Source organism: Heptranchias perlo, chromosome 12, assembly GCF_035084215.1.
Source record: "Heptranchias perlo isolate sHepPer1 chromosome 12, sHepPer1.hap1, whole genome shotgun sequence".
Lineage (NCBI taxonomy): Eukaryota > Metazoa > Chordata > Chondrichthyes > Hexanchiformes > Hexanchidae > Heptranchias > Heptranchias perlo.
The window spans coordinates 58959814-59103992 of NC_090336.1; the positions used below are offsets into that span (position 1 = coordinate 58959814).

The following is a 144179-nucleotide window of genomic DNA, read 5'->3' on the forward strand; positions in this document are numbered from 1 at the left end:
TGGACAGAATTTATTCCCTTCTTCAGCAAAATCCCATCAATAGCAAATGAGACAAATGACCAGTTAATTGCAATACAAAGGTACGGTAGTGTAGTGTAGTGCAGTGTAATGCAGTGCAATGCAGTGCTGTGCAGTGCAGTGTGATGCAGTGTAATGCTGTGCTGTGCAGTGTAGTGAAGTGCAGTGTAATGCTGTGCCGTGCAGTGCAGTGTAATGCAGTGTAATGCAGTGCAGTGTGGTGCAGTGTAATGCAGTGTAATGCTGTGCCGTGCAGTGCAGTGTAATGCAGTGCAGTGCAGTGTGGTGTTGTGCTGTGCAGTGCAGTGTAATGCTGTGCAGTGCAGTGTGGTGTAGTGCTGTGCAGTGCAGTGTAATGCTGTGCAGTGCAGTGCAGTGTAATGCTGTGCTGTGCAGTGCAGTGTAATGCTGTGCTGTGCAGTGCAGTGCAGTGTGGTGCTGTGCTGTGCAGTGCAGTGCAGTGTGGCGTAGTGCTGTGCTGTGCAGTGCAGTGCAGTGTGGTGTAGTGCTGTGCTGTGCAGTGCGGTGTAGTGCTGTGCTGTGCAGTGCAGTGTAGTGCTGTGCTGTGCAGTGCGGTGTAGTGCTGTGCAGTGCAGTATAATGCTGTGCAGTGCAGTGCTGTGCAATGTAGTGTAATGCTGTGCTGTGCAGTGTAATGCTGTGCAGTGTAGTGCTGTGCAGTGCAGTGTAATGCTGTGCAGTGTAGTGCTGTGCTGTGCAGTGCAGTGTAATGCTGTGCAGTGTAGTGCTGTGCTGTGCAGTGCAGTGTAATGCTGTGCAATGCAGTGCTGTGCAGTGTAGAGCAGTGTGGTGCTGTGCAGTGTAATACTTTGCAGTGTAGTGCAGTGTAGGGTAGTGCAGTGTAGTGTAGAGCCGTGTAGTGTAGAGTGCAGTGCACTGTAGTGTAGTGAAGTGCTGTGCTTATGTTACTGTACTAGTAAGCCAGAAGCCTGGACTAATAATCCAGAGAATGTGATTTCAAATTCCACTATATTAAAAAATCTGGAAATAAAAAAGCTGGTTATCAGTATAAGTGATCGTGAAGCTGTCGGATTGTCATAAAAACCTAACTGGTTCACTAATGTGCTTTGGGGAAAGGAAACCTGTCGTCCTTACCCAATCTGGCCTATACGTGACTCCAGGCCCACACCAACATGGTTGACTCTTAACTGCCTTCTGAAGTGGCCTAGCAAAGCCACTCAACTGCTACCACACAGACTGCAGCGGTTCAAGAAGGAGGCCCACCACCTTCTCAGGGTATCTAAGGATGGGCAATAAACGACGGCCTTGCCAGCAATGCCCAAATCCCAAGAATTAATATTTTAAAAATTGTTTTTTGGCTGAATATTGATCAGGACACTCGGAGAACTCTGCTCTTTCCTGAACGGGATCTTTCAAATCTACCTGAACCATCTGAACAGGCAGACAGGGCCTAGGTTTAAAACGTCAACTTAAAGGCAGCACCTCTTAACAATGCACTGAAGCTACCTACTGAATCAAGCTGACACCAACTGAGCCAGACACTCAGGTATCAGCTGCCCTGAAGATTATCGGCTGTTTGAGGAAAATAAAAGAAGGAAAAAGTTAGTTATGGCACAAAAGCACAGGAAATAACCTATTAGTAGGCAGTGGATACAACAACAGCTTTGGGTCCTTGACATAAAGGATTTTAAAAGTTCTTGTGTTATGATTGAGATAAAACTTCCTTTGGAAGTAAATGTGGGGGATGCAGATCAAGGTTGTACAAATTTACTGTATTATTAGAAATATTTCAACAGGATACCCTATAAATGTATGTTTATACGTTATCCTGGGTCCTGCTCAGGGTGACTGTCAGACAGATAACAGATATATAAAGGCAATAGAACACTATACACAAACATTAAGTCACACTACTTACATTGTTCCAACATTCAAAATCATAGAGGTGTCGTTGCATAATCAACAAATGGCAATTCTTTAGAACAGAGTTGGGACAGAAGCATTCCAGATATTAATTAGAAATCTGGGCCTAGAATTTCCGCTAGTTTTATCAGCGCAATCGACCAAACCAGTGCAAAAAATCGCGGAAACTCGAGTGTAAGTTACGTCCAGCGTGAATCGAGTTTCCGTGATCTTTGACCCTGGTTCAAAAATTATTGCACCCGAAGCCGACCCTGTCCACAAAACCGGCCGCATCCCCAGATCGAAATAACGAGTTTGGCGAGTTTCCGCTGTTTGCGGCCGTTTGATGGAGGTCTTCATATTGAGCTCGTTTTCTTAGGCACACAGGCACTAGTTTTAAAATCTTAAAAAATATTTTGTTTACCAAGAAATTGACTAGTGTACACCAATGAAACTAGTAAATGGTTCAGTATAGCTTTTAAAATCCTTTTCAGTGATTTAAAATCAGGTTATTCACAGGTGGAGGACTGGACACTATAAAAAAAATGCTTATTTTTTGTGATAAACCCATTTTCAGTTGTATTAATAAAACCTGCACCAGGTTACCACTCTTAAATACATCAAGGAATATTTTCTAATGCAAAGAAAAAAAATAAACAATTATGTTCAATTACGCTGCCCGATTGCACTGGTTCAGGGAAGATTTTACATTTGTGATTATGCAAATGCATTTTAGCGGAAACTTGAACTGTAACCTAACCCATGCAATTTACATACATAGAATTACATAGCATGTACAGCACAAAAACAGGCCACTTGGCCGAACAAGTCCATGCCAGTGTTTATGCTCCACACGAGCCTCCTCCCTACTTCATTTAACCCTATCAGCATATCCTTTTATTCCTTTACCCTCATGTGTTTATTTAGCTTCCCCTTAAATGCATCAATGCTAATCGCCTCAACTACTCCTTGCCATCTTACGAGGCCTCTCTACTCCCATTGTGTCAATCATGGACAAGGTCCTTTCTGATCACTTCCTTGTATCCCTCTCCACCAAATCTCCCTTCCCCCTCCCAATCCTACTTCCTTCCATGTCCGCCCCGGAACAAAGTTTCCCCCAAGTCACTTACAACTGCACTTTCAAATTCCAAACTGTCCAGCCTTTGGCCCTCCATTCACCACGACATTTCTGCAGCTACCGACCTGCACAATCACACCCTCACCTTTACCTTTGATGCCATTGTCGCCATTAAAACCATTACTCTCTCTCTCACCTTGATCATTCTCTCTGGTATGGCCCTCATCTCCGCTCCCTTAAATTCAAGGGATGCAGACTTGAACGTTTATGGCAGACGACTGGTTTAGCCATTCATCGCCAGATCTGGCTGGATCACATAAAGCACTATCAGGTCCTGCTCTCTTCTGCCAAAATTGCTTGCTATTCCAGGATTATCCTGGAATGCAAAGATAACCCCTGGCTTCTCTTCATTACAAACCATCTCCTTAAACTCCTTTCCCCTGCCTCCTCCACCTTCACCTCCAACAACAAGTCAGAGGAGCTTACGGACTTCTTTGTCACTAAGATTGAGACCAGCCGTTCAGCTGCTTCTGCTGCTTCCCTCCATTCCCCTAGCCCACCGAGCCAAACTTCCCCCATGGATCCCCCCTCCTCTAGCCCTGAACTTGCATCTTTTTCTAGTTTCTCTCCTATTTCTCCTCATGCCCTCTCTGAGCTCATCTTGACCATGAGTTCCACCTCCTGCTCCCTCGATCCTATTCCCACCAAACTGCTGACCACCCAACTTCCCTTCTTGGTCCCCATGTTAGCTGATATTGTTAATGATTCCCTCTCCTCAGGTACTGTCCCCGACCCCTTCAAATCTGCCATCATCACCCCCCTCCTCAAAGAAAAATCCTTGATCTCTCTGTCCTTGCAAACTACCATTCCATCTCCAACCTGTCTTTCCTATCCAAAGTCCTTGAATGTGTTGTCGCCTCCCAAATCCGTGCCTATCTTTCCCGTAACTCCATGTTTGAATCCCTCCAATCAGGTTTCCGCCTCTGCCACAGAATTGAAACGGCCCTTATCAAAGTCACAAATGACATCCTATGTGACTGCGATGATGATAAACTATCCCTCCTCATCCTTCTCGACCTGTCTGCAGTCTTTGACGTGGTTGACCACGCCATCCTCCTCCAACGTCTCTCCTCATCCAGCTGGGTGGGACTGCGCTTGCCTGGTTCCATTCTTATCTATCCAGTTGTAGCCAGGGAATCACCTGCAATGACTTCTCTTCCCGCTCCCGCACCGTTACCTCTGGAGTCCCCCAAGGATCTATCTTTGGCCCCGTCATATTTCTCATCTACCTGCTACCCCTAGTGAACATCATCCGAGAACACAATGTTAGGTTCCACATGTATGTTGACGACATCCAGCGCTATCTCACCATTACCTCTCTCGACCCCTCCACTGTATCTCATTTGTCACACTGCTTGTCTGACATCCAGTAGTGGATGAACAAAAATTTCCTCCAACCAATATTGGGAAGATCAAAACCATTGTCTTTGGTCCCTGCCGCAAATTCCGTTCCCTATCCACCGACTCCATCCCTCTCCCTGGCCACTGTCTGAGGCTGAACCAGATCGTTTGCAACCTTGGCGTCCTATTTGATTCTGAGCTTCCAACCACAAATCCATTCCATCACCAAGACCATCTACTTCCACCTCCATAGCATCGCCTGTCTCCGCCCTGCCTCAGCTCATCTGCTTCTGAAACCCTCATCCATGCCTTTGTTACCTCTGACAATTCCAATGCTCTCCTGGCTGACTTCCCATTTTCCATCCTCCATAAACTTGAGCTCATCCAAAACTCAGCAGCCCGTATCCTAACTCACACCAAGTCCTGTTTACCCATCACCCCTGTGCTCGCTGACCTACATTGGCTCCTAGTCTGGGAAAGCCTCGATTTTAAAATTCTCATCCTTGTTTTCAAATCCCTCCGTGACCTCGCCCCTCCCTATCTCTGTAACCTCCTCCAGCCCTACAACCCTCCGAGATCTCTGCACTCCTCCAATTCTGGCCTCTTGCACATCCCTGATTTTAATCGGTCTACCATTGGTGGCCATGCCTTCGGCTGCCTAGGCCCTAAGCTGTGGAATTCCCTCCCTAAACCTCTCCGTATCTTTACCTCTCTCTCCTCCTTTAAGATGCTCCTTAAAACCTACCTCTTTGACCAAGCTTTTGGTCACCTGTCCTAATCTCTCCTTATGTGGCTCGGTGTCAAATTTTGTTTGCTAAATAGCTCCTGTGAAGCGACTTGGGACTTTTGATTATGTTAAAGGCACTATATAAATGCAAATTGTTGTTGTTGTTATGGTACCAAGTTCCACATTCTAACCACTCTCTGGGTAAAGAATTTCTCCTGAATTCCCTATTGGATTTATTAATGACTATCTTATATTTATGGCCCCTAGTTCTGGTCTCCCCCGTAAGTGGAAACATCTTCTCTACGTTTACCCTTATCAAACCCTTTAATAATCTTAAAGAGCTGTATTATAATCTTAAAGACCTGTATTATTTGCACCCACAGCAGACACTCTACCCCTAGTTGTATGAAACATTTAGAATCATAGAATCTTACAGCACAGAAGGAGGCCGTTCGGCCCATCACGCCTGTGCCGGCTTTTTGAAAGAGCTATCCAAGTAGTCCCGCTCCCCCTGCTCTTTCCCCATAGCCCTGCATTGTGGACATCCTGAGGAATTCAACGGTGCACATAAATTATGCTTTGCCATAACATGTGTTGACTTTAGATATAGGAAGAATGAACCGGCATTTACATAATCCCTTATCACATTGCTCAGAAATATTCCAAAATGCTTCGCGTATGGAGAATTATTTACAGTTGTTCACATAGAGAAACACGGCAGCCATTTTGCATACAGCAAAGTCTCAGAAACATCAATGAGATAAATGACCAGTTGTCACAATAGGGAGGATTTCCTCTATACAATATTTGAATAGAAATCATAAATCCATTCTCCATAAATAGGTTTATGATTTTATTACATATAGCTCACAAAGGTAATTTTTTCCCCAGGACATTTAGAATGACATGTAAAATTGTGCTGTGCACATACACAAAGATATATTTCAATATATGTGTGTGTGTGTTTGTGTGTGTGTGGTCCACCAATCTCCCAGGGGACGTAGACTACTTAGCCTGGTTTTAGTCTGAATCTGCAGATATAGTTAGTTTGATCGAACTGGCATTGTTATTTGGTTAAAGTTGACAGAGTTCACCTGTATGGGGCAGAGTTGATGTCTCACCTTATGGATCCTTGGTCAAAATACAAAACCCACATCAAGGTTACAACCTCCCCCCACAAATGCAGCTGTTCCAGATGCTCCTCCCCGTGTCTGAACTTCAAGCTGCTGCTTACCTCTTTATTGCACTGCACTCTACAGATCCCAAGAAATACTCCACACACTTGAGAATCATCAGATGATGGATTGTGGCACTATGACGGGAAGAATTGATGCTCTTTTGCTTCTTGGGGACTTAAAAGACTTTTCAGGCATTTCAACCTCCCTTATAGGGTGACTCGGGTTCATTGGGATATGAAATCTTAAGGAACTGCCGGGATCACCTTCATCAAAGTGTCAACATCAAGAAGAGATTCAGACTATTATTGTAAAATATTTGCTCTGATTCACAACATAGTAGTGGATATTTCTAACAATAATAATGAAGAGGAGCCTTTTTTTTTGCAGTGAGTTGTCATGATCTGGATTGAACTGCCTGAAAGGGTGGTGAAAGCAGATTCAAAAGTAACTTTCAAAAGGGAATTGGATAAATACTTGAAGGGAAAAATTTGCAGGACTATGGGAAAGAGCGGGGGGGGGGGGGAGGTGGGGTGGGGGGAATGGGATTAATTGGATAGCTCTTTCAAAGAGCCTGCACAGGCACAGTGGGCCGAATGGCTTCCATCTGTGCTGTATCATTCTATGATTCTATTCTATGATTATACATGCTCCACTGGAACATAGGAAGGAACATAGGAACAGGAGTAGGCCATTCAGCCCCTCGAGCCTGTTTCGACATTCAATTAGATCATGGCTGATCTGAACCATTGAATTGCTTTGGAGATGTTACTAAAATATAAAAATCAGAACTCAGAATTGATAACAAAGTGGCAATGTCATGTGTAAAAGATAGAATTGGGATTCAAATAGCACTTTATCATATCTCTCAGAAACATTCCCAATGGACTTGACAGTTACTGTTTTTGCAAACAGCGGAGTCCCACAAACACCAATGATATGAATGACCAGTTACTTGGTTTTAGTGGAGTTAGCAATGTTTGGCAGGACTCCAAGAATACTCCCCACCCATCTTCAAAAACTGGCAACCAATATTTAATGTCCACTTGAACAGGCAGACAAGGCCTCATCCCAAGGACAGCACTTCTGACAATGCAGCTCTCCCTCAGTACTGCACTGGAGTGTCAACCTAGATTATGTACCATAGGCTTTGAAGTAGGACTTGAATCTAAAACTTAATTCATAGGCAGGAGTGCTACCAATTGAGCCAAGTGTAGTGGATTTATGGTAAATGTGTCTTATTTTCTGCACAATGGAAGATCACGTGACCATTGTTCCCATTCTACCTAATGAAAGAAATACAGGAAATTTAGGGTTACTACACATTAGTACAATGGAAATACAGTGACCTTTTGGGTTGAGGCCAGTTGAAGTACTGCATGTGTTTATTTTATTATGCACATCTTTCACAAAAGACACACGGTTGTTAATAATAATATGATAGTAAAACTAATCTCAGGATGTACTGGCCAACACCCTTATTTTAAGTCTACCATGGTATTTTTGTAATTGCCAATTTGGCTCATTTATGTAGTATCAGTGAATGTACTGGAAACGTTTGTTACACTAAGTCATGTAAGACGGGCAAGCGTTGGTGGTTCACTGTTATCAATGTAGCTTTTTACCGTTCCATGACTAAATTGTACAAAGGTCCTTTTACAACTATTCCGCACTAAGTACAATCTGTCCTACTAAATAATTTGTGTGATCTACAAAGCAGTTACAGAAATGGTGAGAATATACCATAGTCTTTGTAGGTAAATGCAGTAGATGTTTTAATTTTAAAAATGTTTAGTTTGGAATGTAACATTGGCCTGGAACAACTAATCCACACGCTACATAGGGTTTTACTTACAGAGCACATGTCAACTTGACTCCACTATTGCCTCTGAGCCAAAAAGTTGTGGGTTCACGTTCCACTTTAAGACTTACTCATAATCTGGGCTGACACTTCAATTAGAGTGATCTTTTGGTTTAGATATTCAACTAAGGCCCCATCTGGAGGATGTTGAAGATCCCATGACACTTCTTGAAGAAGAGCAGGGAGTTCTCCCAATGTGCTGGCCAATATTCTTCCATCAACCAAAAAAAACAGATTAACCTGTCATTCGTTTCATTGCAGTTTGTGGGATCTTGCTTTGTGGAAATTGGCTGCCATGATTGCCTACATTACGACAATGACTGCATTTCGAAAAAAGCAATTCATGTGAAGTGCTTTGAGATATTTCTCAGAGATGTAACGTGCTCTATGTAAATGCAAGTCTTTTCTAAATTGTTTGCCAACTACAAAGTTTTTTTGTTACAGTTTATTGGACCTTGGAGTAGGGATATAACTGTGAAAGCATACTTAGTTTCCATTAAACACGTCACTCTAATACTTCAACAATATTGCATATTGAGGATAAATTACACCGTTTTTTGTAATTCAGATTTTTATCATTTTACAGGATGTACTTTCAAACATAATGCATAGTACCCATTATTTAATAACCACTGACCTATAATTGTTGAATATTTTCAGTGCACTAAACCATTTCTCTTTCGGCCCATCATGTCCGTGCCGGCTCTTTAAAAGAGCTATCCAATTAGTCCCACTCCCCCAGCTCTTTTCCCATATCCCTGCAAATGTTTCCTTTCAAGTATATATCCAATTCATTTTGAAAGTTACTATTGAATCTGCTTCCACCGTCCTTTCAGGCAGTGCATTCTAGATTATAATTCGCTGCGTAAAAAAAAATTCTCCTCATCTCCCCTTTGGCTCTTTTGACAATAATCTTAAATCCTCTGGTTTAGCGGCCCTCCTTCCAGTAGAAACAGTTTCTCCTTATTTACTCCTTATCTCCTTATTTCAAAACCCTTCATAATTTTGAACACATCTATTAAATTTCTCCTTAACCTTCTCTGCTCTAAGGAGAACAGTCCTAGCTTCTCTAGTCTCTCCACACAATTGAAAAATCCCTCATCCCTGGCACCATTCTAGTAAATCAAAAGCAAAACACTGTGAATGCTGAAAATCTGAAATAAAAACAGAAAATGCTGGAAACGCTCAGTAGGTCAGGCAGCATCTGTGGAGAAAGAAACAGAGTTAAAGTTTCAGGTCGAAGACCTTTCATCAGAACTGTCAGAACCATTCTAGTAAATCTCCTCTGCACCCTCTCCAAGGCCTGTACATCCTTCCTAAAGTGTGGTGCCCAGAATTGGACACAATATTCCACCTGAGGCCTTAGCAGTGATTTATAGAAGTTTAGCATAACTTCTTCCCATGTTGCCTGTACAGGATTATTGTGTGTATGCTCTTTCTCCTGGTTTCTTACCAGTCTGGTCACCAACTAAATTGTGGAATTCCATCTTTCTTTGCCATTCTCTTCTATTATGGCGTGGCAATTCATTTTTCTGTGTGATTTTACTTTGAGCTTTGTCTCAGTCCTGCTGACAATAAGTGTTTTTAACACTCAGTCTATTTGTCAAAAATAATAAAAAAGCACCTTCTGAGTCATCCTTGCTGCAGTGAATTATACATAGTCTTTGTGCTTCCTTATTGTGCAAGAATGGAAAAACTTTTATTTACCTAAAGTTTTAATTTGGCAACTGAATGGAGCTACTGCCCAATGACTGTTATTTATTTTTAATTAACTGCCTATACGAATAGTTGAATCATATTTCAGAATGATTGTGATAAAGAAACAAGTTCTTCAGGTGACTTTTTAAAAATTCGTTCATGGGATGTGGGCGTCGCTGGCGAGGCCGGCATTTATTGCCCATCCCTAATTGCCCTTGAGAAGGTGGTGGTGAGCCACCTTCTTGAACCGCTGCAGTCCGTGTGGTGAAGGTTCTCCCACAGTGCTGTTAGGAAGGGAGTTCCAGGATTTTGACCCAGCGATGATGAAGGAACGGTGATATATTTCCAAGTCGTGATGGTGTGTGACTTGGAGGGGAACGTGCAGGTGGTGTTGTTCCCATGTGCCTGCTGCTCTTGTCCTTCTAGGTGGTAGAGGTTGCGGGTTTGGGAGGTGCTGTTGAAGAAGCCTTGGCGAGTTGCTGCAGTGAATCCTGTGGATGGTACACACTGCAGCCACTGTGCGCCGGTGGTGATGGGAGTGAATGTTTAGGGTGGTGGATGGGGTGCCAATCAAGTGGGCTGCTTTGTCCTGGATGGTGTTGAGCTTCTTGAATGTTGTTGGAGCTGCACTCATCCAGGCAAGTGGAGAGTACTCCATCACACTCCTGACTTGTGCCTTGTAGATGGAGGAAAGGCTTTGGGGAGTCAGGAGGTGAGTCACTCGCCGCAGAATACCCAGCCTCTGACCTGCTGTTGTAGCCACAGTATTTATATGGCTGGTCCAGTTAAGTTTCTGGTCAATGGTGACCCCCAGGATGTTGATGGTGGGGGATTCGGCGATGGTAATGCCATTGAATATCAAGGGGAGGTGGTTAGACACTCCCCTGATTTCCACAAAATCCATACTCATTCCTTATTAGAAGAAAGAAAGAACTTGCATTTCTATAGTGCTTTTCATGGCCTCAAGATGTCCCAAAGCACTTTATAGCAAATTAAGTACTTTTGAAGTGTAGTCACTGTTGTAATGTAGGAAACAGCAGTCAATTTGCACACAGCAAGGTCCCACAAAACAGCAATGAGTTAATGACCATTTTAATGATGTTGGTTGAGGGATAAATATTGTCCCGAACTCCCCTGCTCTTCTACAAATAATGCCGTGGAATCTTTTACGTCCACCTGAGAGGGCAGATGGGGCCTCTGTTTGATGTCTCATCCGAAGGACGGCACTTCCGACACTGCAGTATTCCCTCGGAACTGCACTGGAGTGCCAGCCTAGATTTTTTGTGCTCAAGTGTTTTAATAGCCATAGGGTCTTAAACATCCACTGCACAGGCAGATGGGGCCTTGGTTTAACATGTCATCCCAAAGACGGCACCTCCTACATTACAGCACTCCCTTAGTACTGCACTGCAATGCCAGCCTGGGTAATGGTCTTAAATCCTGGAGTGGGGTTTGAACCCATAACCTTCCAGCTCAGGGCGCAGAGTGCTGCAATGAGCCCTGTGTGTCAGTTTAATAGCCCTGACTGCGAATACATATACAGCATTATATTTTAGATGACATTTTTTCAACTCCCAGTGCTCAGCATTGCCAGAACTGTTATGATACAGCAGACTGGACCCGAAGGTGATGATTAGTGGTGTCTGTTATATCATGTGGTTAACAACTGCATTTTATGTAAGTCTATTGAACTTTAGTGTTGAGGGACAGATATCATACAATTAATGTTAGATTTAGACCTAATTAATATAATTTAAAGTATTTATTTTACTTGAAGGGATTGCTATGTTCAAACCACTGGGACAGCACACGTTTTTGAGGTAAAAAAACCCAAACAGGCCCTGTCCATACTTGCTCCATACTGAGAACCCTTGCCCTAAGCATGCTGGGAACGGTAGACTTTTAAATAGAAAGTAAAGTAAATCAACAGACAGAGAAAGCCCAGTACTGAAAAAACTTATTCCATTTAAATCCTTGATATATTGAAACCGTTTGTCAGTTATAAATCATTGAATAAACTTTAATGGAACAAAGCATTTTAATTAAAAATTATGAATCCTCATTCCAGTGATCTCACCAAGCAAGGCATATAGGTCCTGTTCTCACACCATTTACGAATGAATATGGTTAAAATTTTGTATTATGTGGATAGACTTGAACCTTGTCATCTGACTTTAAAAAAAAAACAAAGGCCATTGTTCCACTGGTTGGGAAAAACTATTAGATTTTATGTAAATATTGTCTGGTGATTATTACAAGTCACTCACAGGATATTGTACAATCAAACTGCTTTTGGCTTCCTGGGCCATTGGTTCAAAAAGAGATATAAATTCTTAGGCAATTTATAAAGTCTTTAGTTCAGACTGTGACCTTATAGAAGTCTCACTTCCGACGCATTTAAGGATGTTCTTAATTTTTACACATGAATTTACTGCAGGATCACAGCTGGGCACAGAGGAGACGTTAACTAAATCTTTTCTAGATTCGGAATGACGCATGGCCTTTCACATTCTTGACCGACTGTCAGACCTGACTGTCTCCTCCTACTATCGTGTGCATCTTCCTGATTTTGGTGTGGCTGCAGAATAATTGCCTTCTCCATAAAAGGTGCTGAGTTACAGGGAACAGCTGTGTCTTTTCTCACTGCGGGGGCGGAGGGAGGAGGGAGGAGAGAGGAGAGAGACCGGGTAATCCATTTTGGGGAATGGAGCACTGGACTGGGAGTGGGGGGGGGGGGGGTGGTGGTCAAGAGCTCAACTAATAAAATCCCATTATGAGCTGCAGCAACTGGACTGGATATGGCTGTAAGTTGGAGATTAGCTTTAAGACAATTTTATTTATTGGGATGGAATGAGCAGGGGTGGGGTCTACCCTGTACGACTTACACCTTTGGGCACTTGTCTTTCTTGCAAGGCTATTTGACTCAATGTCACTGCATACGCTGCAGCCTGTTTCACTCCATTATGGGCGGCAAAGTTTTAAGCCGTGAGCTGCCTTTACAAATAAAATGGATTGTTACCATCTGCTGAAGAAGATGCCAGATAGCCAGGATTGCATTTAAATTCTATCACTATCTGTTTGTGAAATCCTTGCCTCAATTCAAGGAGTGGAAGAAACTCACTCCTGTTGCCAGACAAGGCTACATCAATCATTGACAACCCCCCCCCCCCCCCACTTAGGCCCATCAAACTTCTGCTACACCTGGAGAGAATTTAGTAAATTGATTTGTGATGTCCAGCACAGGCAGGTGCAGAGACTTAACAAGTTTTTTGCATAGATGCAGCATAATGGATACCAGGAGTAAGTTACAAGGCTGTAATTCATTTGAGATCCTGATGATATCATAAACTGTGAGCGCATCATTCAAGTGGTTCATGAATGCCAGTGGAGCCTTTTTGATTGAATTATAACCTCAAAGTGGAACTAAACACAATTGGTAGGTCGTTCATTTCATTACTCACTCCTGTCTATTTAATTACTGCGAAATGGGATGCAGCTGTTCCTTCTTACTCTTGTACACGTGTTCCGCGCTCACCTATTTAGGCCCGTGTGAGATGCCATGGCCTCGTTTGCTTGCTAGGGATTATGGGTAAATTTGGACGGCTTGAACTGGTATTTTCAATACGAGACCCACCCCTATGACATCAGCTTACTTCAAGGAGTATTATTCAACTGCAAGTAGGCTACACACAGGAGCTGTAAGTTTGGGAGTGTACTCACTATTCTTAAATGAAAGACGAAAGAAGTAAGTTGTTTTTATATAGCACCGTTTACATTCTCCTAATGTCCCAAAGTACTTTGCAACTGTGTGAAATGTAGTCACTGTTGTTTAGAAGGGCAAATGCAGCAGCCAATTTGTGCACAGCAAGGTCCCCACAAGCAGAAAGTGAGATAAATGACCAGTTAATCTTTTGGATTAAGGGACAAGTGTAGGACCAGGATACTGCTCTTCAAATAGTGCCACGGGTTCTTTTGTGTCTACCTAAACAGGCAGATGGGGTGTCTGCTTAACATATCATCTGAAAGATAGTACCTCAGTACATCATTCCCTCGGTGCTGCAATGAAGTGTCAGTTTAGATTATGGGCTTTAGTTCCGGAGTAGGGCTTGAACCCACATTCTTCTGACTCAGAGCCGAGAGTGCTGGAAACTGAACCAGACCGAAACTCTGAGCACAGAACGTCCGATTACTGTTTGGAAAAGTGGTTGAAAAGCTTGACATTAAATAACTGGAAAAAGACTTTACTGAGTGGGTTTTGTTTTCCTTCACCAAGCTTCACGTTTTGTGAGACACTAACAATGAACATTAAACTCAGTTAATGAGTGCTATGTAGAAAGTGGTACAATGATATGTGGAATAAGGTACAGCGGCTGCATCTGATATTACTAAAGCAGAGCGCTGTGTAATTCAAATGGGCAATAGAACCAAACTGTTTTATTGTAGTTTACTGATTTATTATGTTAAAATATCACATCTGTTATTAGTAGATTCTCCTGAAGGGGAGAGATGTACATTTTTGGCCCATCTGCAATTTTTAAAATAAAGGTAAAATACCTTGTTAATAAGATGTGAAGCATGAGTTTTAAACAGAATCCAGCACTAAATGATAAACATAGAATTAATTTCTCACTACAGTATGACTGCAACTTTAAAGCGAGTGTGACTGAATATTAACTGAACTTTTGACGTGCATTTAAGAAAAATAAATTTGAAGGTATGCATAATATCTAATGCAGCTCATTCCTATATAATTTTATTTTTAGTGCGATTTCACTTTTATAATAAGGACTCATCACACTTTTTCCCATCCTATCCCAGGACCTTCCTTACCTCTCTGCCTTCAATTTCTCTTAACTCTGGAGGCCTTTAATCCCCAAGTTTTGAGTCACCTCCTACTATTCCAACTGCTAATGTTGTACCGTTGTTTAAAAAGGGAGAAAGGGATAGACCGAGTAATTACAGGCCAGTCAGCCTAATCTTAGTGGTGGGCAAATTATTGGAAAAAATTCTGAGGGACAATATTAATCGTCATTTAGAAAGGTACAGATTAATCAAGGACAGTCAGCATGGATTTGCTATGGGAAGGTTGTGTCTGACTAACCTGATTGACCCTCCTTGTTACCTCCTCAAAAAAAAAATCAATAAGGGTAGCACATTTGATGTAGTCCACATGGATTTTAGCAAGGCTTTTGACTCGGCAGACTGGTTAGAAAAGTAAAAGCCCATGGGATCCAAGGGTAAGTGGCAAGTTGGATCCAGAATTGGCTCAGTGGCAGGAAACAAAGGGCAATAGTCGATGGGTGTTTTTGTGACTGGAAGGCTGTTTCCAGTGGGGTTCCACAGGGCTAAGTACTTGGTCCATTGCTTTTTGTGATATATATTAATGATTTAGACTTAAATGTAGGGGACATGATTAAGAAGTTTGCAGATGATACAAAAGTTGGCCGTGTGGTTGATAGTGAGGAAGAAAGCCGTAGACTTCAGGAAGAAATCAATGGACTGGTCAGGTGGGCAGAAAAGTGGCAAATGGAATTCAATCCAGAGAAGTGTGAGGTAATGCATTTGGGAAGGGCAAACAAGGCTAGGGAATACAGAATAAATGGTGGGATACTGAGAAGTGTAGAGGAACAGAGGGACCTTGGAGTGCATATCCACAAATCCCTGAAGGTAGCAGGACAGGTAAATAAGGTGGTTAAGAAGGCAAAAGGGATACTTTCCTTTATTAGCCGAAGCATAGAATATAAGAGCCAGGGAGGTTATGCTAGAACTGTATAAAACACTATAGGCCACAGCTAGAGAATGCATACAGTTCTGGTCACCACATTACAGGAAAGATGTGATTGCACTAGAGAAGGTCCAGAGGAGATTTACGAAGATGTTGCCAGGACTGGAAAATTTTAACTATGAGGAAAGATTGGATAGGCCGGGGTTGTTTTCTTTGAAACTGGGGAGGCTGAGGGGAGATTTAATTGAGGTGTACAAAATTATGAGGGGCCTAGATAGAATGGATAGGAAGGACCTATTTCCCTTAGCAGAGAGGTCAAAAATCAGGGGGCATAGATTTTAAACTAATTGGTAGAAGGATTAGACGGGAGTTGAGGAGAAATGTTTTCACCCAGAGGGTGGTGAGGGTCTGGAACTCTCTGCCTCTACCACTGAAAGATTGGTAGAGGCAGAAACCTTCATCACATTTAAAAAGTACTTGGATATGCATTTGAAGTGCCGCAACTTACAAGGCTACAGACCAAGAACTGGAAAGTAGGATTAGGCTGGATGGCTCTTTTTCGGCTGGCACAGACAATGGGCTGAATGGCCTCCTTCTATGACGTAAATTTCTATGATTCCTTACTACTGTTTGAATAATCTGATGCTCTCTCCTACTGTTTTCCATCTTGGTGGCATCCTGCATTGAGGGTCTTGACAGGCTCTCAATAATAAAATATATAGGGGAATAGTTACTGGTGAAAGTATATCAGTAACAGGTGTCAGCCTGGGCTCAGTGGTAACACCCTCGCTTCTGGGTTCAAGCTCCACTCCATGGTCTTGAACACATTCAGTACCGCACTGTGGGAGTGCTGCACTGTCGGAGATGCCATCTTTCAGATGAGACGTTAAACTGAGGCCCCATCTGCCCCCTCAGGTGGACGTAAAAGCTCCCATGACACTATTCGAAGAGCAGAGGAGTTCTCCCGGTGTGCTGGGCAATATTTATCCCTTAAGCAACACCTTAAAAAACAGATTAGCTGGTCATTTATTTCATTGCTGAGTTTGGGAGCTAGCTGTGTGCAATTTGGCTGGCGCATTTCCTACATTACAACAATGACTACACTTCCTTTTAAAAAGTTCTTCATTGGCTATAAAACACTTTGGGACGCCAGTAAAACCTTCTACACAGTGTAGCACGGCAATTAATACAAATAGAATGATAATGTTTGGCTAAAAGCATTGATTATTACTCCAAGGAAGTGGTGGCTTATTGTAATAGTCTTCAGAAGCACATCTGTGCCTTAAAGTAGTACAGGGACAAGTAACCAGGGTCATTCATAATCCTGAAGCTCTGTGTTATGAAGGCAGGTTGAGGGCGCTTAAATTATCTTCATGTAATAAAAACACAGGGCATGATACAAATATTTAAAATAGTGAAGGAGCTTGATGAAATTGAAATGAGTTAGATGTTCTAGCAAGTCTGGACAAACCCAACAAAGAGACATGGTCTCCAAATTTAGAGAGGAAAACAAGAGCTCCAGAGAAATGTCTCTTTAGGAGATGTTTGAACATTGGGTCAACTGCCATCTAGTGCAGTAAAACCAAAAGCTGGATTCATTAAAAAATATCTTTGGGCCATAATTTGCAAGGCAAGGCATCTAACAGCATCTGCCATTAGTTAGACATGCCCTTGCACGTTTTAGGTTTTTAAATTTTTTGGGTGGCAAGTTGCTGAAAGTGTGAGTTGATAATGGCATAGTGAGGGAAACAGGGCATCTGGGACCTGAATGAACAGGGCAAGCAACTGGGTATCTCCTTAATCAGATTTAAGTATTGTAAAATTAATAGTGCAAGGACTGAGAAGGAAGTGTAAATTAGAGTGAGTGAGTTCAACGTCAAATCAGGTACAGGAAAAGAAATAAAGAGGGAAAGAAAGACTGGATTGAGAGCTAGAAAGGAAAAGTTTTTTTAATTTAAATTTAAAATTTGGCATTTTTACATCTCAAACAACAATTAAAACCTGAAGGAATGAGACTCTGCACTTGTAATCATTTTCAGTGCCAGAGAGGTTGATTGGCAGTAATTAACACTTATCATGTCATTAAAAGGGTACTTAGACTGGAATGGACAAGACTTAACTTTCTGTGGCGAGTTTAGTTCGTACCTACCGCGCAAATACAGCAACTTCACGCCAGTCAATGCATTTCAACGGTGAGGCAGACAGCGAGATGCCATTTTCATGAAACTAACGGCGCAAATTGGACAGCAACTTTGATATTTGAGTGTAACTGCACATCTGCACCTCGCCTGAAGTTCCTGTACCATTTGTGCATAAATAACGATGAGCACTATTAGCCTCACTTACTTTGACAGCAAAATCTGAGTCAATAACCAGCGACAACAAGGAAGTTGGTGATAGTTTTATAAAGTTGTGGATTCGATTGATGCTATGACACCACTCTAACTACAGTAATTTCTGATATCATCTGAATCTCTGGATTGTGTAACAGTTTTAATTATCTATTGTTGTACATATTGGTCCCTGTGCAAATTAAACTAATTTGAAAGCTAGTTCTGCAGATTTCAATTTAATTTAATGAGCAGCCTAGAAATCAGGGTCGTGTTCAGTGCAGCAGTACACGCCCATGGTCTTTACCGGTCAATGCCTACAAATAAATAAAGCTTGAGTTCAATGTCAAAGGTGTCAGCCATGGTTCAGTGGTAGCACTCTCCTCTCTAAGTCAGAAGGTTGTGGGTTAAAGCCCCACTCTAGAGACTTGAGCCCATAATCTCGGCTGACACTCCCAGTGCAGTATTGAGGGAGTGCTGAACTGTTGGAGGTGCTGTCTTTCGGATGGGACATTAAACCGATGCCCTGTCTGCACGCTCAGGTGGATGTAAATGATTCAATGGCACTATTTGAAGAAGAGTTCTCTCTGGTGTCCTGGCCAATACTCATCCCTCAGCCAACATCACTAAAATAGATCATCTGGTCATTATCACATTGCTGTCTGTGGGACCTTGCTGTGCGCAAACTGACTGCCACGTTTCCTACGTTACAACAGCGATGAGACTTCAAAAAGTACTTCATTGGCTATAAAATGTTTTGGGATGTCCTGAGATCATGAAAGGCGCTAGATGTATGCAAATCTTTCTTGCTTGCTTTCTTTAATGACTGCTACTGAGTCCAGCAAACAATTAAGGGGACACACAGCTGTGCACTCTGTATTTTCTCACTTATGATACTTGCATGAGGACGACTGTGTAGAAATGAAGAACTTTTTAAATTGAGGGGGACTGGGTGGTGTGGTGGTTTATAGAATATTATCCTTTTACCTCTGGCAATTGGGTTTGAATCTTGTTCAGACTGAGGCGATATGCTACTCTCTGATGGCCCTGTCCCTCTTAGTTGATTTATTGCACTTACCGCAGTGAAACTCAATCTTACTTGCATTATCTTGTGCCTGAATATCTCCATAAACAGCATTCTCTGGAAGGAATCCACCTGCAAAGAGGTTTTCAAACAGACTGGTCCTGAGACAACGCCAACGTGACGTAGCAGCTTTTGGTGGAAATGTGAAAATGGTGGCTTAAGAATCAAATGCAAATCAAATTGTTCAAACATGTCCTGAGTTAACACTGAGTACCAAAATGCTTATCTCCGCAGAGAAACTGGAATTGAATTTGATTTTGAAGTAAATTGTGGATCTAATTTTTAACTTTTGCCAGCCTCTGGCCCCTTTATTAAGCCCCAGAATTCTACACCTTCAACTTTATTGCTAAAATTATATTGCCTCCCTCTCTTATCAAATATTCCACTGTGTTATGCCAGGAACAGAATAGATAATACAAGGAGCATGACCCAGCTACAGCAGATGAAATGATTAGTAAGGTGGTTAAGTGAGAGCATGAGGAAACTAAGTTCATGAATTCAAACCATCTTTGAAATATATTTTTGAAATGAATATCCATTAATTGTTTGGATTTTTAATGTTTATTGTTAATATCATCCACAGCCATCTAAATATTTTCCCATTTCTCTTTAAGGAAACTATAGGGTACAAAGCAATATCAACTTGGGTTACAGGTGCATAAATACAGCTACATTTTTTAAATGATTTGTTCAGTGCAAAAGTGCAACTATGTGCCAGTGGATAGTGCCAAAGTGAACTTTTATAATGTGATGAAGTTTAGTATGTTCGAAAGCAGCCTCCTGGACAGCTTTTTATGGTTTTAATGTTAGTACAAATGAAACAAGGCAGTACGCTGTTAACCAACATTAAACATGTCACCAAGAGTGAAGGTTATCAAAGCTCTGTCCTATATAAGCACCCACAGGCAGTGTTCGGCTTTTCCTTGACTTGAGAGCAGTATAAGTTATGTTCTTATGGGTTATGGGGAGCGGGCAGGAAATTGGACATGAAGCTGAGTTCGGATCGGTCAATGCCCTGTGGGTGGCGGAGAGGGCCCAGGGGCTATGTTGTCGGGTCCTGCTCCGACTTCTTGTGTTCTTTAGATTTGTGGTTGGGATCAGATCAGCCATGATCTTATTGAATGGCGGAGCAGGCTCGAGGGGCCGATTGGCCTACTCCTGCTCCAATTTCTTATGTTCTTATGTTCTTAAGTCAGTGTTGAAAGATTACACCACTTCAGTGCAATACTGAGGGAGTGCTGCACTGTCGGAGGTGCTGTCTTTCGAATGAGATGTAAAACCAAGGTCAAGTCTACCCCCTCAGGTGGTTGTAAAAGATTTATCATCCCTGAACTAAACACCACTAAAAATACATTATCTGATTATTAACACATTGTTGTTTGTGTGACCTTGCTGTGCGCAAATTGGCTGCTGCGTTTCCTACATTACAACAGTGACTACACTTCAAAAGTACTTCATTGGCTGTAAAGCGCTTTGGGATATCCTGAGGTCATGAAAGGTGCTATATAAATGCAAGTCTTTATTTCTTTCAAAGCAAGTACTGGCCTTATAATGCTGCAGTGTAATGGCAGCATTAGAATCAGTCAACAGGACTCTTTTGAAACTTGTGCTCACACCACCTTTGTGAAGCTGAAGTGATATGAGCTACCTGCTCCAGGTGATCTCACACCCAACCTCAAATGCCCAGGTGGGCACTTGGTGGGCTGCAGTTTTACAGTGAGACCAGTAAGGTCCAAGAGTTGGCACCAGCCAGACAATATCCAATCTACACTGCCTGGCAACAACTTGGGTGCTGTACCTGGAAAACTGCTTTGGTTTGACACCACATGAAATGCGGATTCAGTGCGACGTCAAACCCTGGTTTACAAAGCTGCTTTTTAACCTTATGTAAGGATGCAAGTAGACCACAAATTTACCATCGGTGTCAAGCAGGTTTTCCTTCACTTGCGTAGTATGAATCAAATGTTAAAGCTCAAATTGACTCCGGGGTGGCGGGGGGAACGGGCTCTTAGGAGAGTCTCACTTCAATGTCAGGTCAGACCCTCACTCCGGATTGAGGTTGCATTTAACGGTATAACTGTAGTGCTGGTGCAAAACCTACCCGCTTTGCTCTGACAACGCAGCTGTAGTGTCCTTTAGATCGGGGTTTTCCACCCATTGCATTACAGGCCGTGATTTTCCACCCATTAAAAGTGAATGAATGGGCCTAAAATGAAGGGCTGGCGAATGCAGAGGTGGGAAACCCCAGCACCAATATTTAAATAGTGACCGCCCCCCACACTCTTGAGAACATTTGTGTTTCAACTACTGGGTGAGGAACTCCCCAAATTCCCAGGGCTTTCTCCTGGGCAGGATAATTGGAGTTCAAACCAGGTAGAAGTCAAACAAAGTACGGTCTGGCTGGAATCCATACTCCAGTTACCTGTCCGAGGCCAGTAGTTGCGGTATAATTGCAGCGTAAACTCAACTTGGGCAACTTCAGACCCAAATTTCATTACAAGCACCCCCCCCCCCCCACCCCGCCCCCACAAAGCCCAAACTGCTTCACGTCAACACAGTCTGTGCAGAATAAAAGATGCAATATCTGTCGTTGAAATGGTACTACTTTGCGCCAGTGTTTTATTCAAGCAGTGAAACGTCCAACTTTGCACCAACACGTTGAAACAGCGTGACTTTGCACCAGTGAAAGTCGCGAAACGATGCAACTTCGCGCCAGCGTTTTTAATCGACTGCAACTTTGCGCCAGTGTTTTACCAACAAAAATGAAACTGAGCAACTTTACGCCAGTGGTGTCTGTCAGAGCAAAGCACAAATATTGATCACGAACCATACAGGTCGATGTCCGTTGCGCAGAATACCGGACCCAGACACACTCCTCACTGTGATCTCGGTTTATAATTCCACCATCCCGTATGCGGTGTTACATCACAACATTCAAAATATCCAGAAAGCCGTTTGCTGTACTAAATAAAAACACCCGAACGAGAGGATTGCTTTCCAATCCTTTCGCAGAAAAGGTCCTTTTCAACTTTCAGCATCGGTGTGTAAAAGACGAATCTTAACTTTTGCCTTTGACATGTTGCATTTCTATCAGCCCGGTTGATGTTATTGCTGATCGACTTTGGGAGCTGCACAAGTGACCAGGCTGGTAAACAGGGATGGGAAACAAATTGTCTCAAAACATACCGCCCCCGCCCTCAAAAAAAGGTATTAACAAATCAAATACAAGTAGCATCTGTGAAAACAATGCAGCACGACCCGCAGCGAGGACTATAAATGTGGAGAGAGAGCAGGCCAGGGATAATTGCCAAACCGAATCACTAACCGAAATGAACAAACTTGTCAATTTCAAAACTAAATAGCCGTCCCTTGTTGAACGGCAATAAACGATCAGCTGATGCTCCCAGCAAAAACATGTCAATCTGCACAGAATAGGTTCAACTCTTCGAGATATTAATAAACTCAACGAGTTGACTTTTTTTGGCGCTTGCTAAGAAGCAAAATAAAAATGTTTATACTTCATTCTAGTAAAGTTTGGGATTTTTAAAAAAACAGTCGTTAAAAACCTGATTATTTCCAGAAAGTTCGTAAGCGGAGTAGGGGGAGGCGAAGTGCAGTAAATTGGATGCCATCCCAGTTAAAAGGAAAACAAGGCACGGTGTCCTTCTGTCTCACCGACTTAGGTGTGTACAGCTTTAGGGCGTATAGTTGCAGTGATAATGGGCTACACAGGGTGTGGAGCTAGGTACATAACGGTGATAGATGAAAGGTCCCCCGCCCCCAATCCCTTACACTGAGGTTGGAGCTGAGTGAATTTGAACGAAAGACGTTGTTAAACGATGAAAGTGAATGCTAAACTTCGATCATTGATTGTGCCATTTGATTAAAGATCCCGAAACCAATTAGCAACATTTTAAATAAAACTTTCAGACTTGACAGTTTTCTCGCACCATTCCTTCCTCTATCATTAAAGAAATGAGGGTGAGGGGAGAATTCAAACTGCAAACGCCCATCCTAATGACTTGGCGTGCGGTTCGGACTCATAAGCGAAGTTTGCTAATCCTGACAGCAACTAATGCGGAACCAGCAGAAAACAGGTCCCTATTCCAGCACAGAAACACGACGAACGCTATCTTCTCAGCCATTAGTTTTCGTACTTCTAATGCACGCTGTGCTATAACTTTATTTCAGTCCCAAACGCACAGTATAACTTGGGACAGTGTTCCACTTTATTAACGAGCTCGCTCTCTATACCAACACGATTTATTTTCCCCAAGGTCATTTTGAAGTGTCAATACTTTTAAAGGTGCAAACTTGGCAAGTCACCTTTTCCTGTTCCCTCAATATCCAAAGAATAATTTCAGATTCAAATCAATTTCATCACCGCTCAATTTTTTTTACTTTACATGTAAGTCCCGTTCTTAATCTTCGGTTTGAATAATCACTTTTAAACAAAACAAATGACCTCAAATGATTTAGAAATTATTTTGAAATTTCCAAATTTGACTTTCCAATTTGTTTTTTAAATATCCTCCCTTTTGAGAGATTGGGCTTTTAACTTTCTCTTCGCGTTTGTTTTTTTTTAAAAAGAAATAATATTTGTTTAAATCAACTGATTAACTTATATAAAACGGTTTTGAAATTTGCAACTTTTTGTTGCATCGTTCCCACATTTTCCTGGGGGGAAACTGTAAGATTTTTTTTAAAAATCCTGACATGTACACATTCGGTTAAGTTAATGTTTTGTAAAATATATCAACTCAAACACCTGACAAGCCCCGTCCTCTCATTCAATGCTTTTCTCGTTTGTTTTAGTCCCTCTCTAAAAGTGACCCAACATCGATTCCAGTCACACCTCGAAGGAAATTATCGAAGAATCGTACTGTGTAACTGGCTGTAAAAAATCAATAATATTTTAAAACACACACATATATTTTCCTTCCATATTGGTAATGCCTAAAATGTAATTGGATTTAAAGTTAAGATTAAGTACCAGAACACAGCAGCTAATGCTCAGAAATAAATCAATTTTCCTTCCTCGAAATCATGTAGCGAAAAATATAATGGTCGTCAATACAAAATGACATTATATTTAGAGCGTACTTGTGATCTATATAGAAGCACACGTAATCTATGAATACTCAATAAATGATGCGGTCTCAGGTGATTGTTGTCTTTCAGTATTTTTTCATGCTTACTGATTAATGGACCTCTCCAACTTTCCCAATACCTTGCACATGAGTATTTCGAACTTTTGATATGGCTATAACATTTTTAGGACATAAAGAAGAAGAAATAACGCGCCATGTTAGGCGCCAGCTCCTACATTTACTGGCACAAGTCCTTTCTAAATTTGCTAGCACGGCGTTTATTTGCTCAAAAATATACCATTATTCCAGTTAAGCGTAGTCATTAGAAAATCATTAGGACGTAATCAGAAAGTTAAACGTCACACAGTCACAATCCCAAACCCTTTGCATTTTCCAAACTCCTTTTCATCCCCGATGCCAGTTTATTATTTACGAGGCTACAAGAGAAATAAATGTCTATATTTTTCACAAGCCATTCTGAAGTAAATAATTAATAGAATCATTTCGTACACTGTAACCACGCTATTTCACTCTTCTAATGATTTAGGAATGTTTGCGAATGCAACTGCGGCAAGAAATTTTGAATAATTATAATTTACAGCTCAATATATTTCAGCTTGTATACAATATACAGGAGCAGACTGCAAACTCATTCTTTAATTTACTGTTACAAGATCTGCATAGGAACTATTCCTATGCAATAAAATCATCACGGCCACTGTTTATTGGTTATATACCATTAGTAAATTGACACCAATCTTTTTTTAAATGAAAGTCTGCCAGTACAAATGCGTTGCACAACTGTAAACAATTGTTTGCCTTAACTATTGCTACAAGGCTGCTCTCCTGATGTTCGTCTAGCTTTCACCTGCTTGTATGAAAACAAATCTCGGTTGTTCTGAACTGGTTTTTAAAGAAAGCAAATTAACGAGATCGCTGTTTAACTGACCGTCGGATTCCTGGACCGTGTGAAAATTAAAAGGAAAACATGTCAGGCAAAAAGTAATTGTCTGCGAGGGGAAAGTTCATTAACGTTTAAATGGCCGTTTATGCGCTGCCCGCTTCTTTAATGGATTGCGGTCTGTCACTTTCGAACTGATGCTTCTCTCCTGTTCTCTTGTGTTTTTTTTTATAAAAAAGCTAATAGTATATATATATAATCTCTTCGTCGCAAATTTCCTGCACATCGGCCAACAACCGTTTGTGCGTTTTCAAACAGATTAAGTAATTATTTGATTGTTCAAATTTTCTGGGGTAAAATTGTAACGTGAATAACGAACGGTTTAGTGTAGCTGTTCTACACCGCCCCATCTACAAATCACACCCAATTGACAACAAGTTAAAATAAATTGCCCCATGTCTGAACATTAATTCCATTATAATGACAATACATTTTTTTAAATCCCCAGTTTTAATTTATGCAAAGATTTCGCCCCGATCATTTTGGTTCACTTGGGATGTTACTCAAATGATAAATTAAATGATTTATTGCCGAATTAAAATCTTTAAAATCGCAACGACGAAGAGATGCAATTATTAAAAATCAAGTAACGATTTAGATTCTGCTTTGGAAACCCATCCGCAGATTGCATGAGACTTAGATCTCCGATTAATACTGAAACATTTTTTCTTGCAGAAAATATAAACTGCCTGCGGTTTCTTGTTTTGTTTCAAATATTACAATAATTTCATTCCAGGGAGTCAATTTCGCTCCCTTTCCGAATATGTATATATTTTAAGTGTTTAAATGTAGTTTGCGGCTTATTCTATATTTTACTTTGACTTACTCATCTGATCCACAGACTCCATTAATGCAGGATAACCTCTTCAGAAAATATAGGGGAAGTTTGGTCAGATATACACTGGCGTTTTGACGTGAGTCGAATGACAGCTGCATTTGGTATTAGGGATGAATTAGCCCCCCTTCTCCCCACCCCTCCCCTCCCTCTCCCCCTCCGCTCTTCTCTCGCCCACTAATCGACAGCTAAAGCACACACATACAAAAAAAATAGCATGGAAGGGGAGTTTGCCCATGTAACAGGGGAGGACGGATCTCTTCTGAAAGTTAGAGACTCCACCTCCTCGCAGTATTTGAGGCTGGGAGTCACCAATCCAATCAGACACATGTGGCCAAAGTATTGCTGGTGCTACAACACCCACATCTCGCCATCCCATCATACACATCACTGACAGCCTCAAAAAACAATAACCCTTCAGATCTCTCCATTGCGAAGAGCCTGGAACTTTCACCAACCGAGGACACTAGTCTACTGAGATACCAGCCCTGGGAATATTTTATTGGAGGGTGGGAGGGGGGACGGAAGTCTGACTGATTTAGAAAGAGAGAAAAAAGAAATAAACGATTGATTCGTATTGGTTAAAGGACAGTGTGGATACCATGGGTTCCGACGTGCGAGATCTGAACGCTTTGCTGCCGGCAGTCTCCACTCTGACCCCGGGGAACAGCAGCTGTACCATGCCGGTGAGTAGCGCTCCCCAATGGGCTCCGGTGCTGGACTTTCACCCGGGCGCTTCTTACAGCGCGTCGATCGGTCACTCGTCCTTCATCAAGCAGGAGCCGAGCTGGAGCGCCACGGAGCCACACGACGACCACTGCCTCAGCGCTTTCACCGTCCACTTCTCCGGCCAGTTCACCGGCACGGCCGGGGCTTGCCGCTACGGAGCGTTCGGGACTCCTCCGCCTCCGACTCAGGCACCTCCGAGCCAGGCGAGAATGTTCACCAACGGCGGCTACCTCAACCACTGCGTGGACACGCAACCTCCAGCCAGAAACCATGGTAAGGAAAGACGAAAAAAAAAGGTTTCACCATTTCCTCCCTCCCCCACACTTTTAGGAAATTAAATCAGTGACAAAACACAGTGAAAGCAAAGGCATAAAAGTTATACTGGATGTTAACATTCTGCGTGTCAACGAGAACTGTTTAAGTTTAATCCCTTCAACAATGTTCTTCGGGACGATTTCACTTGTTAAAAGGGTTTCTCTTAACCTCAACTATGCTGAATGTGACAACAGCAAAAAAAAATAAACCAGACCATAGACAGGATTTATTCAAAAGGGAGTGATACCTTGTGTTAGAGTGTTGATGGTGTTTTAGCTCCAGAAATGCAATGGTTAATGATATATGGATCCGTGTTTCAGAGCGTCTCGAAAAAAAAGGTTTGGATCAGTGCTGCAAAGGGGTGGGGGAATCAAAAGCAAAGTGTTTTTAAGTGAAAGAGCAAAGCATTTATAGTGAAAAAACACGGAGGGTAGATAATTATATGTAAGACTATCTCTCCATTTCTAGACTTGCATTTCTATACAACGTCTCAAGATGCTTCATATACGCGTTACTTTCTGAAGTGATGTGACTGTTATTGAGCAGACGTTGTGTACAATTCTAAACACAGATCTGGGCTGTTTTTGTTATATTAATTTTCTCAGGCCGGATTCTGATTTATTGGCTGCACACTGTTTAATTCCAGCACGCGGATTAGGTGTTTTCCTACCCCGAATTTCACACGGCCAACCTTTATCAGTCACACTTTGAGTCGAAGCATTGATCCTTGTTCAATATTGTTTAAAGGGCGCTCCAATTGGCAAAGGGAAAATTAGATTGAAATCATGTCGTTTGTGGGGGTGGGTCTTTTTTTTGGGGGGTGGGGGTGGTAAATGCCACGAAGAACAATATGCCAGTGTGTTATTGTAAACTTCAATGAGATGTTCACATCGGTGCAAAGGCGTTTGATCTAAATCGCACTTAACGGAAGCGGGCAAAAAATTAATCACTAACCAAATTTGCAGACATTTTCTTCGTAGAAGTAGAGAAGTAAATTTTGACAGTGCTTTCTGCAGAATTAAGTATCAGAAGAATATTAGGACAGTTTAATGAATTACAGATGATTTCTCCTTTCTCGTTCGCCCGTTGCCAGTTATATCGAATTAAATAATCTCTCGTTTTTCACGCCTTGTACTTGCAGAGTCTCGTTTTCTAATGCAAAAGTGATAGGTGGGAGAAATAGTAATACCTGAAATAGTAATACCTGGATGATTGAGCAGAAAAGAAACCCGTTTTCCTTGTTTGAAAACATTGTGGACTATATTGAGACTGAAACAAACATCTGACGTGCTTGAGATCATTTATTTAATATCTGTAACCCTTAGACAACGTGAACGCTTCAATTGATGTGGTTCATTTTTTAAAACATTACGCGTAATCTAGTTTTTGTTAAAGCGCAACATGTGTAGACCGGTTTGCGTTAACAGGGTAGTGCGTGAAATGAACCCCAGTGATTGGGAGTGGCAGCCAACTGAATGGGAAATGGAACGAAATCCTAAAACTATTAAAAGCACAAGCGTTAGTTTTAACACGAGGATCCCACTCCCTGTTTGTACAGAATTGTTGGCAGTTGATACTAGTGACTGTTGCTGCGTTGTATTCATTGAGGAAAACTTTTCGGTACAAAAACAGAAGTGGATTGTTGAGAGGGCACACCGCGGGCATTAAGGAGAGCTTGTTATATTTAAACTGTATATCTCCTTTCTGTATCTTTGAGATAGTTACACTGCCGTCATTAATATAACATTTGTTTTCGTTTAGAGGAGTTCTGGCGAAAGGAGTCTTGATTTTTTTAATCTGATATCTTTTGCAATTTAATCTTTCACTTTTCTTTGCAAATCAACAGAAGATAGTTTTACTTTATAACACGGACAGTTGATTTACTCCGTGTGTGCCCTCCATTCACATCTTTCAAAGAAAAAAGACCAGAAATAGAAATATACCCCCTCCCCGAGAATATTTTTGTTAAATGGAACGCAAATTCCTCCTTGCGCACGCCGAAATAAATATCAGTTCAACAGGAATCAATCTTTTACAAACGAAGGAATGAAACGAAAAGGGCAACCAGACTGTCCGTTTGACCAGAACGCCTGGTGCCCACAGAGCAAGGTGTAATTCACCTGTCCAGAATCTGTGAGCGGAGGGTTATATCTGCATTAACTGGGTGTATTGACGATTGGGGGGGGGGGAGGTCTTTTTTAAGGCAAAGTAATTTTTATTTGGGATTATGACACCGTGACTTCCAATATGTATTTGAATGGTTGATATTTGTTTTTGGTGGGTGGAGGCTCGCGTGGAACATGAACGCCGGCATAGACCAGTTGGGCCGAATGGCCTGTTTCTGAGTTGTAGACTCCATGTAAGGTATAGGGGTAGGTTGCAGAGTATTGAACGGATGAGCGGACTTGGTATAAACCTTCTCAAGGCTGCAAGTTTAACAGTCTGACTGATTTTCTGGTCGTGGGAAAAGCGCTACCTTGGCTCAAAGATTACTTTCTGCCAAGTCTAGGGAGCGAAATGTTCAAACGGGACATCTCTCTGACTTAAGATCCAGCTGCACTCCTCAAGAAGAACGAGAGTCTCTAAAATCTGTACACAGATGTACTGAGGGGGTTTTCAATTATTTTTCAGCACATTCTAATCAATTCAATTTTTTGACATCCCGATAAGACCCTTAATTGAAAGAGACCTTGCCATCAAATAATTTGTTCAGAACCGAAAAGAAAAGGGGGGGCGTTATCACATTCCAAAACTGTGGGTTGAGCTAATAACCGGAAAAACCGCAGCCAAAAAAAAATCCTTTTGCTTTGAGCAAAACTTGAAGGTCATCGGCTGACTTGCTATCGCCTCGAAAAGAATAGCCTCAGTGTATTCTCTGCTGCATTTTCCAATACACTGGACTGCAAAAAAATGCTACAATTATTCCTCAAACTGTAGACTAGATAATGCAATCGTAAAAAAAAACACACAGCCATTAAACAAAGGTGTGTTGTCTGTTCAACTGTTTTCTTTTAAAGGTTCAGTGCACAGGAAGATTAATACAACATTCAAACACTGTTTTAAAACACAACCGATATATATATATATCTAATACGATTGCATTATAAAATCTTGCAATGACTATTGGAAAAGGAATCATAGGAACATAGGAATCTCTGAACAATATGTTTTGTCTTGCCCTGCAATTGAACGAAATGAAGGACAACTATTTAGGATTATTTACCAACACAATTCCTACCTCCTGATTTGGAGATCGGTTTTATTTACCTATAGTGTTGGCATAATTTTCTAACTCAAACTGGAAAATGAGGTTGAAATGATTTTAAAAAGACCCGCTATCGATCTCACTCTTTACCAAAGCCCATTAGAAATATCCCAGATTGTGGGTTGCCTTGAATTAAGATAACTCGATTTTTAATTTTTAAAAGTACCCAATTTCGACCAGAAGAACTTTCCAATTATTCTCCAAAAGGTGCCATAAATTAGAAATAAAACTCAGACTGTTATATTTAAGGATTTTCACAAACAATTAACGGGAATAATCCTACAATGAGAACCCAGACGACTCACAATGTGAATGTACTAAGTTTGCCCTGTGCTGGTACACAGTGTAAAGATGCGCTGATAGATTTTGGTGATAAAAGACACCGATATTCTCAGATGTTTTTCGGAAGGTCTTCAATAGTCTGAGTGAATTTAACAATTGCTTTATATTTTTCTCATTCCGTTATATTTTCGAACTTTTCGCTCAATAAAAAAACTCCGAAACTGTAACACTGAGCGTACAACACCGCGACGAATTATCGATCAGGTATTATGTACACTGCTGTGTTTCATCCGTATTGTATTGTCTTCCCTATGCACATAGATCGAGCGGACTCGAGCACACCTGTATTCCAAAGAAGCTAATCCCTCTGCCTTTTTGTTTACAACACTGTAAATCAGATATTTGTTAAATCGCATTTGTCAGAAATTTACATTATGATAATTGTGCATCTTTTGGGAAACAAAACATTATTTCGTGCCCATAATAAGAGTTGGCCGATGTGGGGAATCTGAATTTCTTTTTAAACATGTGGTAGATAAACTTACAAATGAAATTAACGCCCTGCCCGTGCTATATGGGAGCAGGTTACTGTGGAGAACATCAATGATCGGTAACTGGGACAATATGCAGCTTGATAGACGTTTGCAGGTAGCTCTAAAAGACGAAATGAAACCCGTTCACTTCGGGCTCGAAGCTGTTCTGGTAACGCACGGCAAGGACGTGACACCCCAATACTGAGAAATATCGAAACTACGGAACATATTCACGGATAACGGGAGTTCCTGTCAAGCTACTGCTCCGTTTGCACATAGTCAAAACTTTCGCGCAAGGGTTAGAAACATTTGGAATTTAGATCTGAAAATAAAAATAGTATCAACACTTGGGAACACGACTTGTATAAGACGCGTTTCATGGGCTCATGACTAATTCAACAAGCAAACCAGAATATTTTCGCTAAACACCGGTTCTGCCCAACAGATCCATCAAATGTCCATTTAACTCTGGCAAGGAGATTCGATTTTAACCACATCATAACCAATATAACTGCACCGTATAATTCACTGCCTGTGAAGCCTTTGGGTTGTTTCTGAGAAACACGATCAAGCGCCCAATACATGCGAGCTCTTCACGCGTGTTATTGAAATGTGCGCCCATGGACCATCTTGAGGGCGCGAATCGACGCAGGATACGGCGCAAGTTGCCCTCCAGCTGATCTTATTAACGAAAGAGATTCCTTTCTAAAAACAAATTATGACTTTTTAATTAGATCAGGAATCCGGTACGTTAAAAAGCAGTCGGGATAATTGAAAGTCGGCGGTTGATTTACGGCGGGGAGTCCTGGTGGGGTCAAATGCAGGCGCGGAACTTTTTCTGTCACTTCGGGTTTCTCACTTTAGCTTGTTTATTTTTTCTGACAGAGGCAATTTGCGTTATGTGGTGGGAGGCAATTTAATTTTATGTGAAAGGGGAACTTGTGTGGCGGAGGCCCTTCAGATTCACAAACCCCGGTGTTAATTAGTCAGGACCAGCAGAATCATACTATGGAAACAGGAGCAGAGAGTTATCATCTATCCGACAGATGGAGGCTGTCTTTCACGAGATGAATATTATTATAATAACAAACTATATGCACCCTAATCAGCACTATCAAAGCAGCACAAGTCAAGCCTTCCTGTTATAAATTACACATTTATTAATTTGAACACCATGTCCCTTTCGTGTTTTGTTTCAAATCACTGATAAAACGCTCGGTTTGCTGTATTTTGAGGATGTATAATTGATATTTTTAAGCGTGTAATAAACCCACGCCAACGAAACCACGCGGCAGCGTTCTGGGGAGGGGTTTGTGTTCAATATTGCAGCCGCGTTTTATCATTTCTCCTTGCATTCTACACTTGTGTACGCGCACAGGTAACATGCAGACTTTAGGAATTACAGTACCACGCACCATCAATTCAAATAGCTATAAGATGTAACCTTTTCCCAAACACTCTGGTGTTAATGTGCTGTGGTATATATATATTAAACAGGTGAACGCCACATCATAACGCAGAAACAGAGTGCCGACGGTATGCACAATGTGAAGATTTTACAGAACAGGTTCGAAATCGGGAGTTAAGTTTCATCTCTGAAAACACAATTTGCATTCTGCACGGAACTAACGGCGATTTTCACTCATTAGGAATATTCCCTAGTTAGCCATCCATGCAAAAGAGTTCGTTTTGCGCGGAATATTCGGAGTATCGCACTTTTTTGTTGTCATAAAATTGAACCTGCACAATCACTCTGAGACTTATAAATTACACTGAATGCGTTTGGCATATCTGCCCCACTTTGAGGATATTTTCGAATAAACTTTTTTAGAAGAGGAAAAACGCCACGTTAATCGAATCTGATTTTTATTCAGCTTATGCGACACAAAAAAAGTACCCCTAAAGTAGCATTCAAAATTTCTTATAAACTTCAGCTAGCACTAAATAAGCATACTTTTATAAGTTAATTGCATTAGCTATAGAAGGTATTGATTCAACACTCTCAGCTCTAATAACTTTCCGGGGTGTCAGAGCTGAGTCCTGAGTCTCTTTCTCGAATCTATCATTTGCAGATTTTTATGCATACTTTATTGGTTAGTTGAGAATATTTGAAGAATAGACCAACCTACTAATGGTCAATAAATTAACAATTCACTCGAAATAACGAAAAATGATCAAGTACGGTTACATGGCTACGATGCTATTTATATTGTAATTATACACCGGGGGGATTCAAATCCAGACTTGAAATAATTGTAAATCTACTGCAAAACCATGGAAAATTCTCATTTATAATAGTTTACTCAATTTTATTAGTAGCCATATGCCTCGTAGGTACAGGATTTCTTTTGTTGAATTGTCTTTTGTTTGATATAGGCCGACAACCAAAGATAGCGAGCTATCAATGTCTTGTAATAGCATATTTGCGGAAAAATTCAGAACCGGAGGGGACCCAGTACATCAATTGCTCAGAAAGTAGGTTCTACTTAATAGCGCTAAGAATTTCAGGGAACTGACCTTCCAGCGGGTGGAGTCTGTTTTTAAACGCAGAGACCAAACACCAACAACGCCGCATGACTCTGTGTTTACTATTTACAACTTTCCTACTGCACCATTCTTGTTTTGTGAAACTCAGTGGCGCATATTTTGTCCCAATTATTTAGGATACATCTTGGAGCTTAAATGTTCAACTTCGTATGAATTCAACTGTGTTTTCTGCCGTGATTTTTTGTTACCCGTTTAAAAAAAACCCAGCCAATTTCATACATGAAAGAAAAATAAAGACTTGAATTGAGATAGCGCTCCTACCACGTCTCTGGATTCGTAATGTTCATTTCAATAAACACACACATTCGGTAGAAGGATACGTTTAGGCACCCACAGAATCTCAGTATTACCGCTAATATGGAAGAGAGGAATCTAAAACAAAACACGAAGCGACAAATCGCATCTTTTTGCATTGCAGAGAATGAAACGCTTGGATTTATTGTAAGAACGTGTAGATTTGATTTTCCACCTATTGTTATCAAAATGCTTTGACCCAAAAATTTTATTGTTCTACAGAAAAAAAACAACAATGTCTCGAGGACAGATTTATTTGTCCTGCGGGGTCTCCAGCGAATCTTGCCGAAATTCTGGGACTAAAATAAGCAGCTGAAATGATTATCAGAGGCGAAGAATTACGCAGTATTCATTACTGCATAAGAAAGTGCAGAACAAAAAAGACTTAGTGATATTCCTCTCCAGGAAATATATCTACTACATGCTTACCTAAGGGATTTATTTCAACGAATTTTGAACACTATTCAATTAAAACCGAAGAATATTAAAGGAAAAAGAAAATCTCTCTGGTAGTAAAGACGGTTTGATCAATAACACTTAATAACAGATACTATCAAGTTAATCATTGCAGAAATTCTTTTAGATTTTGATAATTTAAGACAGTCCAAATTGCAATTTTTAATTAAAAAAACGAGAAAGATCAAGGGTCATTTTAAGGAGTCATTTTTTGTTTCATTCTTCAGAACCTCACCCCAGTCTTCTGGATGGATGGGGTAACAGGCACTGCAATCATGTCTTGTTATTTATGCTCAGTTATCTTCACTTCTGAGCTACTAAAGTCCTTTCAATACAATTTTGACACCTGACTCATTAGCACTAGAATCAGGCTTGTATTCCTGCATTCATTTTTGTTGAAAACATATCAAAGTTTTTTAAAATTAATCTTTTTTTTGGTTTTACTGCACTAGATGGCAGTTTACCCAATGCTCAAACATCTCCTAAAGAGACATTTCTCTGGAGCTCTTTAATAGCTCTTGTTTTTCTCTCCAAATTTGGAGATCGCGTCTCTTTGATGGGTTTGTCCAGAATTGCTAGAACATCTAATTTTGTTTCGTCAAGATCCTTCACTATTTAAATATTTGTATCATGCCCCGTGTTTTTTTTATATGAAGATAATAACTTAAGTTCCCTCATCCTGCCTTCATAACACAGCTTCAGGGTTATGAATGACCCTAGTTACTTTTCTCTGTGCTATTATAAAGCACAGATGTGTTTCCAAAGACCATTATAGTAAGCTAATATCACTCCCTTGGAGTAATAATCAATGCTTCTAGCCAAACACTGTATCATTCTATTTGTATTATTAATTGTTGTGCTACACTGTGGAGAAGGTTTTAGTGAAGGGGTCAGCTACCATTCCTAAATTATTTCCTTTTATGCTTTTTGCAAAGATTTGCTTCTTGTACAATGTAACTTTTATCATCACATCAATAGGGCAAAATTACATTCTGATCTAAAGCAATGTGTGCTCTTATCAGTTTTCTCTCTTCTCATCAAATACTTAGAGATAAAATTGGATTTTGTTGTGTGAAAGAAAGTGATTTATGATATTACCTAATGATCCATTGGGTTTTGACTAAGTAAAGAATAACAGAGTGCTCTGGGAGTGGAGCTGAAAGCTGTAACACAACTGAATGCTTCTGACAACATCAGTGAAGACTTGAGTTCACCCCAACTAACTATGGTTTATAAATTCATCAAAATCCAAAGATTGTATTACATCCTGTAGCATATTCCCAGACAGCCATTGTTTTATGTATTTACAGGTAGCATAGGTACAACTCTCCTGGAGTGCAGACATGTGAAAAGTCATTGTAGAACAGGAACACAAGGTTATGGGACGAATGGTTCTTTTGGCACAAGGATTATCTGAGCAGAACTATTCATGTACACAATGCACAAACTAACTGGTGCTCGGACTTTCTATAGACATACTATAAATCAGCACTAGATTAGTGTGTTTCAAATAGTATTCCTATTATGTGGACCTGTCACTTCTAGATAGTTTTTCACTTAAATTAATTTTATGCAGTTTTAATAGGTAACTCAGTATCTGGAATAGAGCCACTTTATTCACTGATTACACTTCTGATTTATAATATAATAGAATTTTCCATTTTGCAATTGCATTTTGCCACTGGGCTTCATATAGTTCTGCCTTACAGGTTAATATATTCCATGTTACTTCCATTAACTTTCCCCATATAGTTTTTTTAGCTTCTAATGCCGCCACCAAGTTTTATCATTTGAGTTCTTAGTAAACTTGACACCAAGTTTGCTGATTTGGTTCTTATTCCTACTTATTGTCACCAGATGGATTCTTGTGTTCTGTTTCCAAGGCCAAGTTTTTTTTAACATGATGAGAGATTGAAACAAGAACTGTGACACAGATAATCAAAGGGAATAGAGAATGTAATGTAGAAAAGGAAGAAAAATATGGATTGTGATGTGGGAAAATGACACAGGAAACAAAAACTAGCATCACCTGAAGATATAAACCTACTGCAGGGTTACGCTCATCGAATCATACAGCACAGAAGGAGACCACTTGGCCCATCATGCCCATGCCGGCTCTTTGAAAGAGCTATCCAATTAGTCCCACTTCCCTGCTCTTTCCCCATATTTGTCAATCATTAAAGTGCCAAGATTCTCTAGACTCTTTGTAATACCAATTTATGCAACATATAATTTGGTTTTGTGCATATTTGGTTTAACCAATGTAGATATCCAGTTTACACTATCATGAAGGTCATTTTTGGTGATAAGGAAAGAGGAATAATGGAGGACTGATCCCTGTGAAACTCCACTAATCATGTCCTTATGTGAAAGTGTTGAGTTCTATGCTCTGTAAATGTAAGGCAAAAGCTTTAAAGCTAGAAATTTTAAGCACAACTACATATGTATATTATATAATTACCATTTGTTTTCTATTTTCCATCCAATTTTCAGCTCTGCTTGTGTTTTCATGAGCAACCACCCTCTCTAAGGTTATAGTTTTTGTACAGCCACCAGTCTCAGACCAATATTTGTAGCATGCAATCCTCAGTTAGCAGACCAGAGTTATATTATCTGCCGAACCTTGCACTGAGCTCAGCCATAAGGGAATTCTGCACATGCATGTTAGACAGACATATGAAGTTCCTTTCCCCAGGTGGTAATTTATTTTAATGATAGGAGGGAGCAAGTGGAAGCATCTCATTTCTCGTAACATTGGCAAAAGTCAAAACTACATTTATAAATTTCCCAAGAGGTCCACTAGATTGGCTGGATACTTTTAAAATGTGGCTTAACATTAATTCCCTTTGTGAGAGACCTTACCAGGTGCTTTGTGAAAGTAATAATATTGAGCTATATAATATTCCCTACATTGTCTTTCTTTAATTATGCTTTTACAGTCACAAAACACAAAAAAGTTTGTAAGTCATGGATTACTCCTTATAGATTTATGCTCATGAATTAACCATTTATGGTATTAAGTCGAGACTGTATTATCCTTTGTACTCAGCTCTCTTTTGTCCTCTTCTCCTGAAAGTGGTGACTCATGCTCAAATAGTCTTGAAGTCTTCCAATACATTAACCAAATAGGATTTTTCATCTGTGTGCCCTGATCGAATCATAGTGAGTCTCAGCAGTTCAACAATGAGACAGCACAGCTTAGTTCATTCCAGTCCTACCTTAATATCTATACAAATGCACTTTTAGTGGTCACTGGATACAGATCAGGAGCAGTACCCTTACTGATTTTCATTGCCTGTTCTACTAAGGTACCTGCAATGCAATGCTAGTGTCCCAGGTGAGACCAACTAATTAAATGGACCAAGGATTAAATATGGAACCTTCCTGGCTGCATAGGAATGGTCATTTACCCAATGGACCACCAGGGAGCCCTATAATAAATGTAGATAGTGACCACTAAAAGTGCATTTGTATAGATATTGAGGTAGGACTGGAACGAGCTAAGCTGTGGTGTCTCATGGTTGAACAGCCTGCTGAGACTCACTATGATTCTATTAGGGCACACATGGATTAACTAGTCCTTCTTGGCGTCATGCCCCAGGGCTTGCTTCTGCCCTGTTCTTAATAACCTATATAGAAAGGGGATCTTTACCAAAATCATTGCACCCCCCCACCGCCCCCCCCCCCGCCACCCACCATGGTGCTTTCAATTCCTTCAATAGCCACAGATGCTCTTCCAAGTTTCGTACTTTTGATTTTTAGAAACATTTTTAATTTACATTTCTACTTTTGACAAACACATCCCCAGAATACCTGAATGGAAGAGGTGGAATATGATTTCTATTCATTGTAATTACAATTGAAAAACTATATTTAAAATGTTAGCCATGCAGAAATCTACCAGGAGATTGGTTTGTTCATCTAGCACAACAACTTGATCTTTGGTTTACTTAATTATAAATACATCAACAGCACCATTTTCTTTTCATTTTGACGTATCTTTGGGTCTCTAAATTTTCTTTAGCAACCCCAATATTTTCTTTCCTTACATTACAATGGTGTCTACACTTCAAAAGTACTATATTGGTTGTACAGCACTTTAAAACGTCCTGAGGTTGTGAAAGGTGCTATATAAATGCAAGTTTGTTCTTCTTTCTTTCTTTTGTTTTTATTCCAGCCTTCTTTCCTTTCCTGACTCCTTCAAATCTTAAAAATATTTTACTAGTCTCAAATCATCACCGTAAGTCATTTCTTATGGAGGCATCAGCTCTGCTATAAAACTTTTAGGTCTCTAAGCAACTTTGCCCCAAAGCCAAAAAGGAAATCTCGCCAATCGTTACTATGAGCTCCTCAAGTGTTTGTCTTCCTATCACATCTGTGACTGTCCACTCCTCCTACTTCCATCAACAAGCCTCTACAGGGCCAGGTTTAGCAGTTGAATTCCTCTTAGCAATTGCTTCTTATCATAAAAATAGCCTGTCATTCAGCTAAACCTACCATTTTCCTCATTCGAGACAATTATTTTCTTTACAACTCAGAAACTTTGGTGATGCTGGTAGCAAAATACTGATTTGAAATGAGTACTGTGGAGGAAAGGGAAATGTTGTGTCTTTTAGTTACAATGGATATGAAAACATTTTGATTATTTATCCCATATACTAACCTTTAACTACCAATTTGACTACTTGGATCTATATCTTGGATTTATTTTCTGGATACAGAAATGACTAAGTAACAGGAAACAGAGAGTAGTGGTGAACGGCTGTTTTTCGGCCTGGAGGGCGGTGTACAGTGGTGTTCCTCAGGGAACGGTACTAGGACCTCTGCTTTTCTTGATATATATTAATGACTTGGACTTGCGTGTACACGGCACAATTACCAAATTTGCAGATGACACAAAACTTGGAAGTGTAGTGAACAGTGAGGAGGATACTGATAGACTTCAGGAGGATATAGACAGGCTAGTGGCATGGGCGGACACTTGGCAGATGAAATTTAACACAGAAAAATGTGAAGTGATACATTTCGGTAGGAAGAATGAGGAGAGGCGATATAAACGAAAGGGCATAATTCTAAAGGGTACAGGAGCAGAGAAATCTGCGAGTATATATGCACAAATCTTGAAGGTGGTAGGGCAAGTTGAGAAAGCAGTTAAAAAAGCTTTCGGGATCCTGGGCTTTATAAATAGAGGCATAGAGTACAAAAGCAAGGAAGTCATGATGAGCCTTTATAAAACACTGGTTCGGCCACAAGTGGAGTATTATGTCCAGTTCTGGGCACTGCACTTTAGGAAGGATGTGAAGGCCTTGGAGAGGGTGCAGAAGAGATTTACTAGAAAGATTCCAGGAATGAGGGACTTTAGTTACGTGGATAGTCTGGAGAAGCTGGGGTTGTTCTCCTTGGAACAGAGAAAGTTAAGAGGAGATTTAATAGAGGTATCCAAAATCATGAAGGGTCTAGACAGAGTAGATAAAGAGAAACTGTTCCCATTGGTGGAAGAGTCAAGAACCAGAGGACATAGATTTAAGGTGATTGGCAAAAGAATCAAAGGTAACATGAGGAAAAACTTTTTTACGCAGGGCGTGGTTAGGATCTGGAATGCACTTCCTGAGGGGGTGGTGGAGGCAGATTCAATCATGGCCTTCAAAAGGGAACTGGATAAGTACTTGAAAGGAAAAAAATTGCAGGGCTATAGGGATAGGGCGGGGTAGTGGGACTAGCTGGATTGCTCTAGGATAGAGCCGGCACAGACTCGATGGGCCGAATGGCCTCTTTCCACGCTGTAACTTTTCTATGATTCTATGATTCTATAAAACTGTATACCATCACACAATTTTATTGTCACTTCCTTCATAATTACAGCTAAATTCATTTCTTATTTCTACTTCTGCAGTTATGAATTCTCATCAATGTATGTCTAACATTATGCGACCAGTTATGGCTAAATATTCCCATGCCCCCAAATTGAAACCTAATATGGCATCTCAACTGATCGCACGATGCACAAGTTGTAAGTAGTGGCTTCATACTGAATCTTCCAATTTTACTCCTCATGGAGATTTGACTTTTCATAGCCTTCTTTATTTGCTCAAACATTCTTGCATCTACCTGGTTACTTTCCCCTGGTAAAGTTTATCAGTCCATATAACAACTTTCTTAACCTTGTAACCATTCAAGTCAACCCCAAATCATTTCTGCCACAAATTTCCATGAAGGAGATGCCTTATTTTCCAATCCTGTTTAACAAATAAGATTATCTAAATAAGTCTATCCGGCTCCTATTGTGTTAGCTCTCTTCTTGCTTGGACATTTTGATCTAGTCCTCTAGTTTCAGCTAACTTTTGGTTGTCCCAATTATGGGCATTCATTCTTTGTCTACATATAGGACTCTTTCTTTATATTTAAGTTTAGTTGGAGCATTGATACTACAACTGAATAGAAATACTTTTATTTTTGTTATAAATCTTTATCCACTGTTTTCCTTTTCTTACACCTCATTCATATTCTGTTTTGTTTCAACTTCCTTCCTCCTTTTATCCTTGCCTTTGCCGTTCGAGGTTTCCTTCCAATGACTCACACGTCCCGTATTTAGAAATGTCCCACATTTGTCTTAACTGCTCTGGTCCTTGGCCCAGAATATGACCACGTTCACCATTGGTCTCCTCACCTTCCCGAGCTTCCTTTTTCTGAATCTCCATTGTTTTTATTTGGAGGGAGGACTAGTTCAGCCGTTTCCATTATGATGCAGTCGAGCTAGTTAACATGCAGCATGCAAAACAAGTCAAATATAACAGTATTGTTTTCTAACCACTGTGGAAACTTTTTTCTATAGGTTAAACATAGACAGTGAAGCGTGAAACTACTATGTAACAAAGTACATGTATTTATATAGCACCTCATCATGTCTATCAGAAACATCCCGAAACCTTCTCTGCAATGAATTGCTTTGAACTGCAGTCACTATTGGTTTGTAGGGAAGAATGTAATCTTCAAACTAATTTAACATGGTGATTGAATAGGGGTTTGAATTAAAAGCTGTGCCGATTTTAGTGCAGTACTGAGGTGCCTCTTTTAGATTAGACATTGGGGTACATTTTGACTTTGTGCCATTGTGTAAAATGGGTGATAGCGAGACGTCTGCCCATTTTACACTATTGCACAAAGTCAAGATCTACCCCATTGGGTGTATAATGGGTGGCCAACCCACTACCACCCATTTTGCACCCCCGCAGAAGTAGAATTTTAATTTACTTCTCCCCTGACTGGTCAGTTGGAGGTAAAGGACCCTGGGATGAGTGGGTTGACTTTTGAGGAGAGATTAAGTAGAATCTCTGGAGTTTAGAAGAATGAGAGGTGATCTCATTGAAACATAAGATTCTGAGAGGGCTTGATAGGGTAGATGCTCAGAGGTTGTTTCCCCTGACTGGAGCATTGCCTCAGGATAAAGAGTGGGCCATTTAAGACTGAGATGAGGAGGAATTTCTTCACTCAGAGAGTTGTGAATCTTTGGAATTCTCTACTTCGGAGGGCTGTGGATGTTGAGTCATTGAATATATTCAAGGCTGAGATAGATAGATTTTTGGACTCCAGGGGAATCGAGGGATATGGGGATCAGGCAGGAAAGTGCAGTTGAGGTTGAAGATCAGCCAGGATCTTATTGAATGGTGGAGCAGGCTCGAGGGGCCATATGAACTACTCCTGCTCCTATTTCTTATGCTCTTATGTTCTCTGGTTCTATTGGAAGAAGAGCATGGTGTTCTCTTGGTACCCTGGCCAACATTCCTCCATCGACCAAAACCATCAAATAACAGATTGTCTGGTCATTTGCCTCATTTGCTGTTTGAAAAATTGTCTGTTGCATTTACTTACACATCGACAGCCACTGCATTTCAAAAGCACTTGGTGGATGAAAAATGTCTGGAACTTCCTGAGGAAGTGGAAGGCACTCTATAAATGCTAGCTCTTTATTTATTAGCGGCACATTGAAGACAATCATTCTGGTTTTCATCAATTTCTCTAACTCTATGCCTTTTGCTGATGTGACTTTTGTGTCTGTTTCAGGTTACAGCGGTGTGACTTTCGATGGGACTCCTGGTTATGGCCACACTCCCAGCCATCACACTCCTCAGTTCTCAAACCACGTCTTCAAACATGAGGACCCCATCAACCAGCAGAGCAGTATAGGTAACACATTTGTACTCTAGAGATCAAAGCAAGGCTTACTGATCATTTCAAAAAGCACCAGTCCAAATGTTTCTCCATTATAACAATTCTAATCACTGAAATACTAATTACCATTTTGCAACAATAGCCAGTCACCCTTTTAAAACTTTTTCTTAGTGCAGTCTGGCCCGGAAAATAGCGTCACATTTTTAAAAATTTCCCGAAAACTATTTTTGCAAAGTTTGAAATGGTTGATCAATTTTATGCAGGCGTGTTTTTGTGACTAGCAATATAGTTACCAGCCAGAATTTAAAAAAAAGCTTTTAAGCTGTAAAAATCCCTGATCAAATGCACTTTACTAATGTAATTAAATAGACCATTTATACTTTATGACATTTAAGAGGCTTCTGTGTTGTGATATCGGAAGGGCAATAACACTGAACTGATACGGTTTGTTGGGACACAATTGGACATGTTTGCGTAATATTGCTGGACGTCCTCATTCAGTGTATTACAGACAGCAGTCCTTTACTTACGAAACTATAAGATGGCATTAAAGTCATGTATTCTAGTTTATGTGGAGAAGATTGTGGTTCTCAAACTACCCCATGAGATACTGGCAGGCAAAAGCTCAATGTGCTTCTCTGAAATTTCTTTCAACCTATTTTAGTGGAGGTGTTATTTCAATGGATTAACAAACCTGTCAATAGAGCTGAGAGAGGAGTTTCAGATGAATTCGTTAGCCATTCATTTCCTAGTATCCAATGATGTAATTTCAGGACATGTATTTAGATATTAATTACAGTGTTACACAATGAGTTATCTGGCTTTTTTAGACTTACCTGTAGCAAACTATTTTTAACAAATCTACAAATATATTAGCAACATCCAAGATTGCTCTTTTTGCCATTGTTAACTCTGATCTTGCGTTGATAAAAAATCGGGGCAAAACATTGTAAAATGTCTATTGAATGTAGATAGAAAACGGGAATGTTTATGAAAGTAATTAAATAGAGAGCCAGGCCATTTAGATCAAAGGTGCGGTTAGATTTATCTTCCGTTGGATTTTTTAAAAATTCTGTTGATTATGTGAACGCTTTCGGTTAAATGGTGAGTGCGGCTGAAGTTAAGGCTGCAAGGAGTTTTTGAGGTATCTCTGAAACTGGCTGCTAAATGTGCAAGAGTGACTTGTTGCTTTCCGAGCAGTCCCGCCAAGGTCAGACACTTGGCTTGTTGGAAGCTGAGTGAGAACCTGAAATCTTACAATTTCACGACGTATCATGTTCAATTCTATATAGTTACAATTTGTTGTAAAATTAATCACATGCAACAAATTGCAATCCTTTAATCATCATTGAATGACCATGTTCACAAAACTGCGGAAGCAAACGTGAATGTTGCATGGCGTGTTTGCTGGGACACTAAACAGTCTCACTCCTAAATTATATGACAATATAAGTTATAATTTTAAATGCAAGCAGCGTTACTACAACGTTGGCGGGGGCGTAAATCGAGCAGTCGCGAGATAGTCCGCACGTTTTACATTCCGTTGAGGAAAATCGGAATGGGGCGTATAACAGGCCGCCCATCAATTCCTGCCCGTTTTACTCCCCCCCCCCCCCACCCGCCGAATTCGAGAAGTTCAGCCTTTATCTTTTATTTTACACCTGTTACAACAGTCCCAAACCAGCACTAATATCACTGCAGCTGCAGTATGTTTACCAACTCACTTTTGAAAGTTTACGTTTGCTTCCAGCAAGGATAGACTGTAAAACAGCATCGCATGCTATAAATGTGCTGCTCTGAAACTGGCTGCTAAAACATGTACAACAGTGACTTGTTAAAGCTCTGTGGCACATTATGTACGAGACTCTAGATTACACTAATGTAACACATTATACATATAACTGGGTAATAACAGTATTTATGCAGATTTAACTAGATTACATAACATGTAACCTGTTATAACTGTAGGTTACATGTTATGGCACAGGAAACATTTATTGGTTGACATCTTCAACTTCTCCCTTTCAGACAAAGAGTTTAAGAAGCTAAAGAAACATTATTATATGTTATTTTAAAAATCAAATTCTGCTTTATTATTGCCACATATTTGTACAGGACTGTGATTACCTTCATTAAAATAATGGAAACTTTGTACTGATGCTGCTATTATAAGAAGCACGTTCAAATATTCTGACTGTTCTGAAAATGTGGACATGCTCCCACCACTTAGACTGTGCTCCTGTCTGACTGTTAAATAATTTAGTGGGAAATTCATCACAGTGTGGCCCTGAACATGTGGCAGTTTACCTAAAGTCAAAATTAATTTAAATATAGAAGAAAAGGAAGTTTTCAAGGTCTCTAGTAGGTGAAACTGTAACAGCTCAAAAGCAGATTTTTTTTAAAGGCTTGCATTGGATTAAAGTGCTCATATGGTGACTTTTACATAAAACTTACAGTGCAGAAACAGGCCATTTGGCCCAACTGGTCTATGCCAGTATTTATACTCCCACCCTACTTCCTCTCATCCTATCAGCATATCCTTCTAGATGTGACTTCAGATTTTAATTAAAGCTCATGATAGACAAATAAGCAGCTTGCATTCAAAACTTCTTTTACATAGTAATATAACCAAATACTATCTTAGAAACAAAACTGATGCACATCCCCAACTGACATTCATGTTCATCTCCACAGTTGTGTGAACATTATATTTAAAGCAATGATTCAGTTATTGCAAATTTGTTGGGCATGTGCTAATTTTCTAAATGATGTTATAACTATGGGAAGCAGAATTAGTGGACGAGCCACGCTTGGGCATATCCTAACAAATGGTTTCAGAAGGGCACGTAAACCAATCTGAAAGCAGGACAAGAAAAGGTGTTTAACAAGTTAACATTTAATAAGTTAAAATTTGACTTTCCATTGTTTGAATCTACTGTAAATATCCAATTAACATTAGAACTACTAATCGTTGACTACGTGGGGCTAACATAAATATCTACATTAGTTGATTTAAATAAATGCTGAATTCAAAAATTTATTGTTTAAAAAAAATCCTTTGTGTGTAGCTGGTCAGGCACCCAGCGATAGGCAAACCATTTGTGATGATGCACGAAATAAAATGATAAATGGGGTTGGGAAGCTTCAGATTTATAGCTGCCAGGGATCTGTGCACCAGTTAGTTCAGAGATTTTCATATTTTTGCAAATGTTTAAGTATTAGGACTTGAAAAAATACAAAAGGAGAGGAGCTGGACAGAATCTGAGTATGGGGGGTTTCTCAAACCGTTAGCCTCCAAATATGCCATTCTGGCTTGTTTTCAATGGTTTCTCAGATTCTCAAGAGGTGTAAGGCTGAATCAAATTCACAGCTGTCATTAGTCTTGGTGTGTTGCACTTGATAGTCAGTGACTGCTTCAGTTCTTAGTCTCTGTAAGAATATATACAAGTATATCTATGTTGACTGAATCTTAAAGCAGGTTAAATGTAATATATTGATCAGATGTAGTAAATTGTGTTTGTCATAAAAACTATGGTAAAGGCAATTTAAAACAAAAATGTTACGAATGTGCTAAATCCCACTTGTGCCCAGTGGAGTCAAGCCCAGTGTCATGTGATATCTGGATCAGATCTATGCTACTTTTAACACTGACTTTTTAAATCCTTCCACAGCAGCTCTTGCTTTACATTGCTTGACAAGTCTACGAGTAATCTTTCATCTGTCACTTATTCCACAGGCGAGCAGCAGTACCCAGTCCCTCCTCCAGTGTACGGCTGCCACAACTCCACAGACAGTTGTGCTGGGAGTCAGGCTCTGCTGTTAAGATCCCCATACAACAGGTAACATCTCCGCACTACACGATAATTAGCTGGCGTTGATAAGAAACATTGGCGGTTTATTTGGTATTGCCATGCGTTATTGGGGAGGGGAGGACGAGTTATTTATTCTTCCTGCAGGACTCCTCAATCAAGGACCTTACTATTTGATGTGGCACTCCGAGATATTGCAGAAAGTAGTTGGTTGTTTACCGTCGTTCTCTCAGTGGGAAAGTAAGTTGGCCAACTCTGTCGTTGAAAGTATCGGCACTTGTTAAATGTTGCCTCAGCCGCAGCTCGACTGATGACAGCTGGCGACTGATCCTCAGTCACAATCGTACCATTCACATGCAGCGAGTATAGAACGGGGGTCATTTGACGTGCCAACATATTATGCATTCGCTGATGGGCGAACTGCTACCACACGCCATTGTACATTGGCAAGGGTCGAAACCAAAGAGAAATGATAGGCTGTATAATTTGCACTTTAACTGGACTAAATAGGAAGATGCAAAACAGAAAACAGACAGCAGGGGTTAAGAGTAGTTACTCAGACTGGCAAAAGGTGGGAAGCTGTGTTCCACAAGGATCGGTGCTGGGACCACTGCTGTTTACCATTTACATAAACCATTTGAATTTGGGAATCGGAAGTACAATTTCAAAATTCGCGGATGACACCAAATTGGGGGGGTGTATAGTTAATACTAAGGAGGACTGCGACAAAATACAAGAAGTCATTAATAAACTTGCAGAATGGGTGTGTAATTGGCAAGTTAATTTTAATATAGTCAAGTGTGAGGTGGTCCATTTTGATAGGAAAATAAGGAGGCCATGTACTCCTTGGAAAATAAGAGTCTAAGTGGGGTAGAGGAGTGAAGGGATCTGGGGATACAGATTCACAAATCATCAAAAGATGCAATGAAGGTTAACAAAGCCATAAAAATGCAAACAAACCAAACTGGGGTTTATTTCTAGAGGAATAGAATTCAAAAGAAGGGAAGTCATGTTAAATGTACATAGAAATTTGATTAGATCATACTTAGAGTACTGTGCTCATTTCTGGTCTCCATATTACAAAAAGGATATAGAGGCACTGGAGAAGGTGCAAAAAAGATTTACAAGAATGATACCAGAATTGAGAAGTTAAAACTATCAGGAAAGACTGAATAGGCTGGGGCTCTTTTCTCTAGAAAAGAGAAGGCTGAGGGGTGATCTGATAGAGATCTTTAAAATTATGAAGAAGTTCGATAGGGTAGATGTAGAGAAGGTGTTTCCACTTGTGGGGGAGACCAAAACTTGGGACCATAAATATAAGATAGTCACTAATAAATCCAATAAGGAATTCAGGTGAAACCTCTTTACTCAGAGAGTGGTTAGAATGTGGAACTTGCTACCACAAGGATTGGCTGAGGCGAATAGCATAGATGCATTTAAGGGGAAGTTAAATAAGTACATGAGGGCGAAAGGAATATAAGGATATGCTGATAGGGTTAGATGAGGTAGGGTGGGAGGAGGCTCGTGTGGAGCATAAACACTGTCATAGACCTGTTGGGCCGAATGGCCTGTGTGGGTGCTGTGAATACTATATAATACCTGTTGCCTGCCCAGTGCCAGAGTTAAGGACATCTCCTCATGGCTGGAAAATAACTTGGAGCATGAGGGGGAGGATCCAGTTGTTGTGGTCCATGTAGGGACCAACGACATAGGTAGAACTAGGAATGAGGTTCTGCTGAGACAGTTTGAGGAGCTAAGGTCTAAATTAATAAGCAGAACCTCAAAGGTAATAATCTCTGGATTACTACCTGAGCCATGTGCAAACTGGCACAGGAACAAACAGATCAGAGAGTTAAATGCATGGCTCAAAGAGTGGTGTGGGAGGAAGAGGTTTGGATTCATGGGGCACTGGCACCAGTACTGGGGAAAGAGGGAGCTGTTCCGATGGGATGGGCTCCATTTAAACTTGGCTGGAACCAGTGTCCTGACAAATCAAATAACTAGGGTTGTAGATAGGGCTTTAAACTAAAAGGGGTGGGGTGGGGGGGTTAGGTGAGAGGAAATTTAGAAATTTAATGAGAAAAGTTAAGACAATAGAACAGCACAGTGACGTGGGTAAAGATAAACAGAGTATGGCAGGAAGAGAGTTTACGAATAATAGTGCAACAACAAGTAAGGTCAAAGCAGGAAAAAAATGGTAAAAAGTCAAAATTAAAGGCTCTTTATCTGAATGCAGGGTGCATTCGTAACAAGATAGATGAATTAATTGCACAAATAGAGATAAATGGGTTTGACCTAACAGCCATTACAGAGACACGGTTGCAAAATGACCAAGGTTGGGAACTAAATATTCCATGGTACATGACAGTTAGAAAAGACAGGCAGAATGGAAAAGGAGGGAGTTTAGCCCTAATAATAAAGGATGACATAAGGACAATAGTGAGAAAGGATCTTGGCTCGGAGGATCAGGAAGTAGATGTTTTATCAGTACATTAAGAACAAGAGGATAGCTAAGGAAAAGGTGGGACCTATCAGGGATGATGAGGGTAACTTGTGTGTAGAAGCAGAGGATGTGGGTAGGGTTTTAAATGAATATTTTGTCTCCTTATTCACAAAGGAAAGGGATGATCCGGATGTAGTAGTTAAAGAGGAGAGGTGTGAAATATTGGATAAGGTAAACATTACGAGAGAGGAAGTACTCGAGGGACTGGAATCCTTGAAAGTTGATAAGTCACCAGGGCCGGATGGATTGTTTCCTAAGCTATTGAAGGAAGCTAGGGAGAAAATAGTGGATGCTCTGAGGATCATTTTCCAATCCTCACTAGATACAGGGGAGGTACCGGAGGACTGGAAGACTGCAAACATAATACCATTGTTTAAAAAGGATACGAGGGAAAGGCCGAACAATTATAGGCAGTCAGTCTTACCTCGGTGGTGGGCAAACTATTAGAATCAATATTGAGAGATAGGGTACACTGTCACTTGGAAAGGCATGGTTTAATCAGGGATAGTCAGCATGGATTTGTTCAGGGAAGGTCATGTCTTACAAATCTGATTGAATTTTTTGAGGCAAGGAGGATTGATGAGGGTAGTGCAGTGGATGTTGTCTACATGGATTTTAGTAAGGCATTTGACAAGGTCCCACATGGCAGACTGGTCAGAAAGGTAAAAGCCCATGGGATACAGGGAAATGTGGCGAATTCGATCCAAAATTGGCTCAGTAACAGGAAACAAAGAGTAAAAGTCGATGGATGTCTTTGCGAATGGAAATCCAGTGTGCCACAGGGCTCAGTGTTGGGTCCCTTGCTGTTTGTGTTATATATTAATGATTTGGACTTGAATGTAGGGGGCATGATTGGCAAATTTGCAGACGACACAAAAATTGGCCATGTAGTTGATAGTGAAGAGGATAGCTGTAGACTCCAAGAAGATATCAATGGGTTGGTGGAGTGGGTGGAAAAATAGCAAATGGAGTTCAACCCGGAGAAGTGTGAGGTAATGCACTTAGGGAGGGCAAACAGTAAAAGGGAATACGCAGTAAACGGGAATATATTGAGAGGGGTCGAGGAAGTGAGAGACCTTGGAGTGCATGTGCACAGGTCCCTGAAGGTGGCAGTACAGGTAGATAAGGTTGTGAAGAAGGCATACAGAATGCTCTCCGTTATTAGCCGAGGTATAGAATACAAAAGCAGGGGTGTAATGATGGAATTGTATAAAATGCTGGTAAGGCCACAGCTGGAGTATTGTGCACAGTTCTGGTCACCACATTACAGGAAGGACGTAATTGCTCTGGAGAGAGTGCAGAGAAGATTTACAAGAATGTTGCCAGGCCTTGAAAATTGCAGCTACGAGGAGAGATTGGATAGGCTGGGGTTGTTTTCTTTGGAGCAGAGGAGGCTGAGGGGTGACTTGATTGAGGTGTACAAAATTATGACGAGCCCAGATAGAGTAGACAGGAAGTACCCGTTTCCCCTAGCAGAGAGATCAAGAACTAGAGACATAGATTTAAGCTGATTGGCGGAAGGATTAGAGAGGACACGAGGAAAACCTTTTTACCCAGAGGGTGGTGGGTGTATGGAATTCGCTGCCCGAATTGGTGGTAGAGGCAGGGACCCTCAACTCTTTTAAAAAGTACCTGGACCTGCACTAAAGTGCTGTAAGCTCAAGGACTATGGACTGGGTGCTGGAAGATGGGATTAGAATGGGCACCTGGTTGTTCTTCGAGCCGGCGCGGACACGATGGGCTGAACAGCCCCCTTCTGTGCTGTATCTTTTCTATGGTTCTATGGTTCTAATCAGTATGGGTGGAAATAAGAAATAACAAGGAGCAGAAAATACTGGTGGGAGTAGTTTATAGGCTCCCTAATAGTAGCAATAGCATTGGACAGAGTATTAAGCATGAAATAATAGGAGCTTGTAGTAACAAAGACAATGCAGTATTCATGGGCGACTTTAATCTGCATATAGACCGGGCAAACCAAATTGGCAAAGGTAGTTTGGAAGAAGAGTTCATGGAATGTATTTGAGACGGTTTCCAAGAGCAATACATCATGGAACCAACCAGGGAACAGGCTATTTTAGATCTTTTATTGTTTAATGAGATAGGGTTAATTAGTAATCTCACAGTAAAAGAACCTCTGGGGAAGAGTGATCATAATATGTCAGAATTTCACATTGAGTTTGAAAGTAACGTACTTAAGTTAGAAACTAGAGTCTTAAACTTAAATAAAGCCAATTACTTAAGTATGAGGGGCAAGTTGTCAAAGGTAGATTGGGAACTAAACTAAAGGGTTTGACAGTTGAAAAGCAATGGCAAACATTTAAAGAAATATTTCAATATTCTCAACAAATGTACATTCCATTGAGAGTGATCCACCTGTGGCTAACTAAAGAAGTTAAGGAGAGTAGTGGATTGAAAGAAGAGGCCTATAATGTTGCCAAGAAGAGTAATAAGCCTGGGGATTGGGAGAGTTTTAGAAACCAACAAAGGATGACCAAAAATTGATAAAAAGGGAGAAAATAGAATATGAAAGTAAACTAGCAAGAAATATAAAAACAGATTGTAAGAGCTTCTACAAGTATGTAAAAAGGAAGAAAGTAGAAAAAGTAAATGTTGATCCTTAGAGGCTGAGACAGGAGAAATTATAATGGGGAATCAGGAAATGGCAGATGCATTAAATAAATATCTGTCTTCACAGTAGAAGATACAAAAAGCAAACCAGAAATAGTGGGGAACCAAGGGCTAAATGAGAGGGAGGAACTTAAAACAATTTCTATTACTAGAGAAAAAGTATTGGACAAATTAATGGGACTAAAAGCCGACAAATCCCCTGGACCTGATGGCCTATATCCTTGGGTTCTAAAAGAGGTGGCTGCAGAGATAGTGGATGCATTGGTTATGATCTTCCAAAATTCCCTAGATTCTGGAACGGTCACAGTGGATTGGAAGGTAGCAAATGTTACCCCACTATTCAGGAAGGGAGGTAGAGAGAAAACAGGGAACTACAGGCCAGTCATCCTGACATCGGTCATCAGGAAAATGCTGGAATCCATTATTAAGGAAGTGGTAAAAGGGTACTTAGAAAATCATAATATAATTAGGCAGAGTCAACATGGTTTTATGAAAGGGAAATCGTGTTTGACAAATTTATTAGAGTTTTTTGAGGATGTAATCACAGGGTAAATAAAGGAAAACCAGTGGATGTGGTATATTTGGATTTTCAAAAGGCATGCAATAAGGTGCCACATAAAAGGATGTTACACAAGGTAAGGGCTCATGGGTTTGGGGGTAATATATTAGCATGGATAGAGGATTGGTTAACGGACAGAAAACAGAGAGTAGGGATAAACAAGTCATTTTCAGGCTGGCAGGCTGTAATTTGTGGGGTGCCGCAAGGATCAGTGCTTGGGCCTCAGCTATTTACAATCTTTATTAATGACTTAGATGAAGGGACTGAGTGTAATGTATCCAAGTTTGCTGATGATACAAAGCTAGGTGGGAAAGTAAGCTGTGAGGAGGACACAAAGAGTCTGCAAAGGGATGTAGACAGGTTAAGTGAGTGGGCAAGAGGAGTATAATGTGGGGAAATATGAGGTAAGAAGTAGAAAATATGAGGTACTTTGGTAGGAAGAATAGAAAATCAGAATATTTTTTAAAAGATGAGAGACTATTAAATGTTGATGTTCAGAGACACTTGGGTGTCCTCATACAAGAAACACAAAAATTTAATATGCAGGTACAGCAAGCAATTAGGAAGGCAAATGGCATGTTGGCCTTTATTGCAAGGAGGTTGGAGTACAAGAATAAGGAAGTCTTGCTACAGTTGTACAGGGCATTGGTGAGACCTCACCTGGAGTACTGCGTACAGTTTTGTTCTCCTTATCTATGGAAGGATATACTTGCTTTAAAGGCAGTGCAATGAAGGTTCACTAGATTAGTTCCTGAGATTAAACAGTTGTCGTATGAAGAGAGGTTGTGTAGAATGGGCCTATACTTTCTGGAGTTTAGAAGAATGAGAGGTGTTCTAATTGAAACATATAAGATTATGAGGGGGCTTGACAGGGTAGATGCTGAGAGATTGTTTCCCCTGGAACTAGGGGGCATAATCGCAGGATACGGTGTCGGCCATTCAAGACTGAGATGAGGAGGAATTTCTTCATGCAGAGGGTTGTGAATCTTTGGAATTCACTACCCCAGAGGGCTGTGGATGTCCATCATCTCAAATGAGATGGATAGACTTTTGGACTCTAGGGAAATCAAGGGATATGGGGATTGGGTGGGAAAGTGGAGCTGTGGTTGAAGATCAGCCACAATCTGATTGAATGGCAGAGCAGGCTCGAGGGGCCACATGGCCTACTCCTGCTCCTATTTCTTATGCTCTTATGTAGTACTATGTGTCAACATATTATGCATTGGCTGACGGGTGAAGATGCAGTTAAACGGGTAAAAGAATGATGAGTAATCAACTTGGTACACAAGATGTTAGCAGGTATAGAGCATAACGTGAGTAGGAATTAAAAGTTTGTCTTTTTATTATTTAAAAATATCCTAATTAACTTAAGCGCCATTCTCAGTTTGCGGGATCCTGTGGTGTGCAAAATGGCAGCTGCCTTGATCTCCATGATAACAGTCACTGCAAATGTAGTTCATTGGGAGATCCTGAGGATATGATAAAGTGTATATATTCTCAAGTTCACTCTTTCTCATTCAAATAAGAATGAAAGCACCTTTTTAAAAAAAAATTGAGAATAAGCTCCCTTGGTTTTTCTTCCTATTTCCTTGTCTCTCCATTTATTCTAAATGGATTAATACCTGTGTAGGAATAGCACACGCAGGAATGTACGAACATTCTAAGTATCCTTATGTGAAATTCACCAATTGCAATTTCCACTCTCAAATATTTGCTGAGTTTCACATTCCTAAAATATAAAATTGGAACACTTGCACAGTAACAGCCCCTCACGGAGCACAGCTGATTTAATTGACTGAACAGATGAAGTTCTCCATCCTTCAACTAACTCTTGTTATACAATGGGTGGGACTTTAAACTTCGGGGAGGGGGTGGGGGGGTGGGGGGTGGTGTAAGACGGGAAGTAGCAAATTGGCTGCCTGTTATACACTCCGCCCGATTATCTTTTCCATTGAAGTCCATTGCAGAATCAGGCCGGTTGTGTAACAGGCAGCCAATTTGCTACCGTCTGTTTTACTCCCCTTCCGAAGTTGAAAGTTCCACCCAATGTTTGGTTAAAAATGAATGAAAACTATTTGTTGACCCCATTTTCCCCTGCTGAAATCCTCACCACTGTCCCCTTCCCATCGCTCCATGCTTTCTCCTTCAGCTGGCAGACTGCGATCGTCTAGCCCATGGATTCTCCATTCCAACATCAGCGTTTACTGCACGTTCCTCCAGCCGGGCGTCAGTCGCACGTTCTCCCAGCCGGGCGTGAACTGCACGTTCTCCCAGCCGGGCGTCAGTCGCACGTTCCTCCAGCCGGGTGTCAGTCGCATGTTCTCCCAGCCGGACGTCAGTCGCAAGTTCTCCCAGCCGGGCGTGAACTGCACGTTCTCCCAGCCGGGTGTCAGTCGCACGTTCTCCCAGCCGGGTGTCAGTCACACGTTCCTCCAGCCGGGCGTCAGTCGCACGTTCCTCCAGCCGGGCGTCAGTCGCACGTTCTCCCAGCCGGGCGTCAGTCGCACGTTCCTCCAGCCGGGCGTCAGTCGCACGTTCTCCCAGCCGGGCGTCAGTCGCACGTTCCTCCAGCCGGGCGTCAGTCGCACGTTCTCCCAGCCGGGCGTCAGTCGCACGTTCTCCCAGCCGGGCGTCAGTCGCACGTTCTCCCAGCCGGGCGTCAGTCGCACGTTCTCCCAGCCGGGCGTCAGTCGCACGTTCTCCCAGCCGGGTGTCAGTCGCACGTTCTCCCAGCCGGGCGTGAACTGCACGTTCCCCCAGCTGGGCGTCAGTCGCACATTCTCCCAGCCGGGCGTCAGTCACACGTTCCCCCAGCTGGGCGTCAGTCGCACGTTCCCCCAGCCGGGCGTCAGTCGCACGTTCCCCCAGCCGGGCGTCAGTCGCACGTTCCTCCAGCCGGGCGTCAGTCGCACGTTCCCCCAGCCGAGCGTCAGTCGCACGTTCCCCCAGCCGGGCGTTAGTATTAATGGGGTCAGTGGTGGTTGCCTTGGCTTTTCCTCGACCAATTGGAAAGCTCCATGCATTAACCTTTTTAAGGGTGGCCGAATGATTTCTATTGGCTGGTTCAGACTGGCATTTGAACTCAGCCCTCTGACTTGAGTCCAGCATTCTGCTGTTGGAACCATGTCAAAACAGCCTTCAAAAGAATCTTACCAAATAACTTGGAGAAAAGTAATAGGCTGTTGCATGAATTGGAATCGGGAGGAGAACTGACGGATTTAGAAAAATGAGCCACGTTGTCCCTGTAGTGTTGGTGAGTGATGTAGTCGGACGTGACTCATGCAACAGCCTATTACTTTTTATCATTCATCACTTCCTGTCATTCACTCCAGGTACTTGAGCAAAAAAATCCAGGCTGACACTTCAGTGCAGTACTGAGGGAGTGCTGCTCTGTCAGAGTTGCCGTCTTTCAGATGAGACCCTAAACCAAGGCTCCGTCTGCCCTCTCAAATGGACAGAAAAAAATCCCATGGCACCATTTGAAGAAGAGTAGGGGAATTCTCCCTGGCCAACATTTATGTCTCAACCACCATCACTGAAACAGACTATCTCATTATGACACCATGCTGTGCACAAATTGTTTGCTGCGTTTCCTACATTACAACAATGACAACTCTTCAAAAGTACTTCCTTGGCTGTAAAGTGCTTTGGGATGTCCTGAGGTCCTGAAAGGTGCTATATAAATGCAAGTTCTTTCTTTCTTAGTTCATGTGCTGTGTTATGCAAGTATGAGAAACTTGAGGGTCTATTGCAGGTCCTTGCTTTATTGCCATTTTCCTTTTAGCATTACAGTTTTAACAGATAACCTTTGGTGTACATTTATAGTTAAAAGTTTTAGGTTAATTTTAGTTAGGATATCCCTTTTATTTACTAATGTCTTCTATGGAGTTCTAGGTAAAATCACGTCACAGAGATCTCGAAGATAGGTACAGATGAGGGAGGCCATTTAGTTCATGGAGCTCGTCCTACGATTCCCCCTCATAGCGTCCAAATGCCTCTTGAGTAACTCCAGAGTTTCCGTCTCCATTCCCCTACCCATCAGATCATTGCGCTCTTTGCATGAAGAAATGTTTCCTGTCATCCATCTTCACCTTGCTCTTTCCTTGTGCCGTACGTCCCCTTGCTCTGTCTCTTTAGTCTAGCTTGAAATGATGCTCTGCATTAACCTTTTGTATCCAACTTAGTCACTCATATACCTCTATAAAGACTTATTTCACTCACTTTGTTTCAAAACTAGAGAGTTCCAAGCTTTTTTTGGCCTTTTCTCATAACTCACTTAGGATCCACCAGATGGTCCTTCTCTGCTCCACTCCCAGAACTTTGAATGTTTTCCTTGGGTGCCTTGGTGACTGAAACTGAATGAGGTATTCAAAGTTTGACCCGACCAGAGTGTGCCCTGCAGCTTCAGACTGATATGGCAATACTGCTCACCCTGTGTGTTTAGGGTTTGAAAGAAAGAGCTTGCATTTATCTAGGGCCTTTCACAACCTCAGGATGTCCCAAAGCTCTTTACAGCCAAACAAGTACATTTGAGTGTGGATTAATAAAGGAAAGCCAGCACGGATATGTTAAAGGCAAATCGTGTTCAACTAACTTGATCGAGTTTTTTGATGAGATAACAGAGAGGGTGGATGAGGGCAATGTGGTTGATGCTGTGTGTATGAACTTTCAAAAGGCGTTTGATAAAGTGTCACATAATAGGCTTGTCAGCAAAATTGAAGCCCACGGAATAAAAGGGGTAGTGGCTGCATGGACTGCAGCGGTTCAAGAAGGCGGCTCACCATCACCTTCTCAAGGGCAATTAGGGATGGGCAATAAATGCTGGCCCCGCCAGCGACGCCCACATCCCATGAATGAATAATAAAAAAAAATAGATACGAAATTGGCTAAGTGACAGGAAACAGAGAGTGGTAGTGAACGGTTGTTTTTCGGACTGGAGGGAGGTGTACAGTAGTGTTCCCCAGGGGTCAGTACTAGGACCACTGCTATTTTTGATATATATTAATGACTTGGACTTGGGTATACAGGGCACAATTTCAAAATTTGCAGATGACACAAAACTTGGAAGTATAGTAAACAGTGAGGAGGATAGTGATAGACTTCAGGAGGACATAGGCAGGCTGGTGGAATGGGTGGATACATGGCAGATGAAATTTAATGCAGAGAAGTGCAAAGTGATACATTTTGGCGGGAAGTATGAGAAGAGGCAATATAAACTAAAGGGTACAATTCTAAAGGGGGTGCAGGAACAGAGACCTGGGGGTATATGTGCACAAATCTTTGAAAGTGGCAGGACAGGTTAAGAAAGCGGGATCCTGGGCTTTGTAAATAGAGGCATAGTGTACAAAAGCAAGGAATTTATGTTGAACATTTTATAAAACACTGGTTTGGCCAATTCTGGGCACCACACTTTAGGAAGGATGTGAAGGCCTTAGAGAGGATGCAGAAAAGATTTACTTGAATGGTTCCAGGGATGAGAGACTTCAGTTATGTGGATAGACTGGAGAAGCTGGGGTTGTTCTCCTAAGAGCAGAGGAGGTTGAGAGGAGATTTGATAGAAGTGTACAAAATCATGACGGGTTTAGATAAACTAAAAAAGGAGAAACTGTTCCAATTGGCGGAAGGGTTGAGAACCAGATTTAAGGTGATTGGCAAAAGAACCAAAGGCGACGTGAGGAAAAACTTTTTTTCACAGCGAGTAGTTATGATCTGGGATGCGCTGCCTGAAAGGGCGGTGGATGCAGATTCAATCATGGCTTTCAAAAAGGAATTGGATAAATATTTGAGGGGAAAAAATTTGCAAGGCTACGGGGAAAGAGACTAAACGAATTGCTCTTACAAAGAGCCGGCACAGGCTCAATGAGCCAAATGGCCTCCTCCTGTGCTGCAACGATTCTATGAAGTGTAGTCACTGTTGTAATGTAGGAAACGCAGCAGCAAATTTGCGCACAGCAAGATCCCACAAACGGCAATGTGATAATGACCAGATAATCTGTTTTTTAGTGATGTTGGTTGATGGATAAATATTGACCAGGACACTGAGGAGAACTCTCATGTTCTTCTTCAAAATAGAGCCATGGGATCTTTTATGTCCCCATGAGATGACTGACATGGCTTCAGTTTAACATCTCATCCAAAAGACGGCACCTCCGACAGCGCAACATTCCCTCAGTACTGAACTGGAGTGGCGCCCTGGATTACACAGTCAAGCCTTTAGAATAGGACTTGAACTCATGACCTTCTGACTCAGAGGCAAAAAGTGCTACCCACACTGAGCCATGGCTGACACCATGAGAGTTGCTACATTCAATGAAATAAAATAGAAATGGGAGAGGTTAATAAAGCTTGCATGCATCCAAAAATACTTTGAATACATGCTCAAGCTTACGTCAAGGGAAGGAGGTAGTGATGTAATAGAGGAAGGAAAGGAGCTTATCAAGATGGATGATGTGTGGTACTTTAATGACAGAAAGAGTTTAGAAGCTAGTATTGGTTGAGAGTGCACAGAATCACCCACAGAATCTATAAATATGATTTGCGATGTAGTCTTGAACATAGCATCTCATCTAAGTGCTGGCTAGATTGACCTTCTACACAGGATACAGACAGTAATACCTGGGCAGCAAGAAAGAAGTGTTTTTTAATGCTTGTTGTGGATCATGGCCAAGGGAGCAGTGATGCTGGAAATCACAATGGAAATTAAAATAAGAATTTATGTCACTGCCTTGTTTTTTTTAAAAAAGAAAAAGTGATAACCTATTGTAAGTTTGGTGGAAAAATTAGCACCGAGGGAAAAAATGAGTGTGTTTGCCTGAAGGGGTTGTTAATCAAGATTTTACTACTTAGTAGAAACTATTGTTCTTACTCAGAAAGTTTCATGTAATTATTCCACTCCACAAAATTTTGAGGAGTTTTGCTGCATTTCACTTTTTTTTTAATGAACTGTTACAGGATTAGGATCAGGGTTAGGGATATATTATTGTCAGGTAACACTATTATTAGAGCTCAGGTTACTTTTGGGGATTAGAGATTCATTTTACAGTCAGACTCGGAGCCAGTTTTTAAAGTTGGGTTATTCCGGTGCCTCTCTGTAATATAACAGTTACAGTCAATGTCCTTACTGGACTTAGTATTTTTTAGACTGAATAAAGTACTTCCTGCAATGAAAAAAGGTGCAATACTGTATCTCATGGGGGTCACAATTAATTGTTGCAATGCTAAGTGAAATCTGCCACAGCACGTAAAGTTTAATTCAAAAATTAAATGTACCAAACAAATATTTTGAAGCCATTTTATACAATTTTTTTACGCAGCAAGTTGTTAAAATCTGGAATGCGCTGCCTGAAAGGGCGGTGGAAGCAGATTCAATAGTAACTTTCAAAAGGGAATTGGATAAATACTTGAAGGGGGGAAAAAAATTGCAGGGCTATGGGGAAAGAGCAGGGGATCGGGACAAATTGGATAGCTCTTTCAAAGAGCTGGCACAGGCCTCCTTCTGCGCTGTATGATTCTATGATTCTAATTTACTTACCTGGTTGATGCGATTATTTAATATTTATACATCTCACACTATGTAACACCCCTCCCCATCAAACAGAAGCCATTATAACTTTGTTGTTTGTATTTAGCAAGGCTTATCCATGATATAAACAGTGTGTCACACTCAGGAAGTTTCCTCCATTTTAAACCATGTCAGACCAACTAATGATTCAACACTCTGGAGCTGAAAACTAGGAATTTATTTTGAAATTCAAAAATTGAAATCTGGTGGACCTAGGATGAGCGGAGGAATCCCAGCTAGAAGATAGAGTAGGTAGAGAGAAACTATTTCCTCTGGTGGGGGTGTCCAGAACAAGGGGGCATAACCTTAAAATTAGAGCTAGACCATTCAGGAGTGATGTCAGGAAGCACTTCTTCACACAAAGGGTAATGGAAATCTGGAACTCTCTCTACCCCAAAAAACTGTTGAGGCTGGGGGTCAATTGAAAATTTTGAAACTGAGATTGATAGATTTTTGTTAGGCAAGGTTATTAAGGGTTATGGAACCAAGGCGGGTAGATGGAGTTAAGATACAGATCAGCCATAATCTAATTAAATGGCGGAACAGCCTTGAGGGACTGAATGGCCTACTCCTGTTCCTATGTTCCTGCTCAGATGGTGAAAGCTACAGAGTGCAATGCATTAAGCTACCATAAACTCGTTATGATAGGCAACTGTTTAAAATGTTTTTAATTTGCCGGTAATAATATGAAAAGAGAGGTCTGTAGCCTAGGTTAAAGTTTCCTGGTGAAGTAATTCTAGCTGTGAAGCAGAAATGCCTGCCGTTGGCTGTAGTCCAGTAAATTACTGTCGTTCATATAACCCCAAGAAACAGGTATAATAATCAGGAGGCCAATTTTTGGTGACAAGATGAATAAATGCGTCGGTTGATGAAAAAGGCTGGAGAGAACAAAAAAAAAACAGTTGAGATTGTGGGGGAGTCCTTTTATAAATGAAGTGTCAAAAGAGAGAAAGTGAAGAAAAAAATCTCCTGCAGCAAATGTTATCAGGCTGGCACCTCTAATAAAAAAAAAATCAGGATCCTGAAGGAATTAATTACAAGAGCATTACAGGAAGAATTCGTGGAATTGCAAAGCAGGCAGCACAGACCAGCACGAACAGGCAGCTGTTAATGGGGGGGAAAAACTCCAGGAGAGTTTAATAATTTCCAAGCAGATATGAAGGGGGAACGTTGTGGCAGCATAAAAGAAAGGCAGTCACGATAATGGATAATGTTGTCGAAGAGATACTGATGTATGCGAGGTGGGGCCTGTTTAGCGCTAGATCATTAAAGGTAAAACAGCAGCTGAGAGGTGCACTGAATTCCAGCTGATCTCTTGTGGAGAGTGTCCCGCTGGAATTAAAATTGAAACTTCTTTGCAACCGCTGTTAACTAATGATAGAACGGGTAGATTCCTCAACTATGAAAATAGCAGGTACTGTTTTCATTCATCACACCTCTGTCGCATTTCTCTTCCTTTGTCAAGCCACACAGAGCTCGGTCATCCATCACCGGCCACCTTGGGAGTTTTCAGTTCACGAGTTGAAAACTATCAGCACTTTTTCCCGCCCGGGCACCACATACATCACTCACATTTCTCATGGGTTAGTTCATTTGTCTTGCCTCTTCCACATTCCACCATTTTTATGTTCCCTCCCCCCCCCCACCCCTTCTAATGGTGGATTCCTCAACCAGATCACTTTTTTTTTGTGAAGCACCAGTCATCAATCCTGTGATGGAATATTTATTTAAAAGGGAAAGCGGGCCTGTCTGCAAACTGCAGAATGGCAGAGCATCGCCAGGTTCGAAGCTAAATTGAGCCGCCGGTCATGACTGACATTTACACTTGGGCCTCCCTACAGGACAAGCTTAACTAGTCTCTAGGTTGAGCTCTCTGTGAGAAGGAAAGAAAACTGTTGTTGGTGGTGATAGGGGTGAGGCAGGAGGCGGGGGTGGGGGGAGGGCAGTGGAATTTCTTGTGCACCCCCCCACCACCATACCACTGAACTATGTTTCCTGCTGGGTCACAATGCCTACAGATTGGACATGAATGAAGGGGCTAATGCAGCAAAGGGGGATGAATGCGAGTGTGCAAAGGAAATGATGTATGAAATGCCCTTTCAACTTCATGAGGCTCTAATTATATCAGTAACATGTTGACAATTTGTACAAAATACTTTGCGGCTTGAAGGCACGATATTAAATTAAGTGAATTTAGGGTCAGAGGTAAGTTGCCTTTATTTTGGAATGTTTTGTGCTCTTGAGGAGAAGTACAGGAGAATGGAATAGTTTTCTAGTTTAGGCACAGAGTGCCAGCATCGAGCTGTCCCAGATCACAAGCTGGATGCAGAGTTAAGCTCCCAGTACTCTGACCAAACCTCAGACGAACAACCCTTAGAAAGACCTGCATTTATATAGTGCCTTTTGTGACCTCAGGATGTCCCAAAGCACTTTACAGCCAATGAAGTACTTGTAATGAGTAGTCACTGTTGTAATATAGCAAATGCAGTGGCCAATTTTGCACACAGGAAGGTCCCACGGACAGCAATGAGGTAATGACCAGATAATCTGTTTTTAGTGATGTTGGTTGAGGGATATATATTGGTCAGAACACCAGGGAGAACTCCTAGTTCTTTGAATAGTGCCATGGTATTATTTACATCCACCTGAGAAGGGCTTTGGTTTAATGACTCATCCAAAAGGCTTCCTCAGTACTGCACTGGAGTATCAGCCTGGATTATATACCTCAAGGTTCTAGAGTGGGACTTGAACCCATGACCTTCTAACTTAGAGGTAAGAGTGCTACCCACTGAGTCACAGCTTACACCTTAATGGCATTGGTGTAAATTTTCTATTTCTCTACACCATCCCTCCCTCTCTCCTTTCTCAGCAAAGTTGACAGTTTAGCACCAAATTGTACTGAATGATGAGATTTTGTGCCGTGGGTCCATGCCCACTAGGGATTGGGTAGAGACCACCAAAAATTCATCTCACTTTAGGACCTTTATAGCTGAGAGAAAGAGAAGAATTTCATCCCATTAGTCTGGGCGGGTTTTGAAGCCTCGTCCCAGAGGTGAAAGGACAACATTGAAACTAACTGTGTTCTCAATGCCTTCCCATAACATGTTGCAAAAGTCAATATAAACTTGATTAACCAGTTGTTGGCTGGTCTCCACATACTTTTCTTGTTTCAATCCTAGTAACCAAGACTATGTTACTACTTTCTGTGCATTCCCACTGTCTGTTTTGTTTAGAGTTCCATGTTCTTTTATTTCATACATCAACAGCCCATGCCAGGCTCATTTGCTTTGACTAAGTGGTGTCTGCCTTGTCTCAGTTGGTAGCACTCTCATCTCTGAGTTATGAAGGTCATGGGTTCAAGTCCTACTCCTGAGATTTGAGCACACAATCTAGCCTAACCATCCAGTGCGGTACTGAGGGAGTGCTGCACTGTTGGAGGTGCTGTCTTTCAGATGAGGAGTTAAACTAAGGCCCCATTTGCTCTCTCAGGTGGATGTGAAAGATCCCACAGCACTATCTTGAAGAAGAGCAGGGCTGGTGTCCTGGCCAATATTTTATCCCACAACCAACATCACTTAAAAAAACAGATTATCTGATCATTTATTTCATTGTTGTTTGTGGGATCTTCCTGTGCACAAATTGGCTGCCGCATTTCCTACATTACGACCGTGACTACACTTCAAAAGTACTTCATTGGCTGTAAAATGGTTTGGGGCGTACTGAGATCATGAAAGGCACTATATAAATGCAAGTTTTTCTTTCTTTCTTTAAGGCCTCAACAGGCACTAGTTCACTCGTTGCAAAGAGTTACATTCACACTGTTGCTCTAAGTTTTTGCTGTAACACTTGATCTACAACCTTATGACACGCGCCCGTAGCATTAATAGACTTTGATCAGTGTTGGCTTTGGAAAGCTACTATACTCCACAGTGAAGTTCTTCCCCCAAGATATATTTTCTTCACAAACAGACAAAGGGGCAGACAGACGACACACGCACACACACACGGACTGACAGCGTGACTGCATTAACTCCAGTTGTCTTTCAGACACATGTCAGCCAAAAAAAAAGCTCTATTTTTCAAAACTACTGGGTCCTTACCCAAGAGTTCTTAATGTAATGTTAGACACTGTTATGTCTGTTCTGTAAGAAAGAAGCACATCAACCTTGACAGAGTTCCAAGATATAAAATAAAGGAAGAGGTCATCTCTGGGGAACTGTGAGAAAATTGGACATGATACAGCATTAACGTATTGCAACACAAAACTAAATGTGCTCCAAGAATCTGCAAACATTCCCAAACAGCATTCCCCCCCCCCCACCACTTTAAAGAATTTAATCTTTTGCGAGTTACATTCTGACAGAAAAGTCTGAAAATTAAGCTGAGCAATCAGCAGCAAATAGAATTCCATAGTTTCTTCAGGCCAATAATGAGGATCCTGTGGAAAATTAGTTCTAGACATATCCTCATCATCCAGAGTGAAGCCAAAGCATTGAGCTGGCTTCTCAAACTGATGGTGAAAATGTACAGTAAAGCGCCACAACCTCTAGTTGCCAGGAACATTTCACCTGAAGGAGTGGTGATGTGCTTATTAAAAGTTTTGCTTTGCTTCTCTTAATCATAGAAGCATTGCTGAAGGCAATTTTGCGATGTAGTAGCCAACATTAGGGAAAGTGTTTCAAGAGCAGTAAGATTGTAATTGCATTTCATGAGCAATGCAACCCATCATATTTGGCAAGCTCACAGGAAAAAACAATTCCCTTTCTGTTCAGTGTGGGAGCAAGTCCACCAGATGTCAACAAGTTTTGCATTGCTATCCATCTGAATCATCCGACGCTGACAAGTAGACATTTTTGTTAGTAATAGCGGTGAAAAGAAAGAAAGACTTGCATTTATATAGCACCTTTCACGATGCCCCAAAGTGCTTTGCAACCAATGAAGTATTTTAGAAGTGCAGCCACTGTTGTAATGTAGGAAACACACAGCAAGATCCCACAAACAGCATTGAGATAACAACCAGATAATCTATTTTTAGTGATGTTGGTTGAGGGATAAATATTGACTGGGGAGAATTCCCCTGCTCTTCTTCGAAATGGTGCCATGGGATTGTTTACGCCCACCTGAGAGGACAAACAGGGCCTCGTTATAACATCTCATCCAAAAGACAGAACCTCTGACAATGCAGCACCTGTTCAGTACTGGACTGGAGTGTCAGCCTAGATTTTGTGTTCAGAGTCACTTTAGTGGGACCTGAACCCACAACCTTTTGACTTAGTAGACAAGAGTGCAACCCCACTGAGCCACAGCTGATACCCTTTTGTTAGACTTCCAGTGGACCTACCATGGGGCCAGTCATTGCAGCATGAGCAAGCTGACTAACAAATGTTCTTAGGGTTCAAGAAGATCATTTTAATTAGTTTTTCTTATCTGTACTACTCAAAATCCAATGATTTGACTTTTTTTTTCCACTCGGTATCTAAAACTGCAGAAATGAAGCTTTGTTAGTTGAGGTACTGGAGCCGGATTTAAAAGCCTTAAAATCTGGAATATCTTTTCAAAAATCTAGAGGATTTAATTTCCTCTGGCAGTGCGCTGATTAATATGTTCATGTAAAGTTCCTTTGTTCTCCACATTAATGCGGACAATAATCAGTTTATTCTTTTATGTGCTATTTTGAGAAAAGATAAAGAAAGAACTTGCCTTATCACTTCTCTCAGGAATGTCCCAAAGCGCTCCTCTTACAATGATTTACATTATGCAGGTTTATGTTGTTAGGTGGATAATATGGCAATAATTTTGCATATGGTAAGGTGTCTCAAACAGCAACGAGATGCTGCGTTTGCTGGTGACGGTTCTAGGGCAGGAGACCGTGTGAACCTCCTGCCCTTCTTTGAATAGTGCCACAGGATCTCTGATGTCCACCGGAACCACCGGAACAGGAAGACGAGGCCTCGGTTTAATGTCTCTTCTGAAGTACGGCACCTCTGACAATGCAGCGCTCCTTCATTACTGCACCAGAGTGTCAGCCTAGATTATGTTAAATTATATTAAACAGGTTAATGACTGCATTAAAATAACACACAAGGAAATTTTATATCAACAGTTAAACTGGGCGCTACCAAAGGGAGATTTCGTTAAATTAGAATCATAGAACGTTCTAGCACAGGAACAGGCTATTCAGTCCATCAAGTTTGTGTTAATTGTATGATTTATATCAATTAATGTTAATTGTATTCAGGTGGTGGGTATCATGTGGGGACTCTCTTGTATCCTTTTATAGGATAGCTTAGCTAGGGTATGGTATGTGTGTAAGGGGAATCTTTGTGAATAAAGGTTGGAAACAACAAAATACCAGGCTCTAGTATTCTATCCTTTACCACCATCAATTTTATCAGTTATCAGGCTATCCAATTTTAACAGTTTGTGCCAGTGTTTTCCTCTATCTGCCACCTAGTCTAATCCCACCTTCCTGTTTGCTCACCGTATCCTTTAATATTGCCCTTTCTCAAGCCACTGCTTCAAGACATTCTAAGCACCCCCTATGTAAAGACATATTTTGGAACTTCCCTTTAATTCTCTGAAAAAAAATCAACTCAAACATTCTGTATTTATAGTTATTATTTTCTAATTATAACAACAGATTATCTGACTTTAGTTAAAGAATTGTTGAGCAAGTACAAATGAATATGTCAGAAAGGTTTTTTGTAGGAAGGTATTATTGATTGATACAAAACTCTGCAGCCCCTATCCTAACTTGCACCAATTCCCACTCACCCCTCACCCCTGTGCTCGCTGACCTACAATGGCTCAATTTTAAAATTCTCATCCTTGTGTTCAAATCCCTCCATGGCCTTACCCCTCCCGATCTCTATAACCTTCTCCGGCCCTAGGACCCTCCAAGATCTCTGCGCTCCTCCAATTCTGGCCTCTTGCACAGCCCCTATTTTCATCGTCCCACCATTAGCGACCTTTGGCTGCCTAGGCCCTAAGCTCTAGAATTCCCTCTGTACACCTCTCCGCCTCTCTACCTCTCCCTCCTCCTGTAAGACGTTCCTTAAAACCTACTCTTTGACCGAGCTTTTAGTCACTTGTCCTAATATCTCTTTATGTGGCTCAATGTCAAATTTTGTATGATAATCGCTTCTGTGAAGCGTCTTGGGACATTTTACTACATTAAATGCGCTATATAACTGCAAGTTGTTGTTGTTGATTGACCTGCTTGGCGCCACAGGCTTTGTTAAATTATACTATATGGAAATTGTGCATTTACTGTTTTTTCTGGATGTCCTTCTGGCATAAGGTGGTTTATTTGGTAATTATGAATGCCGTCAGGGAAACAAGGTGACCGGTTTTAAACCTGTAACGTGATGTGACCCAAGTGACTCAAAAAAGCTAGCTTTACATCACAGGGCTGATTTTCCATACTCGCGCCCCCCAGCCTGGAAATATATATTGGGGAATTGAATGGATTGAAATCATGGAGAGCATTCCCCAATGTCCTGGCAGGAGAAGCTCCACACCGGGAATGTGTGTTCGGAAAATTAGCCCTGCCATCTTTGAATTTCAGTAGGGAATGTAACATACAAGAAGTCATCGACAAAACAATGAGCAGTGGGGAAACATGTACCAGAATAGAATAGACAAATAAAAAGTGAAAAAGAAAGAACTTGCATTTATATGGTGTCTTTCACAATCTCCGGTCGTCCCAAAGCACTTTACAGCCAATTAAATACATTTTGAAGCATAGTTACTGTTGTAATGTTGGAAACGCAGCAACCCATTTGCACACAGTGAGGTCCCACCAACAGCAATGAGATAAATGACCAGATAATTTATTTTAGGTGTTGGTTGAGCGATAAATGTTGGCCAGGACACCAGGGGGATCTCCCTCTGCCCTTCTTTGAATAGAGATATTTTACATCCTCCTGAGAGGGCAGATGGGGCCTTGGTTTAACATTTCATCTGAAAGACGGCACCTCCGACAGTGCAGCACTCCCTCAGTACTGCACTGGGAATGTCAGCCGAGATTAAGTACTCAAGTCTCCAGAGTGAGACTTGAAACCACAACCTCCTCAGAGGAGGAGAGAGTGCTACCAACTGACCCACGGCTGACAATACTAACAAACTCGTGCAAGATCGTGCAACAGGGAATTAAAGGAAAGCAATGGTCACCTCTAGTGTCAGAGGGGAATTTACTGGTGCACAGGTTGGGTGCAGCAGGAGCATATGGAGTGGGCGGTCCCAGTAGGACAGATGGCATAGGAACGAGGATAGCAGTGGTTCAAGGAGGAGGGCCATCACCACCTTCTCAGGGCAAATAGGGATGAGAAATAAATGTGGCCTTGGATGTGTCATATCCCAAGGACAAATTTTTAAAAAGGCACACCGCTTTCAGAACAAACTATCCTAGGCAGCGAATGTCCACTGACAAGATTTAGCTATCTGAGCTTGACAGAAGAACAAAGTGCACGATAAGGCTCAGCAGTGATGCCAGACACTTGGTCCATGAAGACCTGCATGGACAGCCAACCCACAGCACTGCACTATCAGTGTCAGCAAAGGCCTCTTTGGCTTTTCTGTAACAAGACTTTCCAGGCATCCACAGGGCACATTACAGGAGTCAGATGCTTTTCAACGCATTGCTTTACTAAAGAAGGAACGAAAGCCTTGTTACACCATACAGCTGAAGATCTATCAAATTGATCACCCCCTCAAGGTAGAGGGCATCATTGACTGTATATGTGCATCCATTAGAATCATACAGCACAGAAGGCCATTCAGCCCATTGCTAGGTCTTTGAAAGAGCTATCCAATTAGTCCCACTCCCCTGTTCTTTCCCTGTAGCCCTGCAAATTTTTCCTTTCTAAATATATATCCAATTCCCTTTTGAAAGTCACCATTGAATCTACTTCTGCCACCCTTTCAGGCAGTGCATTCCAGATCATAACAACTCTCTGCGTAAAAATGTTCCTCCTCACCTCCCCCCAGGTACTTTTGCCAATTATCTTCAATCTGTGTCCTCTGATTAGCTACTGACCCTCCTGCCAGTGGAATCAGTTTCTCCTCATCTACTCTATCAAAACCCCACATAATTGTGAACACCTCCATTAAATCTCCCCTTAACCTTCTTTGCTCTAAGGAGAACAATTGTAAGCTTACTCAGAATACTATGGTATATTTAAATAGAAAATCCTATTATGCCATTAAAGTGGAAGTGGTATGTGACCTCACCTCCCCCACCCCCAACCTGAAAATAATGCATATCAATGCACGCTAATTGAGAGTCCATATGATGCTTTCGTTCTGAGGCCATCAAATGTGACACAGCTCTTTGAAGGAGAAGAATGGATGGACAACTGTCCCTCAGACATATGAGGGTAAGTTTTATGAATGAGCACTCCCAGTGCAGAGCCATACCCGCCAGAAGTGCATAGTGGGAAATTGTGGGGAGTGCGCATCCAATTTCCTGGAATGTGCTTCCAGTGGGTTAGGCTCCATGTTAGGAGGGTGCAATCATAAAATTGACCTGATGGCCAATATGGTACAACCATGGCTAATGACATACCTGTGCAACCCCAGAGAACAAGACCCTCATTGAGCTGATGGAGCGGTACTAAGGCAAAGCTTCATATGCTTGGGCTGGTCTGGGAGGGGCAATTTACAGCATGCCCCAATATAAGCAAGATTATATTGCCAAGCACATCATGGACCTGGATGAGGAGCAGCAGATGTAGGTGGCTGCTCAGCCAACTGGTGACCTCCATGTGAATCAGATGGCCTGCATCCGGGACCAATCCTGATGTATCTGCATCAGTTCAGGAGTCTCCTTTGCTGGAGTTACTACGGCCTCATTGTTTTTTGGAGGTACACCAGCCGTCACTCAGTGTTACACAGAACTGCTGCCAACACGAGTGGCATTTGGCTGCTCCTCCAGCATACTACTCCATTCATGCCGCTACCGGAGGGCATGACCTAATTTGGCCATTGATCTGCATGAAGAAGAAACACTGGGCATCCATTAAGTCTCTGGATCCTCCTTTTGTGATCATCTGTAGCTGTTCTCCAAGCTAGTTCAAGCCAGCCTGGACCGCTACTTGGATCCCAGAGCATCAGTTGGAGCTTTTGCTGAGAGGTGGTTGTGCTACTATATCTATACTAGGTGCTACAACACTGGTATTAGCCTTTGCACATAGGCAGATTGGGATATACACAACCACTTGCTGCACCACCTTACACTCTGTGTGTATGGAGGAATCTAACTGCAGAAAGTGGTTCACGTTAGTAATGCTTTCAGTTGGAAAGCAGGCAGACTGAGGTCCGTACCCTTAATAGAGAGAGAGCTCAGGAGGGGTGCAAGAAAAACTTGTATTTATATAGCCCTTTTCACGACCTCAGGACATCCCAAAGCGCTTTACAGCCAATGAAGTACTTTTGAAGTGTAGTCACTGTTGTAATGTCAGATACATGGCAGCCAATTTTCCCACAGCAAGGTCCCACAAACAAGAATTTGATAATGACCAGATAATCTGTTTTAGCGATGTTGGTTGAGAGATAAATATTGGCTAGGACACCAGGGATTACTCCACGGCTCTTCTATCAAAATAGTGCCGTGGGATCTTTTACATCCACCTGAGAGTGTAGACAGAGCCTTGGTTTAACATCTCATCTGAAAGACAACATCTCCAACAATGTAGCACTCCCTCTGTACTGCAGTGGAGTATTAGCCTAGGTTTTGTGCTCAGGTCTCTGGAGTGGGACTATGAACCCATGACCTGCTGACTTAGAGGAAAAAGTGCTACCAACTGAGCCACAGCTGATACTTAGGTTGAGAGGGGCCCTTAGTAGAGAGTGCTTGGGAGGGGCCCTTAATAGAGAGCGCTCGGGAGGGGCCCTTAATAGAGAGCACTCGGGAGGGGCCCTTAATAGAGAGCGCTCGGGAGGGGCCCTTAATAGCAACAACTCGGGAGGGGCTGCCAGCATGCTGGACCAATGCCCTGGACTTGCAGGCAGCTCATTAACCCCCACCCCTGGTACCCAATCCTCACCAGTGCTCCCTTGTCCACATCGCTATATATTTGCCGTGAAATATTTGTATTTGAGCAACTGTTTAATGCAGTGATAGTTAGTATGGCGGTGCTTGTCCCTCATGAAGACCACATGATTCTCTTGGCTCCATTAGGAGAGCAGATGGGAGATTATGAACAAATAAGCACACTTATCCAGTTGGGTGGTGTATTGTCATTACCTGAATTATTAAGCACTGGACACAATTGTGTATCAATGTATTGGTTGAACATCTGATACAAATATATTAGTATATTGAATATAACTTTTTTAAATGAATTCCAAAACTTGCTCCATAGAGCCACCTAGTGGCCAAAGCCCACAACTACACTGTGACAGTTAATAAGGCTAAATTGACTGGGAAATGTTGACATTGCAATTTACAATTGTAAATGTTGATGCAAAATAGTGACCAGAAATTGTGACAGCAGGAAGTGAGGTTTGTGAAGAGGAATTACATGTCCTAAGCAATATTTTTATAATAAGATAATCTAAAAAAAAACAATAAGGAATTCAGGAGACACTTCTTTACCCAGAGAGTGGTTAGAAGTGGAAATTGCTACCACAAGGAGTAGTTGAGGTGAATAGCATAGATGCGTTTAAGGGGAAGCTAGATAAATACATGAGGAAGAAAGGAATAGAAGAATATGCTGATAGGGTTAGATGAAGTAGGATGGGAGGAGGCTCATGTAGAGAATAAACACCAGCATAGACCTCTTGGGCTGAATGGCCTATTTCTGTGCTGCAAATTCTATGTAATTCTATGATTTAACATGGTACATACCAGTTGGTCTGCGCACTAATCTCCTCAGGCCAAACACATTTGAGAGCATGCCTCCCTCTTAATTCTACAATTCTCACTTGATATTCAGTTAAAGGTTGTCCCTTGTAGGGTCCACTACCTGTTTCAACCTTAGGCCTTCTATTGTACACAAGCTTTGCCTTTTAGCATGACAACATTGCTGATTAAGACATGCCGTGCTGTCCTGCAGTGTACTCTCAGATATTATGACATCTGTGCCATTTAAACCTGCACTACTTTCCTTGCAATATCCTTCTGAACATTTCTCTGTGTCGGTACAATGTCATTTCCATATATTTATAACAGATACCACTTATGCCATCTTCATATTGGTCCTGTACTATTATATTACAGTATTATTCTTGCCTTATACTGGTGCTCTTTTACAAGTCGTGAAATATCTTCCCTCCAGCTTCTGATAATAGTTGACCCTGAGTTCACACAATCTATTACTATACGTTTTGCCTCTAGAGTGTATTTGTGGGTTTGCCCTGTTAGACCCAAAAGATCATTCTGTTGCTCCATTCAAGAGTTGGCAAGACCTCCATAACCCAGTAGGTGGAATGGCCTTTACAGATTTATCACTGGGCCGTTTCTCAGAATGTTTGCATGCTGCGCACCTGGGTTATCAACATTTTTGTCATTTAGGCACATTAAGCCACTCATTAGCTGTTTATTACAATGTTAAAGTGTTAAAGAAACATTATTACGGGTGAGTCGGTCCCATCAACTCAATTATATCGCACAAAATCACCTGTAGCAAAATTGCAGGCACCACCATTTTGATTAAGGGTCATTAAAATCTTTGAAAGGATGACATTTAACTAAATTTTCCAAAAATAAGAAAGTATAAGGAGGCATTCTGTGACCCCGTCCTCCCAGTGTGGAGTAGGCAGCATGGGTCAAAGATAGTGTTAGACCACGGCATCCCCCAATTTTCCAACCCACGTCGTGTAAATGCAGATTCCCCGCTGGGACAGTGGGATTGCAGAATCATTCCTTATGTTCCTTTTGTCAACCAGGATGATGTCATTCAGTTGACAACACTTTCTTAAAGATATTGTGTGAAACATCAATGATTAGCACAAACGAAGCAATATGATGAGGCACAAAATGAAATAAAAATAAACGACTGAAAAGAAAGTAAAATATAAAATGAAGATGCGGTTATAAAAGCTTCCATTATAGAAAGAAAGAACTTACATTTGTATAGCGCCTTTCATGACCCCAGTACGTCCCAAACCACTTTACAGCCAATGAAGTACTTTTGAAATGTAATCACTGTAATTTAGGAAACTTGGCAGTCAATTTGTGCACAGCAAGGTCCCACAAGCAGTGGTTTGATAATGACCAGATAATCTGTTTTAAGTTGTTGGCTGAAGGATAAACATTGGCCAGGACAACAGGCAGGCCTCCCCTGCTCTTCTTCAAATAATGCCATAGGATCTTATAGCAGAAGGGACCTCGGTTTAACATCTCATCCGAAAGACGGCACAACTAATTTGATAACTCTTTCAAAGAGCCTGCACAGGCACGATGGGCTGAATGGCCTCCTTCTGTGCTACATGATTCTATTGATTCTATGATCTGGCTTGTAAACCTTACAAGGTCCAGTATTGATTGTACACAGATAAATGGTCATAGGATTGAGTAATACGTTTATGTCATAGTAAGGTTACTGCTTTCAAAGAAAGAAAATTAGTCCAGACAGATTATATTACATACATAAATAGACGGATGATGCTCTTTGACATCCCACCATTTAAGTCATATTTAAAAAATCCTTGGGGATTAGAATCAATAGCTGATTATAACTCACGTTCAATTTTAATGCGTGATGCGGAGCCTGCAGTGATTCTGACAGCAGTAGATTTAGAGGGTGTTGCAAGCTGCATGTCTGTGAACGTTACTGCTCAAATGAGAGATTGCCTGAACCTATAGAGTGATTGCAAACTGCTGGCTTTGGGAACAGCTGCTTTTCACATGTGAGGTTTTGCCATCTCACAGCAAAATAAAAATGCTGCTTTACTGTTAATATTTGCGGTTCTTCATCTACCCAACGATAGAAGTAACTTTTCTAAAAGCGGTATAACTGCTAACCCAAGGTTAATTTGTTAATTTTGTTAAATCTTTGGAACTGAAAACCGAAGTATACAGTGACGTGTAGAGAGGCTATGGGGGGGGGGGGGGTGGGGGGGGCACATTTGTAAAGGGTCACTACGGATTTTCAAAGTGCATGTTGTCAATTTTCTACACAACTTAAAACTGCTGTTTTCAGCGGTTTTCTGCCCTGCTGTGATTCGTTAGGTGTGACGTGCAAATCCAACGTGAATTATGTATTTACTCTAATAGAAAAGGTCTTCGATAGTGGAAAAAGACTGAATTCTGTTTATGTATTAAGCTTCCCATTTTCAGGACATAGACGGTCCCAGAGTTTCCTCTGTGTGTTACGTGTAACAACATTCTAAACCCATTCTTTCTAAACACAGCACCCAAAGGAAACCTAACCCATTGCTCGGGCAGAACTTTACTCTTCATCTGGTCATGCTATGCTTGACCTGGTCATATTCCATCCTCTCCACCTTGGAGAACACATCAAATAAGAAAAAAAAGTTGAAGAATGCATGAATGAAGAGCTTTTGTACTAAAGCAGCCTCTTTTCCCCTGTGTACCCATTCCTCCTGCTGAAAAGTAGTGCAGAGAATTAAAGTTTCTATTGCAAATTGAACAGATGCACAAAAAATGCCAGAGAAAAGCTGCACTCCAAATTGGAAAGAAAAAAGAAAGACTTTCATTTAATGAGCACCTTTCAGGACCTCTGGATATCCCAAATTGCTTTACAGCCAATCAAGTACTTTTATGAAGTGTAGTCACTGTAGGAAACACGGCAACCAATTTGCGCACAGCAAAGCCCCACAAACATCAATGTGATAATGACCAGATCATCTGTCATTAGGTTTTGGTTGAGCGATAAATATTGGCCTTCACTGGAAGCCTGTGGCCAGTGGGGTACCACAGGGATCGGTGCTGGGTCCCTTGCTGTTTGTGGTCTACATTAATGACTTGGATATGAATGTAAAAGGTATGATCAGTAAGTTCGCTGATGATACAAAAATTGGTAGGGTGGTAAATAGCGAGGAGGATAGCCTCAGTCTGCAGGACGATATAGATGGGTTGGTCAGATGGGCGGAACAGTGGCAAATGGAATTTAACCCGGAAAAGTGCGAGGTGATGCACTTTGGAGGGACTAACAAGGCAAGGGAATACACAATGAATGGGAGGACCCTAGGCAAGACAGAGGGTCAGAGGGATCTTGGTGTGCAAGTTCACAGATCCCTGAAGGCGGCGGAACAGGTAGATAAGGTGGTAAAGAAGGCATACTTGCCTTTATTAGCCGAGGCATAGAATATAAGAGCAAGGAGGTTATGATGGAGCTGTATAAAACACTGGTTAGGCCACAGCTGGAGTACTGTGTGCAGTTCTGGTCGCCACACTACAGGAAGGATGTGATCGCTTTGGAGAGGGTGCAGAGGAGATTCACCAGGATGTTACCAGGGCTGGAGCGCTTCAGCTATGAAGAGAGACTGGGAAGATTGGGTTTGTTTTCCTTGGAGCAGAGGAGGCTGAGGGGGGACATGATTGAGGTGTACAAAATTATGAGGGGCACAGATAGGATGGATACTAAGGAGCTTTTTCCCTTCGTTGAGGGTTCTATAACAAGGGGGCATAGATTCAAGGTAAAAGGCGGGAGGTTTAGAGGGGATTTGAGAAAGAACTTTTTCACCCAGAGGGTGGTTGGAGTCTGGAACTCACTGCCTGAAAGGGTTGTGGAGGCAGGAACCCTCACAACATTCAAGAAGCATTTGGATGAGCACTTGAAATGCCATAGCATACAAGGCTACGGACCAAATGCTGGAATATGGGATTAGAGTAGACAGGGCTGATGGCCGGCGCGGACACGATGGGCCGAAGGGCCTCTATCCGTGCTGTATAACTCTATGACTCTATGACCCAGTAGAACACCCTAGCTCTTCTTCAAAACAGTGCCATGGGATCGTTTATGTCCACCTGAGAGGGTAGACAGGGCCTCGGTTTAACATCTCATTGGAAAGACGGCACCTCCTACAGTGCAACACTCTCTCAGTACTGCACTGGAGTGTCAGCCTAGATTTTGTACTCAAATCCCTGGAATGGGACTTGAACCCACAACCTTCTGACTCAGAGGCAAGAGTGCCACCAACTGAGCCACAGCTGACATAGTAGTCAAAAAAAACTTCTTAAAAATGGATTTTTAATATGTTTGTGTACTCATTACAACTAACTCTGCATATTTTCAAAATTAAAAACTAACAACACCTAGTTGGGCATGGTGTTGTAGTGGCTATACTGGAATAGTAACCCAGAGGTTGTGAGTTCAGATCTCATGGTGGCAAGTTATGAAATCAAATCCAATAAATCTAGTAATTTGTGGGCTAACATCAGGCAAAGCTTTCAAATTGTTTGTAAAATCTTGAGTGGTGCATTGACGTAAAAGAACCCATGGCACTATTCGAAGAAGAGCAGGGGAGATCCCTCTCGGGTCCTGACCAATATTTATCCCTCAACCAACATCATTAAAACAGATGATCTGGTCGATTATCACATTGCTGTTTGTGGGAGCTTGCTGTGCTCAAATTGGCGGTCGCATTTCCCTACGTTACAACAGTGACTACACTTCAAAAAAAGCACTTCATTGGTTGTAAAGCGCTTTGAGGCGTCCTGAGGTCGTGAAAGGTGCTCTAGAAATGCAAATGTTCCTTTTTCTTCTTTTAGTGTCGTGTGTTCAGTTGTGAAGGCAATAAATGCCAACTTGCTTTCAAAAAAAACAAAATCTAATGAGAGTTGAGCCTATTGTCCTGTTCTCACTGACCAATGGTCTGCTTACAGCCATGCAGCAGGATACGAGACTGACAATCACAATGGCCCCATGTTGTACAGCTGCAGCACGCAGTACCGAATACATACACATGGCGTGTTCAGAGGGCTTCAGGTGAGTGATGCCAATATTCTTTCTCACGGGCTGTCTGTTGCTGTCTTTAGAGAAAGTAAAACCTTTTGCCAGTTGTCCCTGGCAAAGCTGATTGCAGGTGATGTGAAAATGGGTTGGACTACAAGGACCACAATGTGCACGGATGGTTCTAATTTGGGATTTTCTCTACGCTACGGGAGGTGGGGAAAGGAGATTCTGTTTTGTATCAACAGATTTTTTTTAAATGTGGATTCGACACTCATTCTATCATTTGCTTAAGGCACAGACTGAAAACCAATCAAGGTAGCAACAGTCTGAAGATTTACAACCATCAGCCCAGTCTGGTACATATTTTTGAGAAATTGGCAAAATAATTTCCAACAGTACTGATTTTATCTGCATTTGTAGTGCTCCATTCCTGATAGTAATCATTATACCATCTTCTCAGTGAAACCTTTCTCTCTGATATATCACACCCACTGATATAACATGTTATTTATGGTTTCCTCGCTGACAGGAAGATCATGATTAACACCCTCTCTATATAACACACTTCTATCTGTGACACGATTTCGACCCTATTGACACTTTAGGATATAGAGTTGCCGTCTACACTTTACCAAATAGATGGTGTGCAGATGTGGCCTATGGATATGAATATTTTAACAATACTTAAAAAAAACTAGAGATATGGAGGTTATGTACCACAAGGTAATGATTTCTTGCCAAGCTGCATTCTTCTTTAAGTAGTGTTGCAAAAAGTCTCTTCTACTGTCCTCGCCCACCATTTCTTTTAGTTATTTCACTCCCCCTCTTTATGGCCTCCCATGGAATGTGCCATTTTCCAACCAAAGGTGAAGGCAGCTGGCCTGGTCTCAGAAAGTTGACGTGTCTTCCAGTTTTGCCCTCTGTTGGCTAAGGTCAGGAGCTCACTATGTGGAGAGCTATGGGCTTGAACCTGCCACTTTATCCCACACTCCTTAGGTAATCTCAACAAACTGCTCTTGATTTCTATATGCAAGCTCTGTATATGGTAAAGCCCTCTTTATATCACTTTCAATCAACCAGCAAACCAGTGAATTTCCCCTGGCCTTGCTCAGTTAATCAGAAGGAATGGCGTGTCTGTTGTTTGTTACAACAAGCCAAAATGGCGGGCAGACCCAGGGCAAGCTATGTCGCAGCATTACTAATAGTGGGGGAACCGAATGGCAGGTGTTACCTATTTAAATTAATAGGAGCGCTGTTACACTTTCGGTTTTACCTCTAGGCATTACAAATGTCACAGAAGTGTTACTAAATTATGACAACACAAAAGAGGCATAAAAAACAGAAAGTCTCAAGAATTTTAGTATATGAGGCTATTCATAAACCTACAGAAAGGGACTTCAGCTTTGTGGAGAAATTAGAGAAGCTGAGATTGTTCTCCTTAGAGCAGAGAAGGTTAAGGGGAGATTTAACAAAGGTGTTCAAAATTATGAAGTGTTTTGATGGAGTAAGTAAAGAGAAACTGTTTCCACTGGTGGGTGGGTCGGTAACCCGAGGACACAGATTTAAGGTAATTGGCAAAAGAACTAAAGGGGAGATGAGGAGAAATATTTTTATGCAGCGAGTTGTTATGATCTGGAATTCACTGCATGAAAGAATGGTGGAAGCAGATTCAATAGTAACTTTCAAAAGGGAATCGGATATAAACTTGAAAGGGAAAAATTTGCAGGGCTATGGGGCAAGAGAAGGGGGAGTGGGAATAATTGGATAGCTCTTTCGAAGATCTGGCACAGGCACGGTGGCCTCCTCCTGTATTGTATCATTCTATAAGTCTATGGGAAAGGGTTAGTCACGCTTCTGCTGAATGTTTGTATCAACCATGCTAGACATAAGTAGAAAGCAGCTTAGTGTTTTGGAATTCTATGATAATATGCAGATTATGATGCAAAATTATACCATTGTTGATTTTAGTTCAAATGTCAGCTTCACCAATGCCGGTGTATTCTTGGTGTAATCTTGGTTCGTATTTATTGTTTCAGGATGTTCGGAGGGTCCCAGGAGTGGCCCCCTCCATTGTCAGATCGAACACAGAAGCCAATGAAAAGCGTCCATTCATGTGTCCCTATCCTGGGTGTAACAAACGCTACTTCAAGCTCTCCCACCTGCAGATGCACAGCAGGAAACACACAGGTAAACGCAGCGTGGCTCTAGCATACTGAGATGTCTTCTCTAATTTACCGGCAGCGAAAAGGTAGTGAATTAATAGCTTTTGTTGATCAGATACAGCAAAAAGCTATTGGACTCAGAGGCCCCTGAAATTCCTGGGGCTGGAGAAGATGGAAAGCCTGGTTGGGAGGGGGGAGGGGAGAAGATGGAGTCAGTAATTTGAGGTGGAACTTGGTTACACCAGGATTTTGCCCCATTCGGACTGGCTCTTTAAACTATGGAAGGGAGGCTGTAGGCTGATCTTCTGCCTACCCCCCCCCCCAAAGTCCTTAGTGGAAGCTTGCCAGCCTGTTGTGAATGAGGCCAGCATCTCAAAATCATGGCCGCCTCTTCACTGAGGGTACGGGCAATCGGCCAGCACATTCCGCCAGTTGGTCATCCAAAAGTCAACATTGACCCCATTGCGTGAAGAAGGATTTCCAGACATCAGTCCTAAATTTGCCTTTTACTAGTTTGAACCTGCGTTCCCTCTCCCTACAGTCACAGTGTAGTTTAAAGAAGTGTACTGCATCTACCTTTGTTTTTTTTTATTCGTTCACGGGATGTGGGCATCGCTGGCGAGGCCGGCATTTATTGCCCATCCCTAATTGCCCTTAAGAAGGTGGTGGTGAGCCCCCTTCTTGAACCGCTGCAGTCCGTGTGGTGAAGGTTCTCCCACAGTGTTGTTAGGAAGGGAGTTCCAGGATTTTGACCCAGCGACGATGAAGGAACGGCGATATATTTCCAAGTCGGGATGGCGTGTGACTTGGAGGGGAACGTGCAGGTGGTGTTGTTCCCATGTGCCTGCTGCTCTTGTCCTTCTAGGTGGTAGAAGTTGCAGGTTTGGGAGTTGCTGTCGAAGAAGCCTTGGCGAGTTGCTGCAGTGCATCCTGTGGGTAGTACACACTGCAGCCACGGTGCGCCGGTGGTGGAGGGAGTGAATGTTTAAGGTGGTGGTGTGTCATTTATTGTCGATATGAGTTGTCCTTTAGGGGCTCAGAAGCCCAAGTTTCTTGAGTCTCTCCCCATGAACCAGTCCTCTGATGCCAGGAATCAGTCCTGTGACTCATCTCTGTACCAATTTGATGACCCCTCTGTACCCAGAACTGGATACAGTACTCAAAGTGTGATCTGACCAAGGCACAGTACAATTTGAACATGAATTCCATCTGATTTTCACTCTACTATTTTGGCGGTGGAGTGCTGCATTTTATTTGCTTTCTCTTCCACATTGATTGGACTTGTTGAGTATGAAGTCTTCTAATAATCCCAACATCTCTTTCAACTTTACTGGTCGCTATTTCGACACCATTCATGGAGTATTTCCTATATGCACTTGTCCATATTAAGTTTGATCTGCAATTTACATATTTTGTCAGGCCCATTTAGAAGTTTTTTTTTATTATTCATTCATGGGATGTGGGCGTTGCTGGCAAGGCCAGCATTTATTGCCCATCCCTAATTGCCCTTGAGAAGGTGAGCTGCCTTCTTGTTTGTAGCAGGATTGTACAACTGAGTGGCTTGCGAGGCCATTTCAGAGAGCAGTTAAGAATCAATCACATTGTTGTGGGTCTGGAGTCACATAGAGGCTAGACCAGGTAAGGACAGCAGGTTTCCTTCCCTAAAGGGCATTAAATAGTCAGATGGGTTTTTATAACAAAATGGTAGTTTCATAGTCACCATGAGTGATACTAGCTTTTTAATTCCAGATTTTTTTATTTAATGAACTGAATATAAATTCCCCAGCTGCCCTGGCAGGATTTGAACTCATATCTCCTGTGAAGTCCAGTAACATAACCACTATGTTACCGTACCTGGTTAAATTCACGGGCTGCTTCCTCACATTCAGCTGTTGCTCCGAATTTAGTATCATGGACGAATTTTACCAGTTTACATCGCAAAATGGAAACAGTCGGGATCCCAATAACCAATCCCTGGCACTCCACACAGCTTTCCCCCTCGCCCCCCCCAAAAAAAAAGTTTTAATGTAATTTATAATACTTGCTTGGGGAGGCGCCAGTAAAAATAAAAATCATATTTCCATAGATATGGTATCCCAAGGACAAGGTGACATCAAAAACAACTTCAGCTGATATTCTTGGGCTACAACACTCAAGTTGTAAATCTATCCAAGGGTTCTATGTAGAATATGTTACGGTAATGTGATAAATATCTCCACGAGTGAATAATTCATGAATGACAAAGGTAGGAGTGAGTTATGGTTGTCTCTTGAGTGGAGATATTTATCCACGATTTCTTCCAGCATATGGGAGATTTGGGAGATATTACCTTCAAATCCAAATTTCCTATATTGAAATTTAGCCAAATGTCTAAAAACCTATTGCCATTAATAGTTTAAACGCCTGCCAATTATGAAATCCCAAACTCCTAATCTCCGATAGGAAGCCTTATTTATCGCATTATACGGCTGGCCAAGATTTTGTCCTTTATGTACTCGATACAGGAGGATCCTAAACCAATATAATCTATTCTTTATTTTATCGGTGAAGTACTCTCTTGCTGTAAACTGCAACTTAAATCTAATATCATAATCATATAAAAGAGAAGCAAAAAATCTTCTCGTCACATTGAGCAACATTTCCTCGATGAGAATTAATGGCTGCAGTGATGATGAATACTGGCAAGAATAGAAGAACACTGTCAGTAACCCGAAATAAGAACTCTAGTGGCAAACTCGAACCGAATAAGCTCGGTGACAAGCTGCACACTATATTTAGCGACTAAATGAAATAATTGGGGGGTATGCTCAAGTGTGTAACGCACATTCAAGTGTGGGTGATGTTCATAAACCCTTTGTGTTTTGCACTCATATAAGGGGGGTTTCTTCTGTGCACTCCCTGTAGTGGAATCATAAACACATTTATAAAGAACGCATTTAAGATTCACCATGCGGAGCACACAGAGGGAGCGTTCCTCCGTGATTGATGTCATCTAAATGGCTCGAGTGGGTTACAGCCTTGTAAAACACTCAGAGACATCATTTTTTGTCTATATAACTTGCATGGGAAGGATATACTTGTGAAATTGCAGGTAGTCTACTGCAAAATAGAACGTGATTATCCTCTTCTGCGGATCACTTGGCCGGATTATCCTGCAGCTACGATGCCGCAGAAGGCGAGTGTTACCCTTTGGTAATGCCACGTGTCTTATTTTTAACTGTCCAAACAGCTACCAATGTAAGTAATAAGCTGGCAAACTCCAAAGCTGATAGTGGTTAAAAAAGTATCCTCATACCAAAAAAGCCCCCCCCCCCATGCTTTAGATAAATCAACAGCTTAATCGGCCTTATTATTAACAAATTACAAATCATTAATTAGGCTGCACTTAGTGTTCAGATCTGGGTACCAGTCCAATTACGTTCATGGTCATAGATATGATGCAAAAGAGATTCACTAAGATGATGCCTGGGATGGGAGACTTTAGTAATGAAGAAGGGCTAGAAAGGTTGGAGCTCATTTCACTAGAATAGAGGTTAAGAGGAGATCTGATAGTGGGGTTCAACATTATGAAGGGTTTTGATAAATTCAATAAAGACTGTTTCCATTGATTGATGAGTTGAAACTAGAAAACATAAATCATTGCAAAAAGAACAAAGGGAGAGGAGAGAGGTTAACAGATTTTTATTTACACAAAGGATTGTTAGGACAGGGATTGTCCTACCAGAAACAGAGTCCATAAGAAATTTGAAAACAATTTTAGTGTAAATTAAAACAAAAAGAAATGGCAGATTCTAGGGAGAGTTTGGACCATTGAGCTTTAGACTTTAGCTGCTGTGTGATCTTCCACTGCACTTGGTCCCTCCCCAGCATCCGTTATCGTGGGTGTAATCAGCAGAGCGTTTCACCATCCACCCAGAGAGATTTGGTCTTGACTAGTTCCAGAAAGTGATGAGTTTATGGGAATGTTTTTCCACACGTTGCTGGCATTTCCTCTTGAAGCTGTCAGAATAGCATTCCACTCCTGAGTTATTTGTGACTTTTGACCATTCTCAAGCCAATGTTTATTTTTAATTTTAACTGCAAGGGACGATTAGTCCTTTTTACGTAAGTTGTTTTCATTTTTTTTTGAAAAAGTGATTTTACAAATAGAATGGCTGGTGCAACATGATACAGTGCCTGCTATTGGGTTAATATTCTTGCGGTTTATGAAAGTTCAGCTTTTAGAAGAGTCTGCAAATCCTACAATAGCATTACTCTCAAGTCAGCACCACAATAATTACTGCAAACTTCAGGAAAGATAATATTGTAAAGTGTTTGTTCATAGACATTGCAAAATGAATACTTTGGTCAACATTTTATGAGAGGCTTTAGATAAGGTAAATTGGGAAAAGCTATTTCCACTGGTCAGTGAGTCAGTAACTAGAGGACATCAATTTAAGATTGTTACCATAGAAACAAGGTGGAGGTTAGGAGAATTGCTTTTTTACGTAAAAAGCCATTAGGACATGGAATGCTTTACCAGAAACAAAGGTGAAAGCAAAATCCATAATCGCTTTTAAGAGGGAAGTGGATTAATATTTGAGAAAGAAAAATTTGAAAGGGAATGAGGAAAGGAGGGAGGAACGGAACTTAGTGGATAGCTTAGCGCTAGCACAGGCGTGATGGGCCAAAGGGCCTCCTTCCTGTGCTGTAAAATTCTACGATTTTGCTTTCAGGAAATCACACAAAATGTTACTGTCGGTGGTAGTTTATGATGCAAGTCTAGGACAAATATGCATCTTGAACAGCTCCAAAAGAAATTTGATATCCATCCAGTGGCGTGGACTATGGAGCAAAAATCATATTTCTATATTAGTGACATCAACACCTCGACTGGGACTAGTGTCGCACATGCATTGATGGTTGTGTTTCCTTTTTGTGCCTCGAGGTCTCAGCTTTGCTCTCTGTGGCTGTACTCAAGCGTTACTCTCTCTCCCAAGGCCACTATGAAAGAAATAAGTAGAAATTGAGCCTAGTCTGGCTACAGTACTAAACAAAAATGAAATACATCCACTGTATAAAAAAGAAAAAGAATATATAGTTTTGGGACAACTTAAACACATTAATAATATTTGAATGAAAACACCTAACTCTATAAAGCCCCCCTCAGGTCTACTCCAGTAACAGTAGATTGTCTCCACGTCTGGTCCACTGAGCCAGTCTCCACAAAGACAGAAAACTTCCATCCCAGTAATGACCGCACTGCACTGAGTGCCCAACTGAGACTCTGTTTCACATGACATTGGATGCAGTAAATAGGCCAACTCCTTCACACACTGATTCCTTTAGATAAGCAGACTGACTTAACTTGTTAGTGGGGTCATCTGAAATTTCTTCAACCATTATTGTGATGAAGACTTTGACTGTTTGTTATTAATATTGCATGACATGATTTCAACCCAATAATATTAGAAATAGAATGAATGAAAAGAAAGATTGCATTTATATAGCGCCTTTTCATGACCACAGGATGACCCTAAGCACTTTACAGCCAATGAAGTACTTCTTGAAGTGTGGTCACTGTTGCAATGTAGGAAAAGCAGCAGCCAATTTGTGCACAGCAAGGTCGCACAAACAGCAAGGAGATAAATGACCAGGTAATCTGTTTTAGGTGTTGGTTGAAGGATAAATATTGGCCAGGACACCAGGGAGAACTCCCCTGCTCTTCTTCAAAATAGGGCCATGGGATCTTTTACGTCCACCTGAGAGGGTAGATGGGACCTCGGTTTAACATCTCATCCGAAAGATGGCACCTCCGACAGTGTAGCATTCCTCAGTACTGCAGTGGGAGTGTCGGCCTAGATTATGGATATGTCATGGACAGCTGTGAAATCCGACTTTTATTTTCACTCATTAGGCTGACCATGACTCACCGATAACAAGTTCCGCAACCAGCCTCACTTATGGAAATACCAAACACATTTCATGATTCATATTTCCAGAAGTCATAATGGATCCTTTCTATGTAATGTGCTCATTCAGTGTGGCTTTTCATCACTGATGTTATTTGCAAGTAATGGCTAGCTGACGGCTAATTTGATTGGATAAACAGACTTGATTTCTATTAAAAAGTCTTTGGCTTAGAAATTGGGCCACGTAATGCCCATTTTTCAGGCACTACGTGGTCTACTAAGGCCCCAAAATGGCAGGCAGGAAGCACGCACTCTTCCAGCCAGAAAAGCGCCAACCGATGTATTGGGTAAGGACAAACAAGAGAAGTTCTTTACCCACGCCTGAAGCATATGCAAATAAGGGATCCAAGGCCTGTTTGAAGCCCCCGCTCCAACACTGGTATGCACTGAGACATTCAGCACCATCAGGGGTCGCAATCAGCGAAACCCGCCCCATGGAACGCCTGCCAACCAAGAAGATAAGTAACTTACCTGAATATGGAGCTGGGAGGAGCAAGAGTGCCCCTCCTGACCCTACATTAAAGGAACCCCAATTGCCACTCCTGAACCCCCCCCCCATTACTGCCTCTACCGACCCCGGATGCTCCCCCCACTTTCCCCTCCATCCCCCAGCCCCAACCCCCCCATTGCTCTACCCGCACCCCCCCCCCCCCCCACCAAAGTAAGAGAAGTACATATCGAAACAGGCACAGTGAATGTGACTAACTGACAGTACCAACAGCATTAAAAGGGTAATTTGTCTTTTAAAGTAATACCCTTTTGCATGATTGTAGAAGTGGATGGGACGCAAGTGGTCTGGACCCTAGTTGGGTTAAAATTACATGGGATTTCCAGATGATGTTCTGTAGAGTTGCAGTGGGCCCAAGCAAAATAGAAATAAACTCTCCAGAAAGATCCCCTCAGTCATTCAGTTTGATGTAGCTATCATTAATTGAAGTGTTTGAAGATGATGGCAGCGATTAGGAATTACTCCAGTTTGGATGCTTTTGCTTCCTCTTTATGGACTAGGCCAGCACACATCTGGTCCTTAAAATTATAATGTTCTTTTTCATACTCCTTTTGTATTAAGCCTGTATCATTATTTATATAAGTATAAAAGTACTAATAGGAAAATAGGAACATTGGAACAGGAGTAGGCCGTTCAGCCCCCCCGAGCTTGCTCCGCCATTGAGTTAGATCATGGCTGATCTGTACCTCAACTCCATTTACCTACCTTAGCCCCATATCCCTTGATACCCTTACCTAGCTAAAATCTATTGATCTCATGTTTTTTTTTACCAAAACATTATTTAAACAGTATCGCCTGATCCCCATATTAATGGTCTTTCCTTTGAATCCACCTGGGGATATGGAAATCATGCTTTCGTTGATCTTGCTTTTATGAAATTGACCTGCAATTGACATTTAGTTGCTGCAAAAACACATCAGAAAAGGCTGAAACTTGAAGGGAGAGCTGTCAGAGGATGAAGACTGGCAGTGAGCAGATGTCAGGTTGTCTTGAGATATAGCTCACGAAAGCCAAGCATAACATCTGACACAGCCCAAGCCAGATGTTTTAAAACATGACTACTTAAATAATTCTTTAAAAAAAGAACATACTTTATCTTCCAAGTTTTAATTCAATCCAAAACCCCTCGTTTCATTCTGATATCGAAAACATATGGCTTTGCTAAAATGCACCTTAATGCTAGAATCTCAAAGATACATATTATTTCAGACTGCTTTAAGTGCAGAAACATTTTTGAACAATGGCTTTCTTTTTAACAAAGACTCTTTCTTTTTTGCATTTTAACCACAAGAATTTGTTTTAATATGTCAAAGACTAACTCTCCCCCAGAGATTATTTCCTGTGAAGAACTGCAACTCCTGGGGGAGTTACTGGTGGTCAGAGTTTAATTGACCATTTTCAGCACCAGTGGCAGTTTCAGTAGACTACACGAAATCAATTAAGCTGAATCGACACTGAAATGTTGCATGACCCCAAGCCCTTGGGTAATTCATATGTAGTCAGTTCTGCTAACTATTTTCCCCCGTCGCCTAAATATATGTGGCTGCCATTTTGCATGTCTCAACAATCAAACAAGCGCAGCCAAACAGTTAGATGTTTGAAAAAAAAGAAAGGACTTGCATTTATTATAGCACCTTTCATGACCTCAGGACACCCCAAAGCCCTTTACAACCAATCACAACAGCAACAGCTTGCATTTATATAGCAGTAGACTACACAAAATCAGTTAAGCTGAATCAACACTATTATTATTAAAGTAGTAAAATATGCCAAGGCGTCATGAAACAAAATTTGACACTGAGCCACAGGTCAGGTTTTAGGACAGGTGACCAAAAGCTTGGTCAAAGAGGTAGATTTTAAGGAGTGTCTTAAAGGAGGAGAGAGAATGAAGTACCTTTGAAGTGTGGTCATTGTTGTAATGTAGGAAACACAGATCCAGTTTTCACACAGCAAGGTCCCACAAACAGCAATGTGATAATGACCAGATAATCTGTTTTAGTGATGTTGGCTGAGGGATAAATATTGGCCAGGACACCAGTGAGAACTCTTCTGATCTTCTTCGGATAGTGGCCATGGGTGATTTTACGTCCACCTGAGAGGGCAGGTGGGGCCTCGGTTTAATGTCTCAACTGAAAGATTGGGCAGCACGCCCTCAGTACTCCACAGAAACGTCAGCCTAGATTATGTGCTCAAGTCGCTGGAGTTGGACTTGAACCCACGACCTTCAGAGGCAAGGGCGATATCACTGAGCCATGGCTAACACCTTGTGGCTATCATATACCAGTTTTGGAAATACAGTAGTAAGTGCAGATTCCTTTTAGGCAATTATCTTTACAAAGTAATTGTTGTAAAACGTGTGGATGTGCGACAAACGTGCCACGTACAGAATGTGCCTTTTAAATTAATGTTCCCACTAGTTTGCATATATCCTAAGTTGCTGATACGATCTGATCTTGGTATTCAGATGATAAAAAGTTCAAAAAGGGGTGTGGTAGGGGGTTAGTACCCCAGAGATCATGGGGCAGATTTTCAATTTGCCACCCAGGGCATTAAATTGGTGTTGCGGTTTGGCCGCCCGTTACAGAAATCGTCCAATTTTCATTTCCATTGATATCAATAAATATTGGGCAGTTTACATATTTGGGCTGACCCCGAAACGCCAGTTTTATATCCAGCTGGCAAGTTGAAAATCTACCACAGGAGTTCATACCCCACCGTGAAACCAGAAAAATGACCATGTTGTCATAAAATCCCAACTGGTTCCCTAATATCCCTCAGGGAAGGGAACATACATGTGACTCTAGTCTAAAGAGATATGTAACTCTTTGTTATAATCCCTCCATGGCCTTGCCCCCCTCCCAATCTCTGTAACCTCCACCAGTCCTATAACCCTCCGAGAACTCTGCGTACCTCCAACTCTGGCCTTTTGTGCATCCCCCACTTCCTTCACCCCACCATTGGCGGCCGTGCCTTCAGCAGTCTAGGTGCTAAGCTCTGGAATTCCCTCCCCAAATCTCTTCATCTCTCCACCTCTCTCTCCTTTTAAGATGCTCCTTAAAACCTACCTCTTTGACCAAGCTTTTGGTCACCTCTCATAATGTTTCCTTCTTTGGCTCGGTGTCAATTTTTTTGTCTGATTACACTCCTGCGTAGTGCCTCGAGACCTTTTACGACATTAAAGGTGCGATATAAATATAGGTTGTTGTTGTTTATTAATGCTAAGATATTGTATATGCACCAGTGAATAAACTTTAAATGGCATTCTACACACCAAATCTTGGATTTCTGGTGACTTCATCCAAATGACAAACATGATTTATTTTGTGTCCAACAAGGTGAGAAGCCTTACCAGTGCGATTTCAAGGATTGTGGCCGACGCTTCTCCCGTTCAGATCAACTCAAGCGGCACCAGAGAAGACACACTGGTAAGAAAGAATTGCTGTTACTAAAATTACTGAACGCACTGAGTTCCTGTTAATAACATTACTGAACCCACTGAGTTCCCGTTAATAGCATTAATGAACCCACTGAGTTCCCGTTAATAACGTTACTGAACCCACTGAGTTCCCATTAATAACATTACTGAACCCACTGAGTTCCCGTTAATAACATTACTGAACCCACTGAGTTCCCATTAATAACATTACTGAACCCACTGAGTTCCCGTTAATAACATTACTGAACCCACTGAGTTCCCATTAATAACATTACTGAACCCACTGAGTTCCCATTAATAACGTTACTGAACCCACTGAGTTCCCATTAATAACGTTACTGAACCCACTGAGATCCCGTTAATAACATTACTGAACCCACTGAGTTCCCGTTAATAACATTACTGAACCCACTGAGTTCCCGTTAATAACATTACTGAACCCACTGAGTTCCCGTTAATAACATTACTGAACCCACTGAGTTCCCGTTAATAACGTTACTGAACCCACTGAGTTCCCATTAATAACGTTACTGAACCCACTGAGTTCCCGTTAATAACGTTACTGAACCCACTGAGTTCCCGTTAATAACATTACTGAACCCACTGAGTTCCCGTAAATAACATAACTGAACCCATTGAGTTCCCGTTAATAACATTACTGAACCCACTGAGTTCCCAGTAATAACATTACTGAACCCACTGAGTTCCCGTTAATAATATTACTGAACCCACTGAGTTCCCATTAATAATATTACTGAACCCACTGAGTTCCTGTTAATAACATTACTGAACCCACTGAGTTCCTGTTAATAATATTACTGAACCCACTGAGTTCCTGTTAATAACGTTACTGAACCCACTGAGTTCCCATTAATAACATTACTGAACCCACTGAGTTCCCATTAATAACATTACTGAACCCACTGAGTTCCCATTAATAACATTACTGAACCCACTGAGTTCCCATTAATAATATTACTGAACCCACTGAGTTCCCGTTAATAACATTACTGAACCCACTGAGTTCCCATTAATAACATTGCTGAACCCACTGAGTTCCCATTAATAACATTACTGAACCCACTGAGTTCCCATTAATAACATTACTGAACCCACTGAGTTCCCGTTAATAACATTACTGAACCCACTGAGTTCCCATTAATAACGTTACTGAACCCACTGAGTTCCCATTAATAACGTTACTGAACCCACTGAGTTCCTGTTAATAACATTACTGAACCCACTGAGTTCCTGTTAATAACATTACTGAACGCACTGAGTTCCCGTCAATAACATTACTGAACCCACTGAGTTCCCATTAATAATGTTACTGAACCCACTGAGTTCCCATTAATAATGTTACTGAACCCACTGAGTTCCCATTAATAATGTTACTGAACCCACTGAGTTCCCATTAATAACATTACTGAACCCACAGAGTTCCCATTAATAACATTACTGAACCCACTGAGTTCCCGTTAATAACATTACTGAACCCACTGAGTTCCCATTAATAACATTACTGAACCCACTGAGTTCCCGTTAATAACATTACTGAACCCACTGAGTTCCCATTAATAACATTACTGAACCCACTGAGTTCCCGTTAATAACATTACTGAACCCACTGAGTTCCCATTAATAACATTACTGAACCCACTGAGTTCCCATTAATAACGTTACTGAACCCACTGAGTTCCCATTAATAACGTTACTGAACCCACTGAGTTCCCGTTAATAACATTACTGAACCCACTGAGTTCCCGTTAATAACATTACTGAACCCACTGAGTTCCCGTTAATAACATTACTGAACCCACTGAGTTCCCGTTAATAACATTACTGAACCCACTGAGTTCCCGTTAATAACGTTACTGAACCCACTGAGTTCCCATTAATAACGTTACTGAACCCACTGAGTTCCCGTTAATAACATTACTGAACCCACTGAGTTCCCGTTAATAACATTACTGAACCCACTGAGTTCCCGTAAATAACATAACTGAACCCATTGAGTTCCCGTTAATAACATTACTGAACCCACTGAGTTCCCAGTAATAACATTACTGAACCCACTGAGTTCCCGTTAATAATATTACTGAACCCACTGAGTTCCCATTAATAATATTACTGAACCCACTGAGTTCCTGTTAATAACATTACTGAACCCACTGAGTTCCTGTTAATAATATTACTGAACCCACTGAGTTCCTGTTAATAACGTTACTGAACCCACTGAGTTCCCATTAATAACATTACTGAACCCACTGAGTTCCCATTAATAACATTACTGAACCCACTGAGTTCCCATTAATAACATTACTGAACCCACTGAGTTCCCATTAATAATATTACTGAACCCACTGAGTTCCCGTTAATAACATTACTGAACCCACTGAGTTCCCATTAATAACATTGCTGAACCCACTGAGTTCCCATTAATAACATTACTGAACCCACTGAGTTCCCATTAATAACATTACTGAACCCACTGAGTTCCCGTTAATAACATTACTGAACCCACTGAGTTCCCATTAATAACGTTACTGAACCCACTGAGTTCCCATTAATAACGTTACTGAACCCACTGAGTTCCTGTTAATAACATTACTGAACCCACTGAGTTCCTGTTAATAACATTACTGAACGCACTGAGTTCCCGTCAATAACATTACTGAACCCACTGAGTTCCCATTAATAATGTTACTGAACCCACTGAGTTCCCATTAATAATGTTACTGAACCCACTGAGTTCCCATTAATAATGTTACTGAACCCACTGAGTTCCCATTAATAACATTACTGAACCCACTGAGTTCCCTTTAATAACATTACTGAACCCACTGAGTTCCCATTAATAACATTACTGAACCCACTGAGTTCCCATTAATAACATTACTGAACCCACTGAGTTCCCATTAATAACATTACTGAACCCACTGAGTTCCCATTAATAACATTACTGAACCCACTGAGTTCCCGTTAATAACATTACTGAACCCACTGAGTTCCCGTTAATAACATTACTGAACCCACTGAGTTCCCGTTAATAACATTACTGAACCCACTGAGTTCCCGTTAATAACATTACTGAACCCACTGAGTTCCCATTAATAACATTACTGAACCCACTGAGTTCCCGTTAATAACATTACTGAACCCACTGAGTTCCTGTTAATAACATTACTGAACCCACTGAGTTCCCATTAATAACATTACTGAACCCACTGAGTTCCTGTTAATAACATTACTGAACCCACTGAGTTCCCATTAATAACATTACTGAACCCACTGAGTTCCCATTAATAACGTTACTGAACCCACTGAGTTCCCATTAATAACATTACTGAACCCACTGAGTTCCCGTTAATAACATTACTGAACCCACTGAGTTCCCATTAATAACGTTACTGAACCCACTGAGTTCCCGTTAATAACATTACTGAACCCACTGAGTTCCCGTTAATAACGTTACTGAACCCACTGAGTTCCCATTAATAACATTACTGAACCCACTGAGTTCCCATTAATAATATTACTAAACCCACTGAGTTCCCATTAATAACATTACTGAACCCACTGAGTTCCCGTTAATAACATTACTGTACCCACTGAGTTCCCATTAATAACATTACTGAACCCACTGAGTTCCCGTTAATAACATTACTGAACCCACTGAGTTCCCGTTAATAACATTACTGAACCCACTGAGTTCCCGTTAATAACGTTACTGAACCCACTGAGTTCCCGTTAATAACATGACTGAACCCATTGAGTTCCCTTGAATAACATTACGGAACCCACTGAGTTCCCGTTAATAATGTTACTGAACCCACTGAGTTCCCGTTAATAACATTACTGAACCCACTGAGTTCCCGTTAATAATGTTACTGAAACCACTGAGTTCCCGTTAATAACATTACTGAACCCACTGAGTTCCCGTTAATAACGTTACTGAACCCACTGAGTTCCCATTAATAACATTACTGAACCCACTGAGTTCCCATTAATAACATTGCTGAACCCACTGAGTTCCCATTAATAACATTACTGAACCCACTGAGTTCCCATTAATAACATTACTGAACCCACTGAGTTCCCGTTAATAATGTTACTGAACCCACTGAGTTCCCATTAATAACATTACTGAACCCACTGTGTTCCCATTAATAACGTTACTGAACCCACTGTGTTCGCATTAATAACATTACTGAACCCACTGAGTTCCTGTTAATAACATTACTGAACCAACTGAGTTCCCGTTAATAACATTACTGAACCCACTGAGTTCCCGTTAATAACATTACTGAACCCACTGAGTTCCCGTTAATAACATTACTGAACCCACTGAGTTCCCATTAATAACGTTACTGAACCCACTGACTTCCTGTTAATAACGTTACTGAACCCACTGAGTTCCTGTTAATAACATTAATGAGCCCACTGTGTTCCCGTGAATAACATTACTGAACCCACTGAGTGACCATTAATAACGTTACTGAACCCACTGAGTTCCTGTTAACAACGTTACTGAACCCACTGAGTTCCTGTTAATAACATTACTGAACCCACTGAGTTCCCGTTAATAACATTACTGAACCCACTGAGTTCCCGTTAATAACGTTACTGAACCCACTGAGTTCCCGTTAATAACGTTACTGAACCCACTGAGTTCCCGTTAATAACATTACTGAACCCACTGAGTTCCCATTAATAACATTACTGAACCCACTGAGTTCCCATTAATAACATTACTGAACCCACTGAGTTCCCGTTAATAACATTACTGAACCCACTGAGTTCCCGTTAATAATATTACTGAAACCACTGAGTTCCCGTGAATAACATTACTGAACCCACTGAGTTCCCATTAATAACATTACTGAACCCACTGAGTTCCCGTTAATAACATTACTGAACCCACTGAGTTCCCGTTAATAACATTACTGAACCCACTGAGTTCCCATTAATAACATTACTGAACCCACTGAGTTCCCATTAATAACATTACTGAACCCACTGAGTTCCCATTAATAACATTACTGAACCCACTGAGTTCCCTTTAATAACATTACTGAACCCACTGAGTTCCCGTTAATAACATTACTGAACCCACTGAGTTCCCATTAATAACATTACTGAACCCACTGAGTTCCCATTAATAACATTACTGAACCCACTGAGTTCCCATTAATAACATTACTGAACACACTGAGTTACCATTAATAACATTACTGAACCCACTGAGTTCCCGTTAATAACATTACTGAACCCACTGAGTTCCCGTTAATAACATTACTGAACCCACTGAGTTCCCGTTAATAACGTTACTGAACCCACTGAGTTCCCGTTAATAACGTTACTGAACCCACTGCGTTCCCTTTAATAACATTACTGAACCCACTGAGTTCCCGTTAATAATGTTACTGAACCCACTGAGTTCCCGTTAATAACATTACTGAACCCACTGAGTTCCCGTTAATAATGTTACTGAACCCACTGAGTTCCCGTTAATAACATTACTGAACCCACTGAGTTCCCGTTAATAACGTTACTGAACCCACTGAGTTCCCATTAATGACATTACTGAACCCACTAAGTTCCCATTAATAACATTGCTGAACCCACTGAGTTCCCATTAATAACATTACTGAACCCACTGAGTTCCCGTTAATAATGTTACTGAACCCACTGAGTTCCCATTAATAACATTACTGAACCCACTGTGTTCCCATTAATAACGTTACTGAACCCACTGTGTTCCCATTAATAACATTACTGAACCCACTGAGTTCCTGTTAATAACATTACTGAACCAACTGAGTTCCCGTTAATAACATTACTGAACCCACTGAGTTCCCGTTAATAACATTACTGAACCCACTGAGTTCCCGTTAATAACATTACTGAACCCACTGAGTTCCCATTAATAACGTTACTGAACCCACTGAGTTCCTGTTAATAACGTTACTGAACCCACTGAGTTCCCGTTAATAACATTACTGAACCCACTGAGTTCCCGTTAATAACATTACTGAACCCACTGAGTTCCCATTAATAAAGTTACTGAACCCACTGAGTTCCTGTTAATAACGTGACTGAACCCACTGAGTTCCTGTTAATAACATTACTGAACCCACTGAGTTCCCGTTAATAACATTACTGAACCCACTGAGTTCCCATTAATAACGTTACTGAACCCACTGAGTTCCTGTTAATAACGTTACTGAACCCACTGAGTTCCTGTTAATAACATTACTGAACCCACTGTGTTCCCGTTAATAACATTACTGAACCCACTGAGTTACCATTAATAACGTTACTGAACCCACTGAGTTCCTGTTAATAACGTTACTGAACCCACTGAGTTCCTGTTAATAACATTACTGAACCCACTGAGTTCCCGTTAATAACATTACTGAACCCACTGAGTTCCCGTTAATAACATTACTGAACCCACTGAGTTCCCGTTAATAACGTTACTGAACCCACTGAGTTCCCATTAATAACGTTACTGAACCCACTGAGTTCCCGTTAATAACATTACTGAACCCACTGAGTTCCCGTTAATAACATTACTGAACCCACTGAGTTCCCATTAATGACATTACTGAACCCACTGAGTTCCCATTAATAACATTACTGAACCCACTGAGTTCCCATTAATAACATTACTGAACCCACTGAGTTCCCGTTAATGACATTACTGAACCCACTGAGTTCCCGTTAATAATATTACTGAAACCACTGAGTTCCCGTTAATAACATTACTGAACCCACTGAGTTCCCATTAATAACATTACTGAACCCACTGAGTTCCCGTTAATAACATTACTGAACCCACTGAGTTCCCGTTAATAACATTACTGAACCCACTGAGTTCCCATTAATAACATTACTGAACCCACTGAGTTCCCATTAATAACATTACTGAACCCACTGAGTTCCCATTAATAACGTTACTGAACCCACTGAGTTCCCGTTAATAACATTACTGAACCCACTGAGTTCCCGTTAATAACATTACTGAACCCACTGAGTTCCCGTTAATAACATTACTGAACCCACTGAGTTCCCATTAATAACATTACTGAACCCACTGAGTTCCCGTTAATAACATTACTGAACCCACTGAGTTCCCGTTAATAACATTACTGAACCCACTGAGTTCCCGTTAATAACATGACTGAACCCACTGAGTTCCCGTTAATAACATTACTGAACCCACTGAGTTCCCGTTAATAACGTTACTGAACCCACTGAGTTCCCATTAATAACTTTACTGAACCCACTGAGTTCCCATTAATAACATTACTGAACCCACTGAGTTCCCATTAATAACATTACTGAACCCACTGAGTTCCCATTAATAACATTACTGAACCCACTGAGTTCCCGTTAACAACATTACTGAACCCACTGAGTTCCCATTAATAACATTACTGAACCCACTGAGTTCCCATTAATAACATTACTGAACCCACTGAGTTCCCATTAATAACATTACTGAACCCACTGAGTTACCATTAATAACATTACTGAACCCACTGAGTTCCCGTTAATAACATTACTGAACCCACTGAGTTCCCGTTAATAACATTACTGAACCCACTGAGTTCCCGTTAATAACGTTACTGAACCCACTGCGTTCCCTTTAATAACATTACTGAACCCACTGAGTTCCCGTTAATAATGTTACTGAACCCACTGAGTTCCCGTTAATAACGTTACTGAACCCACTGAGTTCCCGTTAATAACATTACTGAACCCACTGAGTTCCCGTTAATAACATTACTGAACCCACTGAGTTCCCATTAATGACATTACTGAACCCACTGAGTTCCCATTAATAACATTACTGAACCCACTGAGTTCCCATTAATAACATTACTGAACCCACTGAGTTCCCGTTAATAACATTACTGAACCCACTGAGTTCCCGTTAATAATATTACTGAAACCACTGAGTTCCCGTTAGTAACATTACTGAACCCACTGAGTTCCCATTAATAACATTACTGAACCCACTGAGTTCCCGTTAATAACATTACTGAACCCACTGAGTTCCCGTTAATAACATTACTGAACCCACTGAGTTCCCATTAATAACATTACTGAACCCACTGAGTTCCCATTAATAACGTTACTGAACCCACTGAGTTCCCGTTAATAACATTACTGAACCCACTGAGTTCCCGTTAATAACGTTACTGAACCCACTGAGTTCCCATTAATAACATTACTGAACCCACTGAGTTCCCGTTAATAATGTTACTGAACCCACTGAGTTCCCGTTAATAACATTACTGAACCCACTGAGTTCCCGTTAATAATGTTACTGAACCCACTGAGTTCCCGTTAATAACATTACTGAACCCACTGAGTTCCCGTTAATAACGTTACTGAACCCACTGAGTTCCCATTAATGACATTACTGAACCCACTAAGTTCCCATTAATAACATTGCTGAACCCACTGAGTTCCCATTAATAACATTACTGAACCCACTGAGTTCCCGTTAATAATGTTACTGAACCCACTGAGTTCCCATTAATAACATTACTGAACCCACTGTGTTCCCATTAATAACGTTACTGAACCCACTGTGTTCCCATTAATAACATTACTGAACCCACTGAGTTCCTGTTAATAACATTACTGAACCAACTGAGTTCCCGTTAATAACATTACTGAACCCACTGAGTTCCCGTTAATAACATTACTGAACCCACTGAGTTCCCGTTAATAACATTACTGAACCCACTGAGTTCCCATTAATAACGTTACTGAACCCACTGAGTTCCTGTTAATAACGTTACTGAACCCACTGAGTTCCCGTTAATAACATTACTGAACCCACTGAGTTCCCGTTAATAACATTACTGAACCCACTGAGTTCCCATTAATAAAGTTACTGAACCCACTGAGTTCCTGTTAATAACGTGACTGAACCCACTGAGTTCCTGTTAATAACATTACTGAACCCACTGAGTTCCCGTTAATAACATTACTGAACCCACTGAGTTCCCATTAATAACGTTACTGAACCCACTGAGTTCCTGTTAATAACGTTACTGAACCCACTGAGTTCCTGTTAATAACATTACTGAACCCACTGTGTTCCCGTTAATAACATTACTGAACCCACTGAGTTACCATTAATAACGTTACTGAACCCACTGAGTTCCTGTTAATAACGTTACTGAACCCACTGAGTTCCTGTTAATAACATTACTGAACCCACTGAGTTCCCGTTAATAACATTACTGAACCCACTGAGTTCCCGTTAATAACATTACTGAACCCACTGAGTTCCCGTTAATAACGTTACTGAACCCACTGAGTTCCCATTAATAACGTTACTGAACCCACTGAGTTCCCGTTAATAACATTACTGAACCCACTGAGTTCCCGTTAATAACATTACTGAACCCACTGAGTTCCCATTAATGACATTACTGAACCCACTGAGTTCCCATTAATAACATTACTGAACCCACTGAGTTCCCATTAATAACATTACTGAACCCACTGAGTTCCCGTTAATGACATTACTGAACCCACTGAGTTCCCGTTAATAATATTACTGAAACCACTGAGTTCCCGTTAATAACATTACTGAACCCACTGAGTTCCCATTAATAACATTACTGAACCCACTGAGTTCCCGTTAATAACATTACTGAACCCACTGAGTTCCCGTTAATAACATTACTGAACCCACTGAGTTCCCATTAATAACATTACTGAACCCACTGAGTTCCCATTAATAACATTACTGAACCCACTGAGTTCCCATTAATAACGTTACTGAACCCACTGAGTTCCCGTTAATAACATTACTGAACCCACTGAGTTCCCGTTAATAACATTACTGAACCCACTGAGTTCCCGTTAATAACATTACTGAACCCACTGAGTTCCCATTAATAACATTACTGAACCCACTGAGTTCCCGTTAATAACATTACTGAACCCACTGAGTTCCCGTTAATAACATTACTGAACCCACTGAGTTCCCGTTAATAACATGACTGAACCCACTGAGTTCCCGTTAATAACATTACTGAACCCACTGAGTTCCCGTTAATAACGTTACTGAACCCACTGAGTTCCCATTAATAACTTTACTGAACCCACTGAGTTCCCATTAATAACATTACTGAACCCACTGAGTTCCCATTAATAACATTACTGAACCCACTGAGTTCCCATTAATAACATTACTGAACCCACTGAGTTCCCGTTAACAACATTACTGAACCCACTGAGTTCCCATTAATAACATTACTGAACCCACTGAGTTCCCATTAATAACATTACTGAACCCACTGAGTTCCCATTAATAACATTACTGAACCCACTGAGTTACCATTAATAACATTACTGAACCCACTGAGTTCCCGTTAATAACATTACTGAACCCACTGAGTTCCCGTTAATAACATTACTGAACCCACTGAGTTCCCGTTAATAACGTTACTGAACCCACTGCGTTCCCTTTAATAACATTACTGAACCCACTGAGTTCCCGTTAATAATGTTACTGAACCCACTGAGTTCCCGTTAATAACGTTACTGAACCCACTGAGTTCCCGTTAATAACATTACTGAACCCACTGAGTTCCCGTTAATAACATTACTGAACCCACTGAGTTCCCATTAATGACATTACTGAACCCACTGAGTTCCCATTAATAACATTACTGAACCCACTGAGTTCCCATTAATAACATTACTGAACCCACTGAGTTCCCGTTAATAACATTACTGAACCCACTGAGTTCCCGTTAATAATATTACTGAAACCACTGAGTTCCCGTTAGTAACATTACTGAACCCACTGAGTTCCCATTAATAACATTACTGAACCCACTGAGTTCCCGTTAATAACATTACTGAACCCACTGAGTTCCCGTTAATAACATTACTGAACCCACTGAGTTCCCATTAATAACATTACTGAACCCACTGAGTTCCCATTAATAACGTTACTGAACCCACTGAGTTCCCGTTAATAACATTACTGAACCCACTGAGTTCCCGTTAATAACGTTACTGAACCCACTGAGTTCCCATTAATAACATTACTGAACCCACTGAGTTCCCATTAATAACATTAATGAACCCACTGAGTTCCCATTAATAACGTTACTGAACCCACTGAGTTCCCGTTCATAACATTACTGAACCCACTGAGTTCCCGTTAATAACATTACTGAACCCACTGAGTTCCCGTTAATAACATTACTGAACCCACTGAGTTCCCATTAATAACATTACTGAACCCACTGAGTTCCCATTAATAACATTACTGAACCCACTGAGTTCCCGTTAATAACATTACTGAACCCACTGAGTTCCCGTTAATAACATTACTGAACCCACTGAGTTCCCGTTAATAACATTACTGAACCCACTGAGTTCCCATTAATAACATTACTGAACCCACTGAGTTACCATTAATAACATTACTGAACCCACTGAGTTCCCGTTAATAACATTACTGAACCCACTGAGTTCCCGTTAATAACATTACTGAACCCACTGAATTCCCGTTAAAAACATTACTGAACCCACTGAGTTCCCGTTAATAACGTTACTGAACCCACTGAGTTCCCGTTAATAACGTTACTGAACCCACTGAGTTCCCTTTAATAACATTACTGAACCCACTGAGTTCCCGTTAATAATGTTACTGAACCCACTGAGTTCCCGTTAATAACATTACTGAACCCACTGAGTTCCTGTTAATAATGTTACTGAACCCACTGAGTTCCCGTTAATAACATTACTGAACCCACTGAGTTCCCGTTAATAACGTTACTGAACCCACTGAGTTCCCATTAATAACATTACTGAACCCACTGAGTTCCCATTAATAACATTGCTAAACCCACTGAGTTCCCATTAATAACATTACTGAACCCACTGAGTTCCCATTAATAACATTACTGAACCCACTGAGTTCCTGTTAATAATGTTACTGAACCCACTGAGTTCCCATTAATAACATTACTGGACCCACTGTGTTCCCATTAATAACGTTACTGAACCCACTGTGTTCCCATTAATAACATTACTGAACCCACTGAGTTCCTGTTAATAACATTACTGAACCAACTGAGTTCCCGTTAATAACATTACTGAACCCACTGAGTTCCCGTTAATAACATTACTGAACACACTGAGTTCCCATTAATAACGTTACTGAACCCACTGAGTTCCTGTTAATAACGTTACTGAACCCACTGAGTTCCTGTTAATAACATTACTGAACCCACTGAGTTCCCGTTAATAACATTACTGAACCCACTGAGTTCCCATTAATAACGTTACTGAACCCACTGAGTTCCTGTTAATAACGTTACTGAACCCACTGAGTTCCTGTTAATAACATTACTGAACCCACTGAGTTCCCGTTAATAACATTACTGAACCCACTGAGTTCCCGTTAATAACATTACTGAACCCACTGAGTTCCCGTTAATAACGTTACTGAACCCACTGAGTTCCCATTAATAATGTTACTGAACCCACTGAGTTCCTGTTAATAACATTACTGAACTCACTGAGTTCCCATTAATAACATTACTGAACCCACTGAGTTCCCATTAATAACATTACTGAACCCACTGAGTTCCCATTAATAACATTACTGAACCCACTGAGTTCCCGTTAATAACATTACTGAACCCACTGAGTTCCCGTTAATAATATTACTGAAACCACTGAGTTCCCGTTAATAACATTACTGAACCCACTGAGTTCCCATTAATAACATTACTGAACCCACTGAGTTCCCGTTAATAACATTACTGAACCCACTGAGTTCCCGTTAATAACATTACTGAACCCACTGAGTTCCCGTGAATAACATTACTGAACCCACTGAGTTCCCGTGAATAACATTACTGAACCCAATGAGTTCCCATTAATAACATTACTGAACCCACTGAGTTCCCGTGAATAACATTACTGAACCCACTGAGTTCCCGTGAATAACATTACTGAACCCACTGAGTTCCCATTAATAACATTACTGAACCCACTGAGTTCCCATTAATAACATTACTGAACCCACTGAGTTACCATTAATAACATTACTGAACCCACTGAGTTCCCATTAATAACATTACTGAACCCACTGAGTTCCCATTAATAACATTACTGAACCCACTGAGTTCCCATTAATAACATTACTGAACCCACTGAGTTCCCGTTAATAACATTACTGAACCCACTGAGTTCCCGTTAATAATATTACTGAAACCACTGAGTTCCCGTTAATAACATTACTGAACCCACTGAGTTCCCATTAATAACATTACTGAACCCTCTGAGTTCCCGTTAATAACATTACTGAACCCACTGAGTTCCCGTTAATAACATTACTGAACCCACTGAGTTCCCGTGAATAACATTACTGAACCCACTGAGTTCCCGTGAATAACATTACTGAACCCACTGAGTTCCCATTAATAACATTACTGAACCCACTGAGTTCCCGTGAATAACATTACTGAACCCACTGAGTTCCCATTAATAACATTACTGAACCCACTGAGTTCCCGTTAATAACATTACTGAACCCACTGAGTTCCCGTTAATAACATTACTGAACCCACTGAGTTCCCGTTAATAACATTACTGAACCCACTGAGTTCCCGTTAATAACGTTACTGAACCCACTGAGTTCCCATTAATAACTTTACTGAACCCACTGAGTTCCGGTTAATAACATTACTGAACCCACTGAGTTCCCATTAATAACATTACTGAACCCACTGAGTTCCCATTAATAACATTACTGAACCCACTGAGTTCCCATTAATAACATTACTGAACCCACTGAGTTCCCATTAATAACATTACTGAACCCACTGAGTTCCCGTTAATAACATTACTGAACCCACTGAGTTCCCGTTAATAACATTACTGAACCCACTGAGTTCCCGTTAATAACTTTACTGAACCCACTGAGTTCCCGTTAATAACTTTACTGAACCCACTGAGTTCCCATTAATAACGTTACTGAACCCACTGAGTTCCCATTAATAACATTACTGAACCCACTGAGTTCCCATTAATAACGTTACTGAACCCACTGAGTTCCTGTTCATAACATTACTGAACCCACTGAGTTCCCGTTAATAACATTACTGAACCCACTGAGTTCCCGTTAATAACATTACTGAACCCACTGAGTTCCCGTTAATAACATTACTGAACCCACTGAGTTCCAGTGAATAACATTACTGAACCCACTGGGTTCCCGTGAATAACATTACTGAACCCACTGAGTTCCCATTAATAACATTACTGAACCCACTGAGTTCCCGTGAATAACATTACTGAACCCACTGAGTTCCCGTGAATAACATTACTGAACCCACTGAGTTCCCATTAATAACATTACTGAACACACTGAGTTCCCGTTAATAACATTACTGAACCCACTGAGTTCCCGTTAATAACATTACTGAACCCACTGAGTTCCCGTTAATAACATTACTGAACCCACTGAGTTCCCGTTAATAACGTTACTGAACCCACTGAGTTCCCATTAATAACGTTACTGAACCCACTGAGTTCCGGTTAATAACATTACTGAACCCACTGAGTTCCCATTAATAACATTACTGAACCCACTGAGTTCCCATTAATAACATTACTGAACCCACTGAGTTCCCATTAATAACATTACTGAACCCACTGAGTTCCCATTAATAACATTACTGAACCCACTGAGTTCCCGTTAATAACATTACTGAACCCACTGAGTTCCCGTTAATAACATTACTGAACCCACTGAGTTCCCGTTAATAACTTTACTGAACCCACTGAGTTCCCGTTAATAACTTTACTGAACCCACTGAGTTCCCATTAATAACGTTACTGAACCCACTGTGTTCCCGTTAATAACATTACTGAACCCACTGAGTTCCCATTAATAACGTTACTGAACCCACTGAGTTCCTGTTCATAACATTACTGAACCCACTGAGTTCCCGTTAATAACATTACTGAACCCACTGAGTTCCCGTTAATAACATTACTGTACCCACTGAGTTCCCGTTAATAACATTACTGAACCCACTGAGTTCCCGTTAATAACATTACTGAACCCACTGAGTTCCCGTTAATAACATTACTGAACCCACTGAATTCCCGTTAATAACATTACTGAACCCACTGAGTTCCCGTTAATAACATTACTGAACCCACTGAGTTCCCGTTAATAACGTTACTGAACCCACTGAGTTCCCATTAATAACGTTACTGAACCCACTGAGTTCCCATTAATGACGTTACTGAACCCACTGAGTTCCCGTTAATAACATTACTGAACCCACTGAGTTCCCGTTAATAACATTACTGAACCCACTGAGTTCCCGTTAATAATAGTACTGAACCCACTGATTTCCCGTTAATAACGTTACTGAACCCGCTGAGTTCCCGTTAATAAAGTTACTGAACCCACTGAGTTCCCGTTAATAATATTACTGAACCCACTGAGTTCTTTTTAATAATATTACTGAACCCACTTAGTTCCTGTTAATAATATTACTGAACCCACTGAGTTCCTGTTAATAATATTACTGAACCCACTGAGTTCTTTTTAATAATATTACTGAACCCACTGAGTTCCCGTTAATAACATTACTGAACCCACTGAGTTCCCGTTAATAACGTTACTGAACCCACTGAGTTCCCGTTAATAATATTACTGAACCCACTGAGTTCCCATTAATAACATTACTGAACCCACTGAGTTCCCGTTAATAATATTACTGAACCCACTGAGTTCCCGTTAATAACATTACTGAACCCACTGAGTTCCCGTTAATAATATTACTGAACCCACTGAGTTCCCGTTAATAACGTTACTGAACCCACTGAGTTCCCATTAATAACATTACTGAACCCACTGAGTTCCTGTTAATAACATTACTGAACCCACTGAGTTCCCGTTAATAACATTACTGAACCCACTGAGTTCCCATTAATAACATTACTGAACCCACTGAGTTCCCGTTAATAACATTACTGAACCCACTGAGTTCCCGTTAATAACATTACTGAACCCACTGAGTTCCCGTTAATAACATTACTGAACCCACTGAGTTCCCGTTAATAACATTATTGAACCCACTGAGTTCCCATTAATAACATTACTGAACCCACTGAGTTCCCATTAATAACATTACTGAACCCACTGAGTTCCCGTTAATAATGTTACTGAACCCACTGAGTTCCCATTAATAACATTACTGAACCCACTGTGTTCCCATTAATAACGTTACTGAACCCACTGTGTTCCCATTAATAACATTACTGAACCCACTGAGTTCCCATTAATAACGTTACTGAACCCACTGAGTTCCTCTTAATAACGTTACTGAACCCACTGAGTTCCTGTTAATAACATTACTGAACCCACTGAGTTCCCGTTAATAACATTACTGAACCCACTGAGTTCCCATTAATAACGTTACTGAACCCACTGAGTTCCTGTTAATAACGTTACTGAACCCACTGAGTTCCTGTTAATAACATTACTGAACCCACTGAGTTCCCGTTAATAACATTACTGAACCCACTGAGTTCCCGTTAATAACATTACTGAACCCACTGAGTTCCCGTTAATAACGTTACTGAACCCACTGAGTTCCCATTAATAACGTTACTGAACCCACTGAGTTCCCGTTAATAACATTACTGAACCCACTGAGTTCCCATTAATAACATTACTGAACCCACTGAGTTCCCATTAATAACATTACTGAACCCACCGAGTTCCCGTGAATAACATTACTGAACCCACTGAGTTCCCGTGAATAACATTACTGAACCCACTGAGTTCCCATTAATAACATTACTGAACCCACTGAGTTCCCGTTAATAACATTACTGAACCCACTGAGTTCCCATTAATAACATTACTGAACCCACTGAGTTCCCATTAATAACATTACTGAACCCACTGAGTTCCCATTAATAACATTACTGAACCCACTGAGTTCCCATTAATAACATTACTGAACCCACTGAGTTCCCGTTAATAACATTACTGAACCCACTGAGTTCCCGTTAATAACGTTACTGAACCCACTGAGTTCCCGTTAATAATATTACTGAACCCACTGAGTTCCCATTAATAACATTACTGAACCCACTGAGTTCCCGTTAATAATATTACTGAACCCACTGAGTTCCCGTTAATAACATTACTGAACCCACTGAGTTCCCGTTAATAATATTACTGAACCCACTGAGTTCCCGTTAATAACATTACTGAACCCACTGAGTTCCTGTTAATAACATTACTGAACCCACTGAGTTCCTGTTAATAACATTACTGAACCCACTGCGTTCCCATTAATAACATTACTGAACCCACTGAGTTCCCGTTAATAACATTACTGAACCCACTGAGTTCCCGTTAATAACATTACTGAACCCACTGAGTTCCCGTTAATAACATTACTGAACCCACTGAGTTCCCGTTAATAACATTACTGAACCCACTGAGTTCCCGTTAATAACATTACTGAACCCACTGAGTTCCCGTTAATAACATTACTGAACCCACTGAGTTCCCGTTAATAACATTACTGAACCCACTGAGTTCCCGTTAATAACATTACTGAACCCACTGAGTTCCCATTAATAACATTACTGAACCCACTGAGTTCGCGTTAATAACGTTACTGAACCCACTGAGTTCCCATTAATAACATTACTGAACCCACTGAGTTCCCATTAATAACATTACTGAACCCACTGAGTTCCCATTAATAACGTTACTGAACCCACTGAGTTCCCGTTAATAATATTACTGAACCCACTGAGTTCCCGTTAATAACGTTACTGAACCCACTGAGTTCCCGTTAATAACATTACTGAACCCACTGAGTTCCCGTTAACAACATTACTGAACCCACTGAGTTCCCGTTAATAACGTTACTGAACCCACTGAGTTCCCGTTAATAACATTACTGAACCCACTGTGTTCCCGTTAATAACATTACTGAACCCACTGAGTTCCCGTTAATAACATTACTGAACCCACTGAGTTCCCGTTAATAACATTGCTGAACCCACTGAGTTCCTGTTAATAACATTACTGAACCCACTGAGTTCCCCTTAATAACATTACTGAACCCACTGAGTTCCCGTTAATAACATTACTGAACCCACTGAGTTCCTGTTAATAACATTACTGAACCCACTGAGTTCCCATTGATAACATTACTGAACCCACTGAGTTCCCATTAATAACATTACTGAACCCACTGAGTTCTCATTAATAACGTTACTGAACCCACTGAGTTCCCGTTAATAACATTACTGAACCCACTGAGATCCCGTTAATAATGTTACTGAACCCACTGAGTTCCTGTTAATAACATTACTGAACCCACTGAGTTCCCATTAATAACGTTACTGAACCCACTGAGTTCCCGTTAATAACATTACTGAACCCACTGAGTTCCCATTAATAACATTACTGAACCCACTGAGTTCCCATTAATAACATTACTGAACCCACTGAGTTCCATTAATAACATTACTGAACCCACTGAGTTCCCATTAATAACATTACTGAACCCACTGAGTTCCCGTTAATAACATTACTGAACCCACTGAGTTCCTGTTAATAACATTACTGAACCCACTGAGTTCCCATTAATAACATTACTGAACCCACTGAGTTCCCATTAATAACATTACTGAACCCACTGAGTTCCCGTTAACAACATTACTGAACCCACTGAGTTCCCGTTAATAACATTACTGAACCCACTGAGTTCCCTTTAATAACGTTACTGAACCAGCTGAGTTCCCATTTATAACGTTACTGAACCCACTGAGTTCCCGTTAACAACATTACTGAAGCCACTGAGTTCCTGTTAATAACATTACTGAACCCACTGAGTTCCCATTAATAACGTTACTGAACCCACTGAGTTCCCATTAATAACATTACTGAACCCACTGAGATCCCATTAATAACGTTACTGAACCCACTGAGTTCCCATTAATAACATTACTGAACCCACTGAGTTCCCATTAATAACGTTACTGAACCCACTGAGTTCCTGTTAATAACGTTACTGAACCCACTGAGTTCCCGTTAACAACATTACTGAACCCACTGAGTTCCTGTTAATAACATTACTGAACCCACTGAGTTCCCATTAATAACGTTACTGAACCCACTGAGTTCCCGTTAATAACATTACTGAACCCACTGAGTTCCCATTAATAACATTACTGAACCCACTGAGTTCCCATTAATAACATTACTGAACCCACTGAGCTCCTGTTAATAACATTACTGAACCCACTGAGTTCCCATTAATAACATTACTGAACCCACTGAGTTCCCATTAATAACATTACTGAACCCACTGAGCTCCTGTTAACAACATTACTGAACCCACTGAGTTCCCATTAATAACATTACTGAACCCACTGAGTTCCCATTAATAACGTTACTGAACCCACTGAGTTCCCGTTAATAACATTACTGAACCCACTGAGTTCCCATTAATAACATTACTGAACCCACTGAGTTCCCATTAATAACATTACTGAACCCACTGAGTTCCCGTTAATAACGTTACTGAACCCACTGAGTTCCCATTAATAACATTACTGAACCCACTGAGTTCCCATTAATAACATTACTGAACCCACTGAGTTCCCGTTAATAACATTACTGAACCCACTGAGCTCCTGTTAATAACATTACTGAACCCACTGAGTTCCCATTAATAACATTACTGAACCCACTGAGTTCCCATTAATAACATTACTGAACCCACTGAGTTCCCATTAATAACATTACTGAACCCACTGAGTTCCCATTAATAACATTACTGAACCCACTGAGTTCCCATTAATAACATTACTGAACCCACTGAGTTCCCATTAATAACATTACTGAACCCACTGAGTTCCCATTAATAACATTACTGAACCCACTGAGTTCCCATTAATAACATTACTGAACCCACTGAGTTCCTATTAATAACATTACTGAACCCACTGAGTTCCCATTAATAACATTACTGAACCCACTGAGTTCCCGTTAATAACATTACTGAACCCACTGAGTTCCCGTTAATAACATTACTGAACCCACTGAGTTCCCATTAATAACGTTACTGAACCCACTGAGTTCCCGTTAATAACATTGCTGAACCCACTGAGTTCCCATTAATAACGTTACTGAACCCACTGAGTTCCCATTAATAACGTTACTGAACCCACTGAGTTCCCGTTAATAACATTACTGAACCCACTGATTTCCCGTTAATAACATTACTGGACCCACTGAGTTCCCGTTAATAACATTACTGAACCCACTGAGTTCCTGTTAATAACATTACTGAACCCACTGAGTTCCCATTAATAACATTACTGAACCCACTGAGTTCCTGTTAATAACATTACTGAACCCACTGAGTTCCCGTTAATAACATTACTTAACCCACTGAGTTCCCATTAATAACGTTACTGAACCCACTGAGTTCCTGTTAATAACATTACTGAACCCACTGAGTTCCCATTAATAACGTTACTGAACCCACTGAGTTCCCATTAATAACATTACTGAACCCACTGAGTTCCCATTAATAACATTACTGAACCCACTGAGTTCCCATTAATAACATTACTGAACCCACTGAGTTCCTGTTAATAACATTACTGAACCCACTGAGTTCCCGTTAATAACATTACTGAACCCACTGAGTTCCTGTTAATAACGTTACTGAACCCACTGAGTTCCCATTAATAACATTACTGAACCCACTGAGTTCCCATTAATAACGTTACTGAACCCACTGAGTTCCTGTTAATAACATTACTGAACCCACTGAGTTCCCATTAATAACATTACTGAACCCACTGAGTTCCCGTTAATAACATTACTGAACCCACTGAGTTCCCGTTAATAACATTACTGAACCCACTGAGTTCCCGTTAATAACATTACTGAACCCACTGAGTTCCTGTTAATAACATTACTGAACCCACTGAGATCCCATTAATAACATTACTGAACCCACTGAGTTCCTGTTAATAACGTTACTGAACCCACTGAGTTCCCGTTAATAACGTTACTGAACCCATTGGACTATCAATTATGAGCATACGAACACACAAAATTGATGGGCAGGAAAAGACTAGCTGGTCCATCAAGCCTGCCCCACACCTAATGATGCCTGGAGCATTGTGACTAGACACTTCCTCCCTTCCTCTCCCCACAGCCATGTAATCTCCTGGGAGAGGCAAAACACCGAAGAGAAAAAGCCCTGAGCCAATAAAAGAAAAAATACTCTGGAAATTTCTCTCTGATCGACCCTCATGCGATCCATACCAGTCCAGGAGATCACATGGTCCAAGTGTTATCTATAGAGACACTTACCTTCTATATGATGTGATCTCTGCCCCAGTCAAGAACCAGACCAGCTCCCTCTTGAAGGCAAACAGAGAGTCAGCACCCACCACATCAGCTGGCAATGTATTCCAGAGGTTCACTACTGTGTACTCATGGTAATTTTCAGTGGGGCGTGATAAACAGACCATACTCAACGATGAATAAGTGTATGAGCGTACGGGTCGTGGCCAGTGTGTACTTGCACGCAGACCCGTGACTACACGGAGAATGTTATCCCGTCTCTGCTCTTCCCGGATGCTGACTGACCTGCTGTGTCCTACTAGCACTTTCTACTTGCATGTTCAGCATTTTTTTCTCTTTTCCTGTACTGTGTATTTGTGTGTATTTTCAAAGCTGGAAACCTGATCAGAATTGGTTGTTCTTCTTCATTCCTTAGGGGTAAAGCCATTCCAGTGTAAAACCTGTCAGCGTAAATTCTCCCGCTCCGACCATTTAAAGACTCACACCCGAACTCATACAGGTAAAACAAGTGCGTAAACATTTTTTTTTGACATTTTACTTTCTTAGTCACAGATTTTAATATTTTAACATTAATATTCGCCGCCACTATGGTAATACGTGAACCCTTTGAGCACTGAATGTTCTTTTCGGAGCTAAATAAATAAATAGGATAATTCTTAAGTGAGGTTCTTTTCGAGTTTTATCACCAATTGATTCCCTTTATTTTCCCCACAGGAGCTGCTGGTCGAAACGCAGCCTCCTTGAACTGGGAGGGCAGGATGGTTGGGCCTGCGGACTTCTCCATGACCACCATCAATGCCACTCCATGAAGGGCCAACAGGGAAGTCTGCTTGTAGCAGGGGCGAGACAGATGTGCCAGTTATTTTTTTAACACCCTTCCCCACCCCCTCTTTACGCACAGTAGAGAATCCTGTCATAACTTTTGACACTCCACTTGGAAGCCAAGCCAAATACTAAAAAAAATTTGCTTCCAGTAGAGGCTGGTGGGGTTTCAACAGCCACACAATCCTAATCATCAAACCCTTAAAACAAATTTTTTATGATAAAGTAGAATTTATTTTACCTGCTGGCCACCGTCATCTTTAAGAGTCTCCAGACCAAGTTACCAAGAAAGCTACACAGGTAGAAGTTCTGTTTGCCCAACATGGAGTGTACACTCTTTACCTGTACGGACGCAATCCATGTGCCTAAGATCAGAGAACTGAGGTAGAGATTGGCAAGATCCAAGGCTTGGGAACCTTTAACCAGGTGCAAGGGTAGCACTGGAGTTAAACCAGCTAAAGCCTACCAGCACAGAACACTGGTAAGCTACCTGCAGGTGGGAGCGTTCTACCCTACCCCACCAATGTTGCTTGGGCTGTGCTTTGCAGGATGATCTGAGATGAGTTGAAAGAATCCCAGCCCCCAGAGGCAGGACTACCCCTCCAGGTACCATGAAGAAGTCCAGCTGGTTGGTCAATCATCAACGGTGCCCCAGAGTACTATAGACCTACCTCGTTTGGGCATTGGATTTTTGAGCCTACCACGGAGGGCTGACTTCCATTGCTAGGGGTGTCCTCTTGGAGCCACCTCGATCCCAAAGAGACCTTGCTTACTCCCTCTCCCCCTGCCACCCGACTAGGATCAAAATTCATCTAAGGAACCAAAAGTTTTTAAAAAAAATTGTTATTGTTTCTTAAATTTCAATATTTTCTGAGTAAATTGTGCTTTTGGCTATTTTTATATTAAAGTAACATAGTCCTCAAAGGGTTAAATTCTGCTCCAATCTTTCACAGCATCAATGATTTGTGAAATATCAAATGTCTTTAATTTGATACATTGCACTCGTGCTTTTCTTGACAGCATTTTTATGTAAACATATGTAAACTGTTTAGCTTTTGTCTAAAATGTAAAACTTAATATTAAGGTAAGGCAGGACTTTAAAAGTTATGTGGTTTATGGGCAGCCCTACTTTAAAATTTATCATCTAACACACATCTAATAAAATTGACCATTTGCCTTGGTATGTGGATACCAGAGTGAGTGGGGGACAATTTTAGCCTCACTTGCCCAATGGGAAACTCACAAGATCGGGTGCAACGCTGGTTTTACACCCCGTCAATTTTACTCTCCACTGTCATCAATATTGGGCAGGGATTTCCACCCGATCCCATGGGTTTCCCACACGGTGAGTTAGGTTAAAATTGCTCCCTCTGTAAAATACAATTGAAAAGAAAACCTGCAGAGATTCCTTGTAAATTGAGGTTAGAAATTTCTAAATTTCGGTGGGGTCATTCTGTGAACGCTTAATGGGTTTGTCTTAAATTCACCTCTCTGCCATTTTAATGGTGGCACTAATCCATTTAGAACACAATAACTGGGTTAACAGCAACGTTGAAAATAGTGACAGTGGAACAATAACATCATCAACAGTAATTTCTTTACTTTGAATGTACCGCACTATAAAGCAGTTATAAAGTATCCAAGTAATACTGAGTTTATCCAATGACATGAGGCATCAAGCATCGAACATTCTCGTGCACCCTAACATTACTGAACGTTGAGTCCATAACTGGCAGTATCACTCAGGCAGGCCTGGAATGGTTGGTGTTGGAAATTGAAAAACTGTCACGCTGGTGCAGTAGGAGGCACTCTGCTTGGGTTACGGTTGAGACAACTTGTTGGTGCAGAGTGGAAGGCGTTTGAATCTGCACCTACCTATGCTACACCTGACCTACGAGAGTTTGATCATGACACTGAGTCCCTGATATGGACGGTGCTCCATTTCCCAGCACCAACAACTCTTCTCTTCAGCACAAAAACAAAATGAAAATTAAAAATAACATCATATTAAAAAAAAAATCAGAACTGTATTCTTTGTATTACCTCTTTACTGGAAATCTCAAAAAATCTCCCCCAAAAAGCTGTTGAGGCTGGTGATCAATGGAAAATTTCAAAACTGAGATTGATAGATTTTTGTTAGGCAAGGGTATTAAGGGTTACAGAACCAAGGTGGGTAAATAAAGATACAGATCAGCCATGATCTAAATGAATAGCAGAAAAGGCTCGAGGGGCTGAATGGCCTACTCCTGGTCCTATATTCCCTGATTTCTATGGATACACTGATGTAAGTCATCAGTCTTGAAGGCTGTATGTCATTCTATGATGAGTATGATTGTACAAAGCAAGATCGTGCTGCAATTGAAGAGAGCGTTAGAAGTTTGGTTTTGTCTCTTTCCAATAATCAAGTTTTTAGAAAGTTTGGGAAGCCATCTTTTTGTAAATTTTTTCAATTGTATATGATGATTCAACTTTTCTAAACAAAAAATCTGGAAATATTATTGCAAAATGTTTGTCCAGTTTAAGTTTTTGCTGTTGTCTTGGAAACTGCAAACTTAACTAGTTTGTGTCCTTCAAGGAGGAACCATTGTCCCTGAAAGGCTGTGAGATGAGTTTAGTGTCATTTAATGGGTGACTCTGTGATCCTAATCCTGTAAGAGTGACGCTCACAGGAAGCGCATCTTAGGAAATGGCGAGCTTGCAGCTCGTGACTTTCTGGACATTCATTTCAACGGACGGAAAACCAGAGGCTCAGCACTCATGACTTCCCAAGATGCGCTCCCTGAGTGCTGTTCCCACAGGGAGCACCAGATCATGGAGTCAGCACTTACTGCGGTGACATAATTTGAATGAATTGAATTTAATTCTACTCTGCTTAGATTATTAGTGGGACTCAATCTGGAATATTTGTGTGGAATTTAGGCAGTCTATCTTCAAAAATTGCATTGGAAGCAGTTCAGAGAAAGAGGAAGGATGATTCATGGATCTAGGGCTCTAAGTTATGAGGACAGGCTCACAGTGATGAATATGTTTTGTCTGGAAGAAAGATTGAGGGGTGATATGATCCAGGTCTTTAAAATGCTGAGACATGGAGTGTGTAGGTGTAAGCAGGCTATTTAACTTGGACTGTGAGTGCAAACTAGAAGAAACTAGAAAGTTTAAAATTAACAGAGATTAGAAGAAATTGTTTCCCACTGAATCATGGATGTATGCAACAAACGTAAAACATAGGAACAAAGGAACATTAGGAACAGGAGTAGGCCACTCAGCCCCTCGAGCCTGCTTTGCCATTCAATTAGATCATGGCTGATCTGTACCTCAACTCCATTTACCTGCCATAGCTCCACAACCCATGATACCCTTACATAACAAAAATCTATCTATCTCAGCCTTGAAAGCTCCAATTGACCCAGCATCCACATCCTTTTAAGGGAGAGAGTTCCAGATTTTCACGACCCTTTATGTGAAAAAATGCTTCCTGATTTTGCTCCTGAATGGCCTTGCTCTAATTTTAAGATTATGTTCCCTCGTTCTTGATTCCCCGATCAGCGGAAATAGTTTCTCTCTATCTACCCTATCAAATCCATTGAACATTTTAAACATCTCGATCAGATCACCCCTCAATCTTCTATACTCAAGGGAATGTAAGTCACGTTTATGCAACCTGTCCTCATAATTTAACCCTCTAAGAACCATAGAAGAAGGAGGCCATTCGGCTCATCATGTCTCTGCTGACTCTTCGCTAGAGCAATTAAAACTATTCCCACTGCCCTGCACTCTCCCCATTGCCTTGTATATTTTTCCGCTTCAAATATTTATCCAATTTTCTCAAAAGGTGCAGTGGTTTCTGCCTCAATAATTCCCTACGGCAAAACATTTCATACTCCAACAACCCTTGGCATAAAGAATTTATCCTAATCTCTGTCCGCACCGTCTCAGTTTTAAATTGATGACCCCTCTCATCGTTGACTCCCTAACCAGAGGGAATAGTCCTTCATAATTTAAAAAGTCTCCTCAGCCTTCTCTGCTCCCATGGATATAGTCCTAGTATCACATCTCTCCCTTCATAATATAGTTCCTCGTCCCTGACACCATCTTCCAGCAAAAACAAGTTGAATTGATTAACATTGTCAAAAAGGAACTGGATAAATATCTGTTTGAGAATGGAATTTGAGTTTATAGAACTAAGTATAGGCTAAGATGATGAGATCATTTGTCGGACATGATAGGACCTACGTTGCTGGGGGCTGGGATTTGGGGGACGATGTCTATGGAAAGCAGTAGGCCAGATTGAATTGCAGTCATGTTTGGTCGTGGAGTTTTGCTTGATGAACCATGGAGCATTTATCAGCACTTTCCCTCAGGAGATTGGAAGGGTTTGGGTGGAGTCCATGAGGGTTGCAGATTATAAATGGAGCAAGGCAGTATCGGGCTTAATGGCCCGAATGGATTTTTTCTCATTTCCTACTTTCTTATATTGGTATTCACTTTTAAAAACATTTCCATTCCAAGAAAATAATATAATGACAACAACAACAAAAACATGCAGTTCATCTAGGCCTCTTTCCCTACTCATAATGGCAATGACCCTCCCGCATCTTACCTCCTCCCTCTGAAGTTCATGAAGAATAGTACCAGGTACTCAAATATGGGACTTTGTGAAAGTGCAATTTTACAATGAGGCTTTCTTTTGTAAGTAAAGGTGCGTGTCCATTAGAAAAAAACTGTAAGGGGGCAGCCCATAAATTGAAACCATTTTAAAAAGTCCTGCCTAACCGAATCCAACAACAAAAAAAATCACAAAAGTAGAGACAAAGCTCTAATAAATCTAATCCTTAATAAATCATGTTTAAGTAATGTCAGCGACTGTATCTTTTTTTAAAAAATTAGAAGTTCATTAGGGGCTGCTGTTTTAACAGGTGAAAAGCCTTTTAGCTGTAGGTGGCCAAACTGTCAGAAGAAGTTTGCGAGGTCTGACGAACTGGTACGTCACCATAACATGCACCAGAGAAACCTGACCAAGCTTCAGCTCGCTCTCTAAAAGGTGAACAGGCACGGCAACAAGTTCATAAACAAACAAAAGGTGACGACACGCTGCTGAAGAAGTCTGCTTTCTTCTATTCACCCCTGTTCTAAAATGATCAGCAGCTCACAAGTTAACGGGTCAGAATAGATGCCCATGTTTTCTATGCCTACCTAAAACATGCGCCACCAGTGCGATTACATTACATCTCTTGTGCCCCCAATCGCTGGCCGAGTCAGGGTCGCCAACTCTGGTTGGACATAATCCTGGAGGTTTCCTCACATGACCTCCCACCTCCAACCGCTCCGCTCGGTCAAACAACCTTCCCCCCTCCCTACAACACCCCCCCCCCCGCCATCTCCAATATTGTTTACAACTGATAAACAAAAAATGTTGAAAGAAAATAAAGAGAGCACACAGTTTCTGTAATGCTCCCTACGATTTATCTCCTGGGCTGTTCACAGGAGTGTCCAGGAGATTCCTGGAGACTCCAGGACAAACCTGGAGAGTTGGCAACCACAGTCCAAGTGCGTAAGAAGAAGTGGATTCAAAGCATGTGGCCACCGTTTTGTGGCAATCAGTAGCAAGACACTGTACATAGAGCTATGGTGGTGCTCACTGAGTTACTGTGCTTTGTTGTATGACAGTACAGCACCACATCACTCAACTCCTTTGTAAATAATGTATATATAGGGACCTGTTAGAATTGAATACCAGTGTTGTTAGTTTTTTTTTAAATTTTGGAAATCCAAATGTAAGATGCAGCCAGTGAAAATAATTTTAAAATGGCTGGCATGCAGGTGGGCATTTAATCTATCAAGTTAACTTGTCTATCAGAACCTACAGTAGATTCACAGAGGAACAATTAGCTGGGATAATGATGTTGTTTATCCGTTTGAAGCGTATTTTATCCAGATATAATAAGAAGAGAGGTGAGGTTAACCAGCGACGCTATACAAAGACTCTGTTTTGAAGTTGTACACTATGTATTGAGAGGCCACGCTGGCTATGTGGCTGATTAGTTGTAATGTTAACAAACATAGTTAAAAGAAAGAAGGCTGGTCCACAACTACCATTAACCATTCCTCTTGAAAATAAGTAACTTAATGACTTTCAAAATCTTCAAGTATAATATGTGAAGAGAAACTTTTTAGCGTAATGGATTGTACTGTATCCAATGTTTCTTTGTCCATCTATTTACTACTACCAGCTGGAAATTATTATGTATATATCTGATAATGTATTGCTGTGCCCAAAATAGGAGGGTTATTAAAAGTAGAGAATAAACAGAAGAAATAGGTACGTCACAGATTTGGTTTGTTTGCTTTTACTGTGCGATGATAACACTGAAAATGTAAGCAGCGTTGTCTCTCCCCACCCCCACTGAGTTCTCAATTAAAGATGTCCAAAAAGGAGAAAGCTATGAATGTCCAGCAGCTGTTTTATTTCACGGTTGGTATCCTGTACTCCATTTCGCTAACTACTTCCAGCTCTGATCACCGCTTAACCCCCTCTCCTGGTCTCGGCTGCGATCTGCTCACCTCACACGAATCAAATCGACAACAACAAAGCATTTCTCAAACAAAATGTGTTTTTATAGCAAGACTTTATCTGGCAGGAGGGTTGGACGATGTTCATTGACCTTCAGTGTCGCTTGGCTTATATGCTGAATGCTGCTTATTAAATGGTAAAATGGTGCTGCTCTACAGATTGTTGCTGGCCTTATTCTAATGGACTGCTCAAAAGTAAGTGGGTGCAGTTTGAAATTGGGATTTGAGCATTCTTTAAGAAAGAAAGAACTTGCTTTTGTAAAGCACTTTTCATGACCTCATGATGTCCCAAAACACTTTATAGTCAAAGAAGTACTTTTGAAGTGAGGTGATGTAGGAAACATGGCGGCCGATTTGCGCACAGCAAGGTCCCATTGACAGCAATGTGAGAATGACCAGATAATCTGTTTTAGTGATGTTGGTTGAGGGATAAATATTGGCCAGGATGCTGGGGAGAACTCCCCTGCTCTTCTTCGAAATAGTGCTGTGAGATCTTTTACGTCCACCTGAATGGGTAAACAGGACCTCGGTTTAACGTCTCATCCAAAAGGTGGCACCTCCAACAATGCAACACTCCCTCAGTACTGCCCTGGAGTGTCAGCCTAGATTTTGTGCTCAAGTCCCTGGAGTGCTACCCACTGATCCATGGCTGGCACCTTTAGGTGAATGTGAATGGAGATGAGTCCCGATGATACAGGTTTAAGATCTCCTTAGACTAAAGCAACAATTGCTGCTCCTTCTTAGTTATTACAATTGAATTTCTAATATCTAGTTGTGATTCCAAAGTATGCATTTTGCTGCAAATGGCAAAATGTGTAAGAAATATCTATATTTGAATAATGGCACAATATTTCTATACCACATTGACAGTTGCAAATGGAACCTGCATTGTCTCATTAAATATCTGAATCTCCAAAGTAACTTCAGGCTCTCTTTGATGTAATGTGTAGATGTCAATAAAGGAAATTATTCCCTGTTGAAATATGAAATCCAACAAGGTGGTATGAAGCAGAAGAATGTATAATATGTTAAAAGGTTAAAAGGGGACCTGGAATGAAGTATAGCTGCAGAGGTTAAACATGACTGTAAGAAATTCTGTCAGTATTATAACAGTAAGAGAGCAGACAGAGAAGAAATGAAAACCTTAAAAGATGCTAATATGGTGAAACTGAGGTTGAGTATAAGATAGTTAATTATTAAATGATTACTTCCTTCAGGTATTCACTAGGGAAGACATGAGCAACATACATCAACAATAACAACTTGCATTCATATTGTGCCTTTAACACGGTACAACGTCCCAAGGCGCACCACAGGAGTGTTATCGGACAAGAATTGACACAGAGCTAAAGAAGGAGACATCATGACAGGTGACCAAAAAGCTTGGTCAAAGACATAGGTTTTAAGGAGGGTCTTAAAGGAGGAGAGAGAGGCGGAGAGGCTTAGGGAGCGAATTCCAAAGCTTGGGGCCTAAGCAGCTGAAGGCCGACAAGGCAAAGGAAATCAAGAGGCCAGAATTAGTGGAGCGCAAACAGCAATGATCGAAGCATAACTAACAACTTTGACATAAATGACATGGAAGTCCTAGACAGGCTAGCAGGGCTCAAAAACAAATTAAATCCCCAACAGATGGGCGTTTATCCCCCAGGTACGAAGTAAGACAAGAGATAAGATTTGTGAGACATTGAACTCTGGGAGGTTCCAGTAGATTGGAAGCAGTCTAACATGATGCCCATTTTTAAAAAGGGTGACACAGCAGACCCAGACAACTGAAGACAGATTAATCTCAGATTAATATAAGGTAAAATAGCGCAGCCAATTATCAGGAGTAAACTTGAGGATTACCTCCGATAATTTATTACACAGCACCCACCATGGATTCAGAAGGGAAAATCCTGCCTGACCAATCTCTTCGACTTTTTTTTGAGAAAGGTTTATGACATGGAAAGCCCTGTGACATGGTGTACTTTGACTTTCAGCAACCATTGGATAAAGTGCCACATGAAAGGCTTTTATTTGTGCTGGTAGCACTGGGGATTCAAAGTAAAACCTGGAAACGGATACGAAATTTGCAAAAGCAGCAGGTACTTGTTGGAGGAGTGATGTCAAGGTTACATGAGGCACTGGGGATTGGCTGCTCTAGGGATCAGTGTTAGGGCCCTTACTGTTTCTCAGTTATATTTAATGACTTTGGTTCGGTAGCTTAATGCAAATTGGCCAAATTCACAGACTATACCAAACTAGGAGGGGCAGTTGAATTTGCGGAGGCAGTTGAGGAACTAAGCAACAGGCTAGATAAGATTTGTAAGGGGGTGGAAAAATAGTAGACGAAATTTAGTATGCACAAGTATAAAGTACTGTGCAAAGGAAGAAAAATGGGTGACATAAGTACTCCATGAATGGTCTCAGAATAGTTAAGGATGAAGCTGTAAGGGTTTTAGTAGACTTGTCCGAACACTGTGAAGCAGCAGTCAATAAGTCAAATGGAACATTCAACAATGCAGCAAAAACAATATAGAAAAAGTAATTATTTGATTGTATAGCGGTCTGGTCAATCCACACTTTGTGTCATAGAAACATAGCAATAGGAGTAAGCCATTCAGCCCCTCGAGCCTGTTCCACCATTGAATTAGATCATGGCTGATCTGTATCTTAACTCCATCTACCCGCCCTGGTTCCGTAACCCTTAATACCCTTGCCTAACAAAAATCTATCAATCTCAGTTTTTAAATTTTCAATTGACTCCCAGCCTCCACAGCTTTTTGGGGAAGAGTTCCAGATTTCCACTACTCTTTGTGTAAAGAAGTGCTTTCTGATATCACCCCTGAATGGCATAGCCCTAATTTTAAGGCTATGCCCCCTTGTACTGGAGTCTCCCACCAGAGGAAATAGTTTCTCTCTGTTTACCCTATGAAATCCTTTAATCATCTTAAACACCTCAATTAGATCATCCCTTAATCTTCTATAGTTATGGGAATACAAACCTAGTCTATGCAACGTGGCCTCATAATTTAACCCTTTTAGCCCCGGTATCATTCTGGTGAATCTGCACTGAACACCCTCCAAGGCCAATACATTCTTTGTGAGGTGCGGTGCCCAGAACTGAATGCAGTACTCCAGATGGGGTCTAACCAGAACACTGTACAGCTGTAACATAACTTCTACCCCTCTGTATTCAGGTTCTCTTAAGATAAATGTCCTGTTCTTTGTGTCCTGTTCTGGTCACCAAGACACAAGGGAAGCATTCAGACCTTGGAGACAGTTCAGAGAGGAGCCACAAGACTGGTACCTGTCATCAGAAGATTGAGTTATGAGGAAGGAATGCAGAAAGTTCGGCTTTTCAGTTTTGAAAGGAAGTGACTCAGAGGGGACCTTGTAGATAAATGATGGTGATTGGTATAGAAAAAGGTGGATCCAAAACAATACCATAAACTAAATCATGGCAGCAGGAACACAGGGATACAGATTCAAATTTAGGACTGATAGCAAGAAGTTCTTCTTCATGCAAGACATATTATGTGGCTTATCAGTAACCACAGTGCAACTTATACTGAAAGCAGTCTGTAAATTTGAACAGTTTGCATTGAGCTTTCTGAATTCAAGTCATTAGTTAAAGTGAAGCCCAGGTTTCTACACTTTCAGGTGATTGGACTTCCAGGTGGAGGTAAAAATTGCAGAATCATTTAAGACACAGTTGGAGTCTGTAATTGCGGTGTTGGTGGGGGGGGGGGACGAACTGTAGATTCTTGCTGGAGTCAAGAGCTAAATTGGCCAAATTGCCTCCCTGGTTTACATTCATTCTCTGATCTTACGATCCAAAACTGTTTAAAGTGGCATCCATAGAGATGACCTGATGGATCAATAGGTAAATGCACCAACTATTTATCTCGTTTGTCTCCAGGCAGTTTGCTCAAGGAAGGGGCCAAGCCATTCATTTCAACACAAACATGCTCATTGATTTGTTCCAATATGTGACTGATTGCTGGTTCCTTTTGAATTTAACAGAAGTTATGTTAAATTCACAATGTATCGGTAATTGTTTCAGGGGTATTTATACGTCTGAACTGTTCAAATCAACGAGTTTTATCTGGAGCCCTTGAAGTCATCTATGTGGGACTTCAAAACAGTAGGAGTTAAGGTATTTGACTCCTATAGTTGATGAGAAAAGTGGAAAAGATTCATTGTGTAAGAAGATGGATTGCAATTAATTTAGCACAGAGTTGCAAATGATTTATTATTTTCTACTATACAAGCAATTAGGAATGTTTGACAACTTGTGTGGAAATATATGTTAGGTTTCTGCTATTTATTTGCCTGTTCATTTACAGGTCAATAAATCCATTTGGCAGTGAAGCCTAAAAGAAGGCCTACTGTGGTGTCATTCTGTTGCTTCTTGAAGACAAGGTGGATCCTGTGGTAGTGCAGGATGGAAGCCATTACAGGGGGGTTCTTTGTTCATTATTAAACATACCTAGATATCAGGACAATTGTAACTGCTCTAGAGAATAGAGTGAGCAAGGAATCACCTATCAGCATAGTCTAAAACATAGGGTAAACGGACCCAAAATGTAACAGTGACTTCAGTATTCTCCATCATCAATGGCTCCACTTCTCTTTTATTGATTAGGCTTGGACTATTACTATGTCTCTACTATTCTGAATGATTGAACACTGGGGTAAATTCTCATCCTCACCACATAAGCAGTAATTTGTCGGAGCGGATTGCCCACCTGTTGTAGAAGCTGCCCGATTGTCATTCCATCGATTTCAGTGGAATGAAAATCGGATGGGTTCTATGAAGGACGTGGATTCACTCCACTGGATCACTGCCCATGTGGCGAAGATGTTATATGTACCCTATTATCAATTCGCCTACACATATTCCTGGTCATCCTGGTATCACATTGCACTTTTTCAAAGATCAGGAGAGTTCTCCCTGGTGTCCCAGCCAATATTTATCCCTCAACCAACACCTAAAGCAGATTACCTGGTCATTTATCTCATTGCTGTTTGTAAGACCTTGCTGTGTACAAATTGGCTGCTGCATTTCTGACATTACAACAGTGACTACACTTCAAAATGTACTTAATTGTCTGTAAAGCACTTTGGGTCATCCTGAGGTCATGAAAGGTGCTGCATAAATGTAAGACTTACTTTCTTTTTTCTATCTATGCCAGTGACGCGACTGATGTTATGCTAGCTGGCAAGGCAGATTTCATAGCTCAGTTCTCACTCTGTCAGATCTAGTATTACATCTTGGTCTAATCATGCCTGTCATTCTGCTCTCTCTTATAAAACTTCTGCCTGGGGTCTTGATCAGTCTGACTCCAGCTAAGCTAACTTGATCCCTGCACGTAACTTCTGTAAATCCACCATTAGGGCTGCTAAATGCAACTTTATTGAAATAAAGCATCAACTCCTGTCTTATAGCTTCTCTTGCAGACACTCCACCTGGTCCATTGCCAAAGCTCTCATAACTTCTTTGGATCCTCTTTTCCACCTTTCTTCCGTACAGTGCTATTGCAGGGTTTCCTGAAGAGAAATCTGGCCATTTTGGCTCACTTTTTTTTCTGTCTCTAATCTTGATGATTTTCATTTAAAAAAATGCATGTCTATGCTTCATTCTCTTCGACAGTGATGACTGACATAAATTTTAATCCCATGCAAGTCTGGAGTCCAATAAGACCTCTCATCCTGAAGGTATTATTCCCATCATGTCTCTGAAATTAGCTGTCCAGTGTCATCATTTCAATCTCTCTTACCCCCAGTCCAGCTTTCCTTTGCTTTGAAATTACTCATGCTCATTCTATCCCTAAGAAAAATGATCCCTCTTACCCCTCTAACAATCATCTGAGCATCCCTACATCGGAACTTTCTAAAGTTATGGAATCCATTATTAACTCTCAAATTAGCTAACGTCTTCAAAATTCTGGCCAAACTGATGGTTAGAATCATAGAATCTTACAGCACAGAAGAAGGCCATTCGGCTCATCATGCCTGTGCTGGCTCTTTGAAAGAGCTGTCCAATTTAGTCCCACACCCCAGCTTTTTCCCCATAACCCTGCAAATTAGTCCTCTTCAAGTACATGTCCAATTGCCTTTTGAAAGTTCCTATGGAATCTGCTTCCACCACCCTTTCAGATAGTGCGTTCCAGATCTTAACAATCCTCTGTGTGAAAAAAAATTCCTCATTTCCTCTCTAGTTCTTTTGCCAGTTATTTTAAATCTATGACCTCTGGTTACCGACCCACTTGCCAAAGGAAACAGTTACTCCCTACTTGCTCTATCAAATCCCTCATAATTTTTAACTCCTCTATTAGGTCTCCCCTTAACTGTTTCTGTTCTGAGAAGAACAATCCCAGCTTCTCCAATCTCTCCACAAAACTGAAGTCCCTCATCCCTGGTATCATTCTGGTAAACCTCCTCTGTACCCTCTCCAAGGCCCTGACATCCTTCCTAAAGTGTGGTGCTCAGAATTGTACGCAATAATCCAGCTGAGACCTAACCAGTGATTTGTAAAGGTTTAGCGTGACTTCCTTGTTTTTGTATTCAATGCCTCTATTTACAAAACCAAGTATCCCATACGCTTTCTTAACTGCTTTATCAACTTGCCCTCCACCTTCGAAGATTTGTGAATATGTACCCCCAGGTCCCTGTGCTCTTGCACCCCCCAGAACATAGTACCATTTAGATTATACTACCTCTCCATGTTGGTCCTCCCGAAGTGCATCACTTCACACTTATCCACATTAAATTGCATCTGCCATCTATCTGCCCATTTCACCAGTCTAAGTCCTCCTGAAGTCTGCTACTATCCTTCTCACTATTTACTACGTTGCCAAGTTTTGTATCATCCGCAAACTTTAAAATTGTACTCCCTATACCCAAGTCCAGGTCATTTCTACATAACAAGAATAGCACTGGTCCTAATACAGACCCCTGGGGGACCCCACTGCACACTTCGGAATAGTTTTCATCATTTACATTCTATTGGTGATCTTGCTGCCTATGCCACTCACCTTCATAACTCTGCTCCTGAACATGTTGGAAAATTACCTGCCATTGCCTTGGACAACCTCACAGCCTTTCACATAGTCTGACAAGTTGCTATCATATGGCCTCCCATCATTGCTGTCTATTTACCTCTCAAATTGCTCTCTCTGTGCTGTAGATATGAACCCACGAACAATGACGGACAGGATAAGACCCTTTAGTCCATCCAGCCTGTCCCACACAATCGTGATACCCTGTGTATCACAGTATACACATTCCCCACCCCCACACTGTGTGATCTCCCGGGAGAGGCGAGAAACTAGATATAAACCCAAGGCAATTTGGGGGGAAAAAATCTGGGAAATTCCTCTCCGACTGCTTTGGCGATCGAAACTAGTCCAGGAGATCACTCTGGCCCTGATAATTTTATGCATTACCTACCTTTTGTACGAGGTGATCTCTGCCACAACCAGAAACAGGTCCAGCTCTCGCTTGAAGGAATTCAGCGAATCGGTGTCCACCACACGAGTCGGCAGCCTGTTCCAGCGGTCCACTATTTTCTGGGAAAAGAACCACCTCCTGATATCTAACCTCGATTTGGCCTTATACAACTTAAAATTGTGACCCCTGATCCTCCCTGACGCATTTGATTGGAACAAACTGTCAACTGGAACACAATCTATTCCTTTCATCGTCTTATAAACCTCAATCAGATCACCCCAAAGTCTACGCTTCTCTGAAGTGTAGAATCCCAGCTCTTTTAGCCTATCTTGATAACTAAGATGCTTTAAGCTGGGAATTAGTCTAGTGGCCCTCCTCTGCAACCTTTCCAAAGCCTCAATATCACCCACCACGTGAGGAGATCAAAACTGGACACAGTATTCTAAATGAGGCGTGACCAAGGTCTTGTACATGGACAAAATAGTATACTTTATCTTATAGTCAATCGTCCTATAAATGCACCCCAACACCCTACTTGCTCTGGCTATTGCTTCATAGAAACATAGAAAATAGGAGCAGGAGTAGGCCATTCGGTCCTTCGAGCCTGCTCCGCCATTCAATATGATCATGGCTGATCCTCTATCTCAATACTATATTCCCGCTCTCTCCCCATACCCCTTGATGTCTTTTGTGTTTAGAAATCTATCTAGCTTCTTCTTAAATATGTTCAGTGACTTGGCCTCCACAGCCTTCTGTGGTAGAGAATTCCACAGGTTCACCACCCTCTGAGTGAAGAAATTTCTCCTCATCTCAGTCCTAAATGTCCTATCCTGTATCCTCAGACTGTGACCCCTCATTCTGGACTCCCCAGCCAGGGGAAATATCCTCCCTGCATCCAGTCTGTCTAGCCCTGTTAGAATTTCATGGCATTGCTTATGAACCTTTAGAGACATTAGAACATAAGAACATAAGAAATAGGAGCAGGAGAAGGCCATATGGGCCCTCGAGCCTGCTCCGCCATTCAAAAAGATCATGGCTGATCTTCGACCTCAACTCCACTTTCCAGCCTGATCCCCATATCCCTTGATTCCCCTAGAGTCCAAAAATATTTTTAAAAACCTATGCACTGGAACGCCCAGATCTCTTTCTTTCTCCACCTGCTTTAATGCTTTTCCCTGAAGGGTGTATGTATGTTAAGCATTTGTCCTGCCCACATGCGTAACATTGCACTTCTCCAAATTCAACATCATTTGCCGATGATGAGCCCAGTCCCTAGTGACACCTTTGACTATTTTTCTATTAACTCTGGGGAACCCAACATTCTGCCTTCTTTCTCAAGTGATGTCAATGACGTCCTCAAATCATCATCCAATCCTACTCACCACTCTGCTGATGATTCCACATTCATCAACATTAATCATTTCCTTCAGATTATACATCCTCAGGGTTCACAAGCTCTAGAACTCTCCCAGTATGGGAATCACTGGGGTCAATTTTGATCATCAGGTCTAAGCCAGTTCCACATGGTTAAGAACTGGGGCGTATCCTATCTGAAAGGTCAAGTGCAAATAGCACTCAATTCTCCAATGTAAACCTATTTGTATAATGACTTGCTGCCCCACGTGCAGATGGGAAGGGAAAGTTGATCGTAAGTCATACTTAAAGGAATAGAGAAGTGTCACAATAGGAGGACAAAAATTCAGAATTCCTTTGGAAAGCTTCAAAAGACATTTGGACTCATTAGCCTTTTCCAAGGCAGAAGGATCAGAGGGTTAAGAAGTGGTTGTTGGAAATGAGGGAAAGGAAATCAGGGGCACAAAGGAGCCTGCAGTCAAGTGATGGAGCAGTGCACCTGATGCCTGTTTGATGGCTGCTGAAGTGGAGGTGATGCTGCATGAGGTGCTTGTGAGGAGGGTTGCCCTACGAGGCGCTCCATGGTACCATCCCCATAGGTCAGCATTGCAGATTGCCTGCAATGAGATGCTGCCAAGTTGACTGTTATTGTCCCTGCAGGAGCAACCCCTATGCATCATGGTAGTCAAGGTGTCCTTGCAGTAGATGGTACAGCTCCACATCTGCCTTTCTACTGACCCATACCCTGAGAAGACAGCTGTCCATTGTCTTTGCTTGTGTGAGTATGTCTGGACCTGCAGAAATGGTTGGTTGCATCTTGCCAGCTATGGCTAGCTCTTGGCTTGCTTTCTTTCATGCATAAATCATAAATCATGACATGCCGTGATCAGGGTGGTTAGTCAGGCAGTTGCATATTGTAGTGACATCATATTGGGTCTGCCAGCCCAGCTTCCTTGGGGAAGCTGTCATCCTTGTTTTCAAATCCCTCCATGGCCTCGCCCCCTCCCTATCTTGGTAACCTCCTCCAGCCCCACAACCCTCCGAGATCTCTGTACTCTTACAATTCTGGCCCCCTGCGCATCCCCGATTTTCATTGCTCCACCATTGGCGGCTGTGTTTTCAGCTGCCTAGACCCTAAGCTCTGAAATTTCCTCCCTAAACCTCTCCACCTCTCCACCTCGCCTTAAAACGTACCTCTTTGACCAAACTTTTGGTCACCTGTCCGAATATCTCCTTATGTGACTCGGTGAAAAATTTTGTTTGATAACGCTCCTGTGAAGCGCCTTGGGATGTTTTACAACGTTAAAGGCGCTACATAAATGCATGTTGTTGTTGTTTCAGGACACAGACCCCTTTTCCTTTGCCAAGAGCACCCATTAATCTTCTCCAGAGTATTCATGTGAACAATGACGGACAGGAAAAGACCCACTCGTCCATCAAGCCTGTCCCACATAATTGCGATGCCATCTGCATCACAATACATACACTACCCTCCCCTACCCGAAAGCCATGTGGTCTCCTGGGAGAGGCGAGAAATCAGATATAAATCCAGGCCAATTATAGTATAATACTTGTAAAAAATTTTACAACACCAAGTTATAGTCCAACAATTTTATTTGAAATTCACAAGCTTTTGGAGGCTTCCTCCTTCCTCAGGTGAATGTTGTGGAAATGAAATCCTCGAACCCTTCGCATTTATAAATCACAGAACAATACCTGGTGATTACAGAGAGTCTTTCCAACTGCCCGTTGCCAAGGCAATCACAGTGTGCAGACAGAGAGGTGTTACCTACAAGGCCACCGAATATACAAACACCCAAAAAAAAACAGAGAGAGGCAGAAACATAGAAACATCCGGAAGGAAGAGAAAGACAGCAAATGACCCGTTATATTAAAAACAGATAACATTTGTTCGCTGGTGGCATGTAGCGTGACATGAACCCAAGATCCCGGTTGAGGCCGTCCTCATGGGTGCAGAACTTGGCTATCAATTTCTGCTCGACGATTTTGTGTTGTCGTGTGTCTCGAAGGCCGCCTTGGAGTATGCTTACCCGAAGGTCGGTGGCTGAATGTCCTTGTATAATAATATAGTATAATACAGTATATAATATAGTATAATATAGTATAATACAGCACTGAAGAAGGCCATTCAGCCCATCGTGCCTGTGCCGGCTCTTTGATAGAGCTATCCAATTAGTCCCATTCCCTGACTCTTTCCCCAAAGCCCTGTAAATTTCTTCCCTTCAAGTATTTATCCAATTCCCTTTTGAAAGTTACTATTGAATCTGGTTTCATCACCCTTTCAGGCAGTGCATTCCAGATCATAATAACTCGCTGCATAAAAAAATGTTTCCTCATGTCGCCTCTGGTTCTTTTGCCGATCATCTTCAATCTGTTTCCTTTGGTTACCGACCCTTCTGTCACTGGAAACAGTTTCTCCTTATTTACTCTATCAAAACCATTCAATAATTTTAAACCTCCTCTTAACCTTCTTTGCTCTAAGGAGAACAATCCCAGCTTCTCCAGTCTCTCCACATAACTGAAGTCCCTCAAACCTGATACCATTCTAGTAAATCTCCACTGCACCCTCTTTAAGGACTTGACATCTTTCCTAAAGTGTGGTGCTCAGAATTGAACACAATGCTCCAGCTGAGGCCTAACAATGTTTTATAAAGGTTTAGCATAACTTCCTTGCTTTTGTTCTCTATGCCTCTATTAATAAAGCCAAGGATCACATTTGCTTTTTTAACAGCCTTCTCAATTCGTCCTGCCACCTTCAAAGATTTGTGTACATACACCCTCAGGTCTCTCTTTACCATTTAGTTTATATTGCCTCGCCTCATTCTTCCTACCGAAATGTATCACTTCACGCTTCTCTGAGTTAAATTTCACCTTTTTAAAATTTATTCGTTCATGGGTTGTGGGCTTCGCTGGCGAGGCCAGCATTTATTGCCCATCCCTAATCGCCCTTGAGAAGGTGATGGTGAGCCCCCTTCTTGAACCCCTGCAGTCCGTGTGGTGACGGTTCTCCCACAGTGCTGTTAGGAAGGGAGTTCCAGGATTTTGACCCAGCGACGATGAAGGAACGGCGATATATTTCCAAGTTGGGATGGTGTGTGACTTGAAGGGGAACGTGCAGGTAGTGTTGTTCCCACGTGCCTGCTGCTCTTGTCCTTCTAGGTGGTAGAGGTCGCAGGTTTGGGAGGAGCTGTTGAAGAAGCCTTGGCGAGTTGCTGCAGTGCATCCTGTGGATGGTACACACTGCAGCCACTGTGCGCCGGTGGTGAAGGGAGTGAATGTTTAGGGTGGTGGATGGGGTGCCAATCAAGTGGGCTGCTTTGTCCTGGATGGTGTCGATCTTCTTGAGTGTTGTTGGAGCTGCACTCATCCAGGCAAGTGGAGAGTATTCCATCACACTGCTGACTTGTGCCTTGTAGATGGTGGAAAGGCTTTGGGGAGTCAGGAGGTGAGTCACTCGCCGCAGAATACCCAGCCTCTGACCTGCTCTTGTAGCCTCAGTATTTATATGGCTGGTCCAGTTAAGTTTCTGGTCAATGGTGACCCCTAGGATGTTGATGGTGGGGGATTCAGCGATGGTAATGCCGTTGAATGTCAAGGGCACGTGGTTAGACGCTCTCTTGTTGGAGATGGTCATTGCCTGGCACTTGTCTGGCGCGAATGTTACTTGCCACTTATCAGCCCAATCCTGGATGTTGTCCAGGTCGTGCTGCTGCTTCATTATTTGAGGGGTTGCGAATACTGTGCAGTCATCAGCGAACAGCCCCAATTCTGACCTTTTGGTGGAGGGAAGGTCATTGATGAAGCAGCTGAAGATGGATGGGTCTAGGACACTGCCCTGAGGAACTCCTGCAGCAATGTCCTGGGGCTGAGATGATTGGCCTCCAACAACCACTACCATCTTGCTTTGTGCTAGGTAAGACTCCAGCCACTGGAGAGTTTTCCCCCCGATTCCCATTGACTTCAATTTTACTAGGGCTCCTTGGTGCCACACTCGGTCAAATGCTGCCTTGATATCAAGGGCAGTCACTCTCAGCTCACCTCTGGAATTCAGCTCTTTTATCCATGTTTGGACCAAGGCTGTAATGAGGTCTGGAGCTGAGTGGTCCTGGCAGAACCCAAACTGAGCATCGGTGAGCAGATTATTGGTGGGTAAGTGCCGCTTGATAGCACTGTCGACTACACCTTCCATCCCTTTGCTGATGATTGAGAGTAGACTGATTGAGGGTAGACTGATGGGGCGGTAATTGGCTGGATTGGATTTGTCCTGCTTTGTGTGAACAGGACATACCTGGGCAATTTTCCACATTGACGGGTGGATGCCAGTGTTGTAGCTGTACTGGAACAGCTTGGCTAGAGGTGCAGCTAGTTCTGGAGCACAAGTCTTCAGCACTATAGCCGGGATGTTGTCGGGGCCCATAACCTTTGCTGTATCCAGTGCACTCAGCCGTTTCTTGATATCATATGGAGTGAATCGAATTGGCTGAAGACTGGCTTCCGTGATGGTGGGGATATCGGGAGGAGGCTGAGGTGGATCATCCACTCAGCACTTCTGGCTGAAGATGGTTGCAAACGCTTCAGCCTTGTCTTTTTCACTCACGTGCTGGACTCCGCCATCATTGAGGATGGGGATTTTTACAGAGCCTCCTCCTCCCGTTGGTTGTTTAATTGTCCACCACCATTCACGACTGGATGTGGCAGGACTGCAGAGCTTTGATCTGATCCGTTGGTTGTGGAATCGCTTAGCTCTGTCTATAGCATGTTGCTTCCGCTGTTTAGCGTGCATGTAGTCCTGAGTTGTAGCTTCACCAGGTTGGCACCTCATTTTTAGGTACGCCTGGTGCTGCACCTGGCCTGCTGTTCTACACTCTTCATTGAACCAGGGTTGATCCCCTGGCTTGTTGGTAATGCTGGAGTTAGGAATGTGCCGGGCCATGAGGTTACAGATTGTGCTGGAATACGATTCTGCTGTTGCTGATGGCCCACAGCACCTCATGGATGCCCAGTTTTGGGCTGCTAGACTGTTCTGTATTTATCCCATTTAGCACGGTGGTAGTGCCACACAACACGTTGGATGGTGTCCTCAGTGCGAAGACGGGACTTCGTCTCCACGAGGACTGTGCGGTGGTCACTCCTACCAATACTGTCATGGACAGATGCATTTGCGACAGGTAGATTGGTGAGGACGAGGTCAAGTAAGTTTTTCCCTCGTGTTGGTTCACTCACCACATGCTGCAGGCCCAGCCTGGCAGCTATGTCCTTCATGACTCGGCCAGCTCGGTCAGTAGTGGTGCTACCGAGCCACTCTTGGTGATGGACATTGAAGTCCCCCACCCAGAGTACATTCTGTGCCCTTGCTCCCCTCAGTGCTTCCTCCAAGTGATGTTCAACATGGAAGAGGACTGATTCATCAGCTGAGGGAGGGCGGTAGGTGGTAATCAGCAGGAGGTTTCCTTGCCCATGTTTGACCTGATGCCATGAGATTTCATGGGGTCACCTGCCATGTGTCTGCCAATTTCACCAGTCTGTCTATGTCCTCTTAAAGTCTGTTACTATCCTGCACATTGTTTACTACATTTCCGAGTTTCACGTCATCTGCAAACTTTGAAATTATACCCTCTATACCCAAGTCCAGATCATTAATATATATCAAAAAGAGCAAATGGGAAAAAAATCTGGAAAATTACGCTCCGACTCCCTTCGATGATTGAAACTAATCCAGGAGACCACTCTGGCCCTGATTAATGTTATACAGTACCTACCTCTTGTACGAGGTGATCTCTGCCACAGCCAGAAACAGGCACAGCTCTCGCTTGAAGGAATTCAGCAAATCAGTGTCCAACTCACAAGCCAGCAGCCTGTTTCACAGGTCCACTATTCTCTGAGAAAAGAATCACGTTCTAACATCTAACCTGGATCTGGCCTTACATAGCTTGAGATTGGTCCTCCCTAACCTATTCAGATGAATGATTTACATTGCTGTACTACCACTTTGTCCAGAATCCAGACCATAGTGATAGGGTCAGTAGGGTTGGCTCACTGAATGTTGCTTAAGAGGGAGGATCCTTCATTTCTTCCACCCTTTGTGTTTAATTAGCTGCACTCTAAATAGCATTTTGTACCTTGCCTGACTTGTGGGCCTTTTAAATGCAGAATAATGGATACCTGACAGTGATTACAAGGTGGTAATTTAATCATGGGGTTCAGATAACATCATAAACTGCAAGAGAGAGAAGACTTGAGTGGTTTATAGCTGTCACCTCAACCCCAAGATTAGATTACAACCTTGAAAAATTTCCCCGAGTGTTTGTTATTGTTTACACAATGTACTGTTTCCATTTTATCCATGGGTTCATTCTGTTTCTGTGCCAGCAATGGCTGATACTGTGGACTACAATTCTTGGTGCCCTCCCTGTCCTTGATTTGTGATGACACACAAAAGAGAGTTAACAATTTTCACCTCATCACTGCAAGGTTTACAAAGAAATAATCTTCAGCTGACTACTGAGAAATTCAGTGCCTAGTATTTGTTATGCACTGATAGAACAGTGACAGAACTGCAATATGGCTACACATTCTTTACAGTTGTGTTTTGAAATTTATTTTTTTGCAGAGAATTTGACCTGAAGTTCTGGGAGTAACTTTGAAAAAAATACACAGCTGCCCCAGTGAATATTCTGGTTGCTATGGTAGTCTTTGCATCGGTAGTAACGGTGACCAAATGACATTGATCATGGCACAGCTGACCAAACAGAGGAGATAAAATACCATGTATAGGTAGTGGTAGAGATTCATTTATGGGCATTTTTAAGAATCTCACTTGACAATATTCAAGATCATGCTGATTTAAAATGTAATTTTTTGTGTAAGCTACATACTGTTTTGTGATTAGATATGGGATTTTGTTCCAATTTTTTGACAGTAAACACATAAAAAAAAAAGGTATGGAGTTCAGCAGTTCCTTTTTTAAAAAATTATACGCATCAAGGTAAGGGATTTTAGTGCAGGGAAATGGAACACTTTCTATTTCAGGCACCCAGTGTCAGCATCAACTCCTCCTGGTCAGGTATAGAATGGCTAGATGTACAGTCAATCTCCCTCTACTGTGCCTCAACCATGTGCCTCAGCCTCAGTCTCTGAAGAATAACTTCTACTGCACCAGTGTTGCATTTTTTTCCCCCATTTCCCACACCAGCCATCCTTGGGTCTGCCTGAGTGACATTGCCAATCAGAGCGAGTTTGGTGCTGTAGGCCCGAGCCCAGTAGGATCTGGATTGAGAGTGGCCCAAATTCATTTCACATTGGACTCTTAAGGAAATTCAGCAATTTCACTGTGAAAACGAACTAAACAGCCATTAAATAACTCCTGTCAGCAATTTTTAGAGCCTTACAACCAAAAACAGTAATTTGCGAGCAGGTTGGTTTACCTATAGAATCAAATAGAAAGGAGGCCATTTGGCCCATCGTGCTGCCTCTCTGAAAGAGCTATCCAATTAGTCCCACTCCCCTTCTCTATCCCCATAGGCTTGCAAATTTTTCCTTTTCTAAGTATAGATCCAATTCCCTTTTGAAAGTTACGATTGAATCTGCTTGCACCACCGTTTCAGGCAGTGCATTCCAGATCATAACAACTCGCCTCATTGAAATTCTTTTCTAGAATGTGGCAACTCTGAATATGGAAAGGAATGAGAATGGGATCGACCTGTTTCTGATTGTCTTCCTGCTCTTTGCAGCACAGAAAGTGTGAAACTCCCGCAACATATCTTGGGGATTCCAACTAAACCCCATTGGTTCAAGGAGGTAACAAGCACCAAGAGGACATCCTCTTCTTTCGCCCGTTCCCCCCTCCCTCCACCCCCCTACTGACTCCTTTGAGCTGGAGTCTTCTCTGTTTACTGAATAATACCAGGCAATTACCAGCTGTAATGCTGGACTCATCAGATGTAATGACTGTATCTCCCCTTCCCACAGCTGACCTGAGATGGACTATAGCAGTGGAAGCAAAATACCACAGAGTTATTCAAGTAACAGTTAGATTCTGTGACAGGGAAATGTAGGTTCTTTCTGGATGGGTGAACTTGGATGAGCTGAAAACTCTTCCTCCTCCAAACCTATCTTGCGATCACATCAAACTGATACAATCCTAACTGATGTAGTAATAGAACAATAATCACACCATTACTGCAATAGGTTTTATGACATGCTGACATGTCACTGGTAATGTGGAGCTGCATTGTAACGTTTTTCATTCTCATCTCCTCTCTCCCACAATGTCTTTGAAAGATTTGTCTGGCTGTATGTTAAGTAAAGAAAGAAATAAAAGTAATAAACAATTCTCCTTGCAATGGATACCGATGACTACATATTCCACACAGCCCCAATGCTTGTGTACTGTACCTCACCATAACAAACCCCAATGTTTGTGTACTGTACCCCACGATAACAAACCCCAATGTTGGTGTCCTATACCTCACTATAACAAACCCCAATGTTGGTGTACTGTACCTCACTATAATAAACCCCAATGTTTGTGTACTGAACCTCACTATAACAAACCCCAATGTTTGTGTAGTGCATCTCACTATAACAAGCCCCAATGTTTGTGTACTGTACCTCACTATAATAAACCCCAATGTTTGTGTGCTGCACCTCACTATAACACACCCCAATGTTTGTGTACTGTACCTCACTATAATGCACCCCAATGATTGTGTACTGTACCTCACTATAACAAACCCCAATGTTTGTGTACTGTACCCCACTATAACAAACCCCAATGTTTGAGTACTGTACCTCACTATAACACACCCCAATGTTTGTGTACTGTACCTCACTGCAATAAACCCCAATGTTTGTGTATTGTACCTCACTATAACACACCCCAATGGTTGAGTACTGTACCCCACTATAACACACCCCAATCTTTGTGTACTGTACCTCACTATAACAAACCCCAATGTTTGTGTACTGTACCTCACTATAACGCACCCCAATGATTGTGTACTGTACCGCACTATAACAAACCCCAATCTTTGTGTACTGTACCTCACTATAACAAACCCCAATGTTTGTGTACTGTACCTCACTATAACACACCCCAATGTTTGTGTACTATACCTCACTATAACAAACCCCAATGTTTGTGTACTGTACCTCACTGTAACAAACCCCAATGTTTGAGTACTGTACCCCACTATAACACACCCCAATGTTTGTGTACTGTACCTCACTATAACAAACCCCAATGTTTGAGTACTGTACCCCACTATAACAAACCCCAATGTTTGAGTACTGTACCTCACCATAACAAACCCCAATGTTTGTGTACTGTACCTCACTATAACAAACCCCAATGTTTGTGTGCTGTACCTCACTGTAATAAACCCCAATGTTTGTGTATTGTACCTCACTATAACACACCCCAATGGTTGAGTACTGTACCCCACTATAACACACCCCAATCTTTGTGTACTGTACCTCACTATAACAAACCCCAATGTTTGTGTACTGTACCTCACTATAACGCACCCCAATGATTGTGTACTGTACCTCACTATAATAAACCCCAATCTTTGTGTACTGTACATCACTATAACAAACCCCAATGTTTGTGTACTGTACCTCACTATAACACACCCCAATGTTTGTGTACTGTACCTCACTATAACAAACCCCAATGTTTGTGTACTGTAACTCACTATAACAAACCCCAATGTTTGAGTACTGTACCCCACTATAACACACCCCAATGTTTGTGTAATGTACCTCACTATAACACACCCCAATGTTTGTGTACTGTACCTCACTATAACAAACCCCAATGTTTGAGTACTGTACCCCACTATAACACACCCCAATGTTTGTGTATTGTACCTCACGATAACAAACCCCAATGTTTGTGTACTGTACCCCACTATAACAAACCCCAATGTTTGAGTACTGTACCCCACTATAACACACCCCAATGTTTGTGTACTGCACCTCACTATAACAAACCCCAATGGTTGTGTACTGTACCTCACTATAACAAACCCCAATCTTTGTGTACTGTACCTCACTATAACAAACCCCAATGTTTGTGTACTGTACCTCACTATAACACACCCCAATGTTTGTGTACTGTACCTAACTATAACACACCCCAGTGTTTGTGTAATGTACCTCACTATAACACACCCCAATGTTTGTGTACTGTACCTCACTATAACAAACCACAATGTTTGTGCACTGTATCTCACTATAACAAACCATAATGTTTGTGTATTGTACCTCACTATAACAAACCCCAATGTTTGTGTACTGTACCTCACTATAACACACCCCAATGTTTGTGTACTGTACCTAACTATAACACACCCCAGTGTTTGTGTAATGTACCTCAATATAACACACCCCAATGTTTGTGTACTGTACCTCACTATAACAAACCACAATGTTTGTGCACTGTACCTCACTATAACAAACCATAATGTTTGTGTATTGTAACTCACTATAACAAACCCCAATCTTTGTGTACTGTACCTCACTATAACAAACCCCAATGTTTGTGTACTGTACCCCACTATAACAAACCCCAATGTTTGAGTACTGTACCTCACTATAACACACCCCAATGTTTGTGTACTGTACCTCACTATAACAAACCCCAATGTTTGTGTGCTGTACCTCACTGTAATAAACCCCAATGTTTGTGTATTGTACCTCACTATAACACACCCCAATGGTTGAGTACTGTACCCCACTATAACACACCCCAATGTTTGTGTACTGTACCCCACTATAACAAACCCCAATGTTTGTGTACTGTACCTCACCATAACAAACCCCAATGTTTGTGTACTGTACCTCACTATAACAAACCCCAATGTTTGTGTGCTGTACCTCACTGTAATAAACCCCAATGTTTGTGTATTGTACCTCACTATAACACACCCCAATGGTTGAGTACTGTACCCCACTATAACACACCCCAATCTTTGTGTACTGTACCTCACTATAACAAACCCCAATCTTTGTGTACTGTACCTCACTATAACGCACCCCAATGATTGTGTACTGTACCTCACTATAACAAACCCCAATCTTTGTGTACTGTACCTCACTATAACAAACCCCAATGTTTGTGTACTGTACCTCACTATAACAAACCCCAATGTTTGCGTACTGTACCTCACTATAACACACCCCAATGATTGTGTACTGTACCTCACTATAACAAACCCCAATGTTTGTGTACTGTACCTCACTATAACACACCCCAATGTTTGTGTACTGTACCTAACTATAACACACCCCAGTGTTTGTGTAATGTACCTCACTATAACACACCCCAATGTTTGTGTACTGTACCTCACTATAACAAACCACAATGTTTGTGCACTGTACCTCACCATAACAAACCATAATGTTTGTGTATTGTACCTCACTATAACAAACCCCAATGTTTGTGTGCTGTACCTCACGATAACACACCCCAATGTTTGTGTACTGTACCTCACTATAACACACCCCAATGTTTGTGTACTGTACCTCACTATAACAAACCACAATGTTTGTGCACTGTACCTCATTATAACAAACCATAATGTTTGTGTATTGTACCTCACTATAACATACCCCAATGTTTGTGTGCTGTACCTCACGATAACACACCCCAATGTTTGTGTACTGTACCTCACTATAACACACCCCAATGTTTGAGTACTGTACCCCACTATAACACACCCCAATGTTTGTGTATTGTACCTCACTATAACAAACCTCAATGTTTGTGTACTGTACCCCACTATAACAAACCCCAATGTTTGAGTACTGTACCTCACTATAACACACCCCAATGTTTGTGTGCTGTACCTCACGATAACAAACCCCAATGTTTGAGTACTGTACCTCACTATAACAAACCCCAATGTTTGTGTGCTGTACCTCACTGTAATAAACCCCAATGTTTGTGTATTGTACCTCACTATAACAAACCCCAATGTTTGAGTACTGTACCTCACTATAACAAACCCCAATGTTTGTGTGCTGTACCTCACTGTAATAAACCCCAATGTTTGTGTACTGTATCTCACTATAACACACCCCAATGTTTGAGTACTGTACCCGACTATAACACACCCCAATGTTTGTGTACTGTACCTCACTATAACACACCCCAATGTTTGTGTGCTGTACCTCACTGTAATACAGCCTAAATGTTTGTGTACTGTACCTCACTATAACAAACCCCAATGTTTGTGTGCTGTACCTCACTGTAATAAACCCCAATGTTGGTGTCCTATACCTCACTATAACACACCCCAATGTTTGAGTTCTGTACCCCACTACAACACACCCCAATGTTTGTGTACTGTACCTCACTATAACAAACCCCAATGTTTGTGTGCTGTACCTCACTGTAATACAGCCTAAATGTTTGTGTACTGTACCTCACTATAACAAACCCCAATGTTTGTGTATTGTACCTCACTATAACGCACCCCAATGTTTGTGTACTGTACCTCACTATAACAAACCCCAATGTTTGTGTACTGTACCTCACTATAATGCACCCCAATGTTTGTGTATTGTACCTCACTATAACAAACCCCAATGTTTGTGTATTGTACCTCACTATAACAAACCCCAATGTTTGTGTATTGTCCCTTACTTACTATAACACAACCCCACTGCTTGTATACTGTACTTCACTTATTGTAACACAGCATCTCTGCTTGAGCAATATGATGTAATTCAACTTTTTTAATACTGATATAACCATTCCAAATTGTAGTGTTGTACTGAAGAAGCCCAGTAACTTTATCATTGGTTTCCATTAAACTAATGAAAATGTTGCCAGAATAATCTGATATTAAAAAGCAAAACTTGTTTTTTTTATAATAAAATTCATTTTACCTCTTTGCTGTACTCACATTAAAACGTTCATTGCAAGTTTAAATACATATTGCCTTATGTTTTGAACACCCCGATAGGATTAAGTGTATCTCTTCTGTAAATTCAGTACCATGCTGAGAACTGCCGGCAGCATTAATAAACAGTAATATTTATCTCAGCTGTAGTGTTGTTACGAATTCATTAGAGCATTATGTGATATGGTGCTGAAACAGGAGACTTTCCCTTTATGCAAGGATGATAAAGTTTAGCCACTTGTGAACTCTAGGCCTGATAAAAGTGGTGTCTGTTGGTGAGGTTCATTTTTTTACTAGGCCATCTGCATTCATTCAAGGAAAAGCTGGGCCTTTCTGACCGCTCATTAATCAGGGAGAGGCTGATAGAACTTTCCCTTGATGAGTAAGGAAAGACAAAAGAAACCAAGATGTTAATATACTTCATTTGGGGTCAAAGACCAGCCTTGGCGTAAACAAAGCAACGGAGAAGGCAGTATACAGAAGCATTGAGATCAACTGTGTGTTTAAAGAAACACTGCCCCATTTGTTATTATCTATGTTGTTATCATTTATTTGTCTTTCTTTTAGCTGATGTGTAAATCATTCTGAACATTGCTATTTTTCTCTTCATTTATTTCTGACACTGTTTTCCTCTCCTTATCATTTGTTTGGGGTTAATCCCTCACTTCTCTTTTCATGAAGGTACATTTCTCCCCATATTTCTTTAATAGTTTCTATTTTTCACAGCTGTGGATCTACTCAATCTATGGTGTTTCTTTCCTCACCTCGCACGCAAGTAAATTGCTTTCACTGCATCAATGTTTTTCTTTTTCTGTAATCATTTGAGAGTGACTTGTATTTTTTGCATTTTTACCAGTTTGAATCTTGCAAACTTTTAGCTCAACCTCAACAAACGATAACTTGCCTTTAACGTAGTAAAACATCCTGAGGTGCTTCACAGGAGCGTTATCAAACAAAATTTGACACCGTGGAGATTTTAGGACAAGTGACCAAAAGCTTGGTCAAAGTGTTAGGTTTTAAGGAGCATCTTAAAGGAGGAGAGAGAGGTAGAGAGGGTGGAGAGGTTTATGGAGGGAATTTCAGAGCTTAGGGCCTAGGTATCTGAAGGCACGTCCGCCAATGGTGAGGTAATGAAGATGGGAGATGTGCTAGAAGCCAGGATTGGAAGAGCACAGAGATCTCGGAGGGTTGTAGGGCTGGAGGAGATTACAGAGATAGGGAGAGGTGAGGCCATGGAGCGATTTAAAAACAAGGATGAGAAATTTAAAATCGAGGCACTGCCGGACCCAGAGCCAATGTAGGTCAGTGAGCACAAGTCTCTATTAAATCCAGACAGGTGCATCTGTGTGATTACACAGTGGACCCTCCAGGCAATTTAGACATTTACTAATTGTGCAAATCTTTTGTTGGTATAAAAGCCTTGGTTAAAACTCTTCATCGAAGTCATGCTAATTAAAGAAATAAGTCAAAAGTAAAATGCCGTCAATAACTCCAGTAGTACATCGGTGACCAATATTGCCATCGATCAAGATTTTCCTAATCCCTACTGACTAGACTGTCTGGTAAATGACAAATATACGATTCAACATTCATTTTGTTTTGCGAAACTGCGTGATAGTTTGTGAGGAATCAGCTTGCAGATAAGATAACATGGATGACCTGAGCACCACTGAGCGACTTGCAATGGAGGAATATCCTAAGATGCACTCAATAAACACCAAGCACCATTAAAGGATTAGGATCGCCCTGATAGAAGTCCTGATTAAGTAAACGGAAAGTGGTGGTACACACTAAATCAACGTCTTGCTGGGTTATTATTCTTGGGATCATGTCAGGCTTTACCAACCTCCGTCCTGATACAGCACAGTTTCTGCAACCATGAGCATGGTGTTAAAAGGTTAGCTCTTGATTGACAGCTTGCCATTAACCACTTTGCTACAGGGGTCATTAGAAAGTTGATAATTTCTTCGTTTAAAAAAAAACTATAATCATTCACATAGTGATCGTCTTTCTATTGTGCTTTTGTTTTACTAGTAATTGCTGACAATTAATTTGTGACATTGATGAATTTCCTGTTGAACTGTATTATCTGCGTATTTCACAGACACAATGACATCTAGGTATGAAATGTTAGGTTGAGGAACCAAGCACTAAAGACGAAATAGAAATATAACTTGATATAAGTTGATAGATTTTGATAAGTAAGGGTATTATATGGAACCAAGGCAGATAAATGGAGTTGAGATACAGATCAGCCATGATCCAATTGAATGGTGGAACAGGCTCAAGGGGCTGAATGGCCTCCTCCTGTTCCTATGTTTCTTTGTTCTTGTGAAGTGCAGTTTGTTAAAGTGGAATACACATTTATCCTAGTAGAAAAGATTCACGAAATAGAAATTATACATTTAATGTCAAGTTGGGTATTTTTTAAATATGGGACTCAATTTAATTGAAGTTTCACCTTTGTTTTAGTTGGTTAAAGCTGATAGGCTAAGTACTTAGACGTCTGTGAAATATTCTTCTGAGTCATCGTGCTGAGTAGTAATGAGCAGCACTTAAACTGGATATTAACTTGTCTGACATGAGGGGGGCAAAAGTCTTTTTTACATCATCGCACAGTTGACAATTACAAAGCACTTTTTTGTTGCACTGCATTTTCACCAGTGTGTACCATGCGATGACCTCACCCGTTGACACACTGAAAGCGCAAGACAAGAGGCAGCTGGCCAGGCAGGTTTCCATTGGCACGAGGGCTTGGTGTCGGAGCACAAATCCTGAGCGATCCACTGACTTGTGCTTCAAGCAGCGGAAAAAGCTACTACTGTAAAAAAAAAGAAAGAATATTAATTGCGCACATTAATCACACGCAGCTGGGTCGCTGAGGTGAGCAGAGGGCGAGGAGAAGTTCAAGAATTTCTGCCATGAATCTCGTTGCGTTTGTTACAATTTCTCAATGAAAGCTGCTGACAGGGAGCCAGGTTTTTTTTTTGTTTTTTTGCTCGCTCTCTCCCTCTTCTCATTTTAAAAGGGATCACATTTCTCAGATTTGTTTCTTTTTACGACTTAACTTACAAAATAGCATTTGAGGCCTAGTATTTTTTGGACTTGAGTCAGGTTAACAACTGACTTCTGGTTTCTTTCAAGAATCCAGGGACTTCATTACCTCTCCTGGGCTGTTTTTTTTAATGCTGAATATCATTCATTTGATGCTATTTTGATACCAACTGGATTTTTCTCCCCCCCCATCTTGTTGACATTTTCCAATTTATTTCCAAATACAGTAGTGAGGATCTGGCACGAGTTGACAAATTGGGTTAACACTAAACGCAAACAGCGTACAAATAAACAGCAGGCAAGTGTAAAATTCAAATGAAAGTTGCTGACAGGGTTACATGTTTTATAGACACTAAAAATGTTTATCTTGTTTTCATTTTCAAACGGCAATATGTCCAGACTTACCAAATCACAGCAGCTAAAACCGTATGGAGCATAAACATGGGCATGGACCAGTTGGGCTGAATGGCCTCCTTCTGCGCTGTAAATTCTATGTACCTCTATGTTAAAAAAAAACAGTTCATTGAGAGGGCGGAAGCACTAAATTATCAGAGCCATTATTGATGTTGAGATTTCACTGCGTTACTTAAACTAATAGTCACTGCACAGTATAAACATCTGCAAGATATTTTTCAGCACTTTTCCAGGAAATTGAAAGTCTCCCAGGACGGTCCCTCTATCTTCAGCAGGAGAGTTTTGGGCTCATGTTGCAAAGTGATCAGCTTCACATCACAGCTTCCACTGAAGTCAACTGGGAGTGTCTCTTCTGTTACATCTCAGCCAGGCCACTAGGTGGAGCACCTTGCAGTGGCAGAACACTTGATTGGTGGAGGGGGGGGCGGCGGTGAGTTTTAACCCCCAACAACGTGTGGATTGGGGGTGGGTGGGAAGTTAAAATGAATGATTTTTCCAGTGCAACCACAAACTGGCTCCCACGCGGCCACTTCCGGGCTTGACAGAGGCGTGTTTGGTTGCGTGCGAGTAACCTGCTCGCCGGAGGTGGGTCAATAATTAATGCAGGTGGGCGGGTAGTTATGGGAGCAATTAACATCACTATGAGACATTAATTAGGGCTTTTTAAATTGAATTTAAGAGAACTTTGAATTTAATGCCTCTAGCACAGGTTTCCCGGGGCTCGTGAATCTCGTCAGTGAAACGGAGGCGAGAAGGACAGGATCCATGGGATAAGTGCCTTTATTGCACTGCATGTGGGCCAGGAGGAACAGGACTGCTTCCCCATGGCTCACCAAGCTTACCTTTTAAAGGCCCCACAATGTTCGACTTCCCCCTCCCCCCCCCCATACAAACCCCGAAGTCTTTATGAAAGGGAAATCGTGTTTAACAATTTTATTAGAGTTCTTTGAGGATGTAACTAGCAGGGTAGATAAAGGGAACCAATGGATGTAGTATAGTTGGATTTCCAAAAGGCATTTGATAAGTTGCCACATCAAAGATTATTACACAAGATTAGGGCTCATGGGGTTGGGGGTAATATATTAGCATGGATAGAGGATTGCTTAACGGACAGAAAACAGAGAGTATGGATAAACGGGTCATTCTCAGGTTGGCAGGCTGTAACTAGTGGGCTACCGCAAGGTCAGTGCTTGGGCCTCAGCTATTTACAATCTATATTAATAACTTAGATGAAGGGACCGAATGTAATGTATCCAAGTTTGTTGATGATACAAAGCTAGGTGGGAAAGTAAGCTGTAAGGAGGACACAAAGAGTCTGCAAAGGGATATAGATAGGTTAAGTGAGTGGGCAAGAAGGTGGCAGATGGAGTATAATGTGGGGAAATGTGAGTTTATTTACTTTGGTAGGAAGAATAAAAAAGCAGAATATTGTTTAAATGGTGAGAAACTATTAAATGTTGAAGTTCAGAGAGATCTGGGTGTCCTTGCACAAGAAACACAGAAAGTTAGCATTGAGGTACAGCAAGCAATTAGGAAGGCAAATAGAATGTTGACCTTTATTGCAAGGGGGCTGGAGTACAAGAGTAAGGAAGTCTTGTTGCATGGCTTTGGTGAGACCTCACCTGGAGTACTGTGTACAGTTTTGGTCTCCAAATCGAAGGAAGGATAGAGGTGGTGCACTGAGGGTTCACCAGATTAATTTCACTAGATTGATTCCTGGGATGAGAGGTT

At 41.4% G+C, this 144179-nt stretch overlaps 1 protein-coding gene across 4 annotated transcripts; it reads left to right on the forward strand.

The window, feature by feature from the left end:
- The first annotated feature begins 26176 nt into the window (after positions 1-26176).
- On the forward strand, positions 26177-117137 carry LOC137328063 (Wilms tumor protein homolog). Of its 4 annotated transcripts, none has more exons than XM_067994187.1 (8): positions 26177-26869; positions 42350-42472; positions 46194-46296; positions 76310-76412; positions 78416-78566; positions 88336-88425; positions 110288-110380; positions 110587-112713. In XM_067994187.1, exons 1-8 carry the CDS (start codon positions 26470-26472, stop codon positions 110679-110681), a joined length of 1158 nt encoding a protein of 385 aa, XP_067850288.1. In that variant the 5' UTR covers positions 26177-26469; the 3' UTR covers positions 110682-112713. The 4 variants fall into 4 exon arrangements, with proteins under 4 accessions (XP_067850288.1, XP_067850290.1, XP_067850286.1 ...); XM_067994189.1 differs by having other exon boundaries at positions 110288-110371; XM_067994185.1 differs by lacking the exon at positions 110587-112713 and adding an exon at positions 115611-117137 and having other exon boundaries at positions 26179-26869.
- The last annotated feature ends 27042 nt before the right edge of the window (positions 117138-144179 follow it).

Excerpts from the sequence above, each read along its gene's own strand:
- LOC137328063 (XM_067994185.1), top strand. The coding sequence starts at position 26,470 with ATGGGTTCCGACGTGCGAGATCTGAACGCTTTGCTGCCGGCAGTCTCC. Across the intron at positions 26,870-42,349 it reads ACCTCCAGCCAGAAACCATG|GTTACAGCGGTGTGACTTTC; the intron begins GTAAGGAAAGAC and ends TGTCTGTTTCAG. Across the intron at positions 76,413-78,415 it reads GCGTGTTCAGAGGGCTTCAG|GATGTTCGGAGGGTCCCAGG; the intron begins GTGAGTGATGCC and ends TTATTGTTTCAG.